The 127,784-nt window shown below is 44.1% G+C and overlaps 1 protein-coding gene, 1 long non-coding RNA gene and 1 other non-coding gene across 7 annotated transcripts; all 3 read right to left on the bottom strand.

Annotated features, from left to right (window-relative positions):
* Window positions 1-39,716: 39,716 nt before the first annotated feature.
* On the bottom strand, window positions 39,717-39,823 carry LOC128420421 (U6 spliceosomal RNA). Its single transcript, XR_008332027.1, has one exon. It is a non-coding gene; the product is annotated as a U6 spliceosomal RNA (small nuclear RNA).
* A 16,181-nt stretch (window positions 39,824-56,004) lies between these two features.
* LOC128419043 (uncharacterized) lies at window positions 56,005-57,879 on the bottom strand. Its single transcript, XR_008331800.1, has 2 exons — window positions 57,558-57,879; window positions 56,005-57,422 (listed from the first exon to the last, which is right to left on the bottom strand). It is a non-coding gene; the product is annotated as an uncharacterized LOC128419043 (long non-coding RNA).
* Window positions 57,880-59,061: 1,182 nt separating this feature from the next.
* Window positions 59,062-127,131, bottom strand: KCTD15 (potassium channel tetramerization domain containing 15). 5 transcript variants are annotated; one of them, XM_053399290.1, is made up of 5 exons: window positions 126,828-127,131; window positions 120,117-120,295; window positions 78,482-78,626; window positions 67,946-68,251; window positions 59,062-60,133 (listed from the first exon to the last, which is right to left on the bottom strand). In XM_053399290.1, the coding sequence occupies exons 2-5, from the start codon at window positions 120,278-120,280 to the stop codon at window positions 59,978-59,980; spliced, it is 771 nt and encodes a 256-aa protein (XP_053255265.1). In that variant the 5' UTR covers window positions 120,281-120,295; window positions 126,828-127,131; the 3' UTR covers window positions 59,062-59,977. The 5 variants fall into 5 exon arrangements, with proteins under 5 accessions (XP_053255265.1, XP_053255263.1, XP_053255264.1 ...); XM_053399288.1 differs by lacking the exon at window positions 126,828-127,131 and adding an exon at window positions 126,243-126,334; XM_053399289.1 differs by lacking the exon at window positions 126,828-127,131 and adding an exon at window positions 126,133-126,155.
* Between the last annotated feature and the right edge of the window lie 653 nt (window positions 127,132-127,784).

Raw genomic sequence — 127,784 nt, 5'->3', positions numbered from 1 at the left:
TGAAATCCACAACAAGGTCTTCCAAGGCTACCACTGCATAGCCTGCTTTTCGCTGTCCAGCCTTAACAAAGCTGCTTCCATCCACAAACCATGAAGGCCAGTGGGGGTTTGCTTCATCTTTGAGGTCAGGCCTGCTAAAATATTCTTCATCCATTACTTCAATGCAATCGTGCATCTGTTCCTCACCTTCTCCTACCGGCAACAGGGTAGCTGGGTTGAGGGCGGTGGTGACTTGAAACTTCAAACGCGGGTGCAGCAATAACATTTGACATTTTCTCATTTTAGCCTGGGAGAGAAAATAGGTACCCTTCATGTCAAGCAAAGCTGGGACTGCATGCAGGGTCACACAAATGGTGTCTTGGCCAAAGGTGAATTTGTCTGCTTTGTTCAGTAGGGTGGCTACTGCCACAACTGCTCTCATGCACGGCGGTAAGCCTTGTTCTGTAGGCGTCAGGCGCTCAGATAGGTATGCCACTGGCTGTTGCCAGCTTCCCAATTTTTGGCACAAAACCCCTTTCGCTGTCCCTTGGTCCTCATCCACGAATAGAGTAAAGGGTTTCTCAGGGTTTGGGATGCCAAGCGCTGGGGCTTGCTGTAGTGCCCTCTTCAAATCCACGAAGGCTTGCTGTTGTTCTGTGCTTCAAACAAAGGGGTCTCTCTCAGTTCCTCTGGTTGACTCATGTAGAGGCTTGGCAATGATGCTGTAATTAGGTATCCATATCCTACAAAATCCTGCAGACCCCAGAAAGCCACAGAGTTCCCTACGGTTCTTTGGCTCTGGTATCAGGATAATAGCCTGCTTCCTTTCTTCACTGGTAACAAAGGGGTGTTTCACTGTGATTGGCATTGCCTCAAGATCCTATGTTGGAGCAGTCGCTCTAGATGCACCCACACTCCTTCAGTCGCCCTTCGTGGGATGGGATACTTATTTACTGCAACAGGATTGACAAATGGCTTGGGCTTCACGATTATTGGTGGGATATTCTTTGCCATTCCTGGGGGGTTCACTTGTTCCAGAATACTGGCGGGGATGGGTCCCTCCTCTTCTTTTACCATCATGAGGCGCCAGTACTCCCTCAGGGGTGCCTCCACAACCAGTTCCCCAAGTGACATAGTGGACAATGTGGCTTCTCCCGATGGCTTAAAAATAATTTGGGCTTGCAACTTTACCAACAAATCTCTTCCTAATAATAGAATAGGGCATTCTCTCTTCCAGTGCCCTTCCTGTCGGCAGATGGCGCACTGATTCCTTCCAAGACGGCTTCGCCCTCCTCCCCGGGCACTTCCTCTTTCCTGAGGGGTGGGTGTGGTAGCCTGTAATGCCATCAACTTCCTTGTTTGATACTTCTCCTTTTTTCTCTGGGCCTCCTCATCTCTCTGATTGTAAGTGGTTTGAGCTATTTCCAACATCTATTCCAGCCCATGGCCGATGAACCCCTTATGCTTCTGGATTTTTTTCAGCGAACATCGGCCGCTGCCTGAGCTACAAAGGCAGCCTTTATAATGGGGCGTTGGCAATATCATCTGGGTTCTCCTCAAAGGTAGGGTTCTGATTTCTCCAATTGCACACATCAGCACTTGAAAAAGGCACATGTTGGACTGTATAAGTGCGTGGTGGTGCTTCCCCACCCTGTCCTGGGGGCCTGGTGGGTCATACACTCTGCGTAGAGGCATCATTGCAGTCCCACCCTTTTTCTGTGCCTTATGGGACTTATGGAGGGACGCCCTGGTTGCTGCTTCTATCCATTCCTTCTGCCATTTCTTCCCTTGTGTTGGGGAAGATCCTGCTGCTGCCAACAAATGGGAACTAACATCCACTTCTTTCACATAGGGTTGTACATACTGTTGCAATCTCAATGTCCACCCTTTTTTCCTTTCTTTGCTAACTCAATTAGTCCCTTCATAAACTCCTCATCATCCTCTTCCTCTTCGCTCTCTAATTCATCAACCTTGGAGGGTTCAGGCTGAGGGCCGGCTCCTCCCTGGTCCTGGGGCCCTGGGCCTGGGGGATTCGCTAGAGGGGCAGTTGGTGGAGCATAGGGTGGCGGCGGTTTAATGACTTCCCCCTCTTCTCCTTCCGGCTCTGGTATCACCGGGGGGCCTTTCTGACTTCCCTGCCGGTCGGACTGCACATATTGTATTTTGTGGGGCGTCGCCTCGGCAGGTTTTCAGCCACGGTGGATTCTTTTCTACATTGATTTTCCAGGTAGAAATATAGGGGATCTGGTCTGGGTGGACGTTCAAGATATTTTGATATAGTGGGTTGATTAGTTGCAAATTAAATCTGCCCTCCGAGGGCCAATTAGTTCCTTGGGTGGGCCAATCAACCTCACATAATGTCCTCATCCTCTCTCTTCTCAATTTGAACCCAATCATCATGCTTCGTAGCTGCTTTCCAGTTGGTTAAAAAGCATTTCAGAGGACTACGTTGGCTTGCCCCAGACCCCATTTTTTTTTTTCAGATACTCCGCTCCTAACCGGGCTTAAAATCCTTTCACACTTCACACACTACAGACTGTGACTTGGCGAACTCTCGTTGCCAAGAAATGCACAGCCCTGCAATCGCTCGGCCAAGGGGACGCTAAGCCCCGGCCCACACTTGACAATTCAGCCACTGGAGTATCTGACATGCAACACACAAAACACACCAAAATAATTTTCCCTCTGTTTCCCCTTTCCCCAACCTTACTGGCGGCACTCTACTGCCACCTCTGTTTCCCCTTTTCCCTTTTCCCGTCTGGCGGGGCGGCACCTTATTGCCACGGCCAGTTCCTTTGTTCCTTTTCTGGCGGCACTCTACTGCTCACAGCCAGACCCTTTATCCCTTTTCTGGTGGCACTCTACTGCTCACGGCCAGGGGAAGCTGATCGGGCTTCCTACCACGCCCTTTCCCTTAGGGTTACCTGTTCCGCTGCGGACCCCTCCTTCGGCCGTCCTCTTTTCTCTCCCGACTGGGTGTCTCGGCTCAGGCACAGCGTGGCGATCTCCCCCTACGAACTGGCAGGGTGCGCGCTGGAGATTGCGAGCGCTGGTCCTGGTTGCTCACCCGGTCGAGTCTGGCCCCTCGGTCCACCTTTCGTGGGGTGGGGACCCATCCCGGACACGAGCCCCCAAAATGAAGCCTTAGATTAGCAGTACCCGGAGGTCCAGCGGTCCGCCAACCCCGTGGCCAGAGGGAAAAAACAATTCCAGAGACTTCTTGGTCAGAGAAAAGAGATTTATTGAGATCTGCGCAGAGGCAGCCAGTGGAGTCCTCTCCAAAGACTGGCTACTAGATACAAATAAACAAGCATCTTTATACCTGAGAGTCTGCCCATCTCTTCCCACCTCTTCAAATTCTCCAATCAGCTGGCAAGGTTAAGCTTATTTCCTTATATGGCATATGGCTATCTGACTAGCTAAACCCACCTCCTTCCCTTGTTCGTGTGTTCTTCTCTTGCGTTACTGCAGCAGAGAGCATGTGCAGAGAGTAGTTCCTGGTTTGCAGAGCTCAAGCAATTGCAAAGAGGAAGTAGCTCCCAGCTTGCAATTGCGGTTTTTTGCTAGCTGCTTAACCACAACTGCAGAAGTTAGCTTAGGTGCAGATAGTATTGAGATTAACCCTTTCAGTGCTTGTTTTTATTTATTTCTTACAGTTGGCTATTTCCTATTCAACCAAGGTCTCTGGGCTGTTTGGTTTTTTTTAAAGAAGTCAAAAGATAATTGCTTTTGTTGGAAAGGTACATGGAGAGCCCTTAACTTTAGCTTAAGCAAAATAGTGAAATGTGAAATAAAATGGCCACTGGGGCGGGGAAGGAAGTCAATGAGTGTTGTGGGAACAGGGAAGAGGAATTGTGCCCCTCCCTCATTGCCAATGGGATATCACAGGCTCCCTCTAGCTGGGTGTGTGGGGCAGAGTCACAAATGTCCATTCCACAGAATGTTTGCAATAGTGATATATGGGGCTCCATTCATTGTTGGGGTAAGAGCTGCCCTTTCTTAGTATCAACATATATCGATTGGTGTGCCGGGAAAATGTGATTCCTCCAGCGGAAGCACTGCCTTCAGGGAAGATGATTAGGACAAATGAGTAGCAACTGAGCAAAAATGCAATTGCAAACCCAACGCACACATACTCTGCAATCATCTGGAAATGTCTTGGTGCCCAAATCATGAGAGGAAGATACCTGCTTATTAAAGTAGCTGTAGCCACAGCAATATATAGATTGCTCAATAGTTTCTCTGTTGTTGCCTTTTGGTCTCGTAAAGAATAATAATACTGTATTCAGTGTGAAAGAAACCTCAGTTTTCAGCTTCCATCTATTTTTTTTTTTAAGGGAGGAAGGTTTTTAGGCTGCAATCCTACCCACACTTACCTGGGGAGTAAGTCCCACTGAAGGTAACAGGGCTTACTTCTCATGAGACATGTATAGGATTGCAGGGTTGTTCTATTTCCCTGTTTCTTGCTGTTCTGTAAAATGCACTTCAAAATCTTAGCCTGTGTCCAGAGGTGATGAAAAACAGCTGCCCCCCCCCACGTGAGTTTGGTTCCCTTTGTTCCTGCTCTAACCTTAAGATTATAGAGGAAAGCCGTAAGTATAGTTAAGAGCCTCACTGCAGCATTTCACCTAATAAAAAAGATACATCAAAATATATGTTGATGATGTAAAAACAAGCTATTTAAACCATATTATTTTCCCCCACTTTGGAGTGCTGGGGAAATGAGATAGCTTGCTGGTGTTTTCCTTTCAGAAGTTAGAAGCAAATCTCTCTCGTTTTTGTGATCATTTCTCTTCTTTTAATACATTTCCCCTAGTTGAGGAGTATGGATCAGAAACTCACAAGGAAAACTGATGCCCTTTCCTGCAGCTAAATTAACCGGAATCACGTGGAAAACAATCTGAGCCTTGTATGAAAAGGGGAGCCATTAAAACTAGCCCAGAGCGATGGACTGCACCCAATATCACTAGAACAGCACACACTGCAGATGTGGAGGGTGGCTCTCAGGCATACTGAGCTGTGTTGTATAGCTACAATTAAAATCAACTCCTCTGCCAAAAAATAAAAGGGAGGAGGGTAGAAGGAGAACATCAAAGACAGATTGAAATGTGTAGTTAGTAATAAGAGTGGTCTCCTCTTGAACCAAGCCCTGCAGCCATCCATGGCCCCCTTGTTAATGAGAAATTTTGACCTCTGGTTTGTAAGTTAAACTTGTAATCCCAGCTAATGAAGTAAATCAATCCCAACTTCAGACTGTTGTTCCCATTTTTCTTTGCTCACTGGTGTCTGGGAGTTTAGCACCCAGGTCTGCAAACATGATATGGAATTTTAAAAAAGAGAAAATAGTTTATAGCCTCAGATTTGGCAGACTTAACGGTGGCTTTTGGCTGAGAAATAATTCAGATTTAACATGCGCTTGCAAAAAACACACACATCATAACAGGTGGATGTTCTTAACTGCCTGTAAATATAATCTTATTGATTTCTTTATATTTCTGTCTTACCACTTCCTCAGGGATGCCTTGCACAGCCATATATGAACACAGGAATTCCAGTTTTAATTGGGAAACAATTTGGCTGCTCCAAAGTCTGTTTATACTTTACCCTGAAAATTTAAACTATTTGTTTTTACTCAGAAGCACATCATATTAATTCCACACACCCCAATTCAAGCATGCTTAGGATTGGACAATGAGCCTTGTTCAGAAGCAAGGGAGGAAACTTCCCATTTTGGCTTCTCTGCTTCTCATTTTTCCAGTCTGAAATCCAGTCCTCCACATTTCTGGCACTTCAAAACTCCTAATGACTGATCCCAATGGCTTCCTGTAGATGTTGAATAGCACATCCACTCCTCTTCCCTGGGGAGGTGGGGAGGTGTTGCGGACCAGCATCCGGGACCCCCAGTGACCCGGCTTGGGTGCAGAGGGATGCCGCCCACAACATGGGGATTCCTGACCACGTCACGCCTCCGGCTGTCTGATAGACATGGCCGGGTGCATGGCTGCAGGCCATTTAAACTGCAGCGTGGCCAGGGGGCGACCTCCCAATATTACTTTCCAGACATGAACCTGGAGGTAAGAATGGAGTCATTCTGCAGAGCTGACTCAGAAGGACACCATGGTATTCAAAAGCCTCTGAGAGACTGAACAGTGTTGCACTCCCTCTTTCTGCCTCTCTCTATAAAGATCATCCATCAGGGCATCCAAGGTGAATTTGGTCCAAATGTAGGCCTGGAACCAGACTGGAATGGATCTAGATAATCAGTTTCATCCAGGAATATCTGCAACAGCTCCACCACTACCCTCACAATCACCTTTCCCAGAAAGGTGAGTCCAGGGCTGCCTTTCCCCCCCAAAAAGTGTCCACACCATCACTACCTTTAAGGTGTCAGGCACCACCTGCTCACAGAAAGGTACGTTCCCTCACCCTGAACCCACCTGGTCACCCTGAACCCCCTCTGGCTCAATTTCACCAACCATGATGGGCAGAAATCAAGAAGGCAAGTAGTCAGGCACATCCACACAAGCACCTTGTCCATGTCAACAGGCTGCATAAATGGAAAGTGATCCCACAAAAAATCAGCAGAAAGGTAACACTGGACACCTCATTTGGGACTATAGCCATAATGGTAGCATCAAAATTGCTGTGGAGTTGAGTGACTTTATTTTCAAAATGATGAGCTAGATGGTCACAGCATCCTTCTGTTACCTCCAGGGAGAGAACAGGTTGCAGACAACCCAAAAAACTCTGCCAGATTATTCCTTGAGGATGCAATAGAAGCAGCAAACTAAGACTTCTTCACTGCCTTTATTGCCACATGGAAGGTGCAGTTATGCAGTACTTGATCATTCTCAGAGTGAAATCTACACCGCTGGCTCTGTCACCCAGCCTTTGCAAGAGGAAGCCAGTCTTCACCCATGCAGGTATCCCTTGCTCTGAATTGAAATGCCCAAGAGTTTCAATTTTGATTTTTAAAAAATGGATTTGTAACTGTAACCTTCAGCAGATGACTTATTTTTACCCTGAGTCTCATTACGACATGGCTGCCTTCTCAGGCACAAGCTGACATATTTTTTTTGATACATGGGTGGCTGTAAGTAAGCAGTAAGTTTAAATCTTTCCTCTTGTCTCAGGCGGGAATCACCCCACGGAAGCAATGACATCTCAAGCTTAAGATGGAAGCATTGTTGTAATGAGACCCAAGGTCAATATAAGTTATCAGTTTGGAAAAACAGCAGTTGCTTGAGACCTAGTGAGCAAGAGCACCTACTGTTCAACACCAATAAGTAAGTTGCTATCAGGAAAATCGTTTCAAGGACCAAATCATGAATGCATTCCTGAACGTCAGCATCCCTACATATCATGCAGAGATGATATATATTATTAAAAAAGGAATATTATTATTTTATTATTTATTAAATTTGTAAACCACCCTATACCCATAGATCTCAGGGCAGTTCACAACACAGAATTACAATATAAAAAACCCACAAAATACATAATAAATAAAACCAAAACCAACTCAATTATTCCCCCCTTCCACAACACATTTTTAAAGTTCATTAGATATCAATCAGCCAAAGGCCTGGTTAAAAAGGAATGCTTTCTCAAGGCACCTAAAGGTGTATAATGAAGGCACCAGCCAAACCTCCCTGAGGAGAGCATTCTACAAATGGGGAGCTGCTGCAGAAAAGACCCATTTTTGTTTTGCCACCCTCTGGACCTGTCGTGGAAGAGGCACATGAAGAAGGGCCTCAGAAGGTGATCTCAGGGTCTAGGTAGGTATGGAGAGAGGCGGTGTTTAGCCAGGAGAAGAGGAGACGGAGAGGTGATATGAGAGCTATCTTTACTTATCTGAAGGGCTGTAGCATGGGAGACTACAAGCAGAAAGCTTGTTTTCTGCTGCTCCAAAGGGTAGGACCAGAGCCAATGGATTCAAATGACAAGAAAGAGTGCTCCAAATAAATTTTAGGAAGAATTTTCTAGTGGTAAGAGCTGTTGAACAGTGGGATGGACTCTTCTTCAGTGGAGGTTTTTAAACAGAAATTGGATTGCCACCTGTCAGGGATTATTTAGGTGTGATTCTGGCATTGTAGGGGGTTGGACTAGATGACTCATGGGGTACCCTTCCAACTCTACAATTCTATGATTAATGGTTCATTGCAAATGTACCCATGATTTCCTGAATATGATTCAGTGATCAGGAGTGCCTTGCTGACTTATGTGTACCTTCTCTCTTTAGTGTGAGAATTCCTCCTTTCTTTTTTGGAGCTAAGTATAGTTGATGGTGCTTCTGCTAACTACATCTAGCACCAAACCATAGTTTTCAACCATAGTTAGAAGCCTCCAGCTTGTCTGGCCTTCCTGATTTTCTAAGCACACATAAGGAGAAAGGGCAGTGTTGTATCCACTTCAAGCCAATGTCTGTGCAGATGTAACAACTGAGCATGGTTAAGCTGGTAAAGCGAATTTGTATGGCAGAGAGGAGAGGTTGTGGGAGAGGAAGGCCTGATCTGTTAACCATGGCCAAGGAATACTAACCATGGTTATATCTGCCTCAATCCATGATTCAGAATATCTTAATTCCTGGAAATCTGTTTCCCCCCCAAGCGTTAACTGTGTCTTATCTAATCAACATTGTTTGTTTTTCTTCATCAAGCAACGTTTCGTCTTGGACTATAAATGTGATGTTTATACTCACTGACATGTACATGGACCTGGATGCATACATGTATATGTGTGATAGTATATGTTGTAATAGTTTGTGGTCTTTCCCCCCTGCCTCTCTTTTCAGGGGCCTAAAAATATTATGGATGGCTTGGTCCTCTCTTAGAAGCTAATTGCAGCACAATATAAACGAGAGTTTACCATAACCTACTTTTCTGCACTCGATTTGAAAGCAGCTCGGTTAATTTTGACAACAAGTGGAAAAGCACAGCAGTGGCTCTATTCACAAATGATATACCTTGGTATATGGGGGATCCTGTTGAGAAGAACTTCACAAATAATCATGGTTTATTAGCTGCACAGTCTTTCCCCCTTTGTTTCTATTCATTTAATTTAAAGTGAAGCAACTCAGCATGCAAAACTAAAATTAGCTGCAAAGGGGGGGAAAAGGTGGAAGTGAATAAACAGGAAAATCCATTAGAGTCGATGGGTTATTGGATCCCTTGCCATTCCCTCAGATGGCGGCCTATTAAAAGTGGTAATGCTTACCTCAGGCGTAGCCTCGAGGGCCAAAATAAGGCCAAGGCACGCATATTTCACATGCATCAGACAGAAGAATTAAATAGACCAATGTTCCCTAAAAGACTGAAGTACATCTCTTTCTGACGTTCATCTTGGGCAAAAATTCATTGATCTCAGTATGTCCCTTGGCAATTATAAAATATTAAACCCAAGTCACACTTTTCTAGTTGGCTTAATTTCCCCCCCTCTATTCGGAGCTTTCTATTTGATCAATCTTAACAAGTTAAGAATAACATCTAATAATAAAATAAAATAAAAAACCTACATTTTAAAAAAAAAGTTTGTGCATTTGACAATCCTTTTTAGGTTTTATGATTTGCAATGCTGTTTTATTGCATTAAAAGAGATCTATGCCCAGCTTTGGGGGGGGGAGGGTGTTGAAATCTGTTTCTGTATCTATTTTAATGATCAGAGCATTTTAATTTTTCTTACACCTTATTACAGGAAGTAGAAATTATATTTTACAGTGAATATTTTCTATTTTACTCGCAGATTTTTTAATTACTAGGAAGCCCATCTTGCAACTGCTGCCTCTCCTGATATATTTTTTCCTCTTCATTGGACAAGGCTGTATGACAGGAACACGTTAAATGATTACATTCTAATTCTTTTGAAGGTGATTTAAAAAAACCCCTTATTTGTTGGCTTCTATAAAATGATTTGGCTGGTGATAGCTTTATGAAGTATTTAAAAGTGATCCAGTTTGTTTGGAAAAAACCCCTTTGAACCCAGAAAAGGAAATAATTATGTCCAAACCTTCTTAGGTAACCTCAATTTTGAATGCCCACTTATTCTATTATCAGAGAAGAGACCAAAAAGACTGATTTGATGATAGCAGGAACCAAAGTGTTCCATGACCGAGTGTATGGAGGGAAGCAGTTCTGAAAAGCACGAGCAGAGGATCAAAACTTAGGGCGGCAGCCATCTTGACATCGGTTGTTGACAGTCAGTGTAGACAGTACTAGATGGACCAATGGTTTGATTCGGTGTAAGGCAGCTTTCTGTGTTTCTATGTTCTTATCATTTTGCAAGGTTTCACAGAGAATGGTATCCAAAGACAGTCTTCATGTATCTAGAAACTCACTCATGAACATATGAAGCCACCTTAATCCATGTTTAAGCATTCAAAGAATGGATGGCTGCTTAAAGGAGTCACGGCCAACTCTGTGCCCTCCATTTGTTTGTTGTTGGGCTACAACTCCCATCGACCTTTGGCCATACTGGCTGGGGCTGGTGGGAGTTGGAGCCCCACAACATCTGGAGGCAGCCATGTTAGCTACCTGGCATAAAACAAATAGGGCCAGAGGGGCCTGTCTCCTGAATTTGCTTAGCAACACCACTGTGATCATTAAGAAGAACTTTCTGGTGATAAGAGCTGTTCAACAGGGGAACAGATGACCTTGGAAGGTGGTGGACTCCCCTTCCTTGGAGATCTTTCAACAGAGATTGGATGGCTCTCTGTCAGGGGTTCTTTCAGCTGTGATTCCTGCATTACAGGGGGTTGGACTAGATTACTGTTGGGATCCCTCCCAACATTACAATTCTAGGATTCTATGCTTTCTTCCTGATTGTAGGAAGACTTTAAGTGACTTCTGTCAAGCGTGCCTTACAACTATGGGGCCAAATGTCCCGTATCGCAGATCTCTCTTTGAAGCCACCCTCTGTTTGCAGGACTGTCTGGTCCAAGTCTAGTTTAAAGAACCCCAAGGAGGCAGGACCTACAGGGGTGGCCTGGAAGCTGCCTTTCAGCAAGGAGCACCAGGAGAGCAGACTGAACAGGCACACAGCAAGTTACCAGGCCACAACCTCCCGCACTGCAGGGGTGGGGCAGGAAAGTATTACATTATTTATACAGATACATTATTTCTAAGGGTGTGTACACACCATGCATTTAAAGCAGATGTGAACCCCTCCCCCAAGAAAGAACATTGGGAACTGTAGTTTAATAAGGGTGCTGGGAACTATAGCTCCATGTGTGGTGAACTGCAGTTCTTTTTTTGCAGGTGTTTGCTTAAAATGCATGTTGTGTACATCACCTAGACATATAAATCAGGATATGCGTTATGAAAATCTGTGCCCTCTTGGCCCTAATTTTTTTTTGCAAGGTGTTTGTGTGTGTGATGCCTAGATGGCTTCACTAGCTTAGAGACCCTTCAGATCTTCCTGCTCAGTAAGGGAAGACCAGAAGGTGGAGCGGCTAAGAACTGGGATGATTCTGGGGTGGGGCCAGCACATGTACCTCTAGTCCCCTGCCTCACTTGCTGCTCTCGTGCATTCTTTGAGCAGGGTTTCTTTATATGGAGCTCCAACTGTTGGTCTGCCTAGACCGTGTGCTCTCTAAAAAGCTGGGAGTGACTCTCTAGCTGGTCCCAGGGAGAAGGCCTCTTTCTGTCCACTGTGTAAGGTCCTTTAAGTGAAGGTGCGCCTGCTGTTTAGCGGGCATGTTCCCTGCCACAGAGACCACCTGGGACCACCTGCACAGCAAGCATGTGCTCTCCCATTGAGCAACTGTCCCTCCTGTTGAGTGCAGGAGTACTTTTGACCTTTTGTCTTTGAACAACTGATTGCTCTGCTGCTCTGCAAACTGCCTTTAGGAACCCTTCAGTTTCAAAAGTGGTTTGCCATGCACCTTGGGAGACCACAGAATCCAAAAATGCAAGTCCAAATCTTTCTTGGACATGAAGAATGAATGGTGTGGTCCTCTGCATATTAGCAAACTTTCAGAATAGAAAAATTGAATTATTAAGGGATGCTGATAGCAGTGTACAAATATATTTGTTTTATGTTGTAATGCCATTTTGTTTCTGTTAGTAATTTTTTTAAATATATATATATATATATATATATAGAGAGAGAGAGAGAGAGAGAGAGAGAGAGCGCTGTTCACTGCTATCTAATTAAATGTAAACTAATTTGTAGACTGGAGGTTTTCAAAACAGCGAAGGCTCCAGTTCTTTTATTTTACACTCTTGGCATTCAAGAAGTTGCATTCAATATGATGCAGGTGATGTGTAGGAGTTGGATTAATTTTCAAAGGAAAAATTGAAACAAGCAAATTGAACCAAAGTAAATGATTTTCTCTGTTCAGTTAGCAAAGGTGATGATTAGCTGGTAAAGTTCAGCTTGGAAAAACTGAAGTGCTGATGGAAGAATTTGCCTGTGAGCAGAGCCCCATCCTGTGATATGGCTTTCTAAGCTGTTGACCCTTTAGCCACCCGCTCCATGAGCAGAATGATGGGCAGGAGGTCACTGGGCTTCCATTCACGTGTTCTCATACATACGTCTCTTCTGGATCCACATTAATCTATGAATTTTTAAAAAAGAAATCTGTAAGGAAACCCATATTTAAAACATGCATTTTGACTTATTTTCCTCTCAAATATGAATTCATACTCTAGACTCCTGTAGTAGATGGACCAATGGTCTTTTTACTTATCATTTTACAAAGTTTCACAGAGGATGGTGTCACAGTGGGCAGGTCTGGTCTGTGATATTTTGTGCTCAAGCCAGAGGACAAGATGGTGCCCTCCTCCCCACTCCGTATGCAGAAGATGACTGGACTGGTGGTTGAACGTGACCTCAGCACTGGTGGTAGGATAGGGTCCTCCATTGCAGCAGGAGAGTTTAGGGTCCCAGGTCAGGCTGAGTGGTGAGCACAGCTCCATCCTCCCAACAGGAGCTATAATATTATGATTCTATTTTTTTTAAAAAATGATATTTTATTCAAATTTCGAGAAAGAGTTTACAAAAATAATAAAATAATACAAAAAATACAAACAATAAAAATACAGAATAGAAAGAAAAAAAGAAAAAGAAAATAGAAAAAACAGTAAAAGAAAATAAGTCCATCTTTCAATGCCTTATTTTTCATTCACTTGTTTCCCTGACCTCCTCACACCTCCCTTTTTTGTATTCCATTTCGAATGGTTAATTCAGAAAATCCTTTCCCTCTTTGTTTTTATCTTAGTTCTTTATCTTGACATATTGTAACCTTATAATTTAATCTATTTAATAAATCATTTTTACATACTCCTTTTTAACATTGTTACTAAAACCACTTTGTTTCATTCCAGCATCATTTTAACATTCGTTAATTTTGCAGTGTTTCTGTAAATAGTCCTTAAATTTCTTCCAATCTTCTTCCACCGACTCTTCTCCCTGGTTTCGGATTCTGCCAGTCATTTCCGCCAATTCCATATAGTCCATCACTTTCATCTGCCATTCTTCCAGAGTGGGTAAATCTTGTGTCTTCCAATACCTTGCAATAAGTATTCTTGCTGCTGTTGTGGCGTACATAAAAAAAGTTCTATCCTTCTTTAACACCAATTGGCCGACCATGCCCAGGAGAAAGGCCTCTGGTTTCTTCAAGAAGGTATATTTAAATACCTTTTTCATTTCATTATATATCATCTCCCAGAAAGCCTTAATCCTTGGGCACGTCCACCAAAGGTGAAAGAATGTACCTTCATCATCTTTACATTTCCAACATTTATTATCGGGCAAATGGTAGATTTTTGCAAGCTTGACTGGTGTCATGTACCACCTGTATATCATTTTCATAATATTCTCTCTTAAGGCATTACATACCGTAAATTTCATACCTGTGGTCCACAACTGTTCCCAGTCAGCAAACATAATGTTATGTCCAACATCTTGTGCCCATTTAATCATAGCAGATTTAACCGTTTCATCCTGGGTGTTCCATTTCAGCAGCAAGTTATACATTCTTGAAAGTATCTTAGTTTTGGGATCTAGCAGTTCTGTTTCCAATTTTGATTTTTCCACCTGGAAGCCAATTTTTTTGTCCAAATTGTAAGCCTCCCTTATTTGATAATAATGAAGCCAATCTCGCACTTTATCTTTTAATTTCTCAAAACTCTGCAATTTAAATTTGTCTCCTTCTTGTTCCAGAATTTCCCAATATTTCGGCCATTTGGCCTCCATATTGAGCTTTTTCTGGGCCTTAGCTTCCATCGGTGACAACCACCTTGGAGTTCTATTTTCAAGTAGGTCCTTATATCTCATCCAGACATTAAACAATGCTTTCCTGACAATATGGTTTTTAAATGCTTTATGTGCTTTAACCTTGTCACACCACAAATATGCATGCCACCCAAAAACGTTATTAAAACCTTCTAAATCCAAAATGTCTGTGTTCTCAAGAAGCAGCCATTCTTTCAACCAGCAGAATGCTGCTGATTCGTAGTAGAGTTTAAGGTCTGGCAGGGCAAATCCACCTCTTTCCTTACATCAGTTAATATTTTAAATTTTATTCTGGGCTTCTTGCCCTGCCAGACAAATCTAGAAATATCTCTCTGCCACTTCTTGAAACAATCCATTTTGTCCAAAATTTGCAATGATTGAAACAGAAATAACATTCTTGGCAATACATTCATCTTTATAGCAGCAATTCGACCTAACAAGGACAGCTTCAAATTTGACCATATTTCTAGATTCTTTTTCACTTCTGACCAACATTTCTCATAATTGTCTTTAAATAAATTTACGTTCTTAGCGGTCATATTAACCCCCAGATATTTCACTTTCTTAACCAATGTTAAACCTGTCTCCTTCTGAAACCTCTCTTTCTCAATCGGTGTTAAGTTTTTCTCAAGAGCCTTAGTTTTTAACTTGTTCAGCTTAAATCCTGCCACATGACCAAATTCTTGAATCAATTCCAATACTCTTTTAGTACTAGATTCCTGTAACGTCAGTACTAAATCATCTGTGAAAGCTTTCAATTTGTACTGTTTGGCTCCGACCTGTATACCTTTGATCAAACGGTCCCTTCTGATCTTATTTAGCAAAACCTCCAGGACCGAAATAAAGAGCAATGGGGAAATTGGGCAGCCTTGTCGTGTCCCTTTCTCTATCTTAAATTCCTCTGTCACCACATTGTTGACAATTAGTTTAGCCTTTTGTTCTGAGTAAATTGCACCTATACTGTTTTCAAAACCTTGACCAACCCCCATCCCCTGAAGATTTTTCTTCATAAAACTCCAAGAAATATTGTCAAAAGCTTTCTCTGCATCTACGAATATTAAGACTGCTTTAGTGTTAATATTCACTTGCAGTTTCTCCAAAATATTAATTATATTTCTCGTGTTGTCAGACAAGTGTCTACCCGGGAGAAAGCCAGCTTGGTCTTTATGTATCTCCTCCACTAATACTTTTTTTTAGTCTTTTAGCCAAAATGTCTGCAAAAATTTTGTAATCCACATTGAGCAGGGATATGGGGCAGTAGTTCTTAAGTTGTGTCTTTTCAGACTCAGTTTTCGGTATAAGTGTAATATAAGCTTCCTTCCACGACTCTGGCGCTTTTCCCCCCTCCAAAATTTCATTACAAACCTCCTTTAGTGGTTGAATTATCCAATCTTTCAGAGATTTATAGTATTTTGAGGTTAAGCCGTCCGGCCCTGGAGATTTGCCCAACTGCATATTCTGGATGGCACCTTCCACCTCCTGTTCTGTGATTTTATAGTTCAACATTAACTTGTTTTCTTGAGAGATTTTTTGTAGTCCATTTATTTTTAAGAATTGGTCTATATTGAATTCTTTCTGTGGCCCTTGTGTATATAACTGTTTAAAGTACCTCTGGAAACATTTTCTAATGTCCACTGGATTCTGAATGTTCTTTCCTTCCACTTCCAAATTAGTAATGGTGTTAAGTTTTTGTCTTTTTTTCATTTGCCAAGCTAACAATTTTCCACATTTATTGGCCGATTCAAATGTCCTTTGTCTCATCTGTTTAATTTTCCATTCTATTTCCTGATTCATCATCTTCATATATTGAACTTGATATAAATTTATTTCTCTCAGAATCTCTTGTGACTTTGGTTTCGCTCTCAGTTTCTTCTCACCCTCTTTTATTTTTTCCAAAATTTTGTCTTTTTTCTCATTTTGAGTTCTCTTCTTTATTGCATTCTGTTGAATTAGAAACCCCCTCATAACTGCTTTGCTTGCGTCCCAGACTACTCTTTTTTCAGTAGTAGTGTTCATATTTATCTCAAAATAGTCTCTCAAGGTTTTTTGGGCCTTCTTAGTAACCTCTTCATCTCTAAACAGGGTGTCATTCATCCTCCATCTGAAGGAACCAGTTGGTGTTAATTTCATCTCCATTTTCACAGCATTATGGTCGGAGCAAGTTTTAGGGCAAATTTCCACTTTTCGAGTCTTAGGAGCCAGTCCTCTAGTTATCCAAATTTGGTCAATTCTTGTCCATGTCATTTTGGCTTCAGAGAAGAAAGTTCCCTCTCTACCCAAGGGATTCTTTGTTCTCCAAATGTCAATTAAGTCCATATTGTCAGTCATCTCAAAAAAGGTTTTTGGTAGTCTGCCAACTTTAGTAACTACCTGTCTCTGTGCCTTGTCCATGTTTGTGGATACCACTCCATTCATGTCTCCCATCATAATGATGTTATAATCCATGTAGTCCAGCAATGTCTCATGCAACTTTTTAAAAAATTCCGATTTCCCCTCATTTGGTGCATAAACTCCTACTATCAGAAATTTCTCTCCTTGTGCTTGAATTTCAATTGCCACAAATCTTCCTTGTTCATCTTTAAACATAAATTTTGGTGATAGGCTTTCTTTTGCATAAATCACGACTCCCCTTTTTTTAACCTTATCCGATGAAATAAACTCTTGACCCAATCTTTTATTGATCAATACTTTCCTGTGCAGCCTTATCACATGTGTTTCCTGTAAACAAATCAAGTCCAATTGTTCCTTTTTCAATAAATGAAAGACTTTTTTCCTCTTCTCCGGGGAGTTAAAACCATTAATATTCCAGCTTAATAGTTTATATTATTATGATTCTATAATATGAATAGCTTCCCAGAAGTGTTTGGTATGCCACTATGGAGTGAGAGTCAGGATACTGGGCTAGATAGGTCTTTGATTTGATCCAGCAAGGTTGCTCCTATATTCATAACTGATAATTGTCCTGTGACAACAGGCAATCATGATATTCCACCCACCCACCACCACTCCAAGTATCATTAGGTTTGCCAGTTAGGAAAGTGTTCCTGGCCACAAAATATTACGTCTTGGGTTCTGGGAGAAGGCAATGATATTGCAACAGAAGCATCACTTTGAGGAAGGATTCTGCCTTGCTAGCTGCCTGTCCCAACAATCCCGGAACAATCCCGATGTTCTGCACTACAACTCCCATCAGCTCCAGCATTATACAAACCATGTTTCCTGGGGCTGTTGGTAATTGTAGTCCAAAATATCAGCCGGCCGAGGAAGACTGATTTGTGGCAAGCAGCAAATGATTAACAGCTGCATGTCTATTGGACAGATCCTTGCTTTTGTTTGTTTTGGGAAAGCCCTATGGCACATGTGCCCATCGAACCGTCTTTTAAAAAATCTTCACGTCTAGTTTCCTGGGGTGCCATACTTTTAATAGCATCTGGACCTGCAGAAAATAACCGGGTTTCTTAAATGCCATCTTGATTTAAGGAGATTTCACGTTGCTAATAGATATGTTATGGTATTCACATGATAATTGCAGTTATCACATAATAATTTGAAATTGCTCTCATTGGTCCTAATGGCTCACTGCCTCTCATGACCTAAGGCACTTACCTAATCTTGAGAGCCATTCTAGAACTAGAGGAGCGTATTACGGCCTGGGTGTTTTCTATTAGGTGATTGCTATTGAAGGCACGAATTGGCTTTTTGTCATTTCGCCTTCTAAGCCATTCCCAAAACAAGCTATGTATTTACGATTTGTTACATTTCTATCCCATTTTCCTTCCTTGATGAAACTCCAGGCAGTATAGAGTGGGAATGGAGCAAGGGGCCCCAGGTGATCTCCTGTTTTGGCACTGACCAGACGCAGACCTGCTTAGCTTCAGTAAACCTCTATCGCATGGCCTTCAGACCTGCAGCTTGGGAGGGTGCAGGTATTGTCAAGTAGGGTAAATGATGGTTGGGTGAAATCACAAAAAGAGTGTTGCTGCAGGCTTTCCTTCATTGGAATGAGCCCATGACCTCTTTTCATTACCCTGTCATTCATTATAGGTGACATGATAGAAGTTTATAAAATGATGCATGGCATGGAGAAAGTGGAGAGAGTGTTTCCCCTCCCTCCTGATAACATTAAAACTCACGGACATTCAATGAAGCTGAATGTTGGATGATTCAGGACAGTCAAAAAGAAAGCCCTTCTTCATGCAGCGCATCATTAAACTATGAAACTCGCTCCCACAGGAGGCAGTGATCAGTGGTGGGCTTTGGGCTCTCAGATTTCAGCGGTGCCCTGCGCAATGCTAAAATTTGGTAGCCTCCCCACCTCTCTCACTCCGTTCTATAGCATTATTGTGGTGCCTCCTGCAGCAAGGCACCCAGTTGCAACAGGTGCACCATCCTAAAACTGCCTTTGCAGTGATGGCCACCAACCTGGATAGCTATAATGGAAGATGAGAGAAATTCATAGAGGAGAAGGAAGGCTATTGGGGGCTGATAGCTGTGGTTGCTGTGCCCTGCCTCCACAGCTGGAGGCAGAAATGTTTCTGAATACCAGTTGCTGGAAACCACAGGAGGGGAGAGGGCTCGTATGCTAGAGTCCTGCTTGTGGGCTCCTCGTTGGGGCATCTGGTTGGCCACTGTGAGAACAGGATGCTGGACTAGATGGGCCATTGGCCTGATCCAGCAGAGCTCATCTTATGCTCTAATCTTCCAATCCCAATTCCACCTCCCATTCTTTGCCTTAAAGAATTTTGATGGTAGACATACTACTTCTGCTGCAGAACCCAGTTGCTGTTACACCTCATACTCACATTTGGGTTATACAGACTTGCAGTATACACACAAGTTTGGCTATGTGTTCGCATGTTTTTCTCTTATTTGTCATCTGCCTGTGTACTGGACTATGCATTTGCTTCTAAAATAAATGGAATGGAATTATCCTAAAACTCATTTTCTCCATCCATCACATTTAGGAATTCTTAGCTGGTACCAGTGCTCCTTAATGAAATGTGCATTTTTTTGTTATTAAATCAGAACTTTAAAATTGTTTACATGTTTTCACAGGTTGAATGTACCATGTATGTGATGTTCTTGTCAAAAACTCACAGCTTTGCAACATATTTTGCGGTACAGAATGTGTAACTTCATTTGTTAAAATGGCTGAATGCAAAGAGCATCTTAACTACTCACTTAATTTTTTTAAAAAAAGGTTTTGGGTGGCTGGTTACCATAGTACTGACCCCACAGTCACCTCTCTCTTGTACCTGGGTATTTTTGATCTGTAGTCTTAGCATCCAGAATTGTTCCTTCCTTTGGAGTTTCAGCAGCTAAATAAGTTGCAGGCCCTTCAGCTATTCTCATAAAAATTTGCTTCCAGACAACATGGTCTGTTTATTGTGTAATAATCGAAATGGCACTAAATTGCAATGATTGTTGAACACTTAGGAATTGCATTAACCACTTAGCCGCTAAACTCATTTCTCTGTTTTTTCCTCAGTTCTTCTCATTCAGAAGTGCTGGATTTTATTTCTGTCTTAGTGCTGTTTGCTTTGACACCAAGAAACATTGTGACCTGTCACACACATCTTTTAGTCTGTTGGTTGTGACCTTGACTTAGAATTTTCCAGAGGTTTTAAAGAGCTGTGAAACTGATACAGTATCTGAACACCCACACCCACCTGCAGTTGGGGAAAGAAAGTGAGGATACTGAATCTGTTATTGGGGCTGTTTTGGGGACATTTTGCTGCTTCAAGCAACTGAGAGGGTGCCCAGGAAGGATGCCTTTTCATGTTGCAGAATGTGTTTTCAACTGCATGCCCAACGTGAAAAATTAAATCATAGTTCTATAAAAAGTGCTTTACATATCTCACGTATCCTTACAACAACCCTGCAGATGGCGGAGAGGGAGGTAGAGAGGTTTGCCAGTTCATAGCTCAGTCTCCTAAAACACTATCATTTAATGAAAGAACTAGACAAAATATTGTTTAATACATTTCCCTCTAGAAATCTGTCGCTTTCCCCCTTCCTCATCTGCCTGGTGATAATGCTTCTAAAGTGGAACCTCGGGTTGCAAACGTGATCTGCGCGAGAGGCACGTTCGCAACCTGCACCATTCGCAACACACAGCGCCACGTCTGCGCATGTGCAGGTCACAATTCGGTGCCTCTGCATGTGCGCAAAGCGTAATTTAGTGCTTCTGCGCATGCACGAGCGCCAAAACCCAGAAGTAAGCCGTTATAGTACTTCCGGGTTTGGAGCGGTGCGCAACCCGAAATTGTGTAACCTGAAGCATCTGTAACCCGAGGTACCACTGTACTTAATTACAGCCCCGCCCCCAATTTCTACTTAGATTTTTTTTAAAAACCCCACAACCTGGTCACTTCCAAGATGTATGGAAACTTTGTTAGTAAAGTCAAAATATTGGAAGGGCATTTCCCTGAGAGGTGCATCCTCTGTGTTTATTTGTATCTCTGAGATAGGAATGGGAAGAGCGAGAGAGAGAATGAGGGAGGGCTGCCTTTCTCTCCATGTTAAACCATGTTGAAATCCTACAAAACCAACAAGGCAGCTGGCATGATGATGATGCGATGCAGGTAAGGAAGAGTTAACCGGGAGCAGAGCGGGGGATGGCTGGGGGGCAGGAGTGCTTCAGAACAGAGCAGTGTTCGTGCGAAGGCAAGTCATTTCCCGAAACACTGCAGACACATGGCCTCCGGCTGTCTAAAACCTTTGGAGACCAAAATGGCTCGCAGGAGTTAGAAGTAATAAGGTGTTTTTCCCTGCTTTCCCCTTCACTGAAATTCTGTGAGGTTGCTATAGATTACCAAAGGAACAATGTGGCTGCTTTTTTCCCTTCCTGCGTGTGAGCATGCCTGTGTTTTATAAGGGTATTAAGATCCATTACAATCTGACATTTTTAAGATTGGTGATCCTGTAGTTTGGTGTTAAATTGAAGTTGTTTGTTTTTGAATCTAATTCTTTCATTTTTCAAAGGTGGTGGGGAGGCAGCTATGCTGCACTGAGAGCTTACTGAGCTATGCCAGGATTTAGTGATTTGATTCGAATCTCTCTCTCTCTCTCTCTCTCTCTCTCTCACACACACACACACACACACACACACACAAAAATTGAGACACAATTATTCTTTTAAAAAATATCCCCAAATCATTCAAATTATATGTGGCACATTATATCTGTGTTTCTCCCCCCCCCTCTTTCTCTGTGTGTGTGTTTCAGGTAGGTATTGGAGAGATCTTCTGAAGATGCTTGCCTTAATGCATTCCTTACATGATACTGTTTGGACAATGGTCTGCCCAGCATTTCTTATGCCTAATATAGCCTGTTCATGATTATGATAACTCTATATGTCTGCAGCAGCTAAATAAACACCACATCAAGTAAATTACTGCAGCTCTGCTCTTAGGGCCAGGAGGAATTCTGAAGGACATCTGTTAGCTCTTTCTCAAACGCCCGAGCCTCAGTCTTGGGTTCCAAACCTTTCTGTTGTTAATTACTACTTGAAGTATATGAAATAGCCGTGGAGATGTCCTCAGGAAGGCGAATCTGGTTTTGTCTAAATCTTCTGCCTGTCCTCGATTCCCTTGCCAAACCTCTCAGTCTGTTATTCTTAAATGGAAATCATTTTTATATACTTTGGTAAGTTGGTGCAATACAATTGTGCCTGATTTTAAATAGATAGAAGTAGCAGCCTCCGTGATTGCCTGTGCAGGCAAATCATTGTAAGGAGGTTCTGTTTGTTGTTACTGTTGTTGTTTAATGGGAAAGAATTGTATGTGCATCTTAACATTTCGGGGGATAAGTGGAGAATTGTTGATAACTATATTTCTGCAGCATCTAAATCAGCCTTTGCCAACCTGGTTCCATCCACATGTTTTGAACCAGAAGCTCCATCAGTCCCCGCCAGAACAGCCATACTTGGTTGTTGTCTTGCTGGCAGGTGAAGGCTGCTTTATTCTGACAGGCCTTTGGGAACTGAATGTGTGTTTTTGTGTGTGTGTTTTTTTAAGGAAAGAGTTTTTAATAGTACTGTGCTGTTTTTACTATCAGTATTTCCAATAGATTTTTTTACATTGTTTTACTTCTATTAAACTTTAATTGCATTTTAACTATTATCGTTCATAGGTTTTTAGCTTTTTGTATTTTATCTATGTCATTTTAATCTGTATAAGCTGCCTTGAGCCCCGGTCTGGGATAAAAGCATAATAATAATAATACTACTAATAATAATAATAATAATATCCACCAGTCAGTCACAGCATTAGATGGAGCCAGTCACCATCACCTGCTCTACCACATGAGCCATACATTGGGGTAACCCGGGTCAAACCCATAGTTATTACAGATCTGGGATTCTAACACCAGCACTTAAAAGGAGAGAGACATTAACAACTTGTCACAGACAACTAATTAATAATTGCCCTTTACCTGTGAAGAAGATCTGAGGCAGAGAGAAATGATTAAACCTGCCATTGCTCCTTTTCTCCCCCTTTCAGATTCTGTCTGATTTTTATTTTATTCTATTTTATTGGATAGACTGAATCACAATCTTTACTGTGCAGCTAATTCATCTTTATGATTTGAAACATCCGGCCGAGGCCTTCTTGAAATATCCAACACAGAAAGCTGACTTAGCTACCCAAAGGACATTGTACAGTCAGCGTTTACTGGCAGACATTTACTCTTCAGGGTTACAAACGGGGCATTCCTAGACCTACCAGGAGATGCTGCCAGGGACTTAACCCAGGACCTTCCACACACAAAGCAGATGCTCAGCCACTTCCCCAAACAAACAAGGTTTAGCTTTGCAGACTGTCTGGTGCCTCTGTTGTTGGCAACAGACATTTTTTCAGGGCTTGCCACACTTAGCTTTCCTCTGCTCTTTCCAGGCATGGTCCAAGTTTTAAACTTCCATGTTGGAGTATCCTCCCTGCCTCCCCCCTTGCTCTGGAGCTTTTCCTGCAAAAACCTGCTCTTTAAAGCTCAGTTGGAACAAGCAGCAATCCGTGGAACACCTGAAACGCCATTTGTTTTGCTTTACCTTTAAACAGCGAGTTTTTGCATGGATAGCGCTGGGGCACAGGAAAGAACACTTGGACATGGGGCTTCTAAGCACGGACCTGTGCCTAGAAAGAGTGGGGCAAAGGATAAGTGTGGATAAGCCTCAGCGTTCACTGAGGAAGTCTCATATTTAGTACTCACCAATAGGGATGGGGGGGGGCAGATTCAGTTGAGTTCACATTTTATTGTGAACTTTGCACTTCTGGAACCAATACATGAACTGAAATGCAGGAAGCCTTCAAAACCTGCAATTCTCCAACCTAAAAAATGTGCACAAAATGTATATATTAGGGTGGTCAGGGGGAAAAGGTGCATACCTTGTTAGTGGTATGTTTTGTATTGTTAGTAAAAATAACACACACAAATATGCTATATTAGGGGGAATTGCTTACAAAGATGTGTGCATTAGGAAAAGTACCTAGGAACAGTCTGCTGGATGAGGCCAAAGGGGGCCCATCCAGTTCAGCATCCTGTTCTCACAGTGGTCGACCAGATGCCTCAACTGTTAGAATTCCTGATCTTTGATTGCAGTCATGGGATTTTTGTCTTTCACATGACAGTATGTGTTTTGACTCCACAAAGTGGGAAGTGACGGAGACAGGATGTTTGTGTTACTGTGTTCTGTGAAGTGGGACTATTGTCTTTTGTTCTTTTCTCTTTGCTGTCTGATGCTAGAGACAAAACAAAAATTTTTTTTCCTTCCAGTAGCACCTTAAAGACCAACTAAGTTAGTTCTTGGTATGAGCTTTCGTGTGCATGCACACTTCTTCAGATACACATGTATCTGTGTATCTGAAGAAGTGTGTGTCTCAGATACATGTGTGTATCTGAAGAAGTGTGCATGCACACGAAAGCTCATACCAAGAACTAACTTAGTTGGTCTTTAAGGTGCTACTGGAAGGAAATTTTTTTTTTGTTTTGACTATGGCAGACCAACACGGCTACCTATCTGTAACTGATGCTAGAGAGAGATGGAGCCATGTTGCAGTGCTCTGTGTGTGTTTATATGTAAATAAAGTAGATTAGCCAAAATGCTGAGTTGCTGAGGTTTGTCACGTGCATGATGCGCAAACTCTGCGGATCCCTAAGTGTGCCAGTGTCGGTAGGCATCGGTTGCTGTGATGTTCGGGCAGAAGAAAGCTTATGAAGCTCCCAAACGATCGACCAGGAGGGAGGGAACATGCCAGTCGGGCATGTGTCTCTGCCAGGGTCCTACTCAAGTGTAGGCTGAACTCCTGACACCAATGAGGAGTCCACAAGCAGGAGTCTAGCATAAGAGCCCTCTCCCCTCCTGTGGTTTCCAGCAACTGGTATTCAGAAGCAGAAGGTTGTGTGCAGCCCTCTTTTAAAACCTTCCACTTTGGTGGCCCTCACTGCCTCCTGTGGGAGTGAGTTCCACAGGTTAATGATGCTCTGTGTAAACAAGGGCTTTCTTTTATCTGTCCTGGATCTTCCAACGTTCAGCTTCATTGGATGTCCACGAGTTCCAGTGTTATGAGAGAGGAAGAAAAACTTTGCACACTAAAATACTGGGGATTAAAAAAATTTTTTTTTAACCTTTTAAAAAGGAAGACAATAAACTGCTGCAGAATTGTGGCGAACTGAACATAAGTTTGGCAAAATGAAAAATTGGGACGGGCAGATTTCTTCGTCCCTGTTTGGCAGTCGGATGGCCTCCATTTAGAGCCGGCTGTGGCAAGCGTCCTTCTGCACAAACGGTCCTGCCAGCCCCCCAGCACCTTGGCAAGATGACAAACAACGAAGCCACTGCCTCAGGAGATGTGGGGAGCTCGAGGAGGGCATTATTCTTAATGATTAACGGTGACATTTTCTCCCTCTGTCTGCAGTGACCATGTCTGGCATGGATTTTTCATACTTGAGAAACTCAGCTGCTCTGGGCTGCTGTGTTGTGTGAGAATTGTTGTCGTCTGCTGAAGTGTTGGGCGGGGAGGCAGAGCTGGACAGTGGGAGCATAGTAAGCTGCCTTATAACCAAGTTAGACAATTGGGTCCATCTACCTTAGTCTTGCCTACACTGGCTGGCAGCAGCTTTCCAGGGTTTCAAGAAGGGTTCTCTGATGGCCCGACCTGGAGATGCCATTGGGAATTGAACCTGGGATCTTCTGCATGCAATGCAGATGTTCTACCACTCAGCTATGGCCTTTCCCCTGAAGGGCACCAGCAAGCTCATGGTCAGCCATGGTGATTTTTCTGACTGGAGATGTAGAGTCAAGTGGCTACTCATGTATGAGCTGGGACACCAGGCCTCCTTAAAGGGAGAATCAATCTGAGAAACTATTGAGTGGATACTCTCCTCTTATATTAGGGACAGGTGTCTGTCTTCTTTGAGGCAGTCTGGCTGGCCCAGAGCATCCTTCTGTTCTCAGATCAAAGACCCTTCTTCACCATACTACAGCACAGCCTTAGCCAACCTGGTCATGCAGGTTGGGGGCCAAAGGGAGCTGTGGTCCAAAACATCTGGAGGGCACCAGGTTGGTGAAGTCTGCTAGATCAGTGCCCATGTCAGCGGTGATGTGGCTGTCGAGTGCAAAGATAAAGATTTTTCCAAACCAAAGTGAGGAAAACCTTATAGATTTGAATTGGACCCAAGAATCCTTGCCCAAGAGACATCAAAACCAGAATGGAAGATACCACCTACACACAGCCCACAATACTCAGCTATCAAGTGGATAGAAAATTTTACTTCAGAAGAGAAAGCCTTAATGTGTCAATATTGGATTTTGCCAACCATGGCCCAAATAGAAATCCTGGAAAGGCTAGACTTATTGAGAAGCTATTTAACAGGACTCTGTAAAGGACCTCTGGACAGTTAAGTCCATTCAAAGGTGACTATGGCGTTATGACGCTCATCTTGCTTTAAGGCCGAGGGAGTCGGATTTGGCCACAGACAGTTTTCCAGGTCATGTGGCCAGCATGACTAAACTGCTACTGGTGCACAAAGGACCGTGATGAGTGCCAGAGTGCATGGAAGCGCCGTTTACCTTCCTGCCACAGTGGTACCTATTTATCTACTTGCAGTGGTGTGCTTTTGAACTGCTAGGTTGGCAGAAGCTGGGACAAAGCAACAGGAGCTCACCCATTCGAGAAGCTGTTTAACATAACTTAATTTGTGCAGTGCAGAAGAAGAAATGGGCTTAAAATTAAAATTAAAGGAATTTAAGTTACAAGTGATAAAGGAGATAAAAAATGGGAAAGGGAGAACAAGTCCCAGGAAAGTCAAACCCAGAGATGAGATGGATGATGGTACAGTGAATGGCCAGATCATTCCCCAAAATGACCCAGCACAGCAAAGGGTTATGGCAGAGATAAATCTGTTATCAAAAAATAATGTATGAAGTAAAAAATAGGAAAACTTACTTCCTCCTGCAACATAAACAATTCAGCAGATGACAAATCCTGAGCTCTGGACAGAAATGAGATACCTAGATGAGGAGGAATTTGGATCAACACAAAAGGAAATTACTCTGGTGGCCAATTTAGATAGGAGAGGCCCAGTGATTACAAATGTGAATATAATATACCCAATGACTCAAACCATTGGATATCCAGATACTACCTCGAGTAATGAAACTGCAAAAAATAATGACATTGAGCTGCAACAAAATGGGCAAACTTTAAAAATGCATTGCCCTGGGACTGACTTGGATTAAATTGTTGCAAAACTAAAGCTAAATTAAAACACCTGAAAGTTTGTGATGATTACATCCTTCCTGCTGCTAAACAGCTAAGAATTGAAGACTTTTACCCACCACAGACTTCTACTTCCAACCGCTTTGCGATTCTATCTGAAAGGGACAAAGATGACCCTCCAGAAACTACTAACGGGGATAAGGTGAGTGCTATAAAAATTGTCCAAAAGGATGATGCTCCCTGGGCAGGTCAACCAGATGACCCAGGCCTGGGGATAAGCATGCCTTTGGAACATGAGACCCTGGAAGAAAATCTCCAAGAACCTTCACAGACCCTTTCTGAGCAGGAACAGCAGAGAATTATAGCAAAACATGACCTGTTAAAGGAAAGCCTACCCACGAGTAAAGAAAAATCTCCAAACCCTCTAAAGCCACCTATGATTCGATCAATCTGTGACTCAAATATTAAACGGAACATCTTAGCAGTGCCCTTCAAACTGAGAACAACATCTTTCTCAGATCTAAAGATAATACACTTGACTTAATACCCTCAATAATTGAGGGAAATCAAACTGGTGAAAGCAATGGTGCCAAGTTTTTATTCCTTGAAAACCAAGAATCCCTGCAACTGAACTGGAAATTTCAAACCCCACTGATAGACCTGAATTCAAAGGATATGGAACTTACCCCAACCCTCCCTGGTGCCCCTCAGATAAAACACTATGTCCCTTTGGATGGTCATAGACCTTTGGATCAAACTGTAGAACCTGATTGGCAATAAGCAGGTGCCCATACTGGGATTTTTTTGCCCCATCTCCTGGAACATTGCTGGATGAGGGGCAGAAAGCCAGTGACCCAGACTTCACAGAATATCTTAAAAGCTTTTATTGTATATTACTTCAAGAAACCTGGTTAGCAACTGAGGAAACCATTTTGGGGTTTTCTTCATATAATTTACCCGCTCATAGACAATTCTCCAAAGGCCACCACAAAGCTGGCCTATTGATCTTAATCAGATCTGCTCTGCCATTTGAAACAATTCCTCTTGGCACTTATCCTCTATTAGCCCAGGCTTACCTTTTAACTATGAATAACCAACAAGTAATTTTGGTAAATGTCTACTTCCCTCCCTCAGAAGACAAGCCTGTAATCCAGTATTTGTTGAGGAATGATACTCCCGAAACTACCAAGATTGTTTCGGGGTACTTAGCCAAGATCTTTAAAGCTAAATCTAAAGTTGCCTGATTTATTTAATGGTGGCTATCTAGTCTTTTATATATTGTATGTGTTTGGATTATCAATGTATCCAATTCAAATTTGGATGACTTTGGATGATTTTATGATTTTACTGTTTTCACTTATGCCAATAAAGGCTAGCAGTAGTAGAATGATGAAGCTCCAGTAATTAGATGCTTTGTTTTGTTTGTGAATCAGGATTCAGCTCCGGGGTGCCAATCTAGAAGAGCCTGTAGAACTGCACCATGAGTAATTTTAATCGAGGGTGAAGAATGTTTACATGGTGGGGCGAACTTGCAGAAAATGAAAAACCGAAGTTCCCTTTACCTGTACAGTGAGGTATGCATCAGATCTGTTATTCATTAAGCTTGTCATCACATTACATATTGGAAGAAGGATTTTCATGTCTGTTCCCCCTCCAAAGTAATAACTACTTCTTGCCTCTGAACTGCTGGACACCTCCTCTTTCATAGAAGCCCATTGGAATGAAGAGAACTTGCTGGTGCTCTGAGTGCATGGGTTGTTTATTTTGGTACTTCTGGAAACCAACATCTTCCTCTTCAGCTCATGCATACCTAGAGGATGCAGGTTGGTGCAGCAGAGAACCACCCTCAAGCAACAAGGGGAATAGGTTGGGGGTGAGTTCAAAGAGCAATGCCACTTCTTCCTCCTTTAAGAACACAAGATGAGCTTGCTAGATCAGGACCATCTCGTCCAGCATCCTTTTCTCACAGTGGCTGACCAGATGCCTGTGACAGTGGAAGTACAACATAGTCATCTTGGCTAGTAGCCATAGATAACCTTGTCCTCCGTGGATTTGTCTAATCCTCTTTCAAAACCATCTAGGTTGGTGGCCATCACTGCCTCCTGTGGGAGCGAGTTCCATAGTTTAACTATGCACAGTGTGAAGAAGGACTTTATTTTATCTGTTCTGAATCTTCCAATGTTCTGCTTCACTGCGTGTCCATAGGTTCTGGTGTTATGAGAGTGTGAGGAAAGCTCTTTTCTCTCCACTTTCTCCAAGCCATGCATAATTTTATAAACTTCCATCATGTTGTCTTTTACTTGCCAGTTCCCAAATTCCCAAACACTGCAGCCTTTCCATCCTGTTGATCGTTTTGTTTGCCCTTTTCCGAACCTTTCCCAACTACAATATCCTTTAACCCCTCCCCTCCTCTTCCTCTTCTTCTTCTTCACATGCAGGTAAGTAGACACAAAGCAAGCAATTAATAGTGTGTATGGTTGAAATAAGTCACAGCTTGCTTGTACCAGAGGCTGGGGGAGCCAGAGGCAATGGGATATGCATGATATTTCCTACGGTTCATTCACCATCCTACTGCTGCAGATTGTCATTCCTGATTGTGCCTTTGAAAGGGTGCAGCATAAATGTTCTTCCAGAACTGGAAAAACAAAAACAGTCCAGTATCCAAAGCTGTGTAAACACTGCCCTGATCAAGTGCTTTTCCATAGCACCAAATAATTTATTCGGCGTGTGGAGATGGGGAAGAGTGTGGAAGGAAATCGGGGTGTGTGTGTCTGTGTGTGTGTTGTTTTTTGTTTTAAGTTGGGACATATTAAACGCACACACACACACACACACACATGATAGATTGTGTCCTCCCCTTCATCTTGACCCCAAACAGATGACTAGTGCTATCACTGAGTTAGCTCTTCGAATGACCCTTTCATCTTAGAGAAATGTGGATATAGCACCTGTTGGATTACCCAGGCTCAAGAGCTGATGAAATGAAATACATCCCACAAGCTCAACCTTTGCAACACATTCATTCATTAATTAGCTACATTTATATCCCACCTTTCCTCCCCAAAATGCAAGGTGGTGTACACCTCCACCACCCAAATTTTATCCTCACAACAACCCTGTGAGGTAGGTTAGGCTGAGAGGCAGTGGCTGGCCCCCTAGGTCACCAAGCAAGCTTCATGGATGAACAGGGATTTGGACACTGGTTTCTCAGGTCATCTGCCTGGCACTCTAACCACTACACCACACTGGCTCTTGTAGGAATATAGGAAACTGCCTTCTACTAAGTCAGACCACTGGCCCATCTAGTTTGGTATTGTCTGCACTGACTGCCCTCTTCCAACCATATTTTTAAGCTGGGACCCTTATCCCACTCTGCATCTGTATTGGAATTGTTTTCAAGATGTTTTTATTGTTTTGTCACTTCTTCAGTGCCACCCTTGCTGCCTGTGGAAGGGTAGGATATATATATGGACAAATAACACTGCTAAGCTGTGACCCATCCTCAGACTTCCTGCCCTCCTGAGGTTTCGGATTGCACCTGTCCTGGCTGTGCTGGGTGGGTCTGATGAGAGTTTCAGTCCAAAACATATGGAGGATTTCAGGTGGGGAAAGGCTTCATCATATAAGCTTGGCAACCTGCATTATAGGCATTTACTTGTACGAGTCACAGACTTCCATATGCCGTTTGCATCTTAAACAAAATCACTTGAGAACAGCCTCTATTTTGGGCTCCATTTCCGAGTGTTCTTATCTACACACTTTATGTCGGTGCCTCAAGATAACACTGAATAACATATTTAAACAATTCGTGTGTGAAAAACTAGAATTGTAGTTCATGAGCTGATGTCTTCACACACTGGTGAAAATTTAACTCTTTTCCTTCAGACGCCATAAGCGCAGAATTTTTGTGAAAAGGGTATAAAGATAGCCATAGAAAGCAACAGAGTTGTCTGTCTCTTGTGTAGACCAGCCTTGGATTTAACTACTTGCCTGGTTGCCAAAGGTGACCAGGAATTCCAGGCAGGTGAGTGACAGCTGCGAGATGAGGGGGTTCCTCTCATGCAATGCATTTTTTATATTTTATTTCAACTAGTGTGTGTGTAAATTCCACTCATATAATGCAATTTTGGGTTGGAAAACTGCATCACAAAATTTAGAAAAGTGCAGATTTCAAAGGATAGCTACCTCTTGGTGCAAATATTGATTCTTGTAGTCCAACTTGGGTAGGTTTGTATTAAAACAAGAACAGCACCAATTTATCCCCTTTCCTTGTGTAAGGGAGTGTCTTTGACTGCTGTTCATTCCTGTTGGCGTTTAGTAACTATATTCTGCAGCAGTGTGCAGAAAGAAAGAGTCTGGTAAAACTGCTGGTTGGAGGGATAACGTCAGGTTTATTAGTCATGGCAAACAAAGCCAGTCTAAGCCTAGGTTTTACATGTGGCCAAGATGAGGCTGAGAAGTTAACACTAGCATATACTGCCTGAACTGGGAGAAGAAGCAGGGAGGAAGTAAAGCCTGGAAGGAAGTGATTTATTTTACCAACAAGTTCTTACTAAAAGAGAAGGAATCAGGAGGAAGAACTGTTGGTTGTCTTTCTGGAGCAGGTAGCTTATTGCAAGCATTGTTGTTTTCCCTCCCTTAGGATAGAAATGAAGTGTGCAGTGCATAGGTTGGCCAGCTGGCTGACATTCATCACCTCTGTCAGGGAACTGACATCAAAGATCAACGGAGAGGGAAGTCGCTCCGAGGATGCAGGGGAGGGAACCAGCAAGGAGAGAGGGAGAGCTTCCGCTGGGAAAGGAAACCAAGGTGACACCAGGAAGAAAGGGGAGGCTGAGAGTACTTCGGAGGGAAGGCTCCGAGACTCTTCCAATGAGATCAGTGGGGAGAGCGCAGGACCTCCGCTTGGCACGCCTACTCTGCGCAGAAGGCTTCCGCGCAGAGAAGCTAGGCGGAGATTGGGGGTCAAGGAATTTTTATGTTGGAAGAAGTTCAGGAAACGCCCACTGACGGATTCTGGCAGTGATTAAGACAGTCGCGTTTGCAAGGCGCTGTCAAACCAGGGAAAGTTTGAGCTATATAACCTGCTTGGAGCAGTTTGGAGTTTTATGCATGAGCAACACCATTTCCCATTACAACCTCACTGGTTAAAACCACAGTGGGCTTCTTTCCTGATGTACTGCCCTTTTAATGGAAACTGCCCACCTCTAATTCTGAAGCCAATCTCATAGAAGGTGGCAGACTCTGGAAGATTGAATTTCCTGCTCCATAGGATACATGCTCACTGCTCCAGAGCTTCTCCCTCATGCAGAAGATAGTTTGGTGGCTCCCCTTTGGCTCAGATCTGGGTGCTCTTCTTTCTGGAGCTGGTGGAGCTATCATCCAGAGAAGGCTTAACCCCCACTGAAGGATGAGATCCCTTCAAAGTTTTGCCCATAGCCCCCTGGAACAAGGGTAACCCCACACTCCAGAAGAACCCCACATCCTGGTGTTCCATGGAAGAGGCAGCACTCCTTGCTGAATGTGGCCGTGGTTTGGCAGTGATTTTTTTAAAATAAAAAAAGATGGATGGTTTACCATCCTAATAATTTCAGTTCTTTCCTCCTCTTTGCTTTTTAAGAGCTGGTTTTGCCCATCTGCCACCAGCTGTAAGCTCCTGCCAAGGAAGTCTGCCTGTTAGACCTAGGCTGGATGAGGGAGAGCCTTATGGCTCCAGTGTGTTTCTGAGTGAACCCTTTTAAATCATGAGATGAGCATAGAAATCTGGAAATTTGAAAGCCCAGGGTAGTCCGTCTTCTTTCCTTTTGCCTGCAGGCTTTGGAGCCGTGATGCTCTTCATTTGTCTTGCTTTCAGAGAAACCTCCATGAGCGAGAGAGACAGCGACTAGAAGCAGCCCTTTCATTAGCAGCTCAATGTCTCCTCCGAAGGTTCCTTTCAAAGGCAGTCAAAGGGCTCTGCAGAAGCTGCCCCCAAGAGCCTCCCGGGGCTGCAGATATCAGGATATACAGTATCAGTTGCTGTGGTGGATGAAGTGCCAATGGTACCCTTGGAAATCTGCTCACCAAACTCTTTCATCAAGCAGAAAAGCAGTTAGTTTGCAGGAGATGGCCTGTGGACCTTTGGACATAAGCTGAGCCTGCTAAATCAGGTCCATCTAGTCCAGCATCCTGTTCACGCTGTGGTCAACCAGTTCCTTGTGGAAAACCCTCAAGCAGGACTTGAGTGCAAGAATAGCCTCTTCCTCCTGCGATTCCCAACAACTGGTCTTCTCTGGCAGTGGAGACAAAGCATAGCCATCATGGCTAGTTGATAGCTTGCTTCTCCATGCATTTACCCAGTCCTCTTTTTAAAGACATCTGGATTGGTGGCCATTGCTTTCTCCCGTGGGAGCAAGTTCCATGGGTTAACTAACTAGGACTTTCTTTGATCCACCCAGAATCTTCCAACATTCAGCTTCATTGAGTGCCCGCAATTCCACAGGGAAATATTCCAAGGTGGAACAACCCAATGAGAGTCATAGTGGTGGGGAACACTGGACTCATTCACTGCAATCCAGCATAGAGGTAAATGGGCTTTCGCTCACGGAAACCCAGTGGGCTTTTTCACAAACTTAACTCTGTTGGATTATGCCCATGGGTGGCTGGGGAGATAAGCATCACTGTGCAGCGTGCCTGAACAGGATTGAAATGGGGAAGAAAATAGCGTTGAAAAAGAGAAAAGTGTAGATTGATTAGCACAATCCAGTAAGATTAAATGTAAATTTTTTTTTGGCATGATCAGCACTCCAAAATGAGTAGAGCCTCATTAATACTTGAAGAGTTTGAAGCTGTCTACCAGGTGAAATATGACTGCAACAATGTGAGATTTATATTGTGCAGATGTATGAATGGAGGTTTGCAAAGGGCAAATCTTGGAGCACAAACACACTTGAAATTGCACCAGCAAATGGAGACATAAAGAAATCAATTTAAATTTAAGCCTACCTTTCTGTTTAGCCTTTTTAACACTGTAAGTTTGGTCTGGGTGGTGGGAAACCAGCAGATTTTCATTTCATTTGTTAATTGCGTGTTTTATCATGTATTATATGTTGTAACCTCCCTTTGGGAGCAAGCAAGCAAGCAAGCAAACAAACAAACAAACAAATAAACAGGTGCAGACCTGAAAATAACTCCAATGTCTAGTTTCAGGATCTGATTGAGAATGTTGAAAACTTCCTTCAGGGAACAACCCAGGGAAATTCAGTGTTGTACAATTTCCAGTGTGCATAACAGCAACTAGGGATGGAAAGATCTGTCTGTATTGGTTCTTACAGATTCACATTTTTTCCAACCTGAAATTTGGTTCTCCACATTTCTGCGACAATTTCCATTTTTTAAAAAAATCATCATAAAAATTCTTCAGCATTTTATTGGAAATTATTCCTAATAAACATGCTTTTGTCTGCAGTTTTGAATAATCCACACATTTTTGCAAGCAATTTCTCCCAATATAATGCATTTTTGTAAGTTTTCACTTATATATTCCTTCTTATGCACACTTTCCACTAAAATATGCCTTTTTGTAAAAAATAATTTGGTTGGAGAACTGCATCACAAAATTCGGAAGTGCAAATTTCATAAGTTGTTTGTGTTTGAGTTTTCATATTGTTTCGGAAAATGGAAATCTATTAGTTTTGGGAGGGTGGGAGTCAAAAATTCCCATTTTGCCTCAGGTGGTGAAACAGGATGCCCCCCACCCAGTGTGGATTTGATAGATTTGACTTTAAATGTGAACTTCCACTTTTTGAAGGAAGCCTTCTTATATCTCATAGCTTCTTACTGCTCACCAAGCAAGCTGGCATCCACTAGGCCCAAGTGGTCCCTTTCTCAGTTGAGCTTACCTACCTACCTACCTACCTACCTACCTACCTACACCTAAGTATTTTAAAGTGACTTGACCCTCTTAATCCAGAAAAGGGGGCTGTCCCTAGTTAATACAGTTCTGAGAATGCTGTTCCTTTCCTCTTAATGGTGTTAGAAGGTCTTTGTGGAAGGGGCTAGAAAGACAAAGGGAGAAGGAACGCCTCCAACTCTCTTCATGTTCACTCCAGAATAACACAACTCATCTTGAAGGATATAGCTCTTTGTCTAGGCAGCACACTTCTGCTAAAACACACACAACAATTAAATGGTATCAAATGTATTAACTGTTGTTCTGAAAGTGAGACCTAAGTATTTCAAAGTTATATTTTTAAGGGCATGATTTCTTGAATCAGATGGGTGAGGTATAAATAAATAAATACATTATTAATAATAATAATAATAATAATAATAATAATAATAATAATCAGTTCCTGCCCTTGGTAGTCAAAATTGTAGTCATCCAATGGATGCTACATCCTGAGAAAGCAGAGAACAAATGGGTCAGCAGTGATGAGAGAAATGCAGAAATATGGAACAAGAGTGTTGCATTCTTCAGCTAAAGTGCCATGCATTTTAGTCCCTTACTCCTTATGGAGCAAGTGACAAATAAATGAGAAAAAAATAATACATGTCATTGGGGAGCAATTCAAAATAATTTGATACATCTAAGCCTTGATGTTATTTAATCTCTTAAATGATTTAAGTAGTAAAATAAATATTTAACAAATGATTTCCCACACGGGTAGGGAACCTATGGTGATTCAGATGACACTGGAGCCAGGGTGCCTACAGCTGCCAGTGTTTTGCAGGAGGGATTCAATGGCAAACTGGAATTTAGGTTTGCACAATTAAAACGGATTAAAGCACATGTATCCCTTAGTGCAACAAATCTTCATGTTCAGGGGAAAACACATAGTTTTTGTGGTTAGAAAGTGATAGCGATGAGTACTGGAAAGTGTGGGATTAATAAATGATTAACATGAAGATGCATAAACACTGCACAAGCAAATAGGGATGAATGCATATTGCCATATAACTGCCCTGCAAATGAATGCTTTGCAAAAATGTGTAATTTAGGCAAAATTGCATACAAAAATGTGCATATTAGTAGAAATTTGCACTAAAATGCTGATGAATTTTCAAGAGCACTTTTTAAAAAAAAAGATGTGGAAATGTGGAGAACTGAACTTAATATTGGGAAAATGAGAAACAGAAATCGACAGATTCTCCCATTTTAGAGAAAATCTGTAATTTTATTTCTTTTTCTTTTTTTGTAAATATTTTTAATTGAGATTTTTCATCAAATTTTAACATATTCAGAAAATTCAGATTACATTCTACATTTTCAATTTACCCCCCTCCCCCAACTTTCTCCGACTTCCCTTTCTGGTTTAGAGTATATAATTTCTGTTCTGCATATAATTTTGTGTACCTTCTATGCTAAAATAAGTTTATTTCCTAATGTATTCTTAACCTCTTAGTCCCTATTTGTGTTTACTGTTTGTATTTGCTCATTGTGAGTGTATTACTCAAATCCTGCAAGTGAGCTGATTTCAATGCATTGCTTCTGTATATATATCTTAAAAGGTTCCCAATCCTTTTAAAAGTCATTATTGTCGTTATCTTTAAGTCTGTCAGTTAACTTCGCCATTTCTGCGTATTCCATTAACTTTTCTTGCCATTGTTCTTTCGTTGGTATTTCGTCGCTATTCCATCTTTGAGCTAGTAACATTCTGACTGTTGTTGTCATGTCTTTTGGTAAATCTTGACCTACAATACCCAATAAGAAAGCTTCAGGAGTTTTGACAAAGGTTATCTTAGAAAATCTGTATTTTATTTTTTTTTTAAATTGCATAGCAAGCTGCAAAAATTCCTAAATGCAGCAATTTGCTTTTTAATTCCTCCTGCCTTTTAAAGTACTTTTCAATATTCTGTAACTATTACATTTTGTTTCTGGTTAGTGGACTGTAAGTGAAATGAGATTTGGATTTGGACTTGCCCCTGCCTCAAAGAAATTCAAGATTTTAGTCTTGCTAGTGTTCCTTTAGAGTTCAGCTCATCAGCTGGTTTTCGCTTTTGTTTCTGGGCCCTGCAGGCGATTTTGGCAATGATTTTTAAAGACACAATAGAGCACATCCTTCCAGGTGAAGGTTCATTTGGCTGAAGTTGCTTTGTGAAACACATTGCCTCTGTTGTAGTCAGACTTTGCATCTGTCTTTCACATGCAAGCAACACTCTGGAATACTCTTGCTGCATCAACTCCGGCGGAACCGCATCATGTGATACGAACAGAAAAGTGTTCCAGAACAAATTTAATGAGGGATTTCTCTCTTTCTTTGTGTGCATTTGTGGCTCCAGTACGCCTAGCCTTCTCCACATTTCATAACATTAAAAATGACTGCAGCACATCTGTGAAATGTTGCAACGGTGTTGGTATTTAAGGCACTTGTAAATACTCGTGCAAATCAGTTCCCCCCCATGATCATTTGACTGCAGGGCGATGGGTGTGTTCCTATGCCTAGAGGAAGCAAGGTGGATTTGCATTCAAGAGGGTGTAGTAAGAGAGCGTGTGCCAAAATAGAGTCTTTAGGAGCAGTTGCTCACAGTAGAGGAGTCAATGCAACAGGAAAGGACAGGCTTGCACACTGAACCAGTTTTGTACATAAGTACTGCTAACCGAGATTTGCATTTTTTTCCATTCAGAAGAGAGTGTTACAAAAATATCACCTGGAATCATCTCCGTTGTCTGCAGAATCTGCTAATTAACATACCATACCCTGCGTTCTTCTGATTGTTATTTCTTTTATGAGCTGAGCGTTTTGCAATCTGGGCACTACCTCTCTGAAGTTACTGGGGTTGCAATCCTAGGCACACTTGTCTGGGAGTTACCCTAGGAATAGACACGCCTCAATCACACTGTCAAAGTGCTTTCAGTCATAATTAACTTCCATTTCTAGTCTGCCTTTTTAAAAAAGGTCGGGAATAAGTAAAAAATGAAATAATAATAATAATAATAATAATAAATAAAAATTAAGTTCAAGCAATACCCTAAATCCCATAAACAATGTAGCTTAAAACTGATCTTACACTGCTGCAAATGCATCCCAAAAGAGAAGTGTTTCCATCTTTGGTTTGGACCCATTAAGTTTCTTCCTGGTATTTGCTCCCAGGCTTTGGAACTCCCTCCCTAGAGAAGTTAGAGTGGCTCCCTCCTTGCTGTCCTTCTGCCGGCCTTCTTATTGCTACAAGCTTTGGGAACTGACTGCTTTTAATTAAAGGGCTGGTGCCATGCTGTTTATATTGTAATTACCTGCATGTTTTTCAATAGATCTCATATAGATAGATAGATAGATATAGTTTTAATTCTATAAATTCTTAAATGTTTTTTTGATGGTTGTTTCCTACCCCACCCCCATGTTTTTAGCTGTTCCTATTTTATCTGCAAGCTGCCTTGAGTCCCTGTCAGAGAAAAAGGTGGGGTATAAATAAATGTATAATAATAATCATGCGTGCCCCACAACCATCATCCCTGATCTAAGGCGGATTGCCTGGGAGGAGCTCATCCCTTAAGTGAACAGAACCTCAAGCTGCTTACACTTTTAAAAGCCAAAAACCAGCACCTCAAACTGAGACTGCAAACAGGTGGGCAAGGAGTGCCAGTCCTGCAGCATGGGCTCATGGGAGCCATGAGCTCCTGACCACTGGCCTCAGATAATAATTGGGCTGCTGTGTGCTGCCCTCTTTGAAAGTTTGTATCCAATTAAGTCATACTCAGAGCAGACCCACTGAAATCGAAGGAGCTGGCTGTGAGCATGGCTTTGATTCATCCTGAAGTTTCCACACCGTCGTCAAGGATATCCTCACATGAAGAGCTCCCTGGGCCTACTGCAGTGAGCAGGCAGATTCAGTGAGGCAAGGCAACCCATGGAAGGTGCCTTGCCCCACAACCCTCCCCCAAGCCTGGAGCCAAGATTGCTTCTTATTCTGATTGATAAAAGTCCTAGGCCTTATCTGAATTGTCCTAAAAAGTCACACTAATCTGACAATGTGGAAGACATTCATGGAACTTCTGAATCACAAACTAGAGGCTCATCCATACTTCTGCTTGTCCTCTGCCTAGAAAACATGGGTCCCACTTGTCCCATCCTTTCTAGGCACAGGTCTGAGTGGTTTTCCATTTGCCCCACCACTTTCCGTGGCAACCCCCCCCCACTCTTTATTGCTGAATTGGAGCAAACGTCACTCCACAGAAAACCCTACTGATCTTTGCTCCAATTCAGCAGATTTTTCCTGGAGAAAAGCATCAGGAGAAGCGGAAGTGTGGACGAGCCCTGAATGTGCAAATGAGGTCTTCAGTACGCAGTTGAATCTGCTACTAGCCACAATGGTTATGCTCTACTTCGTTCCATAAGGTAAAGGTAGCCCTGCCCGTACGGGCCAGTCTTGACAGACTCTAGGGTTGTGCGCCCATCTCACTTAAGAGGCCGGGGGCCAGCGCTGTCCGGAGACACTTCCGGTTCACGTGGCCAGCGTGACGAAGCTGCTCTGGCGCGCCAGCACCAACGCAGCACACGGAAACGCCGTTTACCTTCCCGCTATAAAGCGGTACCTATTTATCTACTTGCACTTAGGGGTGCTTTTGAACTGCTAGGTGGGCAGGAGCTGGGACCGAAAGACGGGAGCTCACCCCGCCGTGGGGATTCGAACCGCCGACCATGCGATCGGCAAGTCCTAGGCACTGAGGTTTTACCCACAGCGCCACCCGCGTCCCTGCTTCGTTCCATAGTCAGAGGCAATAAATGGTTCTTTTTTAAAAAAATTAAAATTAAACTTTCAATAAAGATTCTACTGAAAAAGACAGTATCTGCTTGTTTATTTCTGAGCAAAAATAAGGAATGCTTCACGAATTTGCGTGTCATCCTTGCGCATGGGCCATGCTAATCATCTCTGTATCGTTCCAATTTTAGTATATGTACTACCGAAGTGAGCACACAATAAATGCTTCTGAATCCCAGTTGCTGGACACCACAGTGCCCAGGTCCTGCTTGGCTACTGTGGAAACAGGATGTGGAAACATTGGCCTGACCCAACAGGCTCTTCTTACATTCCCCCACCTGCCATCCTATTGTCTTTTTCATCTGTGGATCTGCAGACTGGAGGCCCCTTGAACTTGTGTGAGCTTTCATCTGTCTTCCCTGTACCTTTGCATCTTTGATGGGTCCAGACAAGCAATCCCACTGGCCTGCCCTCCTTCCACCTGGGCGTATGGGAAGATGAAGTGATAATGCTCTCTGTAACTTTCTGCCATCTACCTTTCCCCTCATGGCCTCCATATGTCAGGAATACTTACCTTCTCTCCGTCTCCCTCCCTCCCTCTCTCGCTCACCCCTCCTGCCAATACTACATTCTGTATGCGGCAAGGCAGGGCTGAACTTCAACCGCTACATGACAACCAAGATCCAGGGAGGTATCTCTGCATCTTGGCTGCACGCTTCTTGCTTTTGGGCTCTTGCTGGAAGTGGTAAATCTGCCATGAGAATGGGCCACGCAGCTTGGAAAGAAACAAGCCAGTCTGTTTTATCATTATTGCCTTGTCTCTCTGGGTCACAGAGAAGCAATAGCCTCAGTTCAAGATTGTGTTCAAAGGATAGATGTCAAGACTGACTTTCTTTCTGGTAAAGGAAGGATGGATAAAATATTAACTGCAGCCTCCTGTTTGCCCTCGCCTTTTGTTTTTCCTGAAAGAAGAATCTTGCAGCATATTTCCACAGTTCTCTAATTTATTATTTTTTAAACCATAGATTTTTCTCCCTTTCTTCTCAGAGGTGGAAAGTGAAAGTAATGCACATTCATTTAACCATATGAAAAGAGCCCAGCTGTTCTGGATTAATCAAAATACTTTGCAACCATGAGCAGTTAGAGGTAATTTGGCTTCCTAAAAGGAGAAACGCACATTCTGACCATTGTTAAGGCTAAATTTCAGGTTAAGTTTTTTTACCTTCCCAGTCAGAATGTGACACTTATTCCATTCATCTAACACATTCTCAGAGCCAAACTCTTGGCTTCAGCAGAGATGCAGGGCACCATACTAATGCCTATGAAATTTTGATCAAGTCTTTATCATTTCTATCAGTCACAGAGCAAGTCTACTTTCACCAAAAATGTTCTGCTCCCCAGCTTGCTGATTTTGAGAGGTTTCCTTTTCCTTTCCTTTCCTTTCCTTGGAGTATGCAGTCAGCAGGGAAGTTTTTTGGTGGAGACCCCACTGAAATGAAAGGGAATTTGTGAGAAAATTGTGCCATAGTGGCCGAGATGGTGGCCACTCAGGATCAAGTCCTGTCTCTCAAGATTCCACTGAGGTTTTAAAGAAAGGGTGGGATATATTCTCCACATCTGATTCCATCAAACACTCAGCACAGCAGCAGAGAATGAAATAATGGAACGTAAACAGTTTACAGTCATTTGCTTTCAATATATATATTTGCTCTTATTACTTGCTATGGTAACAGAAAAAAACAGTGACATGCATTTAATGAAAAATGGATACACATGCATGTATGTATGTTCACAAACCATTGTTTTAGCTTGCTTTTCTTGACAGTTTTAAAACTAGGTTTGCTTTTTTCTGGATCGTTAAAATTATATATTTAAATTTCAATTAATTTATTTCATATATAAACTGCTTCCCATAAAACGTCACAAAGCAATTTAACAATTAAAAAAAGCCACTGACCATAAAAATATACATAGAAACAGTTTTCAAGTCCAGTACATACAGTGGTACCTCGGGTTACAAACACCTTGGGTTACAAACACTTCGGGTTACAGACTCCGCTAACCCGGAAGTAGTACCTCGGGTTAAGAACTTTGCCCCAGGATGAGAACAGAAATTGCTCACCGGCGGCACGGCGGCAGCGGGAGGCCCCATTAGATAAAGTGATACCTCAGGTTAAGAACGGTTTCAGGTTAAGAACAGACCTCCGGAACGAATTAAGTTCGTAAACAGAGGTACCAGTGTATATGGACTTGGATTTACAATTCTCCACTTAAAAGGCATGCTGGAAACAGAAGATCTTCAATAGGCAGAAATATAACCAAAACAGTGCATGTATGATATGTAAGAAGAGGACATTCCAGTGGGCAGTCGGTGCCTCCATGCTTGTGATGATGCCTGTGATAGCTCTGCTCTACCTCTATGGCCAGAGGCAACAATGCTTCTGAATACCAGCTGCTGGAAACCACAGAGTTCGGTTTGTGGGTTTCACCAAAGACACAACTAGTTGTCCACTGTGGGAGTAGGATGCTAGACAAGATGGCCTGATGCAGTAGGTTCTTCTTATGTTCTTATGTCCAGGTTCCTGTATTGTACAGAATGGACCTTCTGATGAGATGGTATCTGCAGGAAGCCCTCTCTGGCAGCACACAGTGATCAGTTGGGTATATAAGGGGCGTGTGATGATCGATTAGGTAATCTGGTCCCAAGCTGTGTGGGGCTTTGCATGCCAATACCAGCATCTTGAGCATATCCTGGTATCTAACTGCCAGCTCGTTTGATTCTTTCAGTAGAAGTACAACATGATAGAAACATTCTGCCCCAGTGAGCAGTTGAGCTGCCACATTTTGTACTAGCTGCACCTTCCAGGCCAGCCTCAGGCCAGCCCTGTGTAGAGCAAATGCTTACAATATAGAAGACTGCAAGGAATTCATTCCAGGGGCAAATACATTGTTCAAAAGAAGTTGGCTGGTGTTTCCCTTTTCTTTTTTTAATGTTATCATGCTCCAGTTCTGGGCTTCTCAGAAGAGGCATCAGGTTGGCCACTGTGAGAGCTGGGTGCTGGACTAGATGGGACATTGGCCTGATCCAAAAGGGCTCTTCGTATGTTCTTAAACCTTTGAGAATTGAAAGAAGACTACACAGAATCTCAAGCACCTGAAAGACTAAAAAAAGGCTATTCGTTTTCATGACAACAACCTGCTCCATCCAATCTATAAATTAACTCACTATACTTTTAGACTGTCCTTCATCCTATTGGGTCCCAGATTGGTGTGCATGTAATACAATGCAAAATATCAATGTAACACCACATTAAAAACCGGATGAAAATATGCAACTATGCATTAAAATAGTTTTGCTCTTTTTCAGGCTGCCTGGCTAGACAGGACCCTGTTCTGTGTGCAGATCCTTGAGCCAATAATTATCCTGATTCATGAAGATCAAAGAATGGAGCAACCTGCTTTCTGCTGGATTTGGAGGCAAAATGAAAAAGAGGGAGCCATTTCCTCACCACCAATAGAGTTGAAAGCGAGTTGCTTATGCTTATGTGTCCACTTCTTGCTCTTGGCCACTGTGGGAAATAGGTTCTGCAGGTTCTTGTACCATACCCAGAACCCTGTGAAACCTGTTCAATGAGCTGTGATAAAGGAGAGAAATGGGTGTAATAAAAGGAACTTTATAATGGATTTCATATACATTTATGCATATAGAACTAAAGGGAACTAATGATATAGGTGGGGTTTTGTTTTTTGTTTTCAAATATGACAACTGTATTGAATGGATAGATGGAGGAGGAATTCGATTCAGGTCTCATTTGAAGCCATATCTAATAAATTTCCACTTTCCAAAGCAAGATGAGAACTGAAACGCAAACTTCCTTCGAAACTTGCACTTATCTAAATTTTGTGATGCAGTTCTCCAGCCATACAATGCCTACAAAAAGGCATGTAGTAAGGAAAGTGTACATAAAAACGACTACATTGGCACAAATAATGCACAGAAATGCATTCCATTAGGGGAAATTGCTTGCAAAAATGTGTACATTATTCAAAACTGCACACAAAAATGTGTTTATTAGTAGAAATTTGCACTAAGGTGCTGATGAATTTTTATGAGGATCATTTTCTAAAAAATAAATTCAAGATTGCTGCAAAATGTGGAGAACTGAATTCAAGATTGGGAAACTAAGAGAACACAAACTGCATATCTTTCCATCCCTAATTATATGTTGAATGCTTGTTCATGTATGTTTTGTTATAAAAAATAAAGTAAAATAAATGAGTGTTCAGACCACACGAAATCTCCTCGAACCACTTCCAATGCTGCCAGTTGGACTGATTTTAATGTAACTGGGTGTTACCCTGACCCTGAGACAGTCTGAGAGGGTGACGGGGTAGTGGTTAGAACGTTGGGACAAGATCCTGGGAGATCAGGGATCAAATCCCCATGGCTTTGGGCCAGTCACCATATCTCAGCCTAACCTACCTTGCTGCCTTGTTGGAGAGGTGTTTCCCACCTTGGTCTCTGTGGTGGAAAAGTGGGATATAAATGCAATAATAAAATAATACCAGGGTAAAAAGCAAAATGCCTTTCTGTAAAGGGCCAACCCGACGCACAGAAGCATTGTTTAGCTTCAGAGGATAATGTTGGAGCAGTGCTGGGCGATTCCTCCCATGCCTGATTCATATTCTCTCTCTCTCTCCCCCCTCTTTTCTGTCCATCTACCAGCTGTGGATTGTTGCGTGGCCTCCAGCTAGATTGCTTTAATCTGGCACCGCATTAGGCCTTTGTCTCCAAAGCCCCGAGGGTGAAGTCAGGCTTTCTTCTGGACTCATAAACCCATCCAGCCAAGCTATTACGACAACCGCAATCAAAACCTCTTCATTTATGTACAGCACCTTCTCTCCCTCCCCATTCCCCCTGCCCCCACTAGCCTATAAAATCAGGATGTGGATTGTGCTTTAATCCTTTCCGGGGGGGGGGGACTCTGCTGCACTAACCCAGCAGCAGCAGTTTTCAGTGTTTCATGCAAACCGTGATTTTTCTCCGCTGTGACAAGCTCGACAGTGAGGCAGTGCTGCTTAGTGGTTATAGCGTTAGGCCAGGGACTCAGGAGAGGCCCACCTGACACATGCTGTGTACTTTTGGGTGCCAGGCAAAGATCTTAGGTTACAGATTCCATCCCTGACATCTCCATGCCTGAAACCCTGGAGAGGCGCTAGCCAGTCAGTGTCAAAAGGGACATCAGAAGCTGACTGGTGGTGGATCTCTGGGCTTACAGATGGGGGGCTGTCCCAGCTCTCCTTGGAGATGCCGGAGGCTGAACCTGGGACCATCTGCGTGCACAGCAGATGCTCCACAAACTGACCTCTGGCCCTTCCTCAAAGTCTCCAGGCATCACTCAGATGGACCTGTGGTCTGATCTGGGAGCTTCATCTGCTCACTTCTGGCTTTCCCCTCACATGAGACATTTTTAATGTTTCATTTTATCCAGCTACTGTATTGGCCCAAATACCATCTGCTCCCAAACATAAGCCACACCTTTAAAATTGGAGGGGGGGGGAGAACCTAAATATAAGCCACTCCCTTCCTCGCTGCTCCTGGCTTCATACTGGATGAGGGCGGGGAGCTGTGCTGGGTTGCCAGAGGCCTTTCCCCTTCCTCACTGTGTCCCTTCCCGGCCTTGGGGGAGAGGACAGGGGACTACATGCAGAGCGGGCACCACTTTGCTGCACTCCTGACTGCATACCGTAAGGTCGTGAATATAAGCCACACTTTAACTTTTCGCAGTCGGAATTTGGGGAAAAAGTGTGGCTTATATTCGGGCCAATACAGTATTTCATTCTTGTGTGGTTTTATTCTGGTACAGTGGTACCTCGGGATGCAAACAGGATCCGTTCCAGAGCCCCGTTCATATCCTGAACAATACAGTGCATCTGTGCATGCGTGGGTCGTGTTTCGCCGCTTCCGTGCATGCGCGTGACGTCATTTTGACCATCTGTGCATGCACGAGCGATGAAACCCGGAAGTAACGTGCTCCGTTACTTCTGGGTCGCCACTGAGCGCAACCCAAAAATACTTATCCTGAAGTGTATTTATCCCAAGGTATGACTGTATGTATGTATGTATGTATGTATGTATTTCCTGCCTTTCAACCTAAGGTTCTAGGGCATTTACATTAGAATGCAACTTTCAAAACAGTTGAAAAAGTTACAATTGCAAATAATGCATTTTTTAAAAAAATCACTGAAAAAAGTATCTCCAAGAGCTGTATATAAATTAAAATATCTATTTATCGCTAGCCAATTTGACACTTAGCCGGAATGAAGTCTATTTTCATAGCTGATATTATTTCTGATAAGCATCCTCTCCTTGACTCTTCTTTTTCTTCCAGAGAGCCAAAGGAGGTCCCACAACATGGACAAGATGGATTGTTTCAAGATGTGGCAGAAAGATATTTCTAGATTTGTCTGGCAGGGCAAGAAGCCCAGAATAAAATTTAAAATATTAACTGATGTAAAGGAAAGGGGAGGATTTGCCCTGCCAGACTTTAAACTTTACTATGAATCAGCAGCATTTTGCTGGTTGAAAGATTGGCTGCTACTTGAGAACACAGACATATTGGATTTAGAAGGTTTTAACAATGTTTTTCCCCTTCATGGATCACTGCCTTGCCGTGGCGAAGGGGCTTGAAGAACTCAGAGAAGCTATGAACTACACCGAGCAGGGCACACAAGATGAATAGGTCATAGTGGAGAGTTTTGACCAAACGTGATCCACCTGGAGTAGGAACCGGCAAGCCACTCCAGTATCCTTGCCAAGAAAACTCCATGGACAAAGACAACAGGCATATAAAAGTTATGACGCTGGAAGATGAGCCCCTCAGGTCGGAAGGCGTCCAACATGCTACTGGGGAAGAGCGGAGGGCAAGTACAAGTAGATCCAGAGCTGATGAAGCAGCTGGGCCAAAGCCGAAAGGACGCTCAGTTGCGGATATGCCTGGAAGCGAAAGGAAAGTCCAATGCTGTAAAGAAAAATATTGCATAGGAACCTGGAATGTAAGAACCATGAACCTGGGTAAATTGGAGGTGGTCAAAAATGAGATGGCAAGAATAAATATTGACATCCTGGGCATCAGTGAACTAAAATGGACGGGAATGGGCAAATTCAGTTCGGATGACCATCACATCTACTACTGTGGGCAAGAAACCCATAAAAGAAATGGAGTGGCCCTCATAGTCAACAAAAGAGTGGCGAAAGCTGTACTGGGATGCAATCTCAAAAACGATAGAATGATCTCGATACGAATCCAAGGCAGACCTTTTAACATCACAGTAATCCAAGTTTATGCACCAACTACTGGTGCTGAAGAACCTGAAATTGACCAATTCTATGAAGACTTACAACACCTTATAGAAGTGACACCAAAGAAGGATGTTCTTCTCATTATAGGGGATTGGAATGCTAAAGTAGGGAGGCAAGAGATAAAAGGAACAACTGGCAAGTGTGGCCTTGGAGATCAAAATGAAGCAGGGCAAAGGCTAATAGAGTTCTGTCAAGAGAACAAGCTGGTCATCACAAACACGCTTTTCCAACACAAGAGACGACTCTACACATGGACATCACCAGATGGGCATCATCGAAATCAGATGATGATTATATTCTCTGCAGCCAAAGATGGAGAAGCTCTATACAGTCAGCAAAAACAAGACCTGGAGCTGACTGTGGCTCAGATCATCAGCTTCTTATAGCAAAATTCAAGCTTAAACTGAAGAAAGTAGGAAAAACCACTGGGCCGGTAAGATACAATCTAAGTCAAATCCCTTATGAATACACAGTGGAAGTGAGGAACAGGTTTAAGGATTTAGATTTGGTGGACAGAGTGCCTGAAGAACTATGGATGGAGGCTCGTAACATTGTACAGGAGGCAGCAACGAAAATCATCCCAATGAAAAGGAAATGCAAGAAAGCAAAGTGGCTGTCCAATGAGGCCTTACAAATAGCGGGGGAGAGAAGGCAAGCAAAATGCGAGGGAGATAGTGAAAGATACAGGAAATTGAATGCAGATTTCCAAAGAATAGCAAGGAAAGACAAGAAGGCCTTCTTAAACGAGCAATGCAAACAAATAGAGGAAAACAACAGAATGGGAAGAACCAGAGATCTGTTCAAGAAAATTGGATATATGAAAGGAACATTTCGTAGAAAGATTACCATAATAAAGGACAAAAGTGGTAAGGACCTAACAGAAGCAGAAGACATCAAGAAGAGGTGGCAAGAATACACAGAGGAATTATACCAGAAAGATATGGATGTCTCGTGCACCCTAGGTAGTGTGGTTGCTGACCTTGAGCCAGACATCCTGGAAAGTGAAGTCAAATGGGCCTTAGAAAGCACTGCAAATAACAAGGCCAGTGGAAGTGATGGTATTCCAGCTGAACTATTTAAAATTTTAAAAGATGATGCTGTTAAGGTGCTACACTCAATATGCCAGCAAATTTGGAAAACTCAGCAGTGGCCAGAAGATTGGAGAAGATCAGTCTACATCCCAATCCCAAAGAAGGGCAGTGCCAAAGAATGTTCCAACTACCGCACAATTGCACTATTTCACACACTAGCAAGGTTATGCTTAAAATTCTACAAGGAAGGCTCAAGCAGTATGTGGATTGAGAACTCCCAAAAGTGCAAGCTGGATTTAGAAGAGGCAGAGGAACCAGAGACAAAATTGCAAACATGCGCTGGATTATGGAGAAAGCTAGAGAGTTCCAGAAAGACATCTACTTCTGCTTCATTGACTATGCAAAAGCCTTTGACTGTGTCGACCACAGCAAACTATGGCAAGTTCTTAAAGAAATGGGAGTGCCTGATCACCTCATCTGTCTCCTGAGAAATCTCTATGTGGGACAAGAAGCTACAGTTAGAACTGGATATGGAACAACTGATTGGTTCAAAATTGGGAAAGGAGTATGACAAGGCTGTATTTTATCTCCCTGCTTATTTAATTTATATGCAGAATACATCATGCGAAAGGCTGGGCTGGATGAATCCCAAACTGGAATTAAGATTGCCGGAAGAAATATCAACAACCTCAGATATGCAGATGACACAACCTTGATGGCAGAAAGTGAGGAGGAATTAAAGAACCTTTTAATGAGGGTGAAAGAGGAGAGCGCAAAATATGGTCTGAAGCTCAACATCAAAAAAACAAAGATCATGGCCACTGGTCCCATCACCTCCTGGCAAATAGAAGGGGAAGAAATGGAGGCAGTGAGAGATTTTACTTTCTTGGGCTCCATGATCACTGCAGATGGTGACAGCAGCCACGAAATTAAAAGATGCCTGCTTCTTGGGAGGAGGGCAATGACAGGCCTAGATAGCATCTTGAGAAGTAGAGACGTCACCTTGACAACAAAGGTCCGTATAGTTAAAGCCATGGTTTTCCCAGTAGTGATGTATGGAAGTGAGAGCTGGACCATAAAGAAGGCTGATCGCCGAAGAATTGATGCTTTTGAATTATGGTGCTGGAGAAGACTCTTGAGAGTCCCATGGACTGCAAGAAGATCAAACGCATCCATTCTTAAGGAAATCAGCCCTGAGTGCTCACTGGAAGGACAGATCGTGAAGCTGAGGCTCCAGTACTTTGGCCACCTCATGAGAAGAGAAGACTCCCTGGAGAAGACACTGATGCTGGGAAAGATGGAGGGCATAAGGAGAAGGGGGCGACAGAGGACGAGATGGTTGGATAGTGTTTTCGAGGTTACCAGCATGAGTTTGACCAAACTGCGGGAGGTAGTGGAGGACAGAGGTGCCTGGCGTGCTCTGGTCCATGGGGTCATGAAGAGTCGGACACGACTAAACGACTAAACAACAACAACAACAATGTTTTTGGATGGCATGCATATTTGTGGTACGACAAGGTTAAAGCACATAAAGCATTCAAAAACCATATTGTCAGGAAAGCATTGTTTAATGTTTGGATAAGATACAAGGATTTATTGGAAAATAAAACCCCAAGGTGGTTGTCACCAATGGAAGCAATAGCTCAGAAAAAGCTCAATATGGAGGCCAAATGGCTGAAATATTGGGAAATTTTGGAACAAGAAGGAGATAGATTGAAATTGCAGAGTTTTGAGAAACTAAAAAACAAAGTGCGAGATTGGCTTCATTATTACCAGATAATGGAGGCATATAATTTGGACAAAAAAATTGGATTCCAGGTGGAAAAATCAAAATTAGAAACAGAGCTGTTAGAACCCAAAACTAAGATTTTGTCAAAGATGTATAACTTGCTGTTGAAATGGAACACTCAGGATGAAACGGTGAAATCTGCTATGATTAAATGGGCACAAGACGTTGGACATGACATTATGTTTGCTGACTGGGAACAGTTATGGACCACAGGTATGAAGTTTATGGCATGTAATGCCTTAAGAGAGAATATTATGAAAATGATTTACAGGTGGTACATGACCCCAGTCAAGCTTGCAAAAATTTACCATATGCCCGATAATAAATGCTGGAAATGTAAAGAAAATGAAGGTACATTCTTTCATCTTTGGTGGACGTGCCCTAGGATTAAGGCTTTCTGGGAAATGATATATAATGAAATGAAAAAGGTATTTAAATATACCTTCTTGAAGAAACCAGAGGCCTTTTTACTTGGCATGGTCGGCCAATTGGTGTCAAAGAAGGATAGAACGTTCTTTATGTATGCTACAACAGCAGCAAGAATACTCATCACAAAATACTGGAAGACACAAGATTTACCCACTCTGGAAGAATGGCAGATGAAGATGATCGACTGTATGGGATTGGCAGAAATGACTGGTAGAATCCGAGACCAGGGAGAAGGGTCGGCGGAAGAAGATTGGAAGAAATTTAAAGACTATTTACAGAAATATTGCAAAATTAATGAATGTTAGAATGATGTCGGATAGAAACTAAGTGGCTTCCAACTGTAATGCCTTAAGAGAATATGGAAAAAAAGGTTTAGAAATAGGTTTAAATTTATTGATAAGGATTTGCTGAATTAACAATTTGAATTGGAATACAAAAAAGGGAGGTAAGAGGAGGTCTGGGAAATAAGTAAATGAAAAATAAGTAATGATACTTTATGTGTTTTTAACCATTTTTATTTTTTGTATTTTTGTTATTTTCTCTTTTTTCTTTTTGATTTTTATTGTATTATTATTGGAAACTATAATAAATATTCTATAAAAAAACAAAAACAAAGGAGGTCCCACAACAGGGGACTTCCACTGGGGACTTCTGCAGGCGCAGCTTGGTGCTCATATGCCGAATGAAATCCTAAGCACATGAAATGTGTGCTTCCGCGTCCCAGCTGAATTACCTTGAGTCGTGACCAATTGTTCTCCAAAGCTACTCAGCCTTTTGCACATTTGGAGCAGCTGGTTAGTCAAATGAATAGGATTTTTAAAAATAGTATTATTCCCTGGTGCTGTGTCTTCTGAAAGCAGCAACACAATTGGGATCTATGGAGAACAAGGCAACAGAAGGAAGGAAGGGTTTCAGAAGCTCTCTAATGCTCAAACTGAGGAGGAGGAATGGAAACGGGTGCCCCTCTTCATAATGTTCCTGCACATTGGACCTGCACAGTCAATGTGTGCACCCCTTCCAGTTTGAGCTCTTGTGTTCTTGGAATCTTCCAAGCTGCAGTATTGAGATCTGCTTTTAAAAGCAAAGATGCAGGGCACACCTGATTAACTTAAAGTGTGCCTGGATGGCTCATTCAGATTAATTTGTGGGAATGTTCCCCATAGCCCGTAATCTAGGGTGGACCCTTCATTAAAATCCAGGGCTAGCAGCTCAGAGAATGCTGGTTCAAACAACCACTGGGAGGGATGGCTAAGTTGGTGAGAGATACAACTATGCAGGAAGCCAAAACCTGTCATTATTCACAGATTTCAGTTTCCCAAGAATCTCAACCTCCTCCTCCTCCTCCTCCTCCTCCTCCTTCTGGTCCTGCAAATATACCGGTAAGCTTGAAAGCATGTGGTTTTTATCGGGTGAAATCACAGGAGGCACAAGGATTTCCAGCTACAGAAATCAGCATTTGTTGTGTGCAGAATTTCTATTATTCATTAACTAACTGTTGATAGTGGAGCCCCTCTGAAGGCCAATAGAGCTCCACTCACCTTTCCTTCCAAACTGCAGCCATCGTTTCTCCACTGGACACAATGCAACTGGTTTTTCACCTCCTCAGGTGAGAAGAAGAGGGACGAGGCTGTGTTGCCCAAAAACTGGATGGGGCTTGCTGGGATGCGGCCAATGAGGGTTGTACAGCCATACCCTCCAACCATCTCTATTTTCGGGGGACATTCCCAGAATTACAGAAGCCACCCGGACTTCTGATTTGATCCTGCAATGTCCTGGGGATACGCTTGCAGTGGTGCTGTGCTCTCGCACGCATCAGCTGACTTGTATGACAGTGTGGCATCAAAAGATGTGCATACTGCTTTTCACCAGGGGAATGTTGGAGGGCATGTATGAAGCCAGCCCAGCCCACAAGGCTCCATCTTGTGCAGAGCTTTGGCTGGTAACCTACTGAGGGCAGCACCAACCCAGCCCTTTGCTGGCTGGCTAAGAATGACTATTGGGACTATGACTGAAAGATAAATGATGGGGGGTGGGGACAACATTTCAGGGGGCTGCGGCACAGGGCTGGTAGTTCTGCAGTACCTCAAATAACTCCTTACTCCCTGCAGACACTCTCATGTGCTGAAATCCGCAGGGGTAGTTCCTCTGCCCTTGTAGGCAGGGTGGGTGGTCTCCTGGGAAAGGGCCTTCTCTGTGGTGGCTCCTAAGCTGTGGAACTCCCTCCCCGCAGAGCTGCGACCAACACCTTCATGGTACAGCTCTGGAGGATGCTGAAGCTGCACTTCTTTACCCTGGCTTTTGACACTTGAGGTGTATGTTTTTAGGATGCACCTTATTTTGATGGCTGTAAATTGCTTTTTATTGCTTTTAACATTGTGTTTTAATACTGTAACATGCTCTGGGACCTTAGGGTGGAGAGCAGGTAATGAATAAATTAAAAATAATAATATTAACTACTAAAGAGCATAGAAAGAGCCCTGCTGGATAAGATTGATGGTTCACAGGGCCTTTTTGATTGCGGTTCCCAGGTTGTGGGATGCCCTCAATAGCAAGATGCACCGGCCCCCATCATTATTAATTTTCAGGAGGGCTGTGGAGAAAGTAGGGGTTTTTTTGTGTTACAGCTTGAAACAAACAGATGACAAGCAACAAAAAAGGGAAAAATAGAAGAAACGTCTATTTGCCCAAATGACACTTCCTATGACCAGGAAATACAAAATTCTCCTTTAAATATATTGATTGTTTGTACATAGCATTTACAAACTCCTTCTGTTTATTAGTTTTAAGTTGTCTTAATGTTTGTTTCCTTTACATTACTGGAAATGCCTCCATTTGGACTAAACTTAAAACGCCTTGTCTGTACATGTTTGGCAAAGAAATAAAACAGTTTACTGAAAGAACACACTGGAGTGACAAATAATTCATCGGAAGTGACTCGCTTCACATTGTCGTGTAGTCATAAGCAATGATCAAAAACATTTCGTGTTAAAATATTAACAGAATACCCACAAAGATGTATTAATAACTCGGAGCTCTGAACGTTCTGCCATTGCTCTTGCCAAACATGCCGTAAAGCTGTCAACAAACATGGATGCTGTTTACGCAGCCAATTAACTCCCGCCGTTTCTGGCTTAAAGCAGATTTTCCCAAGATGCCCAGCAAAATGTTTCCTTTTCCTTAAGATGAGGGGAATGGGGAAGAGTGATGCTCTTGCCCAAGAGAGCTACGCAGGGGTAACGTGGTCAGGCTGGGTGGGTGCGTAGGTGGTTGGTGGCACATCCCGGCAGCTGGACCATTGAAAAGAGCCCCACTGCCAACCTGGTTCTACTCCTTTTCTTCACCACTGCAACCTACTTGCTTGTTCACCTGCCTCTCGCTCTGGCTTAGATAAGGCTTGGCGCTGGAAGGGAGGAGTGGAGGCCGCACCCTGCCCTGTTCACTAGCGCTCTGCCCAGCCAGAAAGCTGGCAGTAGCAATGAGCAAGAGGAGGGGCAGCAACAGAGAATGATCATGGCAGTGAGGAGGCAGACCTTGTTGAGGGAAGGGCGTCCGTGGAGGGTGTCTTCCCCCAAGACACCCCCCCAAAGACAGGAGCTGGCTATGCTTCTGGGCATATGGAGAAAGCAGTGTCCAATATCCGTCACACCATTGCGAGGGACCGTTCCTCTCGAACAATACAGCACATCGCTGGTACTCCTAACAGTGCTGCCACCCAAAGTGCTCATACGAGGTGCTCATTCTGTTGCAACAGCTTGAAGAACAGGACCTAGGGAAGTGGGGGTGGGTGGGGGGTGGAATACCTGTTTTTTGGACCTCGTGCTCAGCAAAAAAAGGTATCCAATCTGCATGGTTCAAGTCGGATTCAATTACTCTTTGTTTGCCTTCAAACTCAGATGCCTCTGCTCTCTGAGCACCAGTTGGGCTAGAGGTGCAGCCTGGCGGTTCTCTTTGTTTTGTAGGGCACAGTCTGCTGCGGTGTAACAATGGAGAGGAAGAAAAGGACGGGGGCAGCTGCCACTGATATTGCTGTTCTAAAATGCACATTATTTTTTTAAAAAAATCACATGCAACTGAAACAAACTTTAATTCTCTAAGTGAAAAAAGACGTCCCAATGTTAAGTTTTCTTTTCCAGGGAGGGCCTCCATCTCCCAGCGCAGTGATTGCTTCCACATGGCGTCCCCCCCTTTTAAACTGCTGTTTTGCAAGTAAGTGCCATGATGTCATGGCTCAAACTTTTCCATCGGCTGGAACCATTTATGGTGCCACCTTCCCCAAACTGAACAAGTAACTGAAGCTGATTCATGGAAATACTCTTTTTTTAAAAAAACACCCCCCCCCAAAACCCTGCGGACATCAAAATGAAATAAAGTAGGGCTGCAAATATTTTGAAAGGGCCTTCTGAGAAAAGTATGAAGGCTTGGGGCCACTTCACACATGACGTTTTACGTAAATGGTGAGAAAGGGAAGGTATCACATGACGATGTTGGATGCGCATCTCATGTTGGGAGCTCTAATTGGGAGCAGATTCTCAGCACTTGTACACCCAGAAAAACAGATCTTCACACATGGTCATACGTATCTTCCCTGTTGCATCTATAAGCAAATACAGAGCTAAGATTCTGCAAGATTCTGATGGATCCCGTGCCTGTTTGGGAGATCATATGGAGCTGGCCTAAGTAACCAAATAAAGTATGGGCTTGTTGGCTAAACTCGGGCAGGTTATGATTTTCCAGCCTTGGTTCTGCTTCTGGCTCAGCTGACAGGATCCATCCCATTTGGTCTCTCTCTCCCACGCCCCCACGTCATACGTCATCTTTTTTTTACTGCTGCCTCAACATTTTCACAGGAGTTTGTGCCCAGGACTTGAATGGAATATAGTGCAACAGTTCTGACTCCCCACCACCATCACCGCTGCACAAATTGCATACTAGTCTTGACAGAAATTCACCTGTAGATGCAAAGAAAGTTCCTCAATGAAAACCCTCACTTATTCAATAAGGATTGTTCAGACAAATTTCTGTTGGCCTAAAGCTTTTTGTGGACCAGAGTCCACTTTATTAGATGCATGGGGTATTACCTTGAGTCTGAAGTGGACTCTGATCCACTACACCACTGTGGTGTAGTGGTTAGAATGCTGGGTTAGGATCTGGGAGCCCAGGGTTCAAATCCTCAGTCTGGCACAAGACCACTGGGTGACCTGGTCTGACCTCACAGGGCTGTTGTGATAAAAATGGGGAGGGGGAGATCCTTATTGGAAAAGTGGGACACAAATGTAATAACTAAAAGCAATAGCAGCTCATTCCATCTTTGAGATGCCACAAGACTCTCTGTTGTTTTGCTGCAAGGGCTACCTCTCTGGAAGTTTTGAGTACATATCCTTTTGTTTAAACCCCCCGATGTCCCAAATTTCTGTGTTGAGGGACATAAATCATGTAGCTTCTACAACTTTTTAGTTTCCCAAACAGGATACATTATTCAGAATGTATACTGGGGGAAAAAACCCTCAAATGGAAGAACCTGCCATTAAAAAATGAACAACTGTAATTTTCTAGGGAAAGGGTTACTGACAGTTGAAGCTTTCCTCAGTTTTGTACGAAGACAGAGGGGATGATCCCCCAGATTCTCTTACTCAAGCATCACTGGAAATGAACAGGGAATGTGCAACAGCAGTTACTCTTCTCGTTTCCAGGGAGGGAAACTTTCAGCGGATGGTACCGAGGTGAAAGAAGCTGAATTCCTGGTTTGCTGACAAATGTGTAAAAGTAAAATAAGATTTCTGCATATTTGATCTTTGACTTTATAGGAATGTCTGTGACATAATAAACAGCAAAGAAATTGTTTATAAACTCACAGAATGATCTTCAGTTTTGCAAAAATCTTGAGGTAAGGGCAAGGGAAGTTATACAATATTAAGTGTATACAGTACTATACAATTCAACAGGCATCTTACATACAAAAATGATGGCCTTAGGACGTAGTCTTTTTTTTTATTCAGAGTGCCATAAAAGTAGAAAAGATGTTAATTAAATGCATTTTACAGTGGCAGGTTTCTCTGCAGGTGCAGCAATTGTTCTGCATAGGTAACGTAGACCAATAATAGCTTTTGGGGAGATTTGGGAAAAAGAGATGACTGGATCTGGAGACTCAACTTTAGCTGCATCAATAAGACTTGGTGTTCAGAATACCCACCTACAGTTGTCAACTGACCTACCCCACTCCCACCCCTAGGTCTGTTCTGTTCTTGTGTCTTTTAACAACAACTGGATCCACAGAAGTTAACAGGTGAGACTTTTCACAGGATGGAGATAGAGACATTGATATTATAACTACTGCTCTTAAAAGTGCAGCTGGCAACCCAATGTTGTACAAAGAACTGGCACCTCCTTGCTGCAGTTCTGTAGAAGCATCCCTGAAATCAATAGGAGGGAGTTATCTAAGAGCTCAGCTGAGCTCTGGAGAAATGCCTGTTTATTCCAGTGAATCCTGAGTAGGTTCCTGGTAGCTTGTTACAACATATCCTTCAACTTCCAAGGACAGGATCATAACAATCAGGGGTGTATCAAGTATTAATACTCTTCAGAGTACAGTGGTACCTCTGGTTACAAAGACTTCTGGTTACAAAAGCTTCAGGTTACGATAAGGTTACCAGATTTTTTTCAATGAATCCAGGGACACTTTTCAACTTCAATGGATTTTGTATGGGGACTGATTTGTAAATCTGGGGACTGTCCCCGGGAAAGTCTGGTAACCTTACGTTACGAATTCCGCAAACCCGGAAGTTGCGAACTTTGCCCCAGGATGCGAACGGAAATCGCGCACCAGAGTCGCACGCGCAGTGGTAGGCCCCATTAGTGAAAGTGCACCTCAGGATAATAATGGTTTCAGCTTAAGAACGGACCTCCGGAATGAATTAAGTTTATAACCAGAGGTACCACTGTAGACTCATTGAAATTGATTGACGTGACTAACTTAGGCTCATCAGCGAGTAGAATTTGGTTGGCTACAGCCCTGTCTACTGCATCAGAACACCGTTTTTCTGTGCATATTACAGAAAAGATGTAATTTGATATTTGTGACTAATCAGTACTTTTGTATTTTCTTCTGAATGGAATCAACGTATCACAGGCAGGGTACATTTGTGCTACAAGCTGCAAAAGGTTAAATGGCTGCTTCTCAGCAGGTAATCCTGGGATCTGTAGTTCTGGGAAGGGAAGAGGTTAGGGGGCCTTGAGCAGGCAATTCTCAGTCCCCAATTCACTCTATGGCCACATTCACAGCATAGATTTAAAGCACTGTGATACCACTTTAAACAATCATGAATTCCGAGAGTTATAACTTGGTAAGGGTGGCTAAGAGTTGTTAGCAAACCCCTATTCCCCTCAGAAAGTTACAGTTCCCAGAGTGGCTTAAACATCCGTCCATCCATCTCCACAGGGAACTCTCAGAATTGTAGCTCTGAGAGGGGAATAGGGGTCTCCCTGCAACTCTCAGCACCCTTAACAAACCAAAGCTCCCACAATTATTTGGGGGAAGCCGTGATGGTTTAAAGTAGCATCATACTGCTTTGAACATTTGGTTTGAATGTGGCCTATGAACAATGTCACTTGCTGTGCAATCCTAAGGCGTATGGATGAGATGCCAAGGTGGTTCCACCACCTTATCCATAGAATCATAGAATCATAGAGTTGGAAGAGACCACAAGGGCCATTGAGTCCAACCCCCTGCCAAGCAGGAAACACCATCAGAGCACTCCTGACATATGGTTGTCAAGCCTCTGCTTAAAGACCTCCAAAGAAGGAGACTCCACCACACTCCTTGGCAGCAAATCCCACTGTTGAACAGCTCTTATCCAATGCTTTGCCAGGTTCAAGCAGAAAAATGCTTCACATTGCTATCTTCATCTTTCACCCTTCCTCCCATAAGTCAAGAGTGTGACTAAATATCTCTATAACCTTGTGGGCTGGGAGGGCTTTGGACCCAGCCACCCTCCTGTTGTCTGCTGACACTGGAGCTCCTGTAATGTTTCCATGGGTGTTGCAATTCCAATTACTTTTTTTAGTTAATCTGCTAGTGCAACGCCAATCCCGCCATTATAGAGCCCTGTGCAATCAGGATACGATCAATAGGATCACAGCTGTGGGATCCGCCTGCTATCTTTTAAATTAAGCCTGTGCAGGATATACAGTCCTCATGAGCCACAATCAAGTGAGTGGAATTCAGGGGTGGGGCCAATGGGTGTGGTTCTGCTTTCCTCACCCACATGTTGACTGCACATTCATTTGTCATGCTTCTGTCATCAGATCTGCAATGCTGAAATGCAATTTCTGCTGAGTGATGGAAAGCTAACATCTTCTGAACCTGGAGTCCCAAACAACATTAATAACATTAGTTTTTTAAAAAATTATTATAATGCAGGAACAGAAAAGCTGTGCTCCCTTGCCAACTGTTTTTGGACCCCAACCCCATGAGCCCCAGCCAGTACAGCCAACATCAGGGATGCTGGGAGTTGAAGTCCAACAACATTTGGAGGTTACTAGGTTCCCCGTCCTTTGGGTAACAACTCCCATCAACATTGCTGCATGGCTGGCATCTGAAGGGTACCAGATTGGTGAAGACTGTTGCAATGCATCACACAGAGAAATGAGCTCATGAGACAATGGTCTGATTCAATCAGGCAGAAAAGGTGTTCTGTTTGTGTCCTATATATTCTCAAAGCAACAATAACATTGGGTTTTAAGTGAGGAAAGAAAGGTCGTAGCAGCTGCATGGCCCATTTCCACTTTCTGGATGACCCCCAAACTTAAAATCTGAGATGAATGAAAGAACGCCACAACCTTAACTCAAGTTCCATGGCAGTGCCTGTTTAATGCTGAACAATCTTATTTAGGAACTTGCTTTGAGTCTCCATTTCCGTTTGTTTTGGGTTTTTTTGCAAATGTTTTGCTGCAATTCAATCTCGTCAGTTGTGGGCAGACAAGGCAGCAAACGTCAAACCACTGCATTTATTTCAAAGGTGGGTTGTGCGGGACTGAAAAGAATTTGCAAAGAGTTCATTCAGCACCAGAAGAATACAAATTGGTCCCTGTTTGGGGTGGCTTCTGTACACAGACAACTGGAAGCGTCGTAGAAAAATAAGCCATTTGATACAATGCGCAAAGGCAACCACAGAAGGGTAACGGGGGTGGACAAATGGCGATGCAAAAGCCTGTCAGACAGGATAGGACATGGGATTCATCGGGGGCAGGGGGCAGGGAAGACACTTGGCACGATACCGTCTCCCTTTGGGCAGCTCCCATATCCTTGATCTCACCAAGTGAGGAGGAGGAGAAGGTCCCACAGAAAGTCAGATGGTGCACTCCTTCAATGGGCATATTCGAATTGTGTTAAATTGGTCCTTCTACCAAAGTCCAATCAAAGGCCAGTTCTTCACTGAAGCTTTGTCTCCATTCCGCACGCTTTCCTGCCGAGAGGACAATCCCACAAAACTTCACGACGCTGGGCATGCCGCCCAGCAGTTGACTAATAAAACAAATGAAATTATTATCATTATTATCATTATTATTATTATTTTGTATGCTGTCTTTTTGCTTCCAGATAAAGAGTTCATGGCTGGCAATGGTGACAGGTAGTTTCAGAGAGATACCACTCGGGCAACGTCGCCCAGGTTAATACTGTCTTGCAAATCCTTAGTGTTTCCACACGAGACTATTAAAAACACTTCTACGTTCACAAAGGAAGGGGGGAAGGGGGGTGTCTTTAGTCCAGGGGCTCTTGCTTTATCCTGATTGTGGTGTTGGGCTGCAGTCTCCTGTCCTCACGACAAAGTACATATTCGCTGAACTGAGAGGAATCCACGCCGCCTCCGCAGGATGCCGCCACGTTGAAGCCCTTCTGGAACAACCGTTCAAGCACCTGAGGGGGAAAGCACCAGTTAATGTTGGAGAAGGCTCCGTATCAAATGTGCTCATGACTCTGAAAGGACCAAAGGAATCCCACTGAACTGAACTTAACTGAAAGTACAAGTTCTATATCCACCCGTGCGAGCCAGGACACGCAATGAGGTTAATGGGCGACAGTGCAAAGGTTACGCACAGTTATTTCTTTGCTGAAGTCTCGTGCAGCCCCAGATATAAGATTCCGCACGTGTCAACTAGAGGTGCATTTCAGGCACGGGAAACATTGCATTCGTTTTCCTGATTAATATGCTAGTGCTTCGGTCCTGTGGTTCTTTCACACCGCAGTACTTGGTGTGTTTTGAAATTGTGAATTGTGTTATGATTATTATTTTTTTACCAATACACCAGCAGGTTGAGCTAAATTTCATTCACATCAGTGGGCGTGGGGGGGGGGCACAACAGCAAACCACATTGGACAATGTCGCTGCTCCCCCAACCCTTTCCACACAGGAGTGTGCTTCTCTTCCCCCATTAAAGCAGCAGGGAGAAAAACTGTATGCCGCTATACGACCCTAAATTTCATCACTTTACTCCCATGATATTATGGGTTAAAGGGGCTCCAAGCATATATATATATATTTTTAGGAATCAAGTAACATGGAAATGAGTGCTAAGCTTGCCCTAAATCCCATTAGTTTTCCGGAAGTGGCTTGTATTGCGAAAGTGCAAATATAATTCAGAAATTAACAGTTAGGGAAAAGGTGAGGAAATGGTATAAAACTGCCATGTGAATGCAGCCTTAGACTCTGAAAACAGAAAATGGTCGGCCCAAGCAAACAACTGCGACGGCTGAGGCTGATGAGAATTGTAGCCTAAAAGATCCAGGGGGCACCAGGTTGGCAAAGCCTGCTTTAGAGAGCTAGTGACAGTCACAACCAATATTAAATAAGATGGACCAGCAGTCTGACTCAGGGTAAGGATCCAAGCAGAGATAACATAAGGGTGATATAACGAACACTCTTTTTCTTTCCCCCAAAACAGCAGCCTTGGCTGGGGGATTAGATCAGGGGTGCAGCATGTCCAAAAGGGGCTTCTTGCTGCACTGTAGCCCTGATCAAAATTGCCCTGGGTGCTGCCTCTAGACGAGATGGGGCAGTTCACACATTGAAGAGAAGCAGCCTGTGGCTAATAGCATTTTTGGGGAAGGCGTGAGATAAGTTGGATGCAACACTCTGCACAGCCACTTTTTGAAAGCTCCACGGTTGGAGCTTCCACATCACATCTAATTTCACCCTTAGGAAAGCCCCACATTATACAGTAAAGTTGCCACTGGAGTAAAATGTTAGACAAAGGCGATTTGTAGCTCAACTTTCCCCCTGTGGCTAAAGGTTTGTATTATTACCTAACTTTGAAGAAATTACCTGAATTTCTTCCAAATGCTGTCACTGGCTACATACACACAATCTAAGAGACTCGACACAAAAGGAAATAGGAATGGGGTGGGAGGAGGAAAGCAGCCTTAGAGCTCCACTGGCTAATGGGTGGGGCCAGGTTGGTCTCCTCATGGCCTTCTATGCACAATGTTTCCTTGTCCAGCCAGACGACAACCCTGTGAAACAGGCCAACTGTAGGAGGAAAGTGATGCTCAGTGATGGAGTCTGACTTATAAAATGCTATCCATTTTGTCCACAGCTGAAGATGCACTTGAGCTCATGCCTTCTGTATCCAGCCCTACTCACTGGCTTTCCTTTTTCAAAGCCATCTCAGCTTCCTGCAGATGGACGCTATCTGGACTATTTCATTTGTGCGTGTTGCCCTGCAAAGTATTTTGGTCTCGTGGTCCAGAGGTGGTGAAAAGGGCCCCCGAGAGCCAGCTAGACTCTGCATGATACATTTCTGGTCTTTTCAGGATCTCCCAGCATATTATGCAGCGATAATTCTATAACTTATTCCTAAATGACTGCAGCGTGATTAAAGTCTTGCTTACAGCAAACCTCTGCAGAAAAACCCAAATATTAATCAAACAAACAAGCACTCTGCAGGGCAGTTCAGTACATTATGGAGTAAAATACTGGCTGGTAGTGATATTGATGCTACCTCTTAAGGAAAAGCAACGTTGGGGCTTCAGTCATCATAAAATGAGGCCATAACTCATCATTAATATGCTGTGCTAGATGGGGGGAGAAAAAGCAGCAGGCTGTTATGAGCATCTTCTTTACTGGTGTAACCATTCTGGCCGCTAAGGGATTTTCCTACCAAACAGGTTGGGGTATTCAGGGTGTATGTGTGCTGTTAATGTGCCTGTGTTTATATTCCTGCCTGTGCCCTTCAGGCACCTAAAGTAAGTCCTCACTGCTAATGGCTGCTCAGCACTCCACCTCTGGGATGCCACCTGGTTTGTGATATCAACCTGAGCTTTGAAGGGGTTCAAGGACACCTCCATGGCCCAGCAGAACTGCAAGCTCCTACTTGGCTCCAAACTGGGTGTTTCCCCCATGCATCCATGAGAAGAGCCTGCTGGATCAGGCCAAAGGCCCATCTAGTTCAGCACCCTGTTCTTACAGTGGCCAACTAGGTGCCCCATTGGGAATCCCACAATCAGAACCCCAGCACAAGAGCCCTCTCCCCTCTTGTGGTCCCCAGTAACTGGTATTCAAAAACATTTCTGCCTCCGACCGTGGAGGCAGTAGATATCAATCGTGGCTAGTAGATATCAATAGCCCTCTCCTCCATGGATTCATCTAACCCTCTTTTGGTGGCCATTGCTCCCTCCAGTGGGTCCCATCGTTAAACTATGTGCTGAATGAAGAAATATAATACGAAGCGCAAATGTCACTGTTTCAAAGGACAGCCAAGCAAGATGAACATTCTCTGACAATAAAATGCTACAACAGGCATATAAATAAATGCTTGGTTCAACAACTTAAGAACAAACGAGGCAATTCAGTTACTCCAGAATACAAAATTCATAAGCAACGTAGCGACACACGACAAGGGGATTATCAAGTAATACAAGCTGTCGTTGTGTCAAAAGTAATACACCTCATTCCATGCCTCCCCAACTCTGCCCTGGCTGCCAATATACTAAAGCAGGAAGGCTGGGAACCTTTTTGCACTTGAGGGCTGGGCAATGAAAATACATGTCCCTTAGTAGAGCAGGCTAGCTTTTGTATGCACTGGCATGCCCCTCTATTCTCCATCCAGGGAAGGACGGCCAAGGAAGCTGTAGGCTCCCAGCTGATGTAAGGTTAGCGACTGCAAGTTTCCAACAGGCATCTGGCTGACTGCTGAGAGAACAGGGTGCTGGATTAGACTGGCCATTGGCCTGATCCAGCAGGACTCTTCTTAAATTCATAGGTTCAGTGCTCTCCCCAGAATCCTAGACCTACCGAATCCCCTTACAGAGCACAGATTATGATTTGCCTGAGGTGATTATAAATATTTTGGTGAACTCCTCCGTCCTTTCCTTTCTCCCTCCTGCTTTCAATTCCAAAGTCTTCGTTTCACTTTCTTTTGGTAGGCAACAGACAGGCCTCCTTTCCGCCAGCCACTTGGGCTTCCCAAGTCATGCAAGGCAAAGCTGAGCTTTGATCTCTTCTCATGGCTTCTCTTGAACCCTGCGAGCACTGACTGGCCCTGGGACAGGCGCACTGGCTTGGTGTTCGAGGAGGCAAACATCAGCCTCGTTCCCCTGACTTCTGCCCTGATCTTGTATCACTTTGCAATGCAAGAACGTGAAAGGACCCGAGGGAGAATGAGCAAAAGGCCTAGAAAGAAAGAATACCCCTTTTTGGGTAAAGATAAAAAAAATGAAAGGAGGAGTGGGGGGAAGAGATAACAGTGCACCTGCTTAAAGCACCCAGAATGACCATCACACAGTTTTGGAGAAAATTAGACGTGGCCCACCTTACTACCTGGTACATGCTGGAAAAACTAACTAATAAGCTGAGAGTCCTTAGATGTGAAAGAAAGAAGAATGATTCCGTACCTGTTTGGTCTGATTTTATTTCATTTGTAAGCAAGAACATGGTTGAGGACCTCCCCCACCCCCACCGTGGCCTATGAATGAATCTGGCTGATTCAGCAACTCAGGGCATTTGAATACTGTAATTCATGTTTTGTGACCACAGACAGACAGATATGCTTCTGAATACTAGCTGCTGCAAACCACAGGAGTGGACAGTGCTCTTCTGATTGGGTCCTGCTTGTGGGTTTCCCAGAAGAAGCATCTGGTTGGGCAATGTGAGAACAGGATGCTCAACTGCAGGGTCATTTGGCCTGATCCAGCAGCCTCTTCTTATGTGCCCTTCCCTTGCTACACTTTTAGGCTGCAAGCAACCCAGAGCACGCTTCCCCTTGACGCATGTTTCACTGAAATCAATGGGAGCAATTTCCAAGTTCACAGTGTTCAGAACTGAGACGTCTCCCGTTGTTTCTCTGGGGCTAAACATCTCCAATTCTGCCAGTCTTCCCTCCCGGAAACTGCCTTCAAGACAGATCCCTTTAGAATCATTCTCATAGCTCTCCTCTCCCAATTTGTTCAAAGCCTTCTTGAAGTGTGCTGCTACCCAGAAGGAAACACTCTAAAAGTGATCATCTCTGTGGCGAGCTGAGCCTGATTTCCCAAGTTTTGGAAACAGAACATCTCTTGTCATAAACTGGGGGAGGCCTTGGCCTTTTCAACCACAGTGTTATATGGCTGAATTTGCTATCTGTTGTAATGATGCTTACGGTCATTATGTTTTTGCAAGGAAAAATGGCATTTTTGGTATCTGTGATTTTAACAGAAAACCTACAATGGGAGGGATGCATGTTGCACCAAAAAAGAAAAAGAAAAAAGGTCCTTTCCAGCCATTAACATTAGCAATGTTGAGGACAATAAGTCATGAATTAGGAACAAAAGTGTGAAGCCCTGACCCCATAATTCTTAAGAGTAGTGTAGTATAGTGGTTAGAATGTCAGCCTAGGACCTGGGAGGCCAGGGTTCAAATTCCTACTCGGTCACTGGATGATTTTGGACCAGTCACTGCCTCTCAGCATAGCTCACCTCTCACTGTTGTTGTGCAGATTAAATGAGGAGAGCAAGAATTGTGCACGTCAACTTGAGCTCTTTGGAGAAAGAGGTGGAATATAAAACCCTACAGGTTAAGTCCTTTCTAGCATGGAAATAGAATTTCTCTGGTTTTGTGTTATGCCATGTCCCCCACGGCAGCCATTTTGTGACTGGCGCCTACAGCACTGTTTCAAAATGTCCCCCAGGTCTAAAACCTGGACCGACCTTTGCTGTGGTGAGTTTACCTCATCAACGTTGTCACAAAACTTGTTGGTTTTATTTATTTACTTAAAAGCACTTCTATTTTCTGTTATAAAAAAAGACGTAAAAATAGGAATTCACAAATAACAAGGTTGAATCTCATTGGCCAGGGAAAGTCTGCGCCAAGAGATATGTCTTCACATGATGTGGGACACAACTGATGGACGCTGCTTCCATCAGAAGGAAGGGCATCCTACAGGGAAGGGCAAATGGCAGAAAATGCCTGCTTTCTAGTTCACTGCCCTGCAATATTCTGTAAGGCGTGCCTGCCACTTTGCCACTGAAAATAGTCTTTGAAATGCATCACGGGATAATGTAACATATATCCTGAATTATTTTCCAGCTAAAATGGACAACAAGCTCGCAAGCACCCGCTTCTGCGACACCACAATTTGCAACACCTGATGTTTGCAGCAGACAAAATTTTCAGGTGTCGTCGAGAAAGAGTCTATACATAGCAGAGGGTGTTGGGCGTCTTCATTAAACAGAACAGCACGAACTCCATCCTCTGTTCTCGTTCAAGAGCCGTGCATTTTAAAAAGGTCGTACAGGGCTTAACGATTCCATTTTCTGAGAAAGCATTTGTGACTAGGATGTGGGGCAAGTCCTCTCTCTCCAGTTATGAATTCAAGCCTGTCTGGTTACCGCCCGCCCGCCCCCCAATTAAAAATCGTAAAATGGAATTCAGAATTAAGCAAGTATCCAGATGCAGAATGTGGACCTTCAGAATTCTAAACCAGCCTTTGCCAACACCTGGCACCTTCCAGATGTTTTCGACAGCAACTTCTGTCAGCCAAATTGCAATCCGAAACATCTGGAGGGCACTGTGTGGGCAAAGGCTGTCCTGAACCTCGAGGACAGATTGCTGTCACAGTTTCAAATCCCCTCCTAACCATCAAAATAGAAGTGAATATCAGCAAGCCAGAGATTAACACTGAAGACTCTGTCACTGTGGAGGGCTGGGATGTTTGTTAACCTGAAATGAATTTTAAGCCATTTAGATTTAGATGGGGCAGGGAACAACCCCGGGGTATAAAAGAACAAGCTATGCCCTACAACTTGTTGAAGAGAGACCTCACTATCATGGTCTAGCCCAAGAGGTTGCCAACCTTTTGGGGCATGTGGGTACAGCTGTAAGCTGGAGAAGCGGTTGTGGGCACCATCCCCACCCACCTATTCTATTGGCTGCAATAAAACACTTCTTTCAAAGGTGTTTTCTGTGGGGGGAGGGGGCCCTATGGGTGCCAGTGAAGGCTTCTGTGGGTGCCATGTTGGCAATCCCTGCTCTTGCATAAAGGATAACAGACTGGAGAAACGATGTGCCTTGTTTGGGTTGACAAAAGCACAATGTTTTTTATTTTATTTTATTTTTTAAAGGCCATAAGCCAGCTTTTTGAACTGCATACTGCTCTTCACCTGGGCCAGGTATTCAGAGCAATAAAATTCCAACCACCCAAAGTGCCACAGTGCCATGTTTTGCAACTGACTTCACTTGGTTTCTCGCTGTAGCCTGAAGCCCATTTGCTCTGCCCAAAACATCCTCTGCCAATGGAGGCCTTTCCACGCTCCACTCCCCCCTGCCCGTGCCCCCCTGCCAAACATCCTGAGACAGGCAGCTGGATGCTCAACTCTCCCAATGAAAATGCCCTCATTGCTCTGGTCCTCGCTAATGAGTGTCAAACCATCAAGGCTGCTCAGTGCCCAGGTCCGCTGTAGGGTAGCCCTCCCATGGACAAGCTCCCCTATTTGGGGTGGGGGGAAGAAAGCCGCTCAGAGGGGTTTGCCAAATCACAAACTTACATTTCCCGCATCCTACCTATCCGTCTTTCCTTGTTTCATATGTTAATTTTAAAATCTTAAATAAAAAATAAAAAGAAAAGAAAAGGGGGAAAAAATAACTAACTCAATCAAACCCCCATAAAAACCTTTGAGTATAAAGTGGAACACATTTTGTTTAAAATACTCTGGGCAATTTTTATAGAACATCCTCTTGGAGGGGAAAAAAAGTGCAGAGATCATTTTTTTAAGTCCATCCCGGAGGCTCTATCATTTAATTATGAGTGGGACATAAATTATGCATTTACACATTGTTGCGTTTTCTATAAAGTGGCATGGAGAAACGGCTCCCCCTCCTTCCTTTCCTCCTTTCCCCTCTTCTTCTTCTTTTTTTGTAGTTTTGGTACACTCTTTTTTTCTTCCTAGGGGCACTTTGGAGGGAAGAAAGGACTGCGGGGTATGAGCTGATGAAAAAAAATTAGCATTTGTCAGCCTAACGCCATTATGAGATCAGCATGGTGCTAACACACACAAAAATCTAAATCTCTCTTTCTCTCTCTCACCAACAACTTAGACTTAAGGGAAAAGGGAAAGGGAGAGAGAGGAAAAACGCCCATGATCTCACCAGGCAAAAAATGCCTCCTTCTCCCAGTGACACAGAGGCAATTGGGCAGAAGGGACTCATCTGCTTAGTACTGAACGTGAAAAGAAAATGATAGAACGGATGAGGCCCATTACCTGCACCGAATTCAACCGACAGTATCCGTTCAAAGGAAACCTAATGACGTGGGTGGGGTCTTGGTTCCAGCCTGCGTTGACCGAGTTGCACATGACGTCCCCTGTCTCTGGGAAGATCTCCTCGATCAATGCCTTCTCTCCGCTCAGTGCAATCCTTTCCCCGAGATCCGGAGTCACCCTTACAACCAAGCAGTCACAGGGCTGGAAGTGCTTCCTTTGTTCCTTCTCCTGTTTCCATCGCTCCAGCTCCTTGATCATCGGCTGCAGCTGGTAGTACTTGGCCTCTTCGTATAAAAGATTAAAATCCTTTTAAAAAAGGAGAGAAAGAGAGCTTACGTATCTCAGCACTTACGGATTTCATATATCTAAATCCAAATCTATATCTATACAGTCGTACCTTGGAAGTCGAACGGAATCCATTCCAGAAGTCTGTTCGACTTCCAAAACGTTCAAAAACTAAATTATGGCTTCTGATTGGCTGCAGGAAGCTCCTGCAGCCAATCAGAAGCTGCGGAAGCCCCATCGGACGTTCGGCTTCCAAAAGAATGTTTGCAAACCGGAACACTCACTTCTGGGTTTCTGCGTTTGGGAGTCAAAACGTCTGAGTACCAGGGTGTTCAGGATCCAAGGTACGGCTGTATCTATAGCTATACACGTGGGTAGGCAAACTAAGGCCCGGGGGCCAGATCCGGCTCAATCGCCTTCTAAATCCGGCCCACGGATAGTCCGGGAATCAGCATGTTTTTACATGAGTAGAATGTGTCCTTTTATTTAAAATGCATCTCTGGGTTATTTGTGGGGCATAGGAATTCGTTCATTCCCCACCACCCAAAAAATATAGTCTGGCCCCCCACAAGGTCTGAGGGACAGTGGACCTGCCCCCTGCTGAAAAAGTTTGCTGACCCTGTCTATACACATAATCTGTCTGTGAAGAGGAAATTATGCATGTAATCTCCAAAGGGCTTTGGGGAATGTGCATATCTCAACTGAATTTTGTACATTTTCTGGTCAATGTTCACAGTCTCAAAAAAAAAGAAGCCTTGCCTCCATCTCTAGTTCAGAACTGTGCAATCTGAATCCTGGAGGCTGCTTCTGTCCACTTCCTGATCTTACGGGTATCACAATACCCTCTTCACAGATCAGCCAAGCAGTGAGAAGAAGGGGCGGTTTTTTCAGAAATGTTATTTTCTGGCAGTCCAGCCTTTTCCCACCACTCTCAGTTGTTCCTCAGTCATCTGAGCAGCACAAGGGGGGCTGCAGGGAGAAGAAAAATCCCATCCTACAAACCTGACAGAAACGACCCCCCTCCACCATGCTGCTATTAAACTGAGGTAAAAGCTCAATCACAGCATGGAATCCGTCATCGTGGGGATTTTAGTGGAAAGAAAAGTTCACCAGGAAGGGTTACCCACACAGGAAAAAGTGCTGGGAAATGCATCGTTTCCACCAGGGAGGAGCTGCCTCCTTCTTGTGCTCCAAGGGAAGTACCTGGGCCTTGAGGTAGAGGAGAGGATTGAGGTAAGCACAGCCCTGCTTGAAACAGCCTGCCTGAAGGCTATCCTTGCCCCAGCCCTTTCTGTAACCATTTGAGCTAGATGGTGCCCCTGCTTGAATGCACACTGCAGCTCTGAAAACCATGGAAATGGGAGGACCTTAAGGGACTACTGTACCCGCAGCAGGAATAACAGTGCTTAATAAAGACTATTCCAATGCAACACACTGGATGTCTGAAGCCAAGGAGCTGGCTGCTCAGTTCAAGTCAACATATGGAATTCAAGATCTAGACTCCAAACCCAGCCACCCTAAGCCCCCTTAGTTCCCCCTTGCCTGCCTGCATCTTTCCTGGCAACAACACACAGCTCCCTAATAGTCTCCTGTTCAATTTGCACCTTGGCTTCTCCTTTCAAAAACTCTTAAGTTTCCACAATCTCTTGTGTCCTCAGGCCCCTTCCTAAATTGTCCCACTCTCCTGAGCCACCCTTTCTCTTGACCAACTTCCCCAGCACTCCTCTCTCCTTCCCTCAACAACATACACACCCCTCTCCTGACCATAAGTACTTCCTTGCCTCTGAGTGCCATCCTTTCAATTCCTTGGGTCCCAGGGGAACCTCTTTTCAGTTCTGTTCGTTGTAAAGTATTTCAATCCCAACCAAACTGGCAACTCTCCTTTCCTCACAGAAGATGGACAGCAATCATTCCCTGAACAACTGACGATTTCACGTCACAGTCTTCACGGCTACAAACACAATTCAATACAGTTTCTCTCAAGATCTTTTTACAATCCCCCTAAGGGAAGGTGCTACTATGCCCTGAATGTTGGGGGCTGAGGCTGGGGGAAAGGGAAGCTGCTGAAAGGAGGTTCATTGTAGAGGTGTGATTTGAAACTTCCTGGTTCTTAGCTCTGTGTGTTTTGGTTACTATGCTAAATGAGCTCTCATGGAAAAAGAACACTCATCCGCCCATGGAAATCTGGCAAGCAAGCTGACTGCAAAAAAAGCCATCCTTTGGAATTCCCCACTACAGGACAGTGTTCAGGCAAAGCATTTCACAATGTTCCTCAAATACTTGGCAGCCAGCCCGACGGCACGACAAAAACTTGAATGAAGCTTGACTTAACCACACCCACAGAGTACAGGAAGTCTCATCTAAATATCTACAATGATAAGAGTCAGTTGCAAAGCCAAAGATCTCACTGGGGCTCACTGGGCCTTCTTTTAACCCCTCCAGAAGTTTTGGACTGCAACTCTTATCATTAGTCCAATGTAGCATCCGACTTCCTTTTGAGTGTGTTGAGAGAAGCCTGCTTTAAGTTAGCAGAAGCCTGTCTTAAAACTTGGCTTTTCCTTCATTCTCTGGGGTAAAGAAAAATGTGCAAATTATTTCTGGTGGCTTTTCTTTTTGCATCAGATATATTACATTCTGGGATCCTGTTAAGACCCTGCCAATCTTAGGGTCCTGGTAGAAAATGAGAAGGAAGGTTCTGCACTTAGGCAGGAAGAACCAGCTGCACAAATATAAGATGGGAGATACCTGGCTTACTAGTAGTACAGGTGAAAGGATCTAGGGGTCTTGGTGGATCACCAGTTTAACATGAGTCAACAGTGTGATGCAGAAGCAAAAAATGCTAATGCTATTCTAGGCTGCATCAACAGAAGTATAGTGTCCAGATCAAGGGAATCCATAGTACCACTCTATTCTGCCTTGGTCAGACCATACATGGAATACTGTGTCCTGTTCTGGGTTATCACAATTTAATAAGGATATTGACAAGCTGGAAAATCAGAGGATGGCAACCAAGATAATCAAGGGTCTGGAAACCAAGCCTAATGAGGAGTGGTTGAAGGAGCTGGGTATGTTTTGTCTGGAAAAGAGGAGACTGAGAAGAAATGTGACAGCCATGGAAGATGGAGCAAGCTTGTTTTCTCCTGCTCTGGAGGGCAGGACTCGAACCAATGAAAAGAAAGGAGATATCAACTAAACATCAGGAAGAACTTTCTGATAGTAAGAGATTTTGACAGTGGAACAGTCTCCCTCAGGAGGCTGTGGACTCTCCTTCACTGGAGGTTTTAAAGCAGGTTGACTGGCCATCTGTCATGGAAGCTTTAGGTGAGATTCCTGCATTGTAGGGGGTTGGACCTTGGGGTCCCTTCCAACTCTACAATTCTATGACTTTCTCATTTTGATCTTTTTCAACATTCCTTTTGAGAACATATATATATATGACGCTTTCCTTGAAGGTGGTGTTTCTTGGTTGAATAGTCTGCCAATTCATGCCCACCCCCACAAACCCCTTCAGTATACCTTCAAAAGTTTTCACCTACTGATCGCGCAAAAGAGTTGCAGCTTCTCTCAGTAATGCAAAGTTTTCAAAGCTGCTCCCAATTTGTTTCTGGCCCCTCTTCAAAGAACTTGCTTTGACCCACAGAGACCTTGGTTCCTGAAGGATTCCCTTTCTCCATATGTACCTAGCTGTAGCTAGGTCCTTTGAGCAGACCCTTCTTCAAATGCCCCATTAATCTGAGGTTTGAAGGGTGGTGAGGCCTGGAACTTTACACCCTCCCTTGAGGAGCCCCACATGCCCTAGTGATGGGCCCATTGAGGCCTAATGCCACACCCACTGCTCAGAAAAGGAGCCGGGTGCCTGATTATCACACCAGTGACTTTTAATTTTCACCCAAGAGAAGGGCCTTTTGTCCATGTTGACAGGGCAGCACCCAAGACAGCCTTGAAAGGCAGGTGTGAGATTTTGTTCCCAGCCTTGCTGCGCCCGGGAGTTTGCTAACACCCCTGCTAATCTGATGCTGCTCATCTGATACAGGGATGATTTCACTCCCACTTTGTACTGATGACTTAGGGCAGAAAATGACAGACTCCAGCCTGGAAAAGTGCTGACATGGAAAGAAATGGCAAGGAAACCTGAAGCACCTTCTTTGCAGCTCCCTGCAAGGGGCAAATGGCAACCCACAGACTCTGTCGACTAACAGAGTCCAACTGGCTGAGATGTGTTCAGTGGCTGCTAACATTAACAATGTTCAGGAGTCTGCATACGAAGCACACATTCACAGAAGCCTCTGCTTGACTGTAGTAGCTCTATCAGCTGCTACAGGCATCCGGAGCCCCTCCATTCCAGCCTTCTCAGCAGTGCCAATGGTGCTCCCCTGAATATGGCTCTTGGCTGAGAGATGTTCTTGCTTTACGCCTTCCTGTGTTTAGCACGAAGGTCTGTGCAGGGTTTCTTAGTGCAGCTAAGGAACCCTGCAAAGATATTCCTTCACACTCAACAGGCACAAGTATCAAGGCACCTGGAGACCTTGGCTGCCACCTCCCCCTGCCCCAAATTTAAGCCCTCTCATGTACAGATGAAAACCTGAATGGATCTTGTGTAAGAAACAGATGCCCAGGCTTGCTCCATCAGTTACACTAAAAATGACTGAATCTTGAATACAAGAGGGTGGCCAGGCAGATTTGGCCACTGTAATATGCAGACAGCCACCAGTCCTTAGTGTGGGCTATGGGACTCCTGTGGCTCTAGGTTGCTCTTGGGATTGGGCTACCTGCCCAGAGACATCCCTGTTCAGGAGGCTAAGAAAAACAGCTGCTTTGAGCAACAGATAATGGGGGCTACTAAGGGTGGCCCAATTGGGCTGGATGCACCAGTATGTTCTCTGAAATGAATGGAAGCCCCACAAGAGTATGGCAGCCCCATATTCATTTGTCTTGGACTCCCAGGATGTCCATGTGTGAGGGCAAATGTACCTGGAGGCATCATGCAATCTCTACAGGGAAGCTGTTCTGTGGGTGTTTGTAGGTCCGGGACAGACCTTCTTCTTCAGAGTAGACATTATCAATTGGGGGGGGGGATCAGCCTGGATGAAACCCTGGGTCCCTTCCAAACCTGCAATCCTGTATCTCTGAGGCTAGACTGTATAAGAGGGAACCTGTTGGACTGGTCAAACCCGTCTCTTTGTCTATTTCTTCATGCAGTGCATAGCTAAACTACGGAACTCATTTCCCCCAGGAGGCAGCAATAGCCACCAACCTAGACGGCATTAAAAGAGGATTAGACAAATTCATGGAGAAGGCTATCAGTGGCTACCACCCATGATGGCTATGTTCTGCCTCCATGGTTGGAGACAGCAATGCTTCTGAATACCAGTTGCTGGAAACCACAGGAAAGGAGACTGCTCTTGCGCTCCGGTCCTAATTGTAGGTTTCCCACAGTCATCTAATTGGTCACTGTGGGAACAGGATGCTAGACTAGATGGGCCGTTGGCCTGATCCAGCAGGCTCTTCTTATGTCAAGCTAAGTACCCAACTTCTGCATCTTAAGTGAGTTCCGTTGTCAGAGAAATAAAGGGTTGGGCCTTCCCCTCCCGGCTGGCCTGTAGAAGAACAATAGCTAGATAAGTTGTTGTGTGTGAGAGTAGAAAGCTGGATGCTGGAGACACAGAGACATGTCCTGCTCTGTGGTAGGCCTAAGCTGAGCTTTGGGGCTTCTCTGGAAATCAAATGGAGAAGCAAGATCTGTTGTGGTTTCAATGCTGTCAGCTTCTCCATCCAATGCATAGGTTATGTACCTTGGGTTACATACGCTTCAGGTTACAGGCTCCATTAACCCAGAAATATTACCTCAGGTTAAGAACTTTGCTTCAGGATAAGAACAGAAATCGTGCTCCGGCGGCGCGGTGGCAGCAGGAGGCCCCTTTAGCTAAAGTGGTGCTTCAGGTTAAGAACAGTTTCAGGTTAAGAACGGACCTCCGGAACGAATTAAGTACTTAACCCGAGGTACCACTGTATGTGGAAATAAAACCATGCGTCCTAAAGAAACCAGTCTCCGCTGACCTTCGTTCCAAGGAAACCAAACCCTGGGGGAAGTGCTTGGAACTCCTGTAGCCTCTTACAACTCGGTAGCTGGGATGCACTTAACAATACTCTTTCTGCACAGGCAGGCTTGTGCCTGGGTCTCAGCGCATGTAAAGTGACTGGCGCATGATAGGTGAATTGCAGGGGGTGGGGGAACAGAGGAAGCCTATAGAGCCAAGCCTGCACCCCATACCTTCTGCTTGCTACATGAAACAACTTTGCACTCCTCTGACTCAATGGAGCGACAGCAGTGAGCGACAGGAAGGACCCGAGCCAGTAATTGCTGCTGTATTTACAATTCACAAGCCCATGAAAACTGTATTAGATATTAGGAAAAGGTGCTCTCAAGGGGTGGGGGGAGGCTGTCAAAGGTAGAGCACTTTCAAGTCTCATCTTATTAGCAACTGGAACTGTAGTTAATATTCACTGTAAACACACCAGTCAGATGCGATAATAGAGACTCGCTAGCTAGGAACACATATGCAGCTGCCTCCGTAGCTCAGCCTGAAAACAACACTTAAAAATTGCAATCCTCAGAGGCAGAAATTCTCAAAGTATATATTTGGAAGCGGTCCTGCCGAAATCTGAGGATCAACAACTTCCTGTGTTGTTTGCACCGTTCTGCCTCCCGGCCAGCACAAAAATACTTCTGCAGCCCTCTGGTCTCAGCGTTTTTTAATTCCCTCCTGAACTTTTAAGTACAGGCAGATTTCTGAAATAGAGCCAGTGTGGTGTAGTGGTTAAGAGTGCCAGACTAGGATCTTGGAGACCAGGGTTCAAATCCCCATTCGGCTATGAAGGTCACTGGGTGACCTTGGGGGGCAGTCGCCACTTCTCAGCCTAAACTACCTCACAGGATCGTGGTGAGGATTAATTGAGGTGTGGGCTTGATGAAGCATGTAAGCCCCCTTGGCCTCCTTGGAGAAAAAGGTGGGATATATAAATGCAACAAACAAACAAACAAACAAACAAACTCATATGAATCATTGGAGCCATGGGGAACGAGCACGTAACTGTGCAGCTTGGCTCCCTGCCTGAGGCAACCCAATTCTGTGTGGAGACAGGTGACTTCCAAAACAATGAAAAATAGCTGAGTTTTTTTTTGGGGGGGCGGGGGCTTATCTGACTTTGGAAGTCCCACACTCACCTTCCTCTCCCTCCCTTTCAGCAACCTCAGCTCCTCCGATTCCCCACAAAGCCCCTCCTCTGTAAAAGTCCCTTACCCATCTGAGCTGGTGGTGGGAGCAGCAGTAGCAGCCCTCAGGTCACTCTGTAGTTAAGAGGCAAGGAGGAAGGTCTCTCACTCTCCCCCTGCCCCAGTGTTCTTGGGAAAGCTGTCCAGGGTGCTGGAGGGGGAGTATTATTGGCCTGACTAGCTGGATATAAACTTTCCACCACTTCTAAGGTATAACTGCATGTTCTCTTTTTGTATTGTTTAACTCTCTAATGTTTCAGAAACTTTTGTTGTTGTTTAGTCATTTAGTCGTGTCCGACTCTTCGTGACCCCATGGACCAGAGCACGCCAGGCACCTCTGTCCTCCACTACCTCCCGCAGTTTGGTCAGACTCATGCTGGTAACCTCAAAAACACTATCCAACCATCTCGTCCTCTGTCGCCCCCTTCTCCTTGTGCCCTCCATCTTTCCCAGCATCAGTGTCTTCTCCAGGGAGTCTTCTCTTCTCATGAGGTGGCCAAAGTACTGGAGCCTCAGCTTCACGATCTGTCCTTCCAGTGAGCACTCAGGGCTGATTTCCTTAAGAATGGATGCGTTTGATCTTCTTGCAGTCCATGGGACTCTCAAGAGTCTTCTCCAGCACCATAATTCAAAAGCATCAATTCTTCGGCGATCAGCCTTCTTTATGGTCCAGCTCTCACTTCCATACATCACTACTGGGAAAACCATGGCTTTAACTATACGGACCTTTGTTGGCAAGGTGATGTCTCTACTTCTCAAGATGCTGTCTAGGCCTGTCATTGCCCTTCTCCCAAGAAGCAGGCGTCTTTTAATTTTGTGGCTGCTGTCACCATCTGCAGTGATCATGGAGCCCAAGAAAGTAAAATCTCTCACTGCCTCCATTTCTTCCCCTTATATTTGCCAGGAGGTGATGGGACCAGTGGCCATGATCTTCGTTTTTTTGATGAAACTACTGGCTGCCAATTAGCTACTGGGCTGGATTCAAAGTGCTGGCATAGACTGGGACCTTGATGCCTCAACGATTGCCTCACTCCTTATATATCCAATGGGTAACTGCTTTCTGCACGATCCTACTGCAGATACCATCTCTCTAGGACAGTGGTTCTCAAAGGGTGCCGTATGTCACATTGGTGGGGCAGGAAGAATCAAGGACAATCAAGGAAACATTTAAACATTTCAGTGTAGCATAGTGTAGCATAAGATAGTACAGTATCAAAAGGGGAAAAAATTATTTGCAGAATATGGATAGGTACCTTTGCAAAATGAGAGCAAGAACATCAAGTGATACTGAGGACAATCCTAGTTGTGATCCAGAACTGCCGTTCAAACAGAGTGCTGGAGAAGACTCGTTTAATTCAACACCAGTAGCAGGCCCAAGCAAACCTCCCAAAAAAAAGTTGGTCGGCAATATGTGGAGAGCTATCTGAGTCTCAGTTTCACATGAAAATGTCCCTCAGCCTATGTGTTTGATCTGTGGTGAGAAGCTTTCCAATTCCAATATGGCCCCAAACAATATGAAAATACACCTGTTGTTAAAACATGGAAATCTGGCAAATATTTCACCAATAGTTTGAAAGGCCTTTGGAACAGAAGAAATGCCAACGACCATATTATTATTATTATTATTATTATTATTATTATTATTATTTAAAAAAATGAGTAAAAGTCTCAGATAAGATGTAAATTATACCTTACCAAGTGGCTGACTTGATTGCTCAACAGACAAAACTACATAACAGTAATAGCTGAAAAATTGATTAAGCTTGCCTGCAGCTTGATTGTGGAAAAAAATTGTTTGGTGATGATGCTGAATGACAAGTTATGGAAATTCCTTTTGTCTGACAAGACAATTTGCGGAAGAATAGTTGATATGTCAGCTAGTATTGAGAACTGTGTTTCCAAAAGTATGAGGAATTCTGAATTTGCCATTCAAGTTTATGAATCTACTGGCATAATTGGAAAAGCACAATTGCTTGCCTCTGTCAGATTCATTCACAATGATGAAATAATTACACAGTTCCTGCTCTGCAACGAGCTAGCAAAACATACCAGAAGACAATATATTTTCCAACCCTTGTCTGAGTATTTGGGGGAAAGAAAAAAAAGATTTCATGGGATTCTTGTACTGGAATTTGTATGGATGGAGCATTGTGTGTGAAAGGGAATGTGAGAGGCTTGGTGGCACTTGTCAAACAGAAAAATCCAGATGTAATATCAATTCACTGGGGTTTTTTTTTACACAGAGGCATTAATCACCAAGACCTTTCTAGGTGATTTGAAGTTGGTTCTAGATCAGGCTACGCACATTCTGAATTCCATCAAAGCAAAACCACTAAAAAAAGGTAGTATGTAGCCAGCTTCTTGTGATTCTTCTTAATTGTTGTTAGATCCTGATAAATAAGCTAAAAATGAGGAAGTAAAATTGGCTTAGGAAAACTGATCCTGCCTGGGGCTTTGCCAGTCCACTTCCCTTTCCCTTTCTGGTATCTATGACAACTAGTGGGCCTGTTTCTTAAGCTGTTGCATCTGCAGCCTAGCATCTGACAAGCACCTTAATGAACAGAAAGGGCACCCTCTGACAGAGCATGCAAGTTCCTGTTGCTCCAACAACATCAGACCCAAGGAAACCGAACATAAGTCGGGCTTGGCAAAGCAGTCCCTTTAACAATAACACCAGCAACATCTGGGTCATGTGCAGACAAAACCCCACAGTTTCCTAACTATGTTTGGAAACCCTGTTCCAATCTGGTTTACAGCAAACTATGGCTAACCTAAACATTGGTGCATACCGAGAGTAAACCACAGTTAGTTCCCAAAACTGAAAGGGATGGAAAGGGGAGGAGACCACAGACGCATGCAGGCAGCGTTTTTCCAGCCTCAGCATAGTGGGGGAAAGTACACCGGAGAATACAAACTCACTCTGAAATAAATGGCTTAATAAGAGAACAAACTGATTACAGGTTTCTGGCCTGTCTTACCTTAAAGTCTTCTGGGAGCAGCAGTTTTGACGTTCTTAAGAAGCTTAAGATGTATCTGAAAATTTCACCATCTCGATCAATGAAATAATGTTGTTTTAAACTGTCCAACACAATAGGTTCCGTGCCATTAAACAGACGGCTTATTCTGGGAGGGGGAGAAAAAGGAAAAGGGGTGGGCACAAAATGGGAGTAGATGATCACATGATCTTGCGAGAATCACAGAATCTTAAGACAGTAGTTTAGCAGATCTGTTGCTGAATCTCAGAAGGCTCTTTTATGGTCACCTGGCCCACCCTTTGCCATCAGGGTTCCTTTCAGATATTTTGGATGCTGGACCTGACAAGAATTATAGTCCAAAACGCCTGAGGGGCACTAGGCTGGCCAAGGGTGGCTTAGTCCAACCTCAAACTCCAAGACAGGAGCTGACAGAAATAGAGTTCACAATGCACAGTAAACTGTGTATAGCACACTCCCCCATTTAACCAACACTATCTTTGTTATGGTGAGTTCATTATTAGGGTAACCCCAAAGATTAACCCAAATTTCCCACAAGGGGAAGGCTGCCCATTACCCACAAAATTATGATTATTATTTTTAGTAGTAGTATGCTGTGGCCGGAAGGTAAGTGGCATTTCCATGCGCTGCTCTGGTTTCGCCAGAAGCGGTTTAGTCATGCTGGCCACATGACCCAGAAGCTGTCTGTGGACAAACGCCGGCTCCCTCGGCCAGTAAAGCAAGATGAGCACCGCAACCCCAGAGTTGTCCACAACTGGACTTAATGGTCAGGGGTCCCTTAGCTTTACCTAGCAGTGGTAGTAAGATCACAGGGCAATTCACGATATAAAAATACAAATTAAAACCATAAAATATTATAATAAAACAAAAATAAAACAATACCCCCCTTCCACAGATACATTTAAAACACCACAGAATATTAATCAGCCAAATGCCTGGTTGAAGATAAATGTTTTTGCCTGGCGCCTAAAGATATGTAATGAAGGTGCCAGGAGAGCCTTCCTGGGGAAAGCATTCCACAAATGGGGAGCCACTGCAGAAAAGGCCTGCCACCCTCCAGACCTCTCGTGAGAGAGGCACCCAAAGAAGAGCCTCAGCTGATGATCACAGTGTCTGGGTCAATTCATATGGAGAGAGGCGGTCCTTGAGGTATTGAGGTCCTGAGCTGTTTAAGGCTTTATAGGTAAAAACCAGCACTTTGAATTAGGCCTGGAAACTAACTGGCAGCTGGTGCAGTTGGGTCAGGATCAGCACAATATGTTCAAACTGTCACATCCCAGTGAGCAACCTGGCCGCCGAATTCTGCACCATAGCCATGACCCAGACAGCCCCAAAGTATTCACTTTTGCAAAAGCACACCCTCAAAGAATCTGTCATCCTCTCCTGTCAGTCGCGCTGTTGCAAAGCGTGCTTTGAATCCTAAAAAGAGCCCTCTTCTCAGACTACACTGCCTTCCTTGCAGAAGGAATCCCTCTAGCTCCTTCTCTTTCCCCTCCTAATTTGTTTGCATCTCTCAGGAACCACAAAGGTCCCACCAGAATCGCTGGAGTTTGGGTGTGATTTTTCCACTCGGGTAGTTTGGGGACAGGCAGCTGCCTGCCTCCCTGCATGGCCCAGATCGGAAAAGGCTCTTTTTGATGTTGCGCTGGTCTCCCACTTCATGTATAATTTTCTTTCCACTATCGCTCCTAAATCTGGTGTTTCCAGTTCCTTCTAATTTAGTAATCATCTGCAGATTTCATTAGTGTGCCATCTACTCTCTTCTGGATTAATTACAGAGATAGCTGAAGTTGCTGGAGCTCACACAATTCCCTGCTGAACGCCAACGGAAGGTCCCACCCTTCTCTGGAACCCACCATTTGCGGTTGGTCACTCCCTGTCTTGTTTACGGATCCACCACCCCAGAACCGAGGCAGGTGACACATACATGGAATTGTTTTGCATTTGAATTAATTAGATACTTGTCCAATATGTATTTGTAAACCCCAGTGCACAGCCTGTTTCTCTCCTGCTTCCCTCTCTTCGCTACCACAACCACTAAGCCACAGCTATTATGAAACGGTATCAAATAAAGCAACTCAGTTAAGGAATACAGGTAGCGACTATTTTGTTCCTAATTGATGTGTGACCGCAAATGCATTGGTACTTTTGGACCTGGAAAAGGGCAGAACAGGGCGGGCTTATGTGCATGGTAGCCAAGGGCGGAACCCGCACAGAAAATGTTTGCTGCCTGTATAGAATGTCAGGCACATGGAACACAGGTACGAGTTTGCCCAGTTCAGAATTGTGGTTCTCCAGAGTCCCAGATGAGATTCTCTCCCAGCCCTACCTGAAGATGTCGGGGATTGAACCTGGGAGGTTCTGCATACAAAGCGGTTGCTCTGCCACTGAGCTACAGCCCTTCCGCAGCTCGGTGGCAATTTCTCCTCTTACACAAGCCGGGGTCAGCAATTGCTATGGCACCTTGGAACGTGGGCAGCTCCACACTCGGCAAGGCGGCCTTCCGTCACAACAGCTTGTGTGGATGGCTTGCCTGTGACTTGCATTCACAACCCCGGGAACGTTGGGAGTTCCCAGCATGCGCACACAGGTTTCAAGACGAGAATTATGTCACCAGTGCTTGATGTGCTGCCTATGGAGAATGTTTCTGGAGCCATCCTTATTTTCTCAAGATCGTTTTCTTTCTGTCTGATTCTCAGCTCAGGGGAAGCCCTTAGGCCATAGGTCTATAGCTCTGCTGACTTGGGATGACATTGTCAAAACAAAACAAAACAAAACACAAAACAAAACAGCATTATTTTTTAGGTAAAGAACTTAGCCAACAAATGATCTTCACATTCAGAAATATCCAAGAAGTACCAGTACTTTGCATGCCCAAAGACTCTTCTCTGTTGTTTTAGCAACCTGAAGACTGAACCCCAGCCTCCTCTTAGATCAGTGGTTCTCAAAGGGTGTGGCAAGAGAGGATGGCAAGTGTGGAGGGAAGATTCAAAGACAACCAAAGAAACATTTAAACATTTCAGTGTGGAACCTCACACCTTGCACTGAAAGGTATGTATGTCAGAGGCTCGTTTATAATTATATTTTGAGAGTGATTCATGTCCATTGTTTTCTACTTTCTATGTTATAAATCAAGCTACTACTATGAGTTGTTGCTTTTTGTTTTCCATTGTATTTCTTACCAATAAAAAAAAGGTGTGGTGCAAGTAACTCTTTATTCTGAAAGTGTAGCCCAGAGAAAAAAGTTTGAGAACCACTGCCTTAGATCTTGGGAGTCAGGAAAGGGTTAACTGCATCTGGGCACTCTGTGCATGACTGGAACTGGAATTCCACTGACTCTTTCTTCCTTTTGGTTAAAACTGGAATCAATTAGTGGGGGATACACTGATAAGACTTGTGCTCAATCTTGTACTGAATTAATTGAGCAATGCTGTAGCTTTCAAGAACATTTACAGTAGTGATGAAAGTAGATTAGATGTTTGCTGGGACTCCCATAAAGTTACGACTTTAATTATGAATGTGGGCGAGCTGTTTTGCTGGTGTTCTGTGCCTGCCTTTTCCTGCCTCCTTTTGCCATGCATCTCCAGATGTTTCCTTCCTCCTGGTTTTTCTTCAAGGCAACCTACCGACTGACTGCACACAGCCTGAAATGGGGCAAGGCCAGTGTTTTTTTTCTGGGGAAAAAGGTGGGGGGAATCCACCATCAAGTTTGCTTGTTTATTGCAGGCCCAGTCGCAGTGCCACTCCCCACCTGCTGGGAAGTGGCTAAATGTAAGATGTGATTAATCAACTCAAGCAGACAATGATCTGGATTAGAAATGGCCACAACTTTATTGATTAAAACTATAGGTGGATTTTTTGCTCAGGCACTGGGTTTATATCTGTTCTAGCTCCCCAAACAAAATAATAATAATTATTTAATTAAAAAGGGTAAACTCAGTCCTGTCAAACTCCTGCCCCCCAAAAAACCATGGCCAAGGACACTCAGAAAGTGACAAGATTTACCTTCTGCAAGGACTAATGGCTGAAAGCTTTCCAGTCAAGTCGTTATTGGGTGGACAGGAAACTTATATTTTTATTTAGTTATTTTCTTACGTTTTCTTACACTTTCCTACCTTTCTTCCAGCATGGACCCCAGGGGGCTCTCAGGCAGTCTCCCACCCCGGCACTGACCACATCCAGACCTGCTTAGCTTCAGCAAGGTGATGGCCTCTTATGACTTCAGACCAAACACCCAATAACCAAACAGGGCAAACTGGAAGGTCACAGCTGTGGGCATTGTATCATCTTTAGTGGCGATTCCTTCAAGAAAGGGGGTTGGACTAGATGACTCCTTGAGTCCTTTCCAACTCTACGATTCTATGAATTCGGTTTCACTGCAAAAAATCCTCAACTGTATGCTGAAGAACCAAGTAAAACAAAAGTATTCTGTCTAGATTATTATTATTTTTAGTCCTGCCTTTTAGGGCCGAGCTCTCACCAGGCGACTTTCAAGGTAAATTAGGATTAAGAACATTGCAATCAAAATAATCTCAAAACACAGAAGAACCAGAAGAAAAAAAATCAAGCCAAAGCTTGGCAGTGGAACAAGAATGTTAGGGTTGATCGAAACACAACCTAAGTAGAAATGAAGCCCACCCCAAAGATGGAAGGGGAACTCTAACGATACAGCACCACCACTGAGAATGCCCTGCCCCAGATCCCTGCTAACTCAGTATTAAAGCCATGGAGCCCAGAAATTCCATGCAGGTGAGCTCAATCATCCTCACTTCAACCTCCATATCTGTGATCAGTTATTTCCAAAAACCTTTAACGATCCTCAGTTACAAGTTCGTAGGCAGTAGGCATAGATAGCCCTTTCCTCCATGAATTTGTTTCATCCTCTTAAACCCATCCAAGCTGGTGTCTATTAATGCCTCCTGCGGGAGTGAGTTCCATAGTTTAACTGTGCACTGAGTGAAAAAAAGAAATTTTCCTGTCCTGAATCTTCCAATATTCAGCTTCAATACATGCCCTTTGCAAAGGGGGGGGGGGACTATATCCACTTTCTCCATGCCATGTCTAATTTTACAAACTTCTTACTTGCCTTCTCTCTAAACCAAAAAGTCCCCAAACGGAAACATTTCCTCATGGGGCAAGTTGCCCCACCTACTTGATCATGTTGGATGCCCTTTTTTCAACCTTTTCCAGTCCTACAGTATCTGCTGGGAGGTGAGGTGACCAGAAGCTAATTCCCAATAACTCACCCACCCTGCACCCCCCAAGAACATCTATATGAACACCATTACAATAAGAAACTAGGAAAAGCCCGTCAAGCATCAGCAACAAGTGAGCAAGGCAATCTGGATGTGAGGCTCTTCCTAGTTTGGCATGGGAGGTGTTAGGCAGTGAGTCACATTGTGTGAGAGTAAAGAGTTACTGCAAACACACAAGGGCACCTGTTTTCGTCACCTGCGACGTACTAGAGTCGATGCACTTCCCACAAACCCTTCCCCATCATCAGCAAACACAGCAGCTTTGTTTGTGCCTGCATTGCACTGTGCCAGGTGAGAGGCAGGATTCCTGCACCGAGAAAAGGAGGTGCCACAGATTCTTCTGGTCTAGCCTTCTCTTTGAAATGTTGTGTGCTCCCTGTGTGGAGATTTGCTTCTTTCTTTTGCTATGAAAGGGCACTGTGTTCCGTGAGCTCCCACCTGATAGCACAGGGAATGCACGGGGAATGTTTTCCAAATTGACGGATGACACAAACTGCCCAGGGTATCCAATACCATTGAAAGAGAGCTTCTCCACCCACTTGAGGCCCGCCTATCATAAATGTTGAGGAAGAGGCAGTTTCAAAATGGTGGCAGGTGGAGGCAGCGTTGGGCACAATCAGCTGTCACTGACTGACACCATTTTCATTTGGTATCCTATCCACCTTTGGAAATTGTTAAATCATACTTTCCCCTTCCCAGCTCCACATGTCTCTCAAAAGTATTTCCCCCCATTGCCTGTAATTTCTTCTCCCCTTCTCCTTTTCACACTCAACAGACAACCTATTCCCTTATGAAAGAAACTTATTAAGCTTCTTTCATCCCTCCTTCTTTTACATTCACTTCTTTCTCCTACAACAGCATTCTTCTTTTATCCCCTTCCTTCATCCTCTTCCCAATTTGTTTATTATATTTTTAAATATCAGCTTATTATTACTACATAGTATTGTTGTTGGTCGTTTAGTCATGTCCGACTCTTCGTGACCCCATGTACCAGAGCATGCCAGGCACTCCTGTCTTCCACTGCCTCCCATAGTTTGGTCAAACTCAACTACATAGTATTAGTAATTATTAAATAATATCCTTCTGGCTCACTTTCTCATTTTTTTTCAATACATCCTCCAGCCCTTTCTCCTGAGGAAGACCTTCTTTCCCTTCTCACCCCCTCCCTCCCGAAATATTTATGTCTCTCCTGGCCACCTTTGCTCAGCATACAAGGTGATGCCTTTCCTGGAACTGGTCCCATCTGGTGCAGCTAAAGGGCAGGCCTTAGGCAGGCAGGAGCACTGATTGATAAATAAATAAATAAATAAATAATAATAATAATAATAATAATAATAATAATAATATATTTATATCCCGCCCATCTGGCTGGGTTTCCCCAGCCACTCTGGGCGGCTCCCAACTAAAGGCAGAACTGGACAAATATATGGAGGAGAAGGTTATCAATGGCTTTCAGCCACAATTGTTATGCTCTGCCTCCATGGCTGGAAGCAGCAATGCTTCTGAATACCAGTTGCTGGAAATGGCAGGAGGGCCCTTGTGCTTGAAACCTCCTTGAGGTTTCCCCTGGGCATCTAGGCGGACACTGCAAGAATAGGATGCTGGACTAGCCCTTTTGCCTGATCCAGCAGCCTTGTCTTGCTCTGCAGGGCAGGACTGCCAGTAGACAGAAATTTGAGATAAGTGAATTTTGGTGAAATGTCAACGCTATGGTAAGAGCTGTTTAGGAGTGGAACAGATTTGCCTTCAGTGGTGGCCAGCATCCTTTCACTGAAGGTATTCTGACAAGCATTGGTGAGAGATGCTGTGGTTGTATCTTGCATTGCAGATTCTGCAGTCACCCCTGGAACCCCTTATTTCTTCCTGTCCTCCTGAATATCTGAAGACAAAAGAGAGCCAAGGTTGAACTTTTACCACTAATCATGGGTTTTTATAAAAAAATAAACTGGCAGGATCCATCAGGGACTTCTCTTCTTTCTCATATTGCCTCAGTTGCCAATCAGGTTTTTGCTTCTCCATAGAGAGGTCATCCCAAAAATTGTGACCAATAATTACAGCCGAAGTTGAGTTAACGAACATATGGGGAAATGTTGTACATTCCCATTCAGTAGATTGGTTGGGCACGCTCCTTTTGGCGTTTAAATAGACACCTTTGGCCAAATTCCATCCAGGATATAAAACGGCAAACATAATAAGCAACCATTATGAAAAGTGGAAGCAGTTTGCAAATGACTAGAACAGAGGACAAAGTATTCCCTTTCTTAATATGCACTTCTTGACTGGGATGATTGAAGAGGCAAAGTATTTTGGATACAAAACTGCAAGTTATTTGATGGGTTTAAATTCTGCCGCAAACAATGGACTTTGTTATTTATGGCAAACATTTCTTGTATGTAAACTAGGTTGCAGATTGTTGGAATATACGATAACGCTTGCAACTACAAAGTAGCTAGCAGAATATAGATGTAAAATCAAATCCAGACGGCCTCAGCTGCCAAAAAAGCAACTTACTGTAGCTATAGAGTGTAAGATTTAGGAAAACCACATGTGGCTGTGTGGAATTGTATGCCTTCAATGCTATGGAGATAGGAAGTAGGAAAAGGGAATCTTTACATGACTGTTTGATCTGAAAGGGCTGGATGATACGGCCCCTGTTCTCTAACTATCAATGGGTAAAACACACACAATAAACCCTATTTCCTGAAGCTCAGTTTATCTGATCATGGCTATATAAGGTTAGGATTATCAGGGAGGAACTCAGAGCTGTATTTATGCAGTAACTGGCCAAGAACAGAGTAGAATCCAATATCTAAAGAACTCTCGCTTTTGATGTTAAAATCCAAAGTCTTAAGCCCTTACAGTTGTGAAGGTGTTAATTTAAAATGTGGGGTCAATGCCTGCTTGGAACCTCTGGAGCCAGAGATGGGCCTGAAAAAGATATCTAGTGACTGGGGGCAAGAATTCATGGCCCAGCCCCCAGCCGGACTAACAAATTGGGGATAAATTAAGTAGATAATAACTGAAGAGCAATTATGCCAAACTGAGAGAGACTGCACACATGTCTTCAACTTGACTTGCCAGTGTGCAAAGGTTTTAATTTAATGTTTATTTTGGGAATTTATATCCCACTCATTACAATGTGATCTTAGCAGTTGTGTGAATGGCCATATTAACAGCACCACGCAATAAAAGTCAGAGAGGTGAAGTTTTATTACTTGATAAGTGTCTCTGGAAGCTGATCTGCATTTGGGGCAGGCCTTACTCAGAAGTAATGCAGACTCTTCTTATGCTCAAGCAGTCAGCTGGTGACTGTTTTACGGGTGCCGAACAATGAATCAGTGTGTGCTCAGACAGGTATATACCCCCCCGCCCGAATCTGATATAGCCCTGAGGCTGTTGTGTCACACCTCTAAAGTCATGCTATAGTGAGGGTGGAAAAATATTTTGAGCTGGCCGTCCACTTCGACATTTATGACTACCAATGGCTACTAGCCTCCACAGTCGAAGGCAGGGGATGCTTCAGAATATCAGCTTCTGGAAATGCAGCAGGAGACAGTGCTCTTGTGAAACATGGATGCTGGATGAGATCGCCCATTGGCCTGATCCAGCAGGCTTTCCTTAGGTTCTTTTATCTACACCAGAATTATAACAAGAAAATCCCTTGAGGACATCACAATTTTACTTGCCAGACAAAGCGGAGGACAAATATTATCTTTGCATTCCTAAACTCCAGCACCACCTCTGTGGGGAGGGGGGGGGGGTTGGGTGCCTGGAAATGTTTCAGCTCTCCCTGATGTGTCAGGAAAAGGCAACCCTAAACCACCATTCCTTTCTGGTCCTCCCCTCGTGCCCCCACCCCAATAGCCTGCTCAAATTGCTCACTTTTACTAGCAGCTTCTCAGTTTGCTGGAATGGCAGTAGTGTTTAAGTCGGCATCTGGAGAAGAAAGCACCGAGAACATTAATTTTGGCAATTAATATTTAACTGTTCCGTAATATTTGTGCTATTTATAATTTATCTGTTTACACTCATTAAAAATGGATGCTGTAGACAGTTCCCTTGCCCCGTGTCAAATTGTTTCGTAATTGTGCATTTATGGAAAATATGCCCTGAAAGGTGTCCTTTTGGATTCTTATTTGTCTGGGCGCCCCGAGCGCAGGGCTCTCGCACGGCTCTGTCGCTCCACTTTCCCCCTGCTCCGCGGTGCTTTTCTCCACACTCCGGCTGTTTGATCCCAGACACAACAGGAAGGGCAAAGCGAAGTTGACAAGATCTCTGAGGCCTTCTCGGCACTTGATATGGAGTCTGTCAATTGTGCTTTGCTCTTCGGCTCAGACGTGGAGCTCAAGCAGCAGAGGTAGGAAATCAGGACATTGCCAAGCTGGAAAGATCATCTCAGTGGGAGGAAAAGCGCACCCCCCCTCAAGCCAGGGAAAAGAAACACAGGGGTTTTTTTTCCATTGTCGTCTGAGAGCCACACAAGGCTGGCCCAACAGCTATATCATGCTTGTTGTTGTTGTTGTTGCTGTTGTTGTTGTTGTTGTTACATTTCTATCCCATCTTTCCTCCAAGAAGCTGGAAATGGAGGTATATGTGGTCCCCCACCTCCATTTTTCACAACAACTTTGTGAGGTAGCTTAGGCTGAGAGATGGTGACTGGTCCAAGGCCACCCAGGGAGGTTCACAGCCAAGTGGAGATTTCAACTCTGGCTTCCAAGGTCCAAGCCTGAGACTCTAACCTTCTATATGCCACACTACCTCTCACACCAGCAAGGGATGGACCAAATATTGTAGGACTGTGGAAACAAATGCTCCTCCACTCGACCCGATCATCTCATTCTGTCCTTTGTGGCCGGTCACAAATTTCACAGCCGCAGAAGACTGCTTGAGCGATGTAGCATTATTTCCTCTTACCTTCCAGCGCTGTGCTGAGAGATTCCACAGCAGAGTGTGTGAGGAGAGGGAGAAAAATAGTGTGTTCTAAGCAATGCAGGAATCAGTTTCCTTGTTCCCTTCCCAACAAATAAAGCTCTTTGAAAGCTCTCCTCAAAGGCTTGACGGAAGAGGGGAAACACCACAGCCTGTGAATGAACCTGCAAAGTCAGGTCAGCAGCACAGTATTGTTGGAGAGATGTGCCCCGAGAACTACAATAATAATAATAATAATAATAATAATAATAATAATAATATTTATAACCCACCCATCTGGCTGGGTTTCCCCAGCCACTCTGGGCGGCTTCCAACAAAACACTAAAATACAATAACCTATTAAACATTAAAAGCTTCCCTAAACTCTTGAAGGGATTTTGAAGTGGCAAAACAGCCCAGAGTCCTCATCTGGGAAAAAGGCGGGATATAAATAAATAAATAATAATAATAATTTGATGCCTAAGATGTGTATTTTTGCAACCCAGTAATTGTAATTGTGTTATAATGGATGCAACCCGTTTTGGGACCTTAGTTGGGCAAATGATGATGATGACAATAATAATAATAATGACGACAACAACACCACCAGGCTGCATGAGAAATGATTTGGGCCTCAGCTCTCTGTCTCCAAAAACGGTTAACCCAACTTTCATAAGGTGGTGGAACTGGAATGACAGAAGCAGCGGTTCCGCCCCTGGCCTTCTTCTCTCAAATCCCCAAGTCTCTCATTCATATCTCTGAAACCTCCAGTTGCTCAGTAAAAAACAAAAAACAAACAAAAAAACCAACCCAAACCTGGTGCTGATCAAGGGTAGGCGAATTGCCTCAAGGAAACTAGCGAGGAAGCAGCAGCAGTTTTATCAGTTATCGAGACTTTCCCAACAACGCCTGCTCCCAGCTACGCCAAAGAAATTGCCACAGGGCTTTCCTGGGGCCAAGAAAGGTGCTCCAAACTGCTTGCATGAAACATTCTTTTCTGAATCTTACCGCAGCCTGCAAATCGTTAAGTATGAGGCATACCTAACCAACAAAATAAATGAAGGGGGTGCACGATTCCATCAGATTTAAGGACCAGCGACTGTGTGAATGATGAGTCTGCTTGCACCCAAAAGTAATCCAGACCCAGCTGCCTGCTCTTAGGAATGTAGGAAGCTGCCTTATAGTGAGTCAGACCATATGTCCATCTAGTTCAGTACTGTCTACACCAGGGGTCAGCAACCTTTTTCAGCCATGGGCCGGTCTACCGTCCCTCAGACCATGTGGTGGGCCAGACTATATTGGGGGGGGGGGAATGAACAAATTCCTATGCCCCAGAAATAACCAAGAGATGCATTTTAAATAAAAGCACACATTCTACCCATCTAAAAACACCAGGCAGGCCCCACAAATAACCCAGACATGCATTTTAAATAAAAGGACACATTCTACTCATGTAAGAACACACTGATTCCTGGACTGTCCGCAGGCCGGATTGAGAAGGCAATTGGGCCGCATCTGGCCCACGGGCCTTAGGTTGCCTACTCATGGTCTACACAGACTGGCAGAGGTTCTCCTGGGTTTCAGATAGGGGTCTCTTCCAGCCCTATCAGGAGATGCCATTGGGGATTGAACCTGGGACTTTCCGCATGCAATGCAGGTGCTCTACCACTGAGCTGCAGCCCTTCCCCAAATAGTTATTCAGATTTGCAGGGCTGTAGCCACCTAAATTATATTCACAGCAGAGCCATTGAAATGAATGGACCTGAGTTAGGTCACACTGGCACCATGCGTTGAAAAAGCCTTACAAGTTCCTTGGGAAAAGGACCGATTGTTAAACTGTTCTTGAGAACTGTAGTTCTGTGGGGAGTAGGGGTCTCAAAAGCAACTCTCAGCACCCTTAATGAACTACAGAATGTGGGATGTAATCCACTGGGAGCAGTCAAATACAACATTCCTTGTTTTCCTAGAGTGGACAAGCAAGGGGATGTTTGGTCCAGCCAGTCAAAACTTCCTGCTCTTCCTGGCCTGGAGCATCCTTCCTTGCATGTGATTAGTGGGTGGGCGTGACCTTTCCAGACCTGGTAAAAGGCCAAGGCATGCTGCCACTCTCCCTCTTTTCCATCTTCTTTTTGTCCTGCGAACTTCCTGGAATGAACTGCTGGCTGCCAGCCAAGCAGTCCCTCAGGTCATCTCCCTTATGGGGTAAACCTGTTTTTATACATTTGTAACTTTAAGCCTTAAGCCTGCCTTCAGGGATCACACTGTGCTCTGCCTGGTCATGAGTAAACTTTCTTTTTATTGCTTATGAATAAGACTGTGGTGTCTTTATTCTTTTAGGAGGGATTCAAGGGGTCTTACCAGGAAAATATTAGAACACATTTCAATCTGGACAAGCCAGATTGAATTGCGTATTGCCTTAAGAAACTCACACGGGTTTGCAACTAGTTTTCTGCTGTGCACGAGAAGGGGAATGTAAACTCTGCTAAGTAAAGGAACTTGCTAGCGCAAGTTAGGAAGGATATTAATAAACAGTATATCCTCTTCTGCCACCCTGAACATTCCCACACAGAATTATTGGGGGCTGTGGGGGAGAGGTGAAACTCTGGTATCATAGAACTTTAAGCATATGCTATGGATGTGGCATAGTCCCATCCATCAATTTCTATGAGTCTATTTTGCGCGTAACTATTGCCAGGTGTAACCTAAACATTTTAAAGTGATGTATCTCGCCTTCCTCTTTGGCAAAGGGCTCAGGTATGGATTGTGTACCTGCTACGTGCTCCCCAGACATCGGAGCCACAAAAAGTGCCCCCTGATCACTTATTCTCTTGAAAGCCAGGAAACGCAAGTGGAGTTTTCCCCACCCTAGATATCTCTGGCCATATGCAGGGCACTAGAGTTATTTAGACTGATTGCTATATTGTGATTTTATGCTTAGATTTTTGTGTGGTTTTTTTGGTATTCCAAACCCTGCTCATCTGCACTGAGGTCTGCTGAAGAGGAGTGGAATACAAATTGCTTACATAAATAAAAGAACCCCTTGATAAAATTAAGGGCAGATGTCAAACAAACATGAATATGTGAGTGTGCCATGTGTGCTTCGGCTGAAATTATCAGGCAGTAATAGCGTGGGGTTTGCCTACTTTCAAACCATGACCTTATTTCCTGATTTGTGACCTTTAATTGTAGTGATCCAATTAATGGTAGGATATAAAGTGCTCTGGATTCTTTCACTCCTGTGTGTCACCGTGCAAGGTTAAGGCTTCTCTGGTTGCCCCCCGCCCCCCAAGGGCAGGAATGGTTTCAATTTGCATTTCCTTGCTTTAGGAACTTTAAAATTATCCCAACCTTATGCACAAACTTTGCACTTAATGGGGCTTTCTCCCACTGAATAAATTACGCCCCACTTTCACCCTGACAGTCAAAAACTCTCCCTTTCCTTACACATATACCTAAGAGAAAGTCCTCACCCGCCCCACACATTTAAACCAGTATTGTTCCACTTTGAACAGCGATGGCTTCCCGCAACATCTGGTGGGCACCATGTCGGCTGCCCTTGCATAAAGGGGTTGCTTACTTCCTTTTCACACATATCTAGAGGCAGATGGGGACTGGGAAGGTGAAAATTCTCTTACCCAAGACCTTGGAATGCGTGGAGTCAGATATGACAGCGTGGGCTGATACAGAGGAGCAGAGACTGCGTTCTAAGAGCCACTGCAATACTGACTGGTCCCACAAGATAATAGGCTTTCTCCATCTCTAATTTCTGTAATAACACTCTGTTCCTACCTTTTGACTTTGATGCTGGAGTGCCACAGGAGCATGTTACTTCTTCAGCGCTTTTGATGGATATTACATCCACTAACTATTAAGCACCTGGAGGAATGACTGGATCTATTTCTACCGCCGAGATTTAATACTTTTATATTTTTCAGTGCAGATGAGAATATATATATATATATTTTTTGCCAAAGATGGGAGCTGGCTGTACGCAATCAAGACATATTTTTAAAAGTCAATGTACCAAAGAGAGGCTGTGCTGAGAAATCTCTTTTAAAGTTCCCCATGCATGCATGTGTGTGTGTGTGTGTGTGTGTGTGTCAAACTTCCAGGAACAACGGATGAGGGGATGAAAGAGAATTGAGAAGTATACGCAGTGCGCTCCTGAATTTGAATAATGAATCCAATTAGGGTTTTTTCCATGACTGATACAAATGCTGATCCAACTCAAATCAAGTGGGAAATTTGGACAAAAACGTTTGCCAGCTATCAAACAGGGCAGGCCTCTACTATTAAAGTACTTTTGGATGGCAGAGGTGGGGCTTGGCTTGGGGTGAGCAGGCCCTGCAATGAAAAAACTTACAAGGCAGAGTGCACCAGCCCTGCTGGAAGACACCGCGGCTGCATTCACACAACCGTTTATTCCATTTCCCCAATGTTTTCCTAACTGTTCACTTCCATATCACAGCCGAGCTCTCGCACGATGCAAAAGCCACTTCTGGAAAATTAACGGAATACAGTGCTTGTTTCGTGCTCATTCCCATGATATTTGATTCCAGAAAGAAAGAAAAAATACCTGTTTGCAGCTCCCTTTACCCAGAAAATCGCAGGAGTTAAAGTGACAAAATTTGGGGCAGTATATCAGAGAGGCAGTTCTGTCCTGCTGTTTTCATGGGGGAAATCATGCAGCAGGCCTGTACGGAAGGGGTGGGAGAATAGTGATGCAGTTCAGTGATGCTCATTGTTGTGTCACATCACAGCCACTGGTGTGGATGAAATTTAGCATGGCATGCTGGTATAGCATTCAAAAAGCCACAGTTCCATAACACAACAGGTACGGCAGTGTGAAAAGGACATTAGAAGATGGGACAGAAGCACTAGCATTATAACCGGGAAAACTAACACAAGATTCCCCACATCTGTATACCCCCCTTGTTGCATCCTGATGAGTCTTCTTCTTACAAGCTCCAGCTGCACAGTACAGGCAGTGGTTGGCTTGTGGGTAGGTGGGTGGAGAATCCCTGCTGTGAAATGCCATTCTGAGGTTGCCACTTCGGGGTCGCCATTAGAGTGAGGCACTACCCTGAGCCCATTTTCACAGCCCTTGCCCTAGCTCCCACCAAGATGACAGAAGCACTGACTTGAGAAAAAGGGAGAGATCTCAATAGACGCAGAGAAGACATCTCGGCTCAGCAACAGGCAATGGGTCACAGCAGCCGCTATGCTCGGCCTCGACAACAGGCAGAGGTGAGGCTAGCTGGACAAGCAGCAGCGGTCTAAATTTAAGATCAGGTCAAGGAGTTGAGAACGGCACAGAAGCAATGAAGCTGTTCCAATGGGTTGACACACCCACCTGCCAAGCTTTGAAAGCCAAGCCAAGCTGTGCTTACCCACAAGACTCTTAGGCCTTGTGAGATTGCGCATGCGCAGGTGCTCATTGCATCAGGGAGGATGTGCCTGTTCACAGCAATGGGAGTACAGCTGGGTCCTGGGTGACCAGGGTGTGCCCCTCCCTTCTGACTCTCCATCCCTAGTGGTGGACTGATGCCTCCCACTGCCCCTTGGATTCTATTAGTGCTCTCCTCTCTCCCGGACAGAAGAGGGGAGATGGGAGTCCTGCTTCCCCAGCAGGGGTAGCCACATCCTGAGAGGGGACAGTATCCACCTCCTCCAGCCTTTGTACCCCACTCTCAGCCCCTCCCATGTCATCTTCCAGTTACCCCTCCATACCCGTCACTGCGTGGCACTCCACTCCTGAGCCAGGAGACACCTTGAGACTCATGACAACCCCCAGCTTGGTTCGATGTGTGTCGCTTGGTGGGAGAGTGTGGAAGGAAAGTTGCTGGCTGCTGCATGGTAAAAGCCAGGATGTGTGTGTCTGCACTACCCCAGGTGGAAGATGGGGTGAGGTCCTTGGATACTGAATATGAGGTGTCTCGGAACCAAACCACTTGATACTGGTGCAGCATCTGGAACAGAGTGGAGCATCCTATGCTAGGCTTCCTTTTTCATATTCTGTTTAGCTTCAGTTATTTGGTTACATTGGCTTCTTTGTATTTAAGCTATTCAGTTAGCTTAGCTTATCTGTATTGTTTTACACAACACTATGGATTATTATTTTTGGTACTTATTTATAGTTTTTCCTAATGTGCTTTGAATTGTTATACAGATTGTTCATTTGATAAACTGTGAGATTCTCTGGCCACATTTTTGGGTGGGTGGGGAGGTGGCATTCTAATAAACTGAAACACTGATGGCATTGCTGTGCCTCTTAAGAACATATTTATGTTTCCAGGGCCTTCGAGAGTGCTTAATTTTAGTGGGCTGTTGTGACCTTAATTCTGCTATGGGTCAACAGCTACGTTTTTAAAAAACCTTTATTGAATTTTAAATTGCTTATGCTTTTAGAGTTACTGAACACAATCCTTAAAACTTGACATGCAAAGAGGTTGAGAAACATTTTGATAAATAAATAGCAGAAAAATATCCCACAATTCTAGCAGCACGGAGACAGTGGACAACAGATGGGAACCATCAAACATACTAATCATTCGTAATAGGCCACTTTTGAGAGGCCATTCCTTTGAGGGAAAGGAGACAGATGTATGCATGCGTCATAAAGAGAGCTTGATTTATCTAATAAGAAGGGTCAGGACTCAGGCCCCAAACCTGGGGAAGACACAGCCTTTGGGGCTCTCTCATCAACCCTCAGCATCACACAGCCGTGCAGGCAGGGGCTGATGGGAGATGCAGTCCAAAACATCTGGAGGGCATTAGGATGGGAAGGCTGGCATAGGCTCTGGCTACTCAATGGCAACAGAAACATCACATGTTCATGCTCAGAACACCTTTTATCAATACAGTTTCATGTGGGATTGCCTTTCTCCATATATGCCTGCTTAACCACTTCTATCTGCAAAACGGACACTTAGCACATTTATTGAAGCATCTAATATGGCAAAGTTCAAGTACTAGAGAATAGGCTTTGCTCCGAGTTCAATCCAGGTAGGGCTACGAAAGAAACCCCCTGGCTGAGAGCTGCAGAAAGCTGTGTTTCCTTAAACAATGCAGGTTTGGATAAGAGTACCTGGGCTAGTGTAACTCAGCAGGGCAGTTTCATATGTTCAAGAAAGAAATCCACATGCCAAAACAGAATGTTTGAGAAATTCCAACGGAAGCTGATCCAATTCATTATTCTTCAGATTTTCACACTCCTCTGAATTTTGCAATACAGTTCTTTGTTCATAAAAGCACTGAACTGTGTAGTTTTAGAATAAAATACATTCAAAAACATATGCATGGAGCTAAAATGTGTATTTTAATACACATTGTCGTGCGGGTTCCTTTGCAGATTAATGAGGGACTTATGGATGAGCAGGTACAAAACCGAGCACAGATCACAAACAAACTGATCCACCTATCCCTACTCAAAACACATGTACTGCAGATGGTAACAAAACTCCAAGGCGGGGGGGGGGGGGGAGAGAATCTGGAATGTGAGAGACAGAGAGGATGGTGGTTGGGTAGCAGGTCAGAAGGGCCTCTAGGCCTCTATATCTGGATTTTCCCCAGGACACACTGCTCTCTGGACCCACACCACATGCTTCCTGAGTTTAGAGAAAAGGTGAACAAGAAGTGAAATGATGGACGTTTATAAAATGATGCATGGCAGACTGTGGAAATTACTCCCTCCGGAAGCAGCGATGGCCACCAACTTGGAGGGCTTGGGAGGAGGATAGGCCAAATTCATGGAGGAGGCTATAACAGCTACTAGCTATGCTCTGCCTTCACGGTTGGAGTCAGCAATGCTTCTCCACTTGATGGAAACCACAGGTGGGGAGAGTTCTCTTGGGCTCTGCTCCTACTTGTGGGTTTCCCACAGGCGTCTGGTTGGCCACTGTGAGAACAAGATGCTGGACTAGGTGGGCCACTGACATGATCTAGCAGGCTCTCCTTATGTTCATAAATAAAATGAGTCATCCCTTCTGTGGCCAGGGATTGCCAACTGTTCCCATTTTGGGGGAGAGCTCAGTATCCCAGGCTTGTTCCCTCCATCTCAAAAGGTTGATGCCACCTATGCATGTTGCCTTAGCCATCACAGCTCTGTCTGGGCCCATCTTTTCACCCCACACAATGGCACGGAAGTTGCCTTTAGATGAGCTCTGCCCGAGCAGCAGAAACCGCACGTAGACATGGGGGCCCTGTGCACAAGTACGCCTGTTTCCATGAGGATTTACTCAGTCCTATTTGAATATCACATAAGCAGGTAAAATATTAAAAAATATATAATCACATCTATAAAACATCCTGTTTCATAAGACTATTGTGGCTGCTGCTGCTGCAGAGGGTCCCTGCGCTCTTTTATGTTTCAAGTAACACAAATTTGGGATGTAGAAACTGGTGTCTGAGCGAAAGCTCTTCCCATTAAAACAAATCCCTCAACCAACATCTTCGTGTTCCTTGGCTCCCCTAAGGGCCTAGCTCTGCAGGGGGAAGAGCTCCTCTCTCTTCCCGGTATGAAGAGACTTGAAGGCACTCAGCACCTGGAAGGATCAGCCCACACTATTCATCCGTTTGAAAATCGTAACTCAAACAGTCCCCCTTCTTGCTTCAATCCCATTGCTATTTCATTGCTCTCTCTTCAGATTTCCCCTCTTTTGAAGCAGTAGCACAGAAGTTCCACATTGCACCCCTAAAACATTCTACTTTCCTCTATGTCTCCATGGCAGTCTTGTCATTGGACAATGGCTCCCATTATTCCCAGCCAGATGCTCTGTCACCAGGTTATGACTGCCCCTTTCCTCTCAAGCAACCAGGGTTGAAAAGAAAGCGAAGGTTCTTTTTGGCTGGGGGGAGGGAGGAGATTGTATGTGAGCAAGACTGTGTATATAGGTATCATCTGAATGTGTATGTATATGAACTGTATGTCCACAGGAACATGGCTTGAGAGTATAGCCATGTTCATTCTTCTTGGACATACCCACCTTAGATATGTGGCCCCCAGGGTAGAAAAGGCTCTTTCATTCCTGGGCTAAAGCATTTCGGTAGCAATGGCTGTCCAGTTCAATTGTTTTAAAGGGAGATAGGCAAATTCAAGCTTTCAAGGGCTACTGGGCAGAAAGGCTACCTCAAATAACGGGGGAAGATGGTTGCACTCATACGCTGCCTCTCTGTGCAATTCCCAGCCCCGGTCTGCATCGCACATTGAAAGCAGTATCACACCACGTTAAACAGGCGTTTATTTATTTATTAAAATGTACATACCACCTGAAAAACTCAAAGCAGATTACAAAAAAGATAAAACAATAAAATCATCGCTAATAAATTTACATGGCTTCCTTCAAGGAATCTTGTAGTTTGCGAAGGGTACTGAGACTCATTAGGGGACACCTATTCCCCTCACAGAGTTACAATTGCCTAGGAAGAGATACTTGCTTTTATACAACTTTGGGAAATGTAGCTCTGTATGAAGAATGGGTGAACAGGGATCACCTCACAACTCCCAGCACCCTTAATGAACTACATCTCCCAGGATTCTTCAGGGGAAGCCATGACTGTTTAAAGCGGTGTCATGCTGCTTTAAATGTATAGTGTAGCTGGGGGGCCCAGAGGCATCCGGCCTGCTCTGCCTGAAAGCAGAGTGCTGGAACAGGCAGACCCACGGTCTGGACCGGCATGGGTTTATTTGTGTCATCTCACATCAAGAACCCAGATGCTCATGTCTCACAAACGCTGCAAGAGTCTGCACCGCTTTCTGTTTCACAATCCCCACCCACACTTTGCACTCAGAAGGGCTCTGTGCATTATCAAAAACCCAACTTGTGGAGGAGACAGTCTTGCTGCAAAACACATTCAAAGCCCAACTATCAAGAGGTAACGCTGCGTCTCTTGCATTTTTACAGTGACCTCGGGACATGATTTCCAGCAAAGTGCACCTTATCTTTCTCTCTCTTTATACCTCCTCCAGGAGACTGCCAGATGCAAGGATTAAAATAAAAAAATCAATAAGGGAGAAGCCCTTTCCTTTTGAGCAGAAATCGACTGTTGTAAGCGAACACACCGACAAAACACTTTCAGCTGGCTTTGCCTGCTATACAACCCCCCCCCCCACATGATCTGCTTCCACCAGAAGCATCAGTTCTAGATTGTTTTGGGGGTGGGGAGGGAAGCAGGGCTCTTGGGCAAGCACCACCCTGCGTTCTTTGCCACTTCCACCACGGCCCATTCAATGTCCCTTTCACTATGCACCCAATCCCCAGCACTGCACAGGAGGAGACGTCAATGGAAACCAAGGGCGGGAGCAGGATTATCCTTCCTCTGATTCTCAACATTGCTCACACCCTTGGAGAGGAGAACAGGCAGCAGTGGCAAGAGGGGTGAAAGGGGCTTTGGTGGGAACCTTTTGAGAAGTGAGACACGCCCTATCTGCATAGCCCCACCCCCCTATCTGCATAGCTGGACCAAGGTTCCATAGCTTGGTCACCTGGCTTAGAGTGTGACGGACTGTTAGGGATTTGGCTTTTATCACTGAGACAAGGACAGAGCCTGTATAGGTAGGTTAGCTAGGTCAAACAACATTCTGCCGGAATACAGTCATACCATCAAAGCCGGAATACAGTCATACCTTGGAAGTCGAACAGAATCCGTTCAACTTCCAAAACGTTTGAAGCTCCTGCAGCCAATCAGAAGTTGCGGAAGCCCTGTTGGACATTCGGCTTCCAAAAGAACATTCGAAAACCAGAACACTCACTTCTGGTATATCAAAAATTACTGATTTGGTTATACTATCAGACATACAAAGACAGGTAATTATGAAATTATTGTTTAGATTTGGACAACTTTTCTGCTGTTCTTTATTGGAAGGAGAAAAGCAATCATTTCCTTAATAACAATTTAAACCATTTATTTAACTAAAACAATAACATTATAGCATATGTATCCATGTTTGTTAACTGACGTGGTTAAACGATTTAAAAAACCCCAAAAACTTACGAACTGAGTTTTAGCATACATGAAAACAATTAAACAAATCCTTTATTTACTGAGGAATAGCTTTTGGACTATAATGTAACTTAAATAGAAAACTATCTTTAGAAAGATTTTTCCTCCAAAAGCATTTTATTTTAAAAATCCGATTTAAATAAAAAAGAAAATCTGATTTATCAGATTTAAATAATAAAAAAATCTGATTTTTAAAATTTATTTTTAAAACATTGATTTTTATCCACCCTGCACAGCGTAGATGCTTTCTGGCGGTTACCTGAAGACACAAACCATCAAATATGGAGCCATACATGGAAGGACAACCCCCCAACAACTTATACATATATATTTATTTCGGTAACTTGGTGTACATCACCCCATTGACTTTGCCACACATTCACTTGAACACAAGCTAAAGCCCCTTTAGCGCTTTCATGCTCAATAAGGGATGGTGGGAAACTAAGCAAGCAGGGCTGGTGAGTGCCAATTGTGGCTCCTGCATAGGATGGCATTTTCTGTTCAGGTGTGATGCTGGAACACAGTAGGGATGTGGTGTGGCACTGGGTAATCAGGACAGATTGGGGATCATACTGGTTCACTACCCAGCAGCCCTGGGTAATCCCACTGCCCATTTTGGGACCCACTGTTCTTAACATTGTGCTTTAATTTTTGAAAGCTGCCCTGGCTTGGCATGAAGGGCAGGTGAGGAATTTGATGACAGTGGGGAGCATTGACTGGGATGCCTAGATGGACATGGGAGACAACAAGGCAGGCAGAAGCAGATGCACATGCGCCACTCACATGCCTCAGCCTGGGGGTAGTGGTGTTGGCACAGCAGAAGCTGCCCTTTGAAATCCAGGAGAAGCTGCAGAGGCAGAGAGAAGTTGATCCCATTGACAGTGGCTACCTCCTGCTGCCTACAAGGCTCAGGAGGCCCAGAAGGGCTGCAACCAGGCATGGACATGGCCGTAGTGCAGACTGCTGGAAACTTCCAGCCACAGGCACCAGTCTCCTGGGCCAGGATGACGACGCATCAGGAACGAAGGACCAGCTGACTAAGCAGCATCAGCCCCTCTCTTCCTGCAAGCCCTTGCCCATCTGCCAGAAAAAGGGAGAGGAAAGCGTCTCCATGCCCAGTGCTCAAGTCCTGCTGAATACAATGGAATTTCCTTCTGAGTAAATTGTTTGCAATTGAAGCTAGCCATTTTTGTGGGCTTATCTACAGCATATGTCACAAACTGGTGCCCTCTGGCTGTGTGGAGGGCACCAGGTTGGGGAAGTCTGATTTGCAAGGCTGCCTTAGAAGCCACAACCCCAGACCTAAAATTAACAGATCTGCAGTCTAGAAAACCAGTTCCACAACGAAACGCACGAGTCTGACAGTGCGACCTTATTGCCAAAATAATATAAATCTGAAACTGAGCCACGTTACCTTTCTCTGACCTTTGAACAGCAGAAACTCAAAATCCAATGCACTGTGATGTGCCTGTGTGTTTGTGTCCCCCCCCCACCAACTGGGTTTAAACAAATGGTGTGTGAGTGTGTGTGAAATCACATGTTTGTTATGATGGCTAAGCTGGTCTCTCCTCGCTTCTCCAGAGGCCCTCATTCCACCGATTTCCTTGTGTTGCAGCACAGAGCAAGGGCGGCCATCTTTGGCCCCGGGGGCAGGAATTGCTCCATTCAGCACGGCCTGCCTTTGCAGCACTCAAATTGTCCTAATCTCATGCTTTTAACTCTGCACTTAACAGGGTGGGTTTTTTTGTCATTTAATTTGTCTTCATATTTCTGGAGTTCTCAGATACTAATTGCACAGGTATATACGTTACTTAAGTATTTCCAGGTGATGCTACTAAGCAACTGAAATGCAAAGTGTGGTTTTTTTAATTGAAAAAAATTGAGGTTTTCTGTATTTCCCCTTCTACCCTTTTGCCTAACTGCCTGCCCACCCCGTCCATGTTTTGTTCCTATTGTCCTCTAGGAAACTCTTTACATCGCTGACCTTTACATGAGAACTCCCTAAAGGCTTTCTCCCTCAACTTGAATTGGATCGAGTCCTCCGCAGCCCCTTCTGTATTGAAACAGAACATGGCTTCCTCAAGAAAAGCACATTCTAAGAAACGGGAGTTGTGCGTGCATGTGTGAGAGATGCATCACGATTTAAAAATGAAAAATAAAGCCTTTCAACTTAAACTTGTTACACCACACTGCAATCAAGATTCAGAAAGCTGGCTGCCGTGGCTGCAGAGGTTTCCAAGTCCCTCCCGTCCCATTCGCAGGCTACAGATTGGTTTAAAAAACATTAGGAATATGTGATAATAAAACAGCAACACAAACACAGAGCATGTCTGCAATTATTTAGCAACTGCCACCAGTGAATTTATCCACCTAGATAAATTATCATATGTGTGAGAGTGTGTTCGTAATATGCGCTGAGTTGTTTGTGGGGTTTGGGTTTTTTATTTTTTATTTAAAAATGTCGCCTTTGATGCTGCTAGAGCCTTCGCAGGTTTTTTCTCTCTCAGAGCTATCACAGTCTGTCATGTAAATCTCCACCCAGGTGTCAATGTGTAATATGGCCTCTTTTGTGTTAGGAAGGGTGAAAACATGAATGAGAAACCCAGAGGAGACGGCTCCGAGACACCAACGCTCTGATGTGTTGCCTTGTAAAACACAGCATTAGCCTGGCAACTCTAGAACGACACTCTTGGGAGAGCTGAGCTCAGAGAGAAGCCAGAACTAGCTCTTGGAACCTCTTTGTGCGCACCACTGAAATGAATGGTACCTGGATAATGAATGTGCACAAGTTTAGCAAGGGAGGAATGAATGGGAACCCTCTTGTGAACATAGGAGTTGCCTTAAAAGGAGTCTGATGCTTGGCCCTCCCAGCTCAGCGTTGTCTACGCAGGTGGGCAGCAGCTCTCCAGTGGTTCAGAAAAAGAAGCCTTCCCAGCCATACCTAGAGATGCTGCCAGAGGCTGGACCTCAGACATTCTGTATGCAAAGCAGGTGCTCTACCACTAAGCTACAGCCCTTCCCCAGGTAATCTCCACTCATTTCCATGGGGTTTGCTTAGGTGTGGGCTCCTGGTGGCCTGGATGATGCCTCAAGCGGAATGGAGCTCATTCATTTTAACTAGATCCTTGTGGAAAGCATGGTGAAACCCCCTTCCCCCCAGATGTGATACTGCTTTTTAAAACAAAGGTCTTCAAACCATAGTACGGGGTGGCAGGGGGACCCTGGGGTTCCTCAGAAACTTATGAGGGTCTCCTGGATTCTGCAGTTGCAGAAAGCTTGTGGAATGTTGACGTACCTTCAGTTCAGACTGGGGAGCACGATACCTTGTGCAAACCAAATGTGTGTTCTAGAATAGAGGTAGCTGGATTTAGAGAAAGACAACATGGCTCCAGAGGTACAGTTGCCCAGGTGTGTGTGTGTGTGTGTGTGTTTCTGCAGCAGGCTCCCTGTCTCCAGCATCCTAGTGCCACTCAATCAGCATGAAAGGGGTGCTTTTTAGCCACAAAGAACTCTTCTCACCCTTTGTGCTGATTGGAGGCACTCAAGGTGAAAGCAGATGCATCAGCTGCTGAGGATGGTCTACTAGGGTCACTCTGGAGAAGTACACCGAGGAGGAAAGCTATGTATGCTCCAACATGGAGCATTTAGGAACACTAAAAACATAAGGGCTTCAGATTCAAGAAAATGGTGTGCAAATTCTGTAAAGTACAAAGGGACTTCAAGGAAAACACAACTTAAGTCGCTCCGAAGTTAGATATGGGAGGACTCCAAAACATTTGCTTATGTACATGCACAGAAAATGGTATATCTAGCTGAGTGGCCACACATGGAGATCTACATTGATCACTGCAATGCACCCCAAATTATTACTATTGTATAATCTTAGAAGGTTGTCTCGTCTTGTCTGCAGACATCTTTGTAACACAGAATTGGTCTGCCAATGGGTCTGGCGCCTGAAGCCAGCTCCCCATAGAGCACATCCTTGGGGAGCCTGCTATCTTCCATTCTGTAGACATGGAGAAGCCAGCGTCTCTATTGTCTCCCAAGGCAGATAAGACAACAACAATGAGAAGATTGTATAATCTTAGAAGCGGGTGTGGTTATGAGGGTGTGTGGCTGTGACTATCACAAAGGGACTCTGCACTGTTGAATCTTCCACTACATGGCTGCATGATGCCTCGTCCCCATTCCATCTGCAGAAGCCAAGTGGACTGGGAGTTAACTCTTACTTCAACTGCTGGTGATAGGACAGCTTTTTGCACTACATCTGAGGACATCAGGATAACATAGGGGCAGAACAAAGGCAGTCTGCACATAACAGCGCATACAGCTCTGACCCCCTTCAAAGGGAAACAGCCACAGGTGGGACCAGCTCAGGAAGAATGCCTAGGCAGGGGGGCTACCGCTTCCGTCCCCTTCATACCCCGAGGCAGTAACCTCAATCTGCCTAGTGGTAGGACCCATCCTAACCCTAGAAACCTCTGCACCATCCATGGTCCTACAGCAGACCCATTTACCTGGCTGACAGGTAAATGGAGAAATGTTTCCCAAAGGTAGAAACTTTGATAGCCACCACTTTAAATGAGGAAAGCAGAAATGTTGAAATTTCAGCACTGGTGCTTTATGTTACAATTACTATTTATATAGCACATAATAATTATTATAAAAGAACACAAAGATACAAAAAATATGTAACAGAGGAAAAAGTAATACAGAGTTGTAGAATAAAGGAATAACCAATGTAGCAAATTACAATCTTTACATAGCATTTTTGAGAGCTCAAGGTGGTTCATGCCCTTTATCTAGGTAAAACTTTAAAACAGTCTTGTAAGGCAGATCCGTATTATCATCTCCACCTTGGAGATGGGGGTAGATTTAGCTATGGCTCAACTAAGATCATCTTGGGAATTTCACATTAAACCATAGCTGAAAACAAACTATTAGTTGATCATGAATGAGCAGTGCACTGGTGCAGGCTGCTCAAAAGTTCCCACAGTGCTGCTCCCCTGATGCTGCCGCCATACTACAGACAAAACAAACCTTATTCTGCTGTCCAAACCCGGACTTGTGCTTTGCTTGGATGAAACAATGAACGGCAAGCTGAGAACAAACTCTGTGGTTTATTTGGAGTGACACAAACCACAAGCATGGATGACACAACATGCCAGATTGTGGCTTGTTTCATCCACCGCACAGCAGCAACTGGGGAGACGTGCTGTGGGAGCTTCTGAGCAGTGCATATCAGTACGCTCCCCCTTCACATTAAATCATAGCTTGTTTTAAACCATGGTTTAATGTAATGTGTGAAGTAGGCCAGAATGTTGACTGATGGATAATATCGTAGGGAGGAGCCTGCCAGATTAGGCCAGTGGCCCATCTAGTCCAGCATCCTGTTCTCACAGTGGCCAACCAGATCACTGAGGGAAGCCCACAAGCAGGATGTGAGCACAATAGTACTTTCCCTTCCTGTAGTTTCCAGCAACAGGTTTTCAGAAGCATTTACTGCCTCCGGCTGTGGAGACAGAGCACAGCTATCGTGGCTAGTAGCTGTTGATAGCCTCCTCCTCCACTATATTGGTGGCCAGCACTGCCTCCTGTGGGAGGCAGTTCCGTAGTTTTAATTCTTCATTGAATGAAGTAGTACTTTCTTTCATCTGCCCTGAATCTTCCACCAGATTCTTAGTTTCTGGTGTTCTGACACACACATGCGGCTGAATCTGAAGAAGCGATGGCTTGGACCAGAGGTTTAAACTTGTGGGCCCCCAGTTGTCGTTCGTGCTCAGCAGTGGCCAGATGGAGTCTAACAACATCTGGAGGGCCAGTGGTCCCTTACGATGGTACGCTTGGCATTCTTGACATGAAAAGTAGCTTCACTTGCTATTAATGCAATGGAACTAGCTTCTTTAAAAATCTGGTCAAACCTGCCAAACTGTGCTTTGATTGTGACACAATTAATTCATTCCTGGCGAAGTATGATAAGCCAACCTGGCGTGTTTTGGCAAAACAGCCCGACAAAGATGGTACGTTATGGGGAACAGACTGAGGGATGGACCTGTTCATTCACATCCAAAATGTGTTTTGAATATTCCAGAGCCATCAATTATGGGTTACCAGGCAGTACACCCTCTTCTGTAGAGTAGCTCACTCTCAATTTTGAGGAAATTAGCAAAAACCTGTTTGGGAACATGATTTTATTTAATTTATATACCACCCTTCATGTGAAGATCTCAGGACGGTGCATAACTGGAGACTGCTGTTATTGATCTTTACTGCCTGTTTATTAATTGCTTTGTTTTGCTGAATTGTGGTTCTATTTCCATATATTTTCAGAAATTTGACTCCTCCCCCCCTCACCTCCAAACCCCAGAAGATTGGGTTAATTTTCAGGGGATGATGGACTAAATATGTGAGGTTGGTGAGGGGAATTTCATCCTGATACGCCAAGTGGTAGTGCCTTTATGCTGTATGATCTAATAACAGGTAACAACTGGAAGATCTGATTAACAGAAATCAGGTAAAATGGAGAAAGGCCCTCAGCACTCTAAATATTATATTTGCAGCAAACATCTGACAATAACATTGAGATTTGCAACAATAATAACATTGAGATTATGGACTAACTAACATCTCTGAAGGCATTATGAATGGATCAATAAAGTATAAGGGGCCAATTGCCTGTGCTTTATAAATCATTATGAGAGGCAGAAGACACAGGAAACAGAGTGAAGCAGATGTGAGAGAGAAGTCCGATTTCTTGCTGCAATCCTGCATGCACACTCCTGGAAATAAGCTGCACTGCGCAGAGTGGGAGTTACTTTTAAGTAAACATGCATAGGGTCACACTGGGGCTGGGCAACCATTACAGGATAGGTGCCCATCACAGTAAACCATTAGTGCCCATCACAGTAAACTGTGGTCAATGGGATACACCAAACACAGAGATCCTTTCCGAGAGCAACAAACCATTTGCTCAGATAAATCATGACTGGCAAGCCAAATATAAACCTTGGCTTAATGTTGTGGTTTGGCAAAAGAAAAACAAAGCACAACCCCTGGTTCAGATGTAATGCTAAGCCAGGAGTCATAGTCTTTCGCTTTGATGGTAAACTACTAACCATTGTTTACTGTGACGTAAAAATGCTGTCTTTGTACGAAAGGTAATACATGTAAGATTTAATGTTGTTGTTAACAGTTATTGTTCTTTAAAACAACATTTATTTATTTATTTATTTATTTATTTATTTATTTATTTATTTTTACTACCTTAGCTCACCGTTCGCTTTCAGGCTGATGAATTCTTTAAAAACAGAATTTCATGAGTTTGCCATTTAGAGGGATTTGGGAATGACTGGGTTGTATCTATGGCCAGGCCTACTCAGGGTAGATCCATTGAAAGCAACGGACATGAGTAACATTGGTTCCTTAATTCCAGCAGGTCTACCCTGAGTTGAACATAGCTGCATACAGCCCTACATTATAATTTACTATACATTGTCATTGTTGTGCACAATGCCTGACAGAGTACACAAGTCAGGTCCCAGCTCCAAGGGGCCTACAATCTAAAATTTGACACAAGGGAAACAATAGAGAAAGGGGAGAGAGGTGGAGATAGAGGTAATGAAGGGAAGGATGGGCAATTATTTCAGTTACACATGCTTAAAAAATATTAAATACTAAATAAAATTATTGGATGTAAAACACCTTTCAAGACCAGGAGCAAGCCATCTCTTTTAAGGGTTTTGATAAATCCAAAAACCCAAGATTTACTTGGGACTTTACTGGAAAGATAGTTTCCTGTCCTCTGCAAGTTTACTTGTAAGTAAGACCCAAGGAGTTCAGCAAGAGTTATTCCTGGATGAGTATATATAAGGACTGCAGCTACAGGCAATGCATCTGTCCCCAGTGGGGAAAATAAAAATCCCACTCAACTCAGCAGGGCTTAATTACAAGTAGTTCAGGCTGGATATTTTTAACTGTCAAGGCACTCTAACTGAAATTTAGGTTATAATAGAGATGGCGAGCAATGTAGGTGGGGATGCGGGAGGAAAGTTAAGTGCCCTGGACCTGGATCAAGACCTGCATGTATTCCAGTTTTACTTCCCAGAGGGCTTTTTCCTTATTGCCCAATTAAGTGCATGTGCGTAAGAACTTAAAAAAGTAAGGAGAATCCCTCCCACCTTATTTCTTCAAACAGACGCCTTCACCAACCACATAGGAACCTTAAGCATTGTTACCTTTCTTTCAGTCTGCAAAAGCTGGTGACAGAATCATTGAATCGTAGAGTGAGAAGGGATCTCCTGGGTCATCTAGTCCAAGCCCCTGCAATGCAGGAATCACACCTGAAGATTCCCTGACAGATGGCCAGTCAACCTCTGCTTAATGAAGGAGAGTCCACTGCCTTCTGAAGGAGTCCGTTCCACTGTTGAACAGCTCTGACGGCCAGAAAGTTCTTCCTACACTTTAGTAAAAAAATCTCCTTTCTTGTCATTTAAACCCACTGTAGGTCTCAATGAAAATGAGTTGGCTTCCATCTTGGTCATGAAAGGTGTTGCTAAGAAGCTTAGTCTCTGTGACATTTTAAATATCCTCTAGCAACTACATATTTATCTGGGAAGGTGAACCAAGCCAAGGTTTAGAGGACGCAGGCAAGACCATTCTTTAGAATGAGTGTGGTGAGCCACTGGTCCTCTTGCTGTTACTGAACTACAATGCCCATCAACCTCAGCAAGAACAGCCAAGGATGATGGGAGTTGTAGTCCAACAACATCTGGAGGTCCAAAGGTTCTGCGTTGTTAACAGGAGTGACTCTCGTCTGTTGTGCCAAGAGGTATGAGAAAACCTCAGGATAAGCTGAGGTCTCCCTCCCTCCCTGGTTCCTGATACAAAGCCAGCCAAAGTGTGTATCTGCTAACTGGCTGTCATAGAGCTCTGGCGGAGAACAGAAGAAGAGCCTGCTGGGTCAGGTAAATGCCCCATCTATTCCAACATCCTGTTCTCACAGTGGCCAACCTGTGAGGAATGTGAAAGGATTCAAGCTCAAGAAACCTCTCCCCGTCCTGTGGTTTCCAGCAACTAGTATTCAGGAGCATTGTTGCTTCCTAAGAGAAGATGCTTACCTGAAGACCCTATTTGCATACCACACACCTTTGTGATCACCACCCATGAGAAGCCTGAAGTCCTGCAAGTCTTTTCCCTCTCCACCCCTGTTCTAGGAAAACCCCTTCTCTCGTATTTCCAAACTCTGGAGGACCAAACCCCAAACATAAAACCATGTTGAGTCCTTCTAAACCGCAAGCAGTTTGTTTGTTTGTTTGTTTACAGTGGTACCTCGGGTTAAGAACTTAATTTGTTCTGGGGGTCCGTTCTTAACCTGAAACTGTTCTTAACCTGAAGCACCACTTTAGCTAATGCGGCCTCCTGCTGCTGCCACCGTGTGATTTCTGTTCTCATCCTGAAGCAAAGTTCTTAACCAGAGGTACTATTTCTGGGTTAGCGGAGTCTGTAACCTGAAGCGTCTATAACCCGAGGTACCACTGTACTGCATTTATGTGTCACCTTCCCCCCTCCAAAGTGTGCAGGGTGGTGTACATGATTCTCCTCCTCCTCATTTAATCCCAACAACCCTACGAGGTAGGTTAAGCTGAGAGACAGTGACTGGCCCAAGGTCAGTCCAGTGAGCTTCATAGCTGAGTGGGGATTTGAACCCTGGTCTCCCTAGTCCCACACTCTAACCACTACACCATACTGGCTTTGCTCCACCTCCCTGCACCCCTAATTCTCCTTTGCCCCCCTCAGTGCTTATCAATTTTATACTTAATCAGTTAAGGCTCAAGGGGACCCAGTAAAGAATAGGTTCCTCTCAGCTCCCTGTCACAGAGGAGATTCCTTTGCCTTGAAGTCCAAGTTGGCTTTCACCTTTAGATGATCAGGGCAAGAAGTCAAGAGACTCCTGGTGTATTTTGGCTACCTAATTCTAAGGGAGACTGCTAAGTGGTTCTTCTTATCCTTGCACCTGGGAAGTGTATCAATGCCTCTATGAGCCACTGAAAGAGGATACAAACATATGCTCCCCTCTGGAATAGGCAAAATCTCTGGCTCTTCCTCTCTCACCTGCTCCTAACCCATTCTTTACCTCTCGGTCTACGTCACTAATGAGATTTCCCACACTACCCTGGTTAGATGGTACTTTGCACCTAGAACGTTTTCACTTCTCCAATTTGCTGGCTTTTATGTCCACTGTACATTTCCCCTCCTCTTCCTTATTTGGCCAAAGAGTCACTGGTCTCTCCTTTTGAATTATCCTAAAATCGCTGCTCCTTCTCCATTCTTTCTCTCTCACCTCTTGCTTATTAACTTCAAGCACCCCTGCCTCTGGAGTTTTAACGACAGAGCTGCCAATTGGGTTCAATGCTCTGTATGCATTACTATTTTTATTGCATTGGTTATTGTTATGATCATCATTAAGAATATATTTTCGTTGCATTACTCCAAAACGACTCAAAGCAATGTACAATCACAACAGAAATATTAGCAATAAATATTAAAAGCCTAAAAAATCCAAACAAACACATCTATACAAACAAAAGGCAGGTCTAGAAAGACCACATTCACATAAAAGCCTCTTCATCTAAGTGCCAAAACAAACGCCCAGGTAAACAGGGAAGTTTTTGCCTAGTGCCTAAACTAGACAGAGGGCACAAGGAGAGCCTCCCTATGGAAAGCATTCTACAAGAGGGGAGTCACCACTGAGAAGGTGCTTTATACCAGGGGTGGGGAACCTGTGGCCCTCCTAACGTTGTTGGATTCCAACTCTCATAAGTTCCAGCCATCATGGTCAAGGGTCAGGGATGGTGGGGCTTGGAAGTCCAGCAAGATCTGGATTGCTGGAGGGATCTCATCTTCTTCTTTTTTTTAAATAATCTTTATTACTTTTAAGAGTTACAAAAAAAGAAAAAAGAAGAAAAAAGGCAAGGAAAAAAGACAAAATAGAACAGAAAAGGAAAAAAGAAAAAAAAGAAGAAACAATACAATATATAAAAATACAAAACACAACCTTAACACACTAAACTAAACTAAACAAAACAACAATTTAAAAACATATACCATACCATTTCATTACTCTTTCATTCCCTTATTTCATCGACCTCCTCTCACCTCCCTTTTTGTATTCCACTTCTGTTACTTGTTTCAGCAATTCCTTTCCATCTTTCTCTATTTTTATCATTATGAATATCTTAACATATTTTTAGCCTTATTTTCCATTAATACTAAAGTACTTATTTATACTTAACTCCTTATAACATTTCTGCTAAAGCCATAAAGTTTCATTCCAACAATTTTCTAACACTCATTAATTTTACAATATTTCTATATATAAACTTTAAACTTTCCCAATCTTCTTCCACCATCTCTTCTCCCTGGTCTCGATTTCTGCCAGTCATTTCCGTCCATTCCATATAGTTCATCAACCTGGAGATCTTCTGTCTGAGGCTCTTAAATCTTTTCCAAGTCCCTTCTGCAGTTTTTCTTCATATTCTTTGATGCTGAAGATGCTGAAGAGCAGGTCTCGGGGGGGCCCCAACCCAACCATGCCCCCATTCCCTCTCGACAGGCCAGCCAACTCTCCACAGCTAGAACCAAGGTCCATATAATATCTCAAATCATGTTTCAAAGCTCCTCCAAATCCAAAGGCCTCCGCAACTCCAATCACCTCCTGACCCAGATTCAGGGCCCAAAGGTCAGCAAATCCCTGCATGAAAGAGTCTATCCAACCTTCCTTCTGCAGTCCAAGCAGGGCTCCAATCTTCAAATTCTGACTTTTTCTATATTCATTCATAAAAGGCCTCCACTTATAGTCCTCGATTTGCCTCTGTAAGGCTGGGGCTCCCACTTGTATTACTTTAGGTTCAACAACAACAACTTTCTCCTTCATCTTCTCCCCAGTTTGTCCTGTCAAAGTAGGTTCCTGTGTCAAATCCTGAACAGTTTCTGTATTGGTGATCACTTTTTGTCCCAAATTAATCACTTTTTGACCCAAGTTCTCAAGTTTAGTATTCATAACATCCGTCTTCTTGTGGAGCTGTTCCAACGAATAGCTTATCTTACATAATACAGTCACTAAAGCTCCTTCTGTCAACATTCTTAAGATCCAAGGTCAATCTCTGATTCTCACAGTTCTTATCTTGCAGCTGGAAAAACCCCAGCTCCACTCTTGAAACAGTTTCAAAAGCTCTCTCTAGAGGGAAACAGTCTCCACTTGTATCAATCCTTTCAAACACAATTTAAACTATAAAGTTAGTTTCAATTTTCAGTTACTTTTCCTCCTTTTTAAACGCAGAAGGGTACAATGGAAACAATATATTTCTCTTATTTAGCCATCTGTCAACATACTTTCTGTTCACAGTCAATGAACTCTCCCAAAACGTCAATCTTACTGGCAGCCCGTTTCCAGGTTCAGAGCAGTGGTAATTTGATTTTTCACTCTCTCCTGCAGGCTCACTAGGTCCAAAATTTCCCCCCTCTTCTCCTGCTTCCAAGGGGGGTTTAGTAGTTTTAACCGATGGAGATTTAATCCTTTACAAAAGACTTTCCAAGGCTTTAACTTGCGACGTCTTTGCTTCAATCTATTTACAAAAGAGGAAGGCGGACTTCCTGTTTAAAACCTTCCCGTTTCGATGCCAAATTAATAAATTTAAAGATCCAATTTTCCGTTCTACTCACGGGTAGTTGTTTCAAGTCAAATTGTCCACAGGAAAAAGTCAACGCTCTCCAGCAACAGCGATGCGGCCTCACTCCGTGAAAGAAGCAGTCAATTCAAAGCACCGCGCCGCTCACCCCACTTCACTCCGGATCCCCAAATCAGGGTTTCCCCGTGAGTAAGGGAGGTGCAAAAGGTGCCAGCCGAATCCCAGGTTCACAAGCTTCTCCCGCCTGTGATTTCAGTGGGTCTCCGCCTTCGCCGTGGCGGTCAGATCCTGATTTCCACGGAGCAAGTTCCTCCCGATCGGAGGAACTCCGCCATTGCCTGGAGGCGCCAACCCGGAAGTCCGAGGGATCTCATTTTCTCCTCACAGCAACCCTGTGAGGTAGGTTAGGGTGAGAGAGTATGGCTTGCCCATGGATGGATTTGAATGCAGAGCTCGCTGGGACAAGCCCACATCCAACCCGACACGAGGGTAAGAAGTGTGACCTGCCTTGAAGGTTTGTTTCCTGAGATAACGTTATCTCACAAACATCCTAAGAGATTATTATTTTATTTATTTATTTCATAAAATTTATACACTGCTTAATGGAGGGGGTGGTGGTTAACCATCAAAGCAGCAGCTTACAAAAAAAAGATAAAACAATAAAATAATCAATAAGAAAAAACTAACAGCGGTAATTAAAAACTTTCAAGAAGTTAAGATTACAACAGACTAAAAAAGACTGGCGCTTGCATCAACTTTCTCAACACCTCCGTAGGCTTCTCTAAATGAAAAAGCTTTTAGCAGGTCATGACAAGAGTACATTAAAGCACTTGCTTGATGTTAATAGGCAGGGAGTTCCAATGTCTTTACAAATGCAGAATGGGTATTTTGTGGCACCTATATCAGTTCCAGTACAACTGCTTGAAGAGGTTAATTGGGAACATATGGGGTAAGGTTATGTCGTAGGTATCGTGTGAGAAAGATTCATCCTTCATCGTTTAGCTCCAAATAACAAAAGCAAAGTACAGAGTGGGTAACGTGCAACATATTTTGCTAATGTATCAAGAGAACAAAGGAAGTACACAAACCACTTCTGAACTTCTATGAACTCTTAGGTTGCTACGCTTAGTGCAAACATCAAATTACATTGTCAGTAAGTCTGCTACTTAGCCATCATGTGAATACAGGAAGGGAGTATCAGTGCCCTGTGATTCCCTTCTAAACCTCCCTCCCTCTACTCAAAAACTGGGCCCAGTTCCCACTTTGGAACCAAGAAAAAAAAGGGGGGCCTCTAGGGAAGAATCAGTGGAAGGGTTAAGCTCCCCCTGCACTGCCACCACCAGTTTGGCCCTGCAAATGCCCTTCCTGCTGCTAACCATGAATATTAAGATACAGTGTCCTGCTAGGGCGTGTCATTTTAGGGGATGAAATTTAATTTTTGCAAATTTCTTCAGTGAGGAGTCTGGCTATTCAAATCTGCTATTATTTTTGTGAATGGACAACATTTAGCTTGGTAAATCTATGTTTGATTGAAAAACATATTAACTGCTCTTGGAAAACCAAAGCATTTTCATGATACCTTTTGAAAATTTCAGGTAATGCTAAATAATATAATATAATATAATATAATATAATATAATATAATATAATATAATACTGCAAGTTCTTGGCTATCATTTTTAATGATTTCTATGCAATTTTACACACATTTTACTTATCAAGCAAAGCTAAATTAAAATTAATGTAATCAAAATATCTTTTGAATTCCCAAGTCATATTACGTTTTAGAACCCCTAGTTTTTGGAATTTGAAAATTGAAAAATTCAGCATGCCCTAAGTCCTGCTCCCTGCTGCCATTTTTTTGACTGTGATATTCAGACAAACAGATCATCCTCTTTGACTGGTCCTCCCCCAGAGGTTTGTACTGTAAACTTATTAGTTGTGATTCTTTCATTGCAAGGAGTTGGACTAGATGATCCTTGGGATTCCCTTCCAACTCTTCAATTCTATGATTCACCACACCTAAATTAAGCTTAGGAATTAATTTTCCTCAAGTCTCATTTTTCCATGTTTCATACTCGTTTCTCTTCAACAATTCCAGTGTGGATAATACTTTAAATATTTCCAGTTGTTATTTTCCCTCCTTTCTCCCCACTCCCGCTTTTTCCTTTAATCATGAAACAGATGTTTGGGGCTGCAGCACTTTCTCTGAACTTCTGCGTACATAATATCAGCGGCTTCCAAACCTTCTGCCTTCAAGCAATTCTTCCAACATTGGCTTTGCAGCTAATGGACATGGACTGCATTCTGCCGGGGATTATGGGAATCCCGGAGGCTGCCTTACACTAAATCAGACCATGGGCCCATTAGGCTCAGGACTGACCACACTGACAAGCAACCGCCCTCCAAGAAAATGCCTTCTTCAGCTCTACAGGGAGATGATGGAGACTGAACCTTGGACCTTCTGTACAACCAAGCATAAGAACACAAGAACATTCCTGCTGATCAGGGCTGGCCCATCTACTCTAGTCCAGCATCCTGTTCCTATAGTGGCCAACCAGATGCCTGAGGGAAACCCACAAAAAGGACCTGAGAACAAGATCCCTTTCTCCACCTGCGGTTTCAGAGCTGCTGGTATTCAGAGGCATTGATGTCTCCAACTGGAGAGGTAGAGCATAACCATCATGGCTAGTAGCCACTGGTGGCTCCGGCTTCCATGCATTTGTCTAATCCTGTTTAAAGCCATCCAAGATGGTGGCCACTGCCACTGCCTCCCAAGGGAGCCAGTTCCATAGTTTGCGCAGTGTGAAGTAGTACTTTCTTTTCTCTGTCCTTTATCTTCCAACATTCACCTTCGTTGGATGTCCACAAGTCCTTGTGCTATGAGGGAGAAGAACTTTTCTCTATCCACTTTCTCAGTGCCATACACAATTTCATAACCGTCTACCAGGTCGCCGCTTCCTCGCCTTTTCTCTAAACTAAAAAGTCCCAAATGCTGCAACCTATCTTTATAAGGGAGTCACTCCATCACCTTTATTTTAATTTTTTCATTCATTCACCTTCATCATTTGGGTTGCCCTTTGAACCTTTTTCAACTCTGCAATATCCTTTTTAGGTGAGGCATGTGCTTCCATAGAGCTACAGAAGTGTTCCAGAGCACATGTAGAGTTCAGGCAGGACACAGTTGGCCCTTACTAGCACCATGAATTAAAAGCATGTCCTGCAATACACCCCACATCCCCACTACCCTCAGTATGACTTGGTAGGAGACCAACCATAGTCGACATGGGCCAAGCTCCCTTCTATCTTCCTGGTCTCCTCATGGCTGGGAATGATGGGAGTTGTGGTCCAAGACATCTGGAGGGTGTCAGGTTGACAAAGGCTGCCCTATGAGGCCCCACTGAAATGCACTGTATTTCAAACAGTGTCCTATCACTTTAAAGAGCAATGGCTTCCCCCCAAAGGATCCTGGGAGCCATAGTTTGTTAAGGTGGCTGAGAGTTGTTGGGAGGCCACCTATTCCTTCTCTCAGAGCTAAAATCCCCAGAGTTCCCTGGGAAGAGGGCCTGATTGTTAAGCCATTCTGGGAACTGTAGCTCTGTGGGGGGTATAGGGGGTCTCCTAACAACTCTCAGCATCCTTAACAAACTGTAGCTCCCAGAATTCTCTGGGGGGAGCCATCGCGGTTTAAAGTGATATCACAGCACTTTATTATGTGAATGTGGCCACTTATATCAGGAGTGGCCAACCTTTACTGACCCAAGGACCACAACGAGGACTGGCCAACCGTGAGGGCTGTATGCCTCCTTCGCACAGATGTGCATACACACATTCAGACGAACACACAATATTCAGACCCCAGCACTCTTTTGCTAATTAGCAAAGAAGCAGAATGGAGTTCAGGGGTGGAAGGAAGTCCTCGCTTTACCTTTCCTCCCTCTTCTGAGGCTCCACCATCTTGGGAAACAGAAAGGAGCCCTTCTTCCTAAGACCTTCCTACAATAGCAGCACCCCAGAGGGAGAAAAAGGCCCCCTTGAAAGGTAAAAAGAGGCAACTGATTTAGAGACATGAGGCGTTTTGGACACCCAAGAAAGACCAACAACAGCTAGCAAAGGATGAGGAAGAGGAGCAAGCTGAACACAGATCAACAACAAAAATAAAATTCTTTTCTTTGCAAAAAAGGCAAATGTGGGAGGCACGTTTGTAGGGGGCAGATATGACCTGTGGGTCTGCTACCCCCACACAGAAGAGTTTTTGAAGAACCCAGTTTGAAAGCCTCACAACCCAAATCTCTCACTTGCATTGTTATATTAAGCATATTTATGCACTGGGCCGATGCTGTCGCAATAAACTTCAAATCAGCACCTTCAAATAAACATCCCCTTAGAAATCAGACAGCAGGGGAGCGTAATTAATCATCTTCGTAGTTTAAATGATAAATATTTCAGGCCATGATTCTTTCCTACAGGTCATTAAAGTATTCCACTCCATCTACCCCGGAACGAAATCACAGCCATAGTGCAGGATATCTCTACTTTGGGTTTAGAGGTTTGCCAGAATCAATGCAAAAAACTCAAATTCAAAAAGAAATTGCACAAAAAAATTGAGCTATCAGCAAACACTATATCCTTCTGCGGAGAAATCATATTTCCATATTGTAGAAATGGGTTTAGAGGTTTGCCAGAATCAATGCAAAAAACTCAAATTCAAAAAGAAATTGCACAAAAAAATTGAGCTATCAGCAAACACTATATCCTTCTGAGGAGAAATCATATTTCCATATTGTAGTATTATACATGTATTATCTCACCACCAGACTTTAGCTGCTTAGGCAGAGTACCTGTGCCCCTTCAAATGTTGTTGGGACTCCAGTTCCCATCAGCCCCAGCCAGCATGGCCAATAGCCACAGATGATGGGAGTTGTAGCCCAGCAAGACCTGCACTGAGGGGCTCCAATACATTACGCACCAAAACAAACCCAGGTTTGCTACCAAGTGTACTCTTGACAGTGGCAGGGAAGCTGCAGACAATCCTGGCCCTCTGAGCAGTGAACCTATGTGATCTACGTGAGCAATCATGTGCCTGTCTCACCCACACGCTGCATGTTTACGTGCACACTTATAATGTGTGAAGCAGAACCTCTGACAGCCGAGGCAAACATGGAGTCAGATCAACAGACCCAGGAAGACATTCACTGGAAAGTTCTTGCACAATGAACCTACAAAAAGCAATTAAGGATTTTCTCAACAGCACAGAAACCATGCACTGGGCTTGTGTAGGAATCTTTCTAATAGATTTATCCCTCCGTCTGCAGACCTGGTACCAATTCTGAGACCTGAAGGATCTTCTTTTAATGAGAGCTTTGAAAGTTTTGCATATGTAGCTTCCTCTCTTTTCAACTGTGAGTCTCTGAATCATTATTAAGCAAACAGTCTGTGAGCACCTAGAAAGGAATGCTGTGATCACCAATAGTCAGCATGGATTTCTGAAAAATAAGTCATGTCAGACTAACCTGATCTCGTTTTTTTGACAGAATTACAAGCCTGGTAGATGAAGGGAATGCAGTGGATGTAGCCTACCTTGATTTCAGCAAGGCCTTTGACAAGGTGCCCCATGATATTCTTGTAAAGAAGCTGGTAAAATGCGGTCTTGACTATGCTGCCACTCAGTGGATTTGTAACTGGCTGACTGACCAAACCCAAAGGGTGCTCATCAATGGTTCCTCTTCATCCTGGAGAAGAGTGACTAGTGGGGTGCCACAGGGTTCTGTCTTGGGCCCGGTCTTATTCAACATCTTTATCAACGACTTGGATGATGGACTCAAGGGCATCCTGATCAAATTTGCAGATGACACCAAACTGGGAGGGGTGGCTAACACCCCAGAGGACAGGATCACACTTCAAAATGACCTTGACAGATTAGAGAACTGGGCCAAAACAAACAAGATGAATTTTAACAGGGAGAAATGTAAAGTATTGCACTTGGGCAAAAAAAATGAGAGGCACAAATACAAGATGGGTGACACCTGGCTTGAGAGCAGTACATGTGAAAAGTCTTGGTTGACCAAGACTTGGTTGACTAGGAGTCTTGGTTGACCACAAACTTGACATGAGCCAACAGTGTGACGCGGCAGCTAAAAAAGCCAATGCAATTCTGGGCTGCATCAATAGGAGTATAGCATCTAGATCAAGGGAAGTAATAGTGCCACTGTATTCTGCTCTGGTCAGACCTCACCTGGAGTACTGTGTCCAGTTCTGGGCACCACAGTTCAAGAAGGACACTGACAAACTGGAACGTGTCCAGAGGAGGGCAACCAAAATGGTCAAAGGCCTGGAAACGATGCCTTATGAGGAACGGCTAAGGGAGCTGGGCATGTTTAGCCTGGAGAAGAGGAGGTTAAGGGGTGATATGATAGCCATGTTCAAATATATAAAAGGATGTCACATAGAGGAGGGAGAAAGGTTGCTTTCTGCTGCTCCAGAGAAGCGGACATGGAGCAATGGATCCAAACTACAAGAAAGAAGATTCCACCTAAACATTAGGAAGAACTTCCTGACAGTAAGAGCTGTTCGACAGTGGAATTTGCTGCCAAGGAGTGTGGTGGAGTCTCCTTCTTTGGAGGTCTTTAAGCAGAGGCTTGACAACCATATGTCAGGAGTGCTCTGATGGTGTTTCCTGCTTGGCAGGGGGTTGGACTCGATGGCCCTTGTGGTCTCTTCCAACTCTATGATTCTATGATTCTATGATTATAAAGTATGACCCAAGCCTCTGTTAATTGCCATTACATCACACATTTGGACCAGTGAATTGCAACCCACCCCCATCTATCTGATGCCGACATATTCTGATGCAAATAAAAATCAAATCCCATCCATCATTCAGTTTTTTTGGGGGGACCCCTAAAACTTAATCCAAACACCTTCCCAGGACAGCCTCCTCCCCAGAAACTCAGCATCTTGACAACAAGCTTTACAAGATAGGTGGGTCTTTAGCATCTAACTGCTAGAATGGTACACAACTCAGATATGTGCAGCAACAAACTTATGCGCAGCTACGAAGAAGATGCTTGCCCTGAAAGGCACCAGCAAACACTACAATTCTGCACGTTTGCTTATTAATTACTTTCGGACTTGTGTGTCTGTAAGAAAGTGCTTAGAGGAAAAGATTGCACCTAAATGGGACTTATTTCCAAATAAACTGGAAGAACCAAGAAATGACAATGCAGCGGAGAATCGTCAACAAATTACTGTCTCTCAAGTCAACCTTGAGCACATTAATTCACATATGAATACAATTTCTTTTAGCTGCACTTCCTTTTTTCTGTTTCTGAGCTCAGGATTACTGCAGATGAAACAGACTTGCAAATTAAGCTCCATCGAAACAATTTCAAAACAAAAGTGACTGGAGAACAAGCGAGCAAATTCCCACCAGTGACAAATTCACTGAAAAGGCACAACCGGAAAACTCTTTGCGAACTCTCTTTGGGGCTGCCAAGAGTGTGCACACACCTGGGTTAAAATCACCTTTCAACGGGCACATTTATTTAGCTACAAAGCAGCGGTACTGGCGAGGGCGGACAGCAATTGCAACAGGTGCTTCAAACACAATGTTGCAAGACAGAAGGCGGGGAATGTATCGGAGGGTTCAATCTGGAAACAGCACAAGCATTTCACAGTCTCCGATTCTACTCGTCTTACGGCTGAATTCCCGCTATCAAAGAGCGTTAAGTTCCATGCATTGGACGCTGCCAGGAAAAGTGTTGACCTTACCTGGAATCTGGGTACTTTGTCAAGGTGGCCAGGCTACTGGTGTACATGTGTCCTCCTACATCAATGTGCACGGGGGCGTTGGATTTGGTGAGCTGAGCTGGGAGAGGGATTCCTTGGGCAGCCAATGGAGAAACCGGAGACCGTGTTAAAGACAGCCGGGACATCGCTCTGCCTTCCTCCTAGAAGCCCCCGACAGAAAAAAGAGAAGAAGAAAAATCCTCTTAAGCACAGCTGTGCTTTACCTTGATTCCAATGAGATCACAGATCTAATAAGATCATTTTTGCATCTGCCTGATCACATATTCAGCTAACAAATTATTGCCACCTTCGTAATTAAGTGTATTTGCATCATACTCTTCAAAGGACCAGCGGGCAAAGAGAAAAGATGCTTATTAGCAATAAGAAATCAAGCGGGGTGGGGGGGATCTTTTTCAAGGTGTCAGCCTCAAGGGGCATAAAACAAACTGCAAAATTCTAATTAAAGGTCGCGGGCTTATGTGTTAGATGTGAAATATCCCCTGACAAACGAATAACCAATTTGTGAATTGGGATTCAGGGGTTTTTGCAAGTTTGTCTCAGTAACGAGACACCTCTAAATTAGTGACTTCCTCAGTACCTAAGGCATTTCATTTAGACATGTAGTAAAATTCGCATCAAACATAGAACATTTTTTTTTAAAAAAAACTACCTACACAACACAACTACTAATACCTATTTTTTATCTAGAGGAAAAGCCTTCTAGCTGAAGAGGAGGCTAGAACAAAAAACGTCATTTAAAAAGTGACCACTGTTACCCTCTGTATACCATTTCCAAATATCTTGTGTACTCAGCTGAAGTCAAATATTACAGACCTATCTAGGCATACAGACAACAATCGTGTTTATAGTCAGTTCTTTCTTTCTTTCTTTTTTAAAAAAGGAGTTTAAACTCAAAACTTTCTTTCCATAAATTTATTCACTAAAATTCAGATTTCTATGAAAATGTCAAGAAATTTGATTGCCCTCAGCCTTCGAGAGAATAACAATCAGATTTTAAACTTTGACAGACAGTAGGTACTTCAGTTTGCTTTAATGCTTAGAAGCTATTCTGACACATAAGTGCTATATAAATTAATAAATAATAATCTGGATGAAACAATACTGTCGCACATACAGGCAACCAACACAAAATCTTGCAAGGCATTCCAAGTGGCACAGCCTATAAACATCATTTCTAAACACACACCCCCGCCCACTCATTACAGCAAAATATGCCAAATATTACAGCTATAAAACATTTCAGAGAATAATTTAATTGACTTGGTATTTTTATTTGCAGTCACAACACAGAGCATCTATATTCTGCTAACATCCGACAGGCACACCCTATGCAATATTTCACAGTGAATTTCCATTTCTTACAGACTCCTTTGACCGTACTTCTCAGAATCCAAAGTCTCCCTTTTTAACATCATCGCAACAATACGACTAGCTTGGACAAAATCACCCCAACAGGCAGAAAACATTTGCTTTTCCGAATTGCATAGAAACTGACTGAAAAGTAATTTTGGGACAAAGAATATAAACTCCACGTTTAATTGACTGTTTTGCCACTCTGCCACCAGAAATACATCACCCCATTACAGATCCACATCCTTTTCTGTCTTGACACGCAGGAGTGCAGAATGGACATCTAACCTGAGCGCTACCCCAAAGATTAGTGCTGTCCCAGAAACTTCAGCCAGTTGGCAGGAAATTATCATTAGCATTTTGACAATAGCACCACCTTCAAGGAGAGGGGCTGAATTCTTTAAAAGAGCAAATGTCTCTTGGTTCTTGCCCTGAGCCATCTTAAGCAAATATTTCACATCATCAACGAAACTACTTGCTTTCAACAAATAATTTAAGTGTCAGCCCCATTGTCTTCTGCCATTTCTTCCTGCTTGTAGATGCCCCATCGCCCCAGATGCCTACAAATTATCCCAACACCAAAGAACACAATAAGCTCTTATACGTACTAGATTCCTGGGTTTAAATTTTTGGGGGTCTCCAGCTAGAAGCTTGATGTCACCGCTGCCTGTCTTTGTTCTGACCCCAGCTAGCCTATTATCCCCTAATAATAGTGTTACAGGAGCTGCCTAGGAAGTCCCTATAAGTAAAGGCAGCAATTTCCCTCGTGAATAATCACCGTTCTGCCTTCTTCCTCCTTCAGAATGAAATCTTAGCACAGAGAAAGCCCTTCAAATCTTACTTTGCAAAGGTTTTATCTTGCAATAGAGACTTCTGGCAAGAAATGACAGCCGCTAGATAAAGGCAGAAGGCGCAGGCTGTTCCGATTTGCAGAAGCAGGATTCCCATTGAATTTACAGAAACAAGAGTGTAGTCCAAGTGTTCTAGCTAACCTACGACAGCAACATCTCTGTCTGAGGGTCCCTCATCCAAAATATCTCTCCTTGGAATCAAGTTCCACTCTATGAGGCATAACCCTGGTAAGAGGGATTAGGACTGCAGGCTCACAGCTCCATCACAAGCAATTTTACTCAGAAGTAAGTCCATCTGTTTCCAATGGGGCTCACTTTCCAGCAATTTTGCATAGGGCTACAACATTAATTTCTCATCCTGGATGTCAACTGTGCAATCTAGCAATTTATACTATTCCCTTGCATGGCTTTTTGAATTACCTCTGTGCACGGTTGCTGTCTCTCACTTGTTAGATGCAGAAAAAAAATTATTCAAGTCTGCAGTCCACAAAATTGAGCAGATGCTAATCTAAATCTAATAGATCTGAATTCAGAGTGGACTAGAAAGATGAGTACGCAGATTACAAAAACACCACCCAGGTGTTTGTTTGTTTTTGTCACAGAAGATGGATATTATGAGCTGAACTGTAAACATGCAACTGACTCTTTTGCTCTCATTCACTTAAGATGACATTTTTCTCAAGCACTGTATCTACACCATCAAAAAGTATTCAGAGAAAAGGTAAATATTTTTGTATTTGTATCTAAAGAATGCACTGAAAGAATCAAACTGTCTTTTGGTTTACTGCTTCTGAAATGAACTTTTGACATATTCTGAGGCAGTCTCAAGTGAAAGTTTTTACAGAGTAATTAAGAATTGTGTGTGTGTGTGTAAACTAAGCACACTGTATTAGTTCAAATTATCACTGTGTGGTTTGTCTACACAGGAAGAGGATCTCTGGGAGTTTGCTGAAGGCAGAGACACTGATTCACTGGGAAATTCTCCTGCGCCAGCCCTGCTCGAAATGAATGGGCAGTCTTGCAATGCTCTCATTCAAAAGAAATCTCATTGGATGATGCCAACAACCAACAGACCTGATACCCAAACTGCCTCCATGTTGGTGTGCAGAGTAGCTTTCTAGCATCTCTCACCAGGATCTTCCAAAAGGCAGCTTATTTCTTCCCGCCTTCCTGTGCTAACTGCCTAAGTGCTGCTTGTAAAAACTATTTGCCCGTGGAAAGTGAAATAACCACCATCCTATGCTCATTTACACACAAAATGATTTTGTGTCCCATTGAGCTCACAGTTGTTCCGCTCTCTAGGGGTGATTAAACTAGCTAGGCTGCTACAGCTTGCAATGATTTCACCGAATCGCTTCCCCATGAAGTTGCTTCTTTGCTAAGCTGTTATTTTAACCATAAAAGGTAAACAGAAGGCAGTTGTAAGAGCTCCATTCAACTCCATGCCCAGGGCTATCACCCTGGGGCAGAGAATGCTGAAAGACTGCAGAAATTTCCAGGGTGTTGCCTCTGTCTTCATTCTCTCTCACACACACACAAGCCTACAGGAATATTATTCATTTAATATACACTCTAGATGCTACAATTTGAAATCCTCCTAAAAAAAAAAAAAGACTTCAAAAGTGCAAAATAAGTTTGGGATGGATAAAACTTTCCCTTTTTTGTACATACACACCCTGGGGGGCCATAGTAACCAATACTGCTGATGATGGGGTGGGTTGTGTTTTTTTGGAGGGGAAGGGGAGAAATATATATATCTGTATACCTGAAAGCAACTGCAGAAACTAAAAGGCAAAGCAGGCAAAGGCCAAGGGAGGGAAGGTGAAAGGTTGCAAACAATAGGAAACTACATCAAATGGTATGCAGGGATTAAAAACAAAACAAAAAAGGGGGAAAGCAGGCAAAGAAAGGAGCTCCAAAAGAGGGACAAAGTTTAAATCAAGGCACACAGACACTTAAAAGCCTACAGATGGGAAGCCAGACTAATTAAGGATGTAAAAACGCTTTTGTTTCTAAAGTTTATTGTTGCCAGGATAAAAAAAATTAATTGAAACTAATGCTGTTATTCACTCATGCAGTTTAATTCCTTCATGCCCATTTAAGAGATGAAATGAAAACTGCGGGTTTTTAAGAGATGCCTTGAAACAGTGCAATATACCCCCCCCGCCCTTCTCTAGGATGCAAAAGGGACATCTTCCTTTCAGCCAGCCAGCCGCTTATCAAAAGCTTCAAGTGCATCCAAACTACTCTGTGGCTAAGGAGTTGAGTCCAGCAGGGAAGTCTGCAGGAGTCCCCCTAGAATGAATCAAGGGAGCTTGTGCAGGAGACCTTCCTGGGCTGCACCTCCTGCCTTTTATCAGGTCAAACCTAAAACCTGCTCTCTGGACCATCCCTTCATTGGGCTCTCTTGATCAAAGGCAGGTCTAGGGCAGCACCTGGATATAAGCATTTTTAACAGCACCTTTTCTGCCCCCCAAAGTCCTTGTCCTCAAGAGCCTTTGGAGAATATTAGTGCTCCCCTCCCTTTTGCAAAAGCCTTTTAACCTTTCCATAGAAAATGTGCCCGTGGGTTAAGACATGGAAGGCCTGGACACCTTTGTCTGTGCAAATGATGCTCAGCTCTCCACAGTTGGGAGCCTTTAAAAACCCAGGGATGCAGGGGGTGGAACAACTGCACAACCAGGGAGTTGACAGCTGAGGTGTAATCTGGTCATTAGGAGTGTGGCAGGGTGCAAGTTCATGGCCTCCTGTCAATATCTGCCTAGGTTTTTTTATGGGAGTAGATGGAGAGTTCAGCCAGAGCTATTGCTAGGAAGTGGCTTCCTTTAAAAATTTCCCAGCTCACTTAAGCACAGAACTTGGTCTGCGAGGTGCTTTCTGTCCCTCCATCCTATGTGTGCACACAAACAAACACAACACAACACACAAGCCTGCACTTTCCTCCGCAGGAAGAAGTTGCACGGGTCCCAGCTGAAACTTCCCTCTATATTGAAAGTGCAGTCTTCTGTAGGCTCACGTGGAGGGCCATCCCATTATGTTGAATGGGCCCCAGGTTAAGTTCTGTATCAGAGAGCAGCCTGGGGGTCTTTAAGACTAAATCTCTGCACAAACTCAAGCAGGCATCCCCATCTACTCGCCAGCGTGCAAACACCCCGCGCCGGTCTCCTTTTTGAGTGCTGGTCATCCTCTAAACAGCATTCAGGGAGGCTCGCTCCAAACTTTTGGCTTTGCCAAAGAAAAGCTCCTAGCAGTAGCGGGAAGCAGCCCCCTCCCCAAACAAACAAAAATCAAAGAATAAAATTAAATTAAAAGAGCAACATGGCGCCTTTTCTTCTTCTTTCACAGAAGCAGCAAAGCAGGCAGATGGAAGAAGGAGAGAGTAGTGTCCCCCCCCTCTAGAAAGGGGAGCTCCAGCCCCAGAGCAGGGCTTGGGGAGCCCCGCGCGCGGCGTGTACCGACAGCGCAAACCGACGATCGCCGGCAGTCCTGGGCCAAGCCGGCTCGGCTCGCCGCCCTCTCCTAATCGCTGGCGCCAGACTTTCATTCACAGCCCGCCTGCCTGCCTGCCTGCCTGGGGCTTTGGCTCCCCCTCTCACCCGCTCCCCCCAAGCGCTTTTCCTTCATCATCCTCACCATTTCTTTGGCCTTTTGTGCAAAACCAGCCCTCGGGGAAGGGGGCTTCCTAAAGAAGGGACGCCCCCCTTTTTCCCCAGCCGGGGAGAAAACGGAAAGCACCAGGAGCACCAATGCTGCCCCCCGCCCCGCGCGGCACTCACCCCCAAAGCAGCCGGCAGCCCTTTCTGGCGCCCCTCATCGTCACCCCAACCACCGACCCCCCCTTCCAAAGCCACGGCGGCTGTCAAGGCGCGCTCGCTCGTGCATGTACCATTCAAACGCCGCGGGGGCCCCAGCGAGCGCCGCGCGCTTCCCTCCACGCCAGCCGCAGCTCCCTTGGCCCCGGATCCTTTCCACCTCCCCCTCCCCCTTTCCACCCCTCTTCCCGCTTCTCCAGCTTGATGCTAGGAGGGCAGCAGCGAGAGGCGAGCAGCCTGGGGCGAGGGGGCTCCAGCCAAGCTGGCCATCATCGCTGCTGCCTCCTGCCTTTTTTGTCTTTTTTTTTTAACGGGAGAAAAAAATAATAAAAGGCAAAGCTACACACATACGCGCGGCCGCGCGGAACAAGTGCGCGCACGGAGCCATGCGTGCACACGCGTGCACACACACACACACACACACACGGTGCAAAGGAAGGGTTTGGCTGGAAGTGTCACTGTAGCTTTAAAAAAGGCAGCTGCACACACAAGACCCAAGATCCGAGTTGAGTTGCAAGAACCACTTGGGGAGGGGGGATCCCCTGCTTTGGAAGGCGCGCACGGTGCAAACCAAAGGAGGAAGCAGAGAGAGGGAGAGAGAGAAGCAGGAGGAGCCCGCTCGCCCGCCTTCCCCCGCCAGCCCGGGTCGCCCGCCTTACCTTGAGCGCAGGCGGCGAAGAAGAAACGCCGGCGAGCTGCGCCAAGCCCCCCGTCCTCCGCGCCGCTCGCTTGGCGAGGCGGAGGGAGCTCGGGGCGCCTTTGTAGGTTCCTCTGGCTGAGCTGCCTCCGACCCTGCCGCCGCCGCCGCCGCCGCGATGCAATATTGTTGTAGATCTATTTGCCCAGGCTTCTTCTTCTCCTCCTCTCTCTCTTTTCTTCTTTTCTGTTTGTTTTGCCTCGTCTGCGCGGGGAGGGGAGGAAAGCGGGGTGGCGGAGGAGGAGGGGGGATCGGGGAGAGAAGAGCCTTAAAACAGAGGAGCCGAGGCTGCTCGGGAGAAGAAAGGCAATAATCTCCTCTCTAAATAACGCGGGGAGAGGAGGGGGGAAAGGGAGGGAAAAAAGAAGGGGGAGAGAGAGAGAGAGAGAGAGAAAGGAAACCGCGAAAGGGAGACGGCGGCAGCAGCGGCTTCTCGCTCTGGGCTCTGAAAAAACGCCTCCGGCTCCGCCGCCACGTTAGGCTGCAATTAGCTCAGCCCTTTTCGCTCTCCTCTCGCCTGGGCTAGTTTCGCAGGAAAAGCCGATCTTGGCCCCAACCTTCTGCAAAATCTGCCCTCCCCACCGCCGGATTTGTTGTTGTTATTATTATTTTTAAATTAACTCTTTCTGTGTCTTGCTTTAATTTTTAAAAAGAAAAAAAATCCTGTTGCAAATCTGCCTCCTCCCCGTCGCACCGACTTCCCCCTGCAAAATTGCTCCCCCCCCCCTTCTCCTCGCGAGCACCAAGCTTTGGGTCCCGTGTCGAAATCTCGCCTCTTTTTTTGCTAACGGTCCTGCCTCTTCGTCTTTCTTGGCTGGGGGTGGGGGGGGGGGAGGATAACGGTTTGGCGCCGCCGGAGTCCTCAGGGCCACGTCCCTTCCAGAGAGACTTTAGTGCAAAAGAAGGAAAAGGTGGGGGT

The sequence above is a fragment of the Podarcis raffonei genome, chromosome 8, assembly GCF_027172205.1.
Source record: "Podarcis raffonei isolate rPodRaf1 chromosome 8, rPodRaf1.pri, whole genome shotgun sequence".
Taxonomy (NCBI): domain Eukaryota; kingdom Metazoa; phylum Chordata; class Lepidosauria; order Squamata; family Lacertidae; genus Podarcis; species Podarcis raffonei.
The sequence above is the reverse complement of the archived record's forward strand: the minus strand, read 5'-3'. Positions and strand labels throughout refer to the sequence as shown.

What these genes read in the sequence shown, in the direction of transcription:
- KCTD15 (XM_053399286.1), bottom strand. Translation starts at nt 121,788, where the DNA reads ATGTCCATTCTGCACTCCTGCGTGTCAAGACAGAAAAGGATGTGGATC. An exon ending in TGCTCCCAGAAGACTTTAAG is followed by an intron (nt 68,252 to 78,481) that starts GTAAGACAGGCC and finishes CTTTTTTAAAAG; the next exon opens with GATTTTAATCTTTTATACGA. An exon ending in GTCGGTTGAATTCGGTGCAG is followed by an intron (nt 60,134 to 67,945) that starts GTAATGGGCCTC and finishes TTTCCCCCTCAG; the next exon opens with GTGCTTGAACGGTTGTTCCA.